The sequence below is a fragment of the Watersipora subatra genome, chromosome 2 (assembly GCF_963576615.1).
Source record: "Watersipora subatra chromosome 2, tzWatSuba1.1, whole genome shotgun sequence".
Classification (NCBI taxonomy): domain Eukaryota; kingdom Metazoa; phylum Bryozoa; class Gymnolaemata; order Cheilostomatida; family Watersiporidae; genus Watersipora; species Watersipora subatra.
Window position 1 is genome coordinate 2,065,938 of NC_088709.1, and position 144,179 is coordinate 2,210,116.

A 144,179-nucleotide genomic window follows, 5' to 3' on the forward strand; every position below is an offset into this window, starting at 1 on the left:
AAATGGCATGGCATAAATTTGTGCGGAGCTATACCTTCTCTCACCTTTCAAAAGCACTCATGATAAAAGGCTCAGAAAAGATAATCAAAGCTTCCAATATTTAAAAAAACTGTCCTTACATTATGCTGTTGCTGCGTTGCATATACAGTGAAGTCTGTTACTTACTGTAGAAAGGAAACAATTCTAGATATGACCTTGAACTTGATCTATCAATACATGGATGAGTAACACGAGGGCTGCTGCCGAGATAAACATTATTTTGGTCATCATTTTATTCCCTAGGATGTCATTGTTATTATAATACACAAAACTCTTTTTGGTACATAGAAACATTTGCAATTTGATATAGCTAATCTGTAAATCCTGCATCGTGGTTTCTTATTAGTCAAACTGCAATCGTACGTTTATAATTGGAAGTAACTTGAAAAAGTTTTTTATTTGTGATACAAGTTTAACGAGTCCAGCATTTTTAGCTGATTGTTCTGTATCTTTGTTAGACATACGCTGAGGTGTACATACGCTAGCTGGTTGTTGATAATTTTATAGAATGTTAAAACCAAACCTTTGAGAGTGAGAGGCTTTACTTCTAAAGCAATAATTTAGTTATTTTCGATAGAAATTACTCAAACAGATGGAGAGAGAGTTTGAAACTCACATGCTCACACAGACACTTTTTTTGTAATGCAACTAGACAAAAAGTCAGCCGACCAGCCAAGTGCTGCATGTTCTAACTTTACCATCTTGTAATAATCCAGAAATATCAACACAATCAGTTGTCTTTTTGACTTCTGCTTATGAACTCTACTGATCCCACTGCTGCTAAAATATGTTATTTTTAGAATTTGTGTTTTTCTTTTTCTTGGGCTAGTAGTATTTGTCTTTTACTAGTGGAGAAAGTCTTTTTTATTTTCCCTCAAGCTGGTATGCAGCTGGTTGAACAATACGCACAACGTAAATGCAATTGTTTAGATGGTGTTGCATACAAAGTGTAACCTACTCTTGTTTTAGTGTAAAACAGAAAAAGCTTAGCATTTAGGTCAAGGTTACTCTTCACCCTTCTGTGTGTTTGTATTACTTGATGAGTCATGAAACATAACACTGACTTACTAACATAAGAAACAAGTGGGTACAAAACTGATACAGGAAATACTGTTGTAGAGATGTATTAGGAGGTCTTTTTCTGCTAGGGCTCAAAAACAAGAATGTTAAACATGCACTACCTTTACTAGAGGATTATGTAAGGTCAATGATAGCTTCTGGTGGCTGATACTAGGTACACCATAAGAACATGAATCGACGGTGTGAAAGAACTTGCTGATGTAGCTATTATCATCTTACACACTATTACTAAGGAGTCACTCTACCCTTTATAGATTGAGGCCCTTTCAGGAGTTTATTCCATGAGGAAGTTTGGGGCGCGCGGTCAACATACATCAATTCGTAGATGCGAAACTGGTAGCACCTCATGGAAAGAGCGCACTGATCTGGCAACAGGAAACAGACACCAAGTTAAACAGTTATAAGCACGATGGCTTAATTCTAGATCATAAAAACACCTGCACTTGATTAGATTGTCTTATTTTTCCTCGATAGCGTACTAATGTATAGATGTATATTTTACTAATTTTACCAGCTTCTTAATTTTTGCATGCACGTACAACAACTCTTTATTATTTTTCAATTATTCTTTGGGAAGCAAATACTATAATATGCATAAATCGTCTGACCATAGCTATACTAAATCATGCCTGACCCACATGGGTAATCTATATGAGTCTTTAGCAATGTCTTACCAGATCCTCAGGTGAAACTATTACTAATGTCGAGCAAAGCCACAAAGACGACAACCATAATGAGAGCTGAGGTTGAAAACTTAAACAAGTGCCCAACGGAAAGCAGATGGTACCTTTACTATGGCAAGAACAGTAGTTTTGTTTGCCTCATCCTATACCTGCCGAAAAGCCTAAAAGTTTCTGAACTTGTTAGTATAGCTGCTACAAAAGGCAGGCAGTAATACAGAAAGCAAGACTACAACAGAGGGCAGACACTGCTACAGAGGGCATACACTGCTACAGAAGGCAGACACTGCTACAGAGGGCAGACACTGCTACAGAGGGCAGACACTGCTACAGAGGGCAGACACTACCACAGAGGGCAGTCACAATTACAAAGGGCAGACACTACAACAGAGGGCAGTCACAATTACAGAGGGCAGACACTACAACAGAGGGCAGACACTGCTACAGAGGGCAAACACTACCACAGAGGGCAAACACTATTGCAGAGGGCAGACACTGCTACAGAGGGCAAGCACTATTACAGAGGGCAGACACTACTACAGAGGGCAAGCACTACTACAGAGGGCAGACACTAATACAGAGGGCAAACAATACTACAGAGGGCAAACACTACCACAGAAGGCAGATACTATTACAGAGGGCAGACACTACTACAGAGGGCAAACACTACTACAGAGGGCAAACACTACTGCAGAGGGTAGACACTACTACAGAGGGCTGACACTACTACAGAGGGCAGACACTACTACAGAGGGCAGACACTACTACAGAGGGCAGACACTACTACAAAGGGCAGACACTACTACAGAGGGCAGACACTATTACAGAGGGCAAACACTACTACAGAGGACAGGCACTATTACAGATGGCAGACAATACTACAGAGAGCAAACACTATTACAGAGGGCAGACACTATTGCAGAGGGCAAACACTACTACAGATGGCAGACAATACTACAGAGAGCAAACACTATTACAGAGGGCAGACACTACTACAAAGGGCAGACACTGCTACAGAGGGCAGACACTACTACAGAGGGCAGACACTATTACAGAGGGCAAACACTACTACAGAGGACAGGCACTATTACAGATGGCAGACAATACTACAGAGAGCAAACACTATTACAGAGGGCAGACACTACTACAGAGGGCAAGCACTACTACAGAGGGCAGACAATAATACAGAGGGCAAACAATACTACAGAGGGCAAACACTACCACAGAAGGCAGATACTATTACAGAGGGCAGACACTACTACAGAGGGCAAACACTACTACAGAGGGCAAACACTACTGCAGAGGGTAGACACTACTACAGAGGGCTGACACTACTACAGAGGGCAGACACTACTACAGAGGGCAGACACTACTACAGAGGGCAGACACTACTACAGAGGGCAGACACTACTACAGAGGGCAGACACTATTACAGAGGGCAAACACTACTACAGAGGACAGGCACTATTACAGATGGCAGACAATACTACAGAGAGCAAACACTATTACAGAGGGCAGACACTATTGCAGAGGGCAAACACTACTACAGATGGCAGACAATACTACAGAGAGCAAACACTATTACAGAGGGCAGACACTACTACAAAGGGCAGACACTGCTACAGAGGGCAGACACTACTACAGAGGGCAGACACTATTACAGAGGGCAAACACTACCACAGAGGACAGGCACTATTACAGATGGCAGACAATACTACAGAGAGCAAACACTATTACAGAGGGCAGACACTACTACAGAGGGCAAGCACTACTACAGAGGGCAGACAATAATACAGAGGGCAAACAATACTACAGAGGGCAAACACTACCACAGAAGGCAGATACTATTACAGAGGGCAGACACTACTACAGAGGGCAAACACTACTACAGAGGGCAAACACTACTGCAGAGGGTAGACACTACTACAGAGGGCTGACACTACTACAGAGGGCAGACACTACTACAGAGGGCAGACACTACTACAGAGGGCAGACACTACTACAGAGGGCAGACACTACTACAGAGGGCAGACACTATTACAGAGGGCAAACACTACTACAGAGGACAGGCACTATTACAGATGGCAGACAATACTACAGAGAGCAAACACTATTACAGAGGGCAGACACTATTGCAGAGGGCAAACACTACTACAGATGGCAGACAATACTACAGAGAGCAAACACTATTACAGAGGGCAGACACTACTACAAAGGGCAGACACTGCTACAGAGGGCAGACACTACTACAGAGGGCAGACACTATTACAGAGGGCAAACACTACTACAGAGGACAGGCACTATTACAGATGGCAGACAATACTACAGAGAGCAAACACTATTACAGAGGGCAAACACTACTACAGAGGGCAAACACTACTACAGAGGGCAGACACTATTACAGAAGGCTGACACTACTACAAAGGGCAAGCACTACTACAGAGGGCAGACACTACTACAGAGGGCAAACACTACTACAGATGGCAGACAATACTACAGAGAGCAAACACTATTACAGAGGGCAGACACTACTACAGAGGGCAGACACTACTACAGAGTGCAAACACTACTACAGAGGGTAGACACTACTACAGAGGGCAAGCACTACTACAGAGTGCAGACACTACTACAGAGGGCAAACACTACTACAGAGGGCAGACACTATTACAGAGGGCAGACACTATTACAGAGGGCAGACACTGCTACAGAGGGCAAACACTACTACAGAGGGCAGACACTACTACTGTAACAGTTAATAAATTGGTTGCATACTTTGTCTCGCCTTATAATAAAAGAATCTTACTCCACTTTTGGAGTGTGAGAAATATTGTGCTGCTTGCTAGGAAGCCAGTCGAGTTGGCTCAATATTTAGGTAACAGATAGACAGAGAGCTTATGGTATAACACAAGCTTTAGAGAGATTTTAAAAATATTTTAAAGTAATCATCTTAATTAAGGAAAGATTTTAGGCTAATGATAAGCAAATCTCCAAAACAATGAACACTGTGATAGACATTGTTCACTTGTAGCCCACGCGTTCACTCTTTAATGCTGCTAGTAACAGACTGTGACAAAGTCTCTGTAAACAATTGATCCTGGTAAGCCTCACAAAAAGGAGTTGTCCTAAGTAGTATTAAAGCGGATGAGACGGAACATGAGTTCTAAAGTGAGTCATTATCTAGGAAGAGTACAAAGGTTGCTTAGATGATCAAGTAGAGCACAATGAAATTTGAAAAACTGTGTGATACTTCTACCCTCGTGTTTTAGGAGAATGTAGTAAGACGCCGTATAAATCCCACAAGGCACTAAAAGGGAATCGAGAAACTTAAAAGAAACACCCAGTCATATTCAGTGAGACTAGAGCAGCAAATATTGTTTTCTTTTGGGGGTAATGTCTCTTGAGTAGCTTAGACAAATTGGCAGTAGGCAAATCACATGCTGTCGATGAATGAACCACAAATTGCATAGATGTCACATCTCTCATTGCGGCACACAAAAGGAAGGCCCTCATGAATGCGTGCGAATAGAGTCGCACGCCTGATGCTATTCCTAAGAATTTTAGTGCAATGAAAACAACAATAATAATATAAATATTTATTCTTTTGGTAGTTACAACAATTGCTATAGACATAAACTTAGATACTTTAATACATATTTGAATAGTTAGACAGGTGAAGATTGAAGCTCTTTGGTTGGTTCAAGCAGATAGAACCAGGCTAAAACAATTACATTGTAAGCGGAATAACTGGTAAGAAAAATAGTAGAAATAGTTGACCAAACATTCGCATTGCATGATCAGATATCAAGGATAAAGTAGTTCCAAGGATCTCACTCTAGATGTATTTACATGTAGAGTTAAGGATCTCACTCTAGATGTATTTAAAGGTAGAGTTAAGTTTTCCACTGCAGCTTCATTGACAAATGTTTTTTCTGTTTATTTTATTTTTTAAAAAGTTGATTCCTGAGAAAGAGTTCAAATTTTTTTAGTTAACAGTTTTCACTCTGATTGGTCAGGTAATCTAGGTCATTATGCATTTAACACTCACTTATATAATATTGGTTCCCGCAACCTCATTATCGGTTTAGCAATATGCAGCCTTTTCTCCAAGCAATTGGTAAATGCTTATTGGATAAACTTATGTAACATCTTGATGAATGATTAACAAGTATGGATATATTTATAAAACATGAAGATAAAAACAGTTTTCTCATTAATTTCCATTAGCATTAGAAAAGGAACAAACAACTTGCTAATATTCAGAGTATTGTTTTGTAGATTTTTGCCAAACTTATGAGAAAGTGATGGAATTTATAATTTAGAATACCAGTTAGTTTTAGTGTTCAGGGGCAAGTAGTAAATTTCCTTGTTTCAACAAAGAGCTCTGCTTATCGCAAACCACTAAGAGACAAATGTAACGATTAACAGCCGGTATAAAACGTTATACACTTCATTGATATGACTTGTCATCTATGTTTGCTTTGGGATTTGGCCCTGACTCAACTCTTCAGTTTATTGTCCACAAGTTTTCGTCAGTTTTTGCACCTCATCTGTTTTTTCACAGCTTCTCCAGCATCATTTTCCCATAGTTGCTGTTGTGTTTGTTATTCAATAGGTGATCTGAGCACTCATAAACCTTCTTGCCAGTTCAGCATTAATAGAGCTATAATGCTGCTCTCCTGGCCTGTCTGCCTATCAGTATATAGGTATGTCTAAACAATGTGGAAAAAACATTTCAAACCGAATCTCTGAAATGTGATCAACTCTGTAAAAACAAGAAGGCATTCCAGTTATTGTCGAGACCGTTTTTTGTTTGGGCCAAAGAGGATGGTATGGTAAACTTATAAAAAGGAAAATTGGTAGACTTGAAAAGAAGGTTGGGTAAACTCGGGAGGAGATCTGATAAACTCGGGAAGAGGATCTGTTAGACTGAAGAAGGTCTGGTAGACTTGAGAAGAGGGTCTAGTAAGTTGAAGACAAAGTCCTGGTAGGTTCATGAAAAATTAATAGACTCCAGGATGTTTAGTAAACTAGGGAAAAAGAGGATCTAACTGCCTTATGAGGGTGTGAGACTGATAGCCTCATACACCAAACCTTTATGGTTTTAATGCCATATTTTATCACTTTATTCTTAGTGCTCTTTTCTTCCTCTCATTTTTCTTTTTCATCCCAAAGTAGCCAGTTTATGACTCTCTTTGCAACTGTCGAGCCCGCCCTTGTATAGCGTGAAGTCCGAAGTGATGAACTGACGTGCGCCGCAGCATCGTTCTAAATCTTATGACACTCGTAAAAAAAATGTATTCTTCAGAGTACGAAATCATATCAACTTGTAAAAGCAACAGGATTAAATTTAGCAACCATCTGCTTCAGTATATAACCATTGACTGTGTTAACTATAGGTTGGGAGAATACACCATATATTCCTAGTCTAGTTTGCTAACATCTGTCATCAGGGAAATATAGGAAAAGCTGATAGTATTGATAAAAAAAATATCTACAACATACTCTTCGTACACTACCTTGATTGTAAGCTACCATACTAAGCCATAAAACAGCCATTTCTTTTTTCAAAAGTTAAAAATGTGCCAAGGGAATAATTACATTCCAAGGAAAGGTGTCAGTTTGTGTGTCGCAAAGTTACTTTGGTCTCGTGTCTCTAAATGTTCTTTAGGTACGGAGCTGATAGGATAAATTATATTATTCTCACACTATATTATACTATATTATATTTTATTTGTCATATAAAAATTATTTATTTCAGATGATCAAGTGGTAAGTGACGGTCTGTAATATAAGCAACCCGCTCAATAGCTTCATATAGCAACTTTATCACCTGGACCAAGATCAGAGCAACTGCCCGAGGTCCAAAGCGAAAGAACTCAGACGGCACTCGCCAGACACTAGGCTGCCCAGAGACCATAAACTTTGACATCTAGACACCATGAACATTGTTGTTCAGCACATCCTGATCTTTGAGTTTTTAATTATGTTATCACATTCTGAGAAATACTTACAACGCACATGGGAGCAAATGTGTCACGTTTTGTAAACAATACATCTGGGAAAACCCTAGGAATAGTAAGTACAAGATTGACCTTGCTAGTCAGGTGCCCTAATAACAGACTTAATTTGTACACAACAAGAACTAACAAAAAGGTGATGACATTTACTCACTGTAGTTGCAGCAGCGAATATGACTTGTGCAGATACCATTTTCTAGCTCTGAGCAGCTTCTGTATGTGGCAGCGTCATTACATGGCACGAAGCTGACTGGAGAGGCATTACCACATCCTATCAAAGACTCTACACAGCTGAATTTAGTGCAGCAGTACCGTTGGCCATAGCAGTTACCGGATGAGTTGTCTCCACACGCTCTACACTGTGGCTGACAAATCGACAACTGACGTTATGTTATATTCATTGTACAGGAGATTGATCAGAGGTGAAGACACCGAGGGAGGAAACAGGCCGGATGTATCAATGCAAATAGCACAGCGTACAACAGACAATAGGCAGCATTATACACAGCTCACTAACCAATGAATCATATTACGTAAAGGTAATAAATATAGATATAAATATGCGCATACTCAGTTTAGAGAAGAGGTTTGGTATGCATGTTATACCTTGAGTACTACATATAGTGTCAGCAGAAAACTACATTTATAAGGTCATATCCATACTGCATATACCGTAAAACCTCTAATTGGATGCCACCTCTATTTGATCACCACTTTGACATTATTTGATCTTCACGAACCCATAAAAGAAAGTGATCAGCAGAAAAGTGTCTACAAAATCGTACTAACAATCGCTCGGTTACATCAATAACAATTAATTCTTTTGTTGTTTCTGTTCGTGTCGAAGTCCGTTTTCCAACTCAAAAGCTTTTCGGGTTTTTGTAAAAACATTGAAAGCAACACTATAGAAATAATTAATAACTGTATCATGCTAATAGTAGTTCATTGTTCAACAAGGTTTTCATACTTCGACACTTGTGAAAAACGGTTTACTTATATTATATTATTATTATATTATATTATATTAATGACTAGTTTTAGGCTAAAAGTTATGCTTAGCGCCTATCCGGGTAAAAGTCAGTCATTTATGCGAAATGCAACGCGTAACAGTTTTGCTCTAACATCGACTAGTTCAGCAGTTCAGAAGAAGAGTTTAGGTCAGAAGAAATTGTGGAAGGTATTAGAAAACCAGAAGATGTTCGCTCGATCGAAAGCAATAGCCCAAATACAGCTGGCCGAGCAAACGATGCGAATATTTTTGTTTCAAAAATTTTAATTTTTGTCTCTGCATGTATTATAAGTATGGTTTGGTTGTCACTTGTTCTTGAATATATATTTGTAGCATTTGGTACATTATTATATAACTTACAAATTTGCAGATTAATAGCATATTATTTGATAGCATCCTTACAGTTAACAGTTAACTCGGCTTACAATGGATTGACGCTCATAACTCCTCTTCTATTGCACATAAAAAGTCATTTTTGGCCGCCAACTGTAACAAACATATCGATGAATGCAATGAGCTTTCATGCAACATTGTTAAGTATCGTTACAATATAAAAGTATTCTTTCAAATTTAAAATGAAATAAAAAAATTGAAAGCTTCAACAAATCGCAAACCAGGGCACAGGCTATAGTAGCATTGCAGATTAATTGCAAGCAATAGATATCAATTGGTAGAGATACTTCTTGGCTCCTCAATGCATAGTTATTTAGAAATCTTTGACAAGTTGGAGATAAGCTAGCATATTTATTTCAGTTAAAATGGTTAATGTCGCTCTACCCTAAGAAGAGTGCAATATATAGACAAAATTCACTTTGCCCATAAAAGGGTTAAATTTATCTTCCCAAAATTTTGACCAGCTATTTGAGAAAGACAACGCCAGTCTCTATTTAAACGCCTCCTCAATTAGATTGCCACTGTAGGGAAAGGGTGAAAAAATAGCGCTCCATTGTGTTCAAGTAGAGGTTTTATGGTACATGTGGTATTATATATGTAATAAATGCTTTATATACCCTAACTGCAGACAACCGCTAAACAATGTAATAATATCTTTAGCAATAATATAGGATTCGCAGGAATACCCGGTAAGACTATGGAATTAAAAAGGAATGGTGTAATTGTGAAATATGTTGTTTTTTAAAATATTGATAAACAATACATGTTTGTATTTTAATTATATGTTAAACTATTTTGAAAACAAGAATAACAATGTAAGTATCTGACAATTGCCTTTCGACAGAACTTCACAACAGAAGCAAACGTTTGTGTATAATGGTAAACACGGGAAAGACTTAGCCACTTAGACTTCAACAGGCTTAGACTCAGAGACTTTTCCTGCCATAAACAAATACGGTGAGTTGATCACACCGGGTGTGGGCTTTCCTGCATTTAATTTCTGCTTCTATTGCAAATATTTACACCCATTAACAAAACGCGTTTGTAATAATTACAGGAAACACAAGGTACTCTATATGAGCTAGGAACCCACAGTGACTGCATCTAATACTGTTTATTAGTTCAATACAATGACTGGTCTCTCTAAGTGTATCTTTGCTAGAAGTATTTACTCTCATTCTGACAACTCTGGACCAGCAGTATCCTTAATGTGTACAGATACATATTTTATGTGAGGTCTGCCTTCTGTATACACAATGGCAGCTCATGGCAGCTCAACAGTTCCAGAACAGGACTTATAAGCTCTCTCTCATAATGACTATAATGACGTAATGTACCATAACAAAATATAACTAAATACCACAACAAAGCTATGAACTGTACAAAATATGAAACCTATCATATTACCGCAAAACCTTGAAATCGTTTGCCAAGGAGGGATCTGTTGCAATGCTTTAGGTAGCAGCACTTCGCCAAGCTGACTGATGCCGCAGTTATAATGGCAGCTCCAAACAAAATCCTCCTAGCCAGAATCGCCATGACGGAGTCGCGTGAAGCTCAGCCTTCAGCAGACGATTTATTTAGCGAATGCATTTGACTGATCATAAATATCAATAGCTATTATTGTTAGAGGCAGATCGGACGGATGAACACGCCTCTGAGTTGCTAACAGCTCATGGGCTAATGTTTCTTTCTTCATTAACACATTGTGATTGCTGCTAACAGGTGATGTTGATGACAATTGCTTTTAAATTTGGGGAGGCTCAACATTCAAAGATCAAAAGCTGTAACAACTTGCTACGGAAAAATAGAATTATTTAAAAATATGCATTGACTGTCTCACTGCTGTCAGCTTATAGCTCAGAAAAACAATTCTCAATTTTATCTATGAAGTAAAAAAGGAATCCTTTTCTTTTGGTACTGAAAAAGCCAGGCGTGTTTATGATCTTCAGTGAGAAGACACTTAGTATAATCAGTTACATTCTATAAAAAAGCTGAACAGAAAGTTCTAACATCATCCCAAATTTCAGCCAATCAGTGCTCTTTAAGAGGCAGCCACAACAGCTATAGAGTAGAATAGTGAGGTAATATAGCTGATGGGAAGAGAAAAGCTTTGATGACACATATTAAAATCATTGATCAAACAGATGCATTTTCATTAAAATAATAAGCTTACGCTGGAGGCCTCAGATCAAATTGTTAAACAACAACAGTATTTTGATATTGCTTGTAATATGACGTAAGTTGCTCGCACTTAAAGAAATTACAGTCTATCATTCCAATTGGTAAGTGATGAAGAGTATGGCAAAAGAAAAGCGATGTTATATTAGTTTGAAGAATACTTCATTCTAACTTACATTGTAAACTACACTACAATGTGGCACCGCCTGAAGTATAACACTCGGCCCGAGAGGGAACAACTTCTCTAAGGAATAAGTATTTTACAAAGATTAAAATACAAAAAAGGACTAGCTGTCAAGTTTAGTTTTTTAATAGAAAAGAAGACTTAGTCATCAACCGCATAAGACCTGGTAAGGCAGCGGCTAGTCTTGCCTAAGTTGATACCCAAAGATGCTGGGCTCAAAGCAGCAGAGGGGAAATATCAATTATTGATAGCTGTGAGAAGTCAACAGCCTGAGCTGCCCTTAGGGCTTACTGAGCGCCTTGCACACTAAAACAGAAAATCAGATGTTGAGAGATATACAGCAGCATGCTAGCTCAAATATTGATGCTGTACTCTTTTACAAAATAATGCTAACTAGAGGTAAAAACTGCCTACAAGACTTGCTACAATGGATATATGATAAATTCACAATATTTTTAAAACAGTTTCTCTTCATTCCTGTGTATTTTTTGTTTTTGTAATTTTAAATATTTTAGGGAAGGGGTATTTTAAATAATAGTTATAAATTTTGCGTAATTATGCGCTCTTGTTATTTGAAATGAAATTAGAAGACCACACAGAAAGCTTAAAAAGCTAAAGGCGTAGCTACTCTATGATGAAACTTTTTCTTTCGTGCTTCGCTGCTATCAAAATGGCTGCTTGCTTCAGACACGGTAAACATACACCAACTTAAATAGAAAGTTTCAACATTACTTGTAAACAATCTGCGTAAATTTTATTTTCAGTCAGACAGGTAAATATGCGAGAAGGATCAGTTAGAACAAAACAAAGATATGTAGAAGTCAGCGGAGAGTAAGAACATCTACACAGCTAAAGTTTTAAGAACTGGCAGCAGCTTAACAACCGCCTCCAAAGTAGAGATTCTAAATTCAGAATCACAAGCGCTCTGTTTTATAACGCCTTCTCCTAGTTTCTTACTCAGGGGATAGCCAGTGTGCTCAACCTATAGATCATGTAGTACTTATAGTAAATACATAGTGATAGGAGAAACACGCGGTTTTTTGTGGAATTAAAAAGAAATGGTGGGATTATGAAATATGTTGTGTTTTCATGATATTAATAGATAAGGCATGTTTACATTTCAGTTATAACACTTCAACCTACCGTGATAACAAGTGCCACTTGAGCATCTGGTAGTGGAGGTTTAGCAGAATTTTACAGTGCAAGTAAATGTTTGTATGAAAAGGTAAAAATATATTTCTCCAGTTGAGGCTTAAACCGAGTGTTTACTCGGCTAAAACCATCTGCTGTGTTCTCCAAAGCCGTCCGTGTGAATCTTGTTCTGAGTAAAGAGCTGACTCACAATCAGCTGTATTTTGTTTTAGCTAGAGCAGCCTCATGTTCTCATGTATGATGCTGCCTCTTAGTAAAAACCAATTATCCAGCAAACTATTGCTGGTTGTGGGTGCACAGTTGTAGTCAGTCTTCCAGCAACTTCCGCATGCACCAGTCTTTCAGTCTTCAACTGTCAACATTGTAGGAAATGATGTTATGTCAGAGGTTAAGTCTTGTCACTTCCTGAATATTGATAAGCCTTGAAGAGCTGATGTCTGCCTGCTTCCGCCGACACTAGCATAACTTGTGCACTGTTGGATCCTCCTTCCGCATCACTTTTATATGTCTTCACCTCTCCGTGTATCTGCTGTTAGAAGTTGCTGACAGCTCTGGTCTTCGTGTCAGTCTTTATGATCTTGTCAATCTTGGTTTGAATATTTTAAAACAACTGGACCAAAGATTCTGGTGAGCTCTGAAAAAGCTAGGTCTGTTAGTAAACGTCTAGCAACAAACAACCCCCAAACAACCCCAAGTTGAATACATTAAATTTTATATTTCAACTCAACTTCGATGTATGTGCTTAAAAGTTATAAAACATTTTTCCATTCCACTGTCATACACGTACCGAATGAACTAAACTACCTAAATAGAAATAATTGTATATTCGCAACAGCTAATATGTTTTTCAATTTAAAAAGACTTGAAGGGTCTGCGCGGTAAAGTACAGTTTTATATTGATTGCATTTCTTGTTTTATTATACCGCATTTATATTATGTTAATGTAAAAATATAATCAGAAATCAAATAATTTATGAAGATAAGGTATGGGTCAGCTGTACTCAGAACAAGGTTTACACGAATGTTTTTGAAAAACACAAAAATAGATTGTTTGATCCCAGTTCCTGCTTTGTGTGTCATTTAGAGGTCATTGACCGCAAAATGTCACAAGCATTCGATTTCACTAATGGAATTTTTTTTGGGTTTGCCAGCATTTCGTCCAAGCTTGAGTGACAATGAATCAAGAATAGCGGGTGGTCCACCAACCGAGACATTAAGCGATTACACGCTCCGCCACTTCCTGAAGGGAATCTTATGAATACACGATACATAGTCCTTTGAGAGTTGCCTTTTCTTAGAAAACCAAATATAGCGTACTTGATAGCTATGCTGTCGTTTATGAGTTAGAAAGTCAACCGGTAGTGGCAGCATCTCAAATACTGTCCTAAGTCAAACCTAACTGACAGTGCTGCCATCTAGGAATGACGACAGACTTGACTGACAGACAAACAAAACTAATGACAGAACTAAAAAGATAACATTGATACAAAGTGTGCCCATGTCAGGGTAACTTATATATTTAGAAGGTAAAACTCAATAATCTGGCAAATTTACTTGTGTAAGTGTAGCTGAGATTTTCACAGATAATTATCATTCGTAACTAGTATTGATTCCTTTATGTTAACATTGCTGTTCATTTTTTAATTATCAACAAATGACTGAGTTATTTCTAAAGATATAAAAAGTCGATAACCTACCATCATATTTCCTTGTTGCTTACAATAGCTTCTCAAACCACCCAGCATCACAACTGTTGAACTTGCTACAGCTTATAACCATCCTAACTCATTCATCAGCATCCGTATATTTATGGATTATTGGCATTAATCCGTATATTTATGGATTAATGGCAATAAACAAATAAGATCAATATTATTTATAAAGAGAACTGGTATATCATCTTTTATACATTCTTACAGTTTTTCATAGGCAGTACAGACTATCAGCTACCAGCATATTTCGTATGAGCTAGCAAGACAATCTCACCAAAGACTTGATGAGTTTAAAAGTGTCGGCATCCATGAGGTAGTGAGTAGCTGTATTCATGAGAGCGATGCGAGTAAATCCTTAAAACTAGGGAGAGGCGAAGGTCAACCCTTCATACTGGTGCTGGTTCATAACCAATGTAATATTCCAGTCACTGTCCAGTACCAGAATAGACTGGCAACTCCTAAACTCAACTTAGACTTAACTATTGTCTACTGTAACCAACTGGTAGCTCGGTTTTGTTTATTCTATGAAAAGCTGGTTTGTGGTAGTTAATTACAGACTAACCAAGGTAACTTCTATGTCTATGCAAGGCAAGTATAATTAGAAACTGTTGTTTAGCATCCCTAGCCACATTACATAATAGTATTCTATGTTTGAGAGGGAATAATTTCCTGATGGATTAGCTTGGCTCGTCTCTTTGTGTTCATACCCAGTTTTCTGTATTCAACATATTCAACGTATAATCTTATTCTTTCAAAATTGTCCTCTCTTGCACAGTTCTTTATTACAGTAAACTAACCAATATCAAATGAAAGATGAAATAGTACTTATTGCCACTTTTCAAAATTGTTCAACACAAAATGTACCAAAATAATACCAAACTATTGTAGCGTTACATATAAACAATAGTAAATGCTTGCTGCCGCTGACTAACAGCTCTTAATAATAAAGCTTCAAATCATTCCACAAAAAGATGAATGGTTTTATTTGATTGCAGCAAGTTTTAGAATAAATAGTAAAAAAATTCATCCACTTTTCAAGGCTTTTCTTGTCGCTGTCTTTTTCCCTTCTTCTCCAGTCTATGAGCGACAGTGCTGAGTATCTGGCCATGTATATCAGATATCAGAGGCTGCCTACTTTACGTGATATCCATACCAGGTTATCCTTAAGATGCTAGATAAATCATTTATAATTATGATGTCATGAATGCATTGGCAGACATTGCAATGTAAGTGGTTGTTTTCTAGACGAGCAAGCTTGCCAATGATAGCATATCTTGCTCTCTATAGCCAAGTCTTTGCAAAATGAAAACAAAAGTAGGTTCATAGACTTCGTCTGCCATAGACAACGACATGGCTATTATATAACAAGGTGTAAGCAAGCCATTGGGTATGCATGCTAAATTATGTCAAAACATTTTAAAACTAAATACATAATTACATATACAAATGCTAGTACGCTAGTAGTTTCTTGAAATTGTCTTCTCTATATTATTAATAGTTTGTAGCTACATGCAGTATTCTAGAGCTATTGCAATATGATATAAAGTTAACTTTCAACTGGGGTATGCAAGTGCTTGTCTGCATTTGGAAAGACCATAAGCTTAAGAATCTCACGGAGTTCTCAAGTTCAAAATAGAGATGCTAGCAAGGCTGCTCTTTGAGTAACGTAAGCTCAGCCCATAGTAATGTTCTAGTGTGTTCAGCAGAACTCAGGCAATCACCTACATTAGCTTGTGACTCCTAGTGTTTGATTACACGGAGTCATCCTACCTTAGAACAGAGAGTGTAACATGCCTTGTTTTTGTATACCACAACGCAAAGATTCTAGTCTAAAGGTGGAAAGATGGGAGCAAAAGGTTAATAATCTAAACCACATACTGCTGTTTTTATGTGTTTCCAATTTCCATAGTAACAAGCAACAGCAAAAAGATTTATACAGTTGTATATAGTTGAGAAAAAAGTGCTGTGTAGTTATGAAATTTTGTTGTTGTATCGCTATTGTCATACTTACGTTTACAACACAAACAGGAACCAACCATAAATGGCTACCTTTTTATTAGCATAGTATACCTCATCAGGCAATAATACAGTTGCTTTCTTACCACAAAAATTTTTCTTACAGATAACTTAAACCTAGATTTTAGATTTCCTGATTGGTTAGATACATTTACTGGCGAGTAATGACAGACTGACTCAATGTTTTATTCCCATATAATACAGAAAGAGTCTGGTTTGTCTATGTACTGAACACATACATAGTAGATGCAGAGTACCTATTTTTAACAGCTTAGAAGGAAAACCAGAGTTGTCTACTCTTGAAAGTTAAAGTTCTTTGTTTCTACACCAGAGTGACCTTGTTGGTTTATCTCCCACCCACTTGACCTAACTTCCTTCATTAATATGGCTATCCGAATTTCTAACTTGTTTTGCTCAGGTCTGTAGTTGTGTATTGTAAGATAATTCAATGACCAATAAAACTACAAATAAAAGTTGTAATTTTTGCCGGTGTTGATGAAGTCTCTTACGGAGGAAAGAAGAATTGATCAGGTGAGCTGATTATATCCGAAAAGCACTCATTGGCTTTTTTGAAAGATCTGGTGTCTAGTCACAAGCAAGCACAGATAAGTTATAATTCAAAACATTCATTGCTGACGGCTTCCATATATCATTGATGAAAGTCACGATTGTGTAACAATTGAGATTAGAAGATGGACAGCTTTGTTATGTTGCAACAGCGTCAACACGATGCCAAAGAGTGTCAGAAGAGTGTCAGTGAACAGAACATTGCAGCTGTTGTAACACTGAAGACTTATTAAAAACTGTCTTCAATTATGTGAGATCAGTTCTTAAAAAATGTGTTGTTTCCTCCTGTCAGTACTCAACAGAAGTGACGCAATATATCTTGTCCTTGACCTCATAGTCGCCGATAAGCATTACTGAACAAAATAATGTCTTTTTTAACAGTAATTACTGGCAAATGTATCACCTACTCTACGTGGGCCTACAGCTCTGTCTGTAGTTAGACCAAAGACAGCAGACAGCTGCAATACATTCAATCAATATAATTGTAAAGACAATTTGGCTTAAAAACCAGTAACTCTGGTAACTAATATTTAAATTTAGTTTTAAACTCATACCTACATGTAGGTTCTGGCAGCCTGTGATTGCTGTAGGAACCATGGACTCACACATTTGGTCAGTTTAAATAACTCTAACTGATGTACCCAAAGCCCTCCTTTAAGGACACCACAGACAGCTTTGGGAGGTAACTTAATTGCCATCGGCTTACATTCAATGTTCAAGTTGGATATTTGCTATTCTTCTTCCTCTAAATTTAAAAAAAGAAGCTAAGTTAAAGTAAGTCATGAATCATGTTTGGAACATGAACTCCTATGTAATGTACAGTTCTTGTTTCAGCCAACGTTTATGGCCCGCATTTAAAAAGAACCTCTGTTGTTCTGAATCTATATCTCGGCCGTTTTAAGGTAATAGTTAGAAACTTCCAGCTTGTCTTTCTAATCCAAAACTTTTTCTCTCTATGATTAGACTGCTTTGTGTTAGATGCTTGTACGCAATTTTATATATATTTGTATTTTTTCTGTACAGAAATTTAATGTAGTGATGACGATTTATGAGCTCATTAAGCCAAGTTGAACATCTGTAACAGGTTCTTGCACCTGCTTTAAAGTAGTTACTGTTTGGTGTATTTCAATTAGTATGATCATCTTTAGTACTTTAGTACTTTATAGTCTTTCAAAGTTTTATTTTAAAGATTCCTTAATAGTGCATCATATGGAAACAATAGAACAATAAACTAACCCACCCTTTACTAAATTCATATCTATAATTGTTTTCATCTGATTAAATGGGAAAAAAGCAAATGGTAATTGTGAAACTAAATCATCATTTTACACAAGTTAAGCCTCATTTATTTCATCACATCTGTCTTATAGCACCATGTGTTGACCGCCCGTATGAATACCACTTATGTGATGACTACCCATATGACTACCACCTATGTGTTGACCACCCGTATGACTACCACCCATGTGAAGGCCACCCGTATGACTACCACCTATGTATTGACCACCCATATGACTACCACTTATGTGATGACCCACCGTATGACTACCACTTATCTGATGACCACCCGTATGATTATCACCTATGTGATGACCGCTTGTCTAAGTGCCAATTTACACGAGGTGGCTTCCAGAACGTTGCGCAATTGTAATTTTTTAAACATCCCTTTTTTAGCTCTGAGTATTTATTTCATCATATACTCAAACGCTTTCTTTCAACAATAGACCATTTTCTCTCTGACTGCTGAAAAGTTGACTAGGTCATTGACATCTATGACATCTATGACGAGGCATGCTGACTCAAGCACAATGTTTTTAAGTGTCAATGACAAGTTGATTGAGTAAATAATTATTTTTCTATGCAGCCAACAATTTCAGTGGTTTATTATTTTATTATGAGTTTAGAGAATACACATGCGTGTTGATGCCTGCAGAGGATTTGCTAAGAAAACAAGCAAACACAGGCTCGTGGCAGCTCGTCTCAGCGGATATTACGTAAGAAACAGCCTTTAAACAGTTCTAGAGTTGTAAAATATTGAGGATAAATATTATTCTAGTCAGTTTCACCTTTGACATTTTGGGCAGCGGTGCTGACCAACTCTGGTCATACTAAATCTACAAATCTCAATCAACTTGAACATAGCCACTGTATATTGATAATGTACATGGGCTGTCTCGAGCTAAAATTAATTAAATAAAATTATAAAAAACCAAAATGCTGCACAAAAGTTAATTTCTTTGACTAAAGTAAATATAATAAAATTAATTGAGTAAAGTTTATTTTAGTCCAGCTGGCAGTGGCCTGAATCGGTGCCGGCTCTGAGTATTGTCAGAGTTGTTAATGGCTATCTTTATCAAGGCGTTCCATTGCTCTGGGCTCAACTCAAAGTCTCTCTTTGGTCTACTGTGGTCGGAGCTGACTGAAGTCCTGGACTGGTCAGAGTTCGCTGCCTCTTGTATATGTTGTAACTTGGAGCTGATGACATTCGAACTCTCCGTCGCTCTACTGACATCTATGCTGCCGACAGTTTGGCCTTTTTGCGCCAGTATGTAACCTGTTAAGCGGAAAGGTATATTGACAAATGCGAAAATAATTCACATAGTAATAAGTCAGATTACAGGCCCTCGAGTTATGAGCAGTTGTTATGAGACCGAGGAACAGCAATGACCTGTTCATGGTTGCACAAACCAGCTAACCTTTGTGTTTTGTAAGCCACACAGTTAGCAGTAAGTATAATATAATATTTTAATATGTATCTTGTTTCTATATTTTAATCATAAAATATTATGGCCTTTATGAAAGGTCATGATGAACGCAGACATTCTTGATTTTCCACTTCACCACCTCACCACCTCGCCACCTCGCCACCTTACCACCTCACCACCTCACCACCTCATGCCTTTCACAGCAGGCTGACCACAACTAGAGGAAGATAAATGAGGGAAGAGAAAATGAGAGAGCAGGTTTGTGTTGGTTCTATCATCAATAACAAGCTTTACCATTGACTTAGAATTGTCAAAATAAATTCCTATTTTTACATACGAGCTGGCTATTTTTTAGGCAGTAAAATATTCACTGCTTTGGTAAATGTTAGATTAGAAGTTAAGAACTAATTTTCACTAACAACAATGTTATAAAGTAACTTTTGAAATAGACGTAAGAATTTTTTATCTCTATTAGGTTTGCACATTTTATTATCACTTTTATTACTATTATTACTATTATTATTATTATTATTATTATTATTATTATTATTATCGTTATGTATATATTAATACGGTAGTGTGTGTTTGATTTGTGTCACTCTCTTCAGATAAGATGAGATCATTCTGATGGAATTGATTTATCTTGATTTTCAATGTATCTTGATGAAGTGTAAAAAGCATGAGGGAAAGTAAATATGCCAGAGATGCAAACATGGGAAAAAGTAAAACTAGAGAAAAGTAAACATTATGGGGAAGAGAATGGAAAACTAAAAATAAGCAAAAACTCAACACAGGTTTCTCTTGACTTTGTTGAAGGTCAACAGAAGACTAACATGAACTGAAGAGTGGAGACTACTCCAAAGAATACCCCGATATGAATTATTCACGGGTCCTGCTGGTTATTATTATCATGTGAGATGATCACACAAGGTCAGCGATTTATATACAGAAAGAAATAGCGATATAAAGTGATGAGAGTGAGGCTCACCTTTGCTCTGCTGTAGCAGCAGGGAGAGAATCAGACATACAGAAGCGCATCTGTTATATAGCATCATCTTCAGTCTATTGTATGTCTCCTCCTGATAAGAACTCCCTAGAAACTATGATAGGCATAGCCGAGATGCTGGTCTTAAATAGAAGCACTTGTGCTGTCTCCGAGTGACCAATAGGCTCAGAGCGTGGAGAGCTGACACGCCGCAGGATGTTGTTATAAAGTGCGTAAAGTTGAATAACCTCACGGTCACAAGCCCTGAGGCATCGAAGAGACACGCTCGCTCTCTCTTGCGTGAATGCTGCTTGTTAACATGGATTTATTCTGAACAATAAAAGTTTTACAATGATGAAATAGTAAGCAAGTTTTTTTATGGAGTGAGATCGGAAAGGATTGCTATATATAAGTGCTGACTGAGGAGTTATTGCCCTAGTTCTAGGAATAAAGTTGGCCCAACTCAACGAGGAGGATACGGCTATTATCCTGCATCTTTTATAATTGCTCGAGAGGCATGGTGAACTCAATAAAATAGGTTGAGGAATGCTGACTAGGAACTCATCAGAGAATGCAATGTGACGGAAATATTGCAAACTTTGTTAAGGAACCTTGCAGACGGCTTCCTAAATAATCGTGATAAACACCTATCCCTACCTGTTTTGTTTACACACAATACATTGAGAGAGATAGGCTCCCACAGTTTCTTTCATTGTACATATCAAAAACAAGCCTTTGCCTCATTCAACAAGACAAAGCGTTCTTAGAATCTAGACACCATATGACAGGTGCTCCGGTTGTAACAGAAAGAAATTAGAGATTTGTTTTACTTGAAAGGAAGCGCAATGACGCAATCCTCAGATAGCTTATAAAATCAGCTTTCACACTTACTATTTTCCAACAAGGCACTGGAGTCAATCCACATCATGCGAATGTCCATAGAAACACATAATTCAAACAGTAATACAACCTGAGTACAACTCCAAATCCTCATGATGCGCTTCATGAGTGGGCATGGATACATAGTGACTAATAGTAGTGTTGCTGACTTACTGATAAATGATGACGTGTTCAGCAATTAATTTAGCTTAAGAGGCTGTTCAGTTGCACCTTAGCACGCTATGAGCCAGTGAACGACAGGGTTTGATCACCATTAAATTTATTTCATCAGGTAGTGATTGTTCAAATATCATTAATTACTAATAATGATAAAAGAATTTGACACAGTTACACAATTCCAAATATTTCACAGTTTCAATGGTGTAATTAGAAACTGGCCAAGAGAAAAGGGAAAGAGAGAAAAAAGAGTGAGAGAAAAAGGTGCCTGGCCAACTTGACCTACACTCGGCTTGATTAGTTTTATAAAAAAGGCCAGAATGAACTCATGAAATGAGAAAATAAAACTTTATTTAGAAGCTACGGATGCTACTGCTGGCAAAACAGATTTCCATCTAAATTCCATAATATGCTACTGCTCTAGCACCTTCAAGAATTCTTTCTTGTATTCTACACAATTGTGAAATTATTTTAAGCTAACTGCAACCAAAAGAAACCATCTATTGTATTACTATTGTACCATGTTTGCTACATGTACATGTTATCTCTACACATCTATTGTATTACTATTGTACCATGTTTGCTACATGTACATGTTACCTCTACACATCTATTGTATTACTATTGTACCATGTTTGCCACATGTACATGTGACCTCTACACATCTATTGTATTACTAGTGTACCATGTTTGCCACATGCACATGTGACCTTTACATATTTATTGTATTACTATTGTACCATGTTTGCAACATGTACATGTGACCTCTACATATTTATTGTATTACTATTGTACCATGTTTGCTACATGCACATGTGACCTCTACACATCTATTTTATTACTATTGCCCCATGTTTGCTACATGTACATGTGACCCATACAAATCTATTATATCACTATTGCACCATGCTTGCTACATGTACATGTAACCTCCACAAATCTATGCTAGTCTGACCTTGCTATCTTGGTTAATCAATTAGAGGTTCATTGGCATACAGTTTTGTAATTTTTAAGGGTCATTTGTTTGAAACAAGCAAATGTGCTGAGGCTTGGACGGCAAAAAGATAACAAAAAGGATTACATCATTACATACTTGATTCTTACAAAGGAAATGAGGTGAGGCTCACCTCTTCACAGAAATTCAATAGTGGATGTTAGCACACTAGATGCCTCTCTGAAGGTGTTGAGAGAGACCCCCTCTGATTCGCAGCCTCATTCCTCTAGGACAATAGAGATGAGCCAGTTGATGACTTGTAGTGACCAAGAGCTAGCTATGAACACAAGCCAAAGTATAATTATTTCAAATAGTAATTAATTTTATCTACGTCATTCACAAGTACTGATTGTCTTAGCTGTACTATACTAAAAGAATTAAACTGGTCATAGCGAGTGGCTCCCACGTAGCAGTCTGACAGGCAGGGAATGGTTCAGGTGCTCCATGGGAGGCTCTATGAGAGGCATGTCATTGACCTGTCTGAGTGGGTCTCATGCAAACATACTAAATAACATAAATAAAAATACTATAATGATAGGCACACTATAACCATGAGCCTTGAATATAAATACAGTTAGCAATGCTGCCGACTGTATTTATATCAGGGGATGCCGGTGACTAAAACCTATATCAGAGAATGCTATCGATTAGTCCGGTAACAGGAAATGCAGCTGGTTACACCTACATCTCTTCCTCAGGTCACAGACGCTGTAAGTTTTGTTTTAACTGTCTAAGAATGGGATTATCAAACATACTTGTTGCTGTCTGATTAGCAGTATAAACAATTGCGAGATGAAATGGGCCAACCCTGAGGCATCAAGCGAACCTGAATCAATAAGATAGCACTTTAGGCCAGAGAATTTTAGATGAGACAAACAGTTTCATTGTGATCTGTTGGGGAGCTTGAGAAAGTCCCCTTCATAAATATTGTGTTTTTACTCTGAAAATCAGCTATTTTTGGTGATAACTGAGTATTTTTAAAAGATTCAAATTCAGATTTACTGACTAATAATTTGGATCTTTAAAACAAACAAATATTTGGTTCACTGGTTACGTTTTTTGGTATTAGCAGCCTTGTGAGACCTTCACATCCTTACGAAGCCTCCACAACCTTATGAGGCCTTCACATCAATATCGGCTAGACAAATAAAGTGAAAAACAACTGGACTATTAGCGTTACTTGCGTGCAGTTAATTAAATGAGAGTTGATAAGCTGTGACAACAACCTTGATCACAATGCAAGAAAGTGTAATAGCTCGCTGTCGTTATAGCAACTGCCTTGAAAACGCAGATGCTTTCAACTACCATGATGAGGTCTTCAAAAAGTTGTCGGTAAAACCGCGGACCAAAGATTATTGAGAACTGAACAGTTGTCAGGTCAGACTCACTATCAGACAGAAAGTGAATTATTATTGAAAGTATTTTATAGACAGAAAAAGAGAAAAGGGAGAAAAAAAGAACGAGATTAAAATTCAGCAAGGCTACGGCATTGATGACTAGATCAAAGTAAAAGAGAATTGTGGGTACTGTCTATGTTTGACTTCAATACGGGCAACTTATTTCACTAGTGCGTATGTTCGAAACTTAACTAAATCAAGAATGGAGGTTGTTGTCAATTAAATATCCCCAACACTATTGTACAAATATATAACTGCAAAGCCGTAATAAAAAGAAATGGAAAATATTTATTTGGTCAAGATAGAATTTTACAATGGGAATAGCAATAAACTCTCTGTATGAGTATGAAATGAGAAACTAAATATTTGTATAGTCGAATACAGTCTCTCTAAAAGGGTTCACTTAATTTTCATTATTTTTAAATAGCATTGTGTCACAGCTCAAATCTAAGTACAACTCAGTTACAGTTGCTCTTCTTTAAATTGTAATAATGTCCAATAATTATTAGCAGTTGAAAATTTGAGCAAAGTTTTAGCACAAGACAAATATTTAAAAAAATTTAAATTGTAAAACTTTGAGAAAAATTGGTGAAATTTAGAAGCTATGCTCATTATGTATGGTCCTTTTAGGGTGTTGCCTTTATTTAGGAAATGTCCTTATTTAGGTGTTGACCTTATTTGGCTGTTCTCTTTGATTAAGTGTTATCCTTATTTAGGTGTTGACCTTATTTGGCTGTTCTCTTTGTTTAAGTGTTATCCTTATTTAGCATAACACTCAAATATTTGCTATAACTACCGGTATAGTAGTAACCTATATAACCTATATAACCTGTATAAGCTGTATAACCTATATAACCTATATAACCTGTATAACCTGTATAACCTGTATAACCTGTATAACCTGTATAACCTGTATAACCTGTATAACCTGTATAACCTGTATAACCTGTATAACCTGTATAACCTGTATAACCTGTATAACCTGTATAACCTGTATAACCTGTATAACCTGTATAACCTGTATAACCTGTATAACCTGTATAACCTGTATAACCTGTATAACCTGTATAACCTGTATAACCTGTATAATATAATAATATAGTAATAAAATAAAAAGTTCTAGATAGCGCTTTCTAGGTATTCAACTGAAACTGTCGTGTCAGGTTTGAGCTATTTGCTTACAAGATGATTATTATAGAGAAGATAATGAGTGAAGGTTTTAGTTTTTAACAATGATCTATTCATATGCTTTCAGAAACTCAATTGGGATTTGCTTCCCTTGGCTTGCCATGCACTAATTGGTACATTCAAGAGATGCCGACTCCCCACTTTGCTGCTAGTACCTAGAAGCTCAAAGAAAGTAATATGCTGGTTTTGTCAGTATTATTAATACTAATATACTCAATTGGTTTTGCAATATGAATGCAACGACCTCTCCTACTCTTTTTATTTTCTTTTAACACCGAAGTTGCGTGACCTTTTCTGCTTTTCCTTTCTCTATGCAAAGGCTGTGTGACTTTCATTGGTATTGTACTGCCTTTCTAATAGACTTTTCCATGGTCTTTGTTATGAGTGCTGTAGCATGATTAGCATATTTTGTGTTCAATCTTTCATGCAAATGTTGCCTGAAAATATTGTTGTCAAGCCTTTTGGTAGGCTGAAACGTGAAGCGTGTGCGAAGGATGCCGAAGAGGCTATGTTTAGCGAGAGGTGGCTTTTCTCACAGACCATGTGCCCAACACAAATGCATGTGTATAATTTTGGCACAAAGGTGTTGACAAAAGCACAATAGAGGAAGACTATCAACTGTTGCTTACTCTTCCAGCATCGCTGGTAAAATTTGATTTGTTCTACTTCCCTCCTAGCTTGCTCCACTAACTCAGTATTCCTTCTCAATCCAGTCCAAAGTATCTTACAGTCAAGTGGCTTTAATTAAAAGGACTGCCAGCTAATGTTTCAATTTCTCTTCCTGTTGTTCTTTGACAAAGTTGATGTTTGTGCTCTTTCCTTTTGTGCAGAGCTGGTCTTTTTGTGAGCTAAAGCATTTTGATAGATGAAATCCCACTGCTTCCAGTAGACAGGGCTATAGAAAGTAACTATTTGCTGAGGTTTATACCAGCTTGCTTTTTATCTCTGTAGTAGTGATAGTAGTGGTAACAGTAGTAATAGCGGAGGCAGCACTAGTAGCAGTAGTAGTAATGTTGATGGTAGTAGTAGTGGTAGCAGTGGTGGTAGTGGTGATAGTAGTGGTGGTAGTAGTGGTGTTAGTGGTTATATTAGAGGTAGTGGTAGTAGTGGTAGTGGTAGTAGTAATGGTAATGGCAGTGGTAGTAGTGGTAGTAGTAGTGGTAGTAGTAGTGGTAGTGATAGTGATAGTGGTAGTAGTAGTAGTAGTAGTAGTAGTAGTAGTAGCAGTAGTAGTAGTGGTAGTAGTAGTGGTAGTAGTAGTGGTGGTAGTGGTAGTGGCAGCAGTAATGGTAGTGGTAGTGGTAGGGGTAGTAGTAGTGGTAGTGGTACTTGTAGTAGTAGATATGTTTATAACACATGTTAATTAAATAAATTAAACCAACATATGCAGTTCAGGATAATTCAAATTCAAAGCATTGGATTGGCTGACCAAAATAGCTAAGTTTTTATTGAAATAAAGCCAAGCTAGAGAGACCTCTAAGACTTTGCTATAGAGAGAAGGTCTGAGGGAATTAAGTTGGAGTGAAACATGAACACAGTTTTGTTATGGAGAAAACTTAGCTGTGACAGTCGAGATTATTGATCATTATTGAACGGAAATGATCAATTAGAACTTTAATGATACGTGATGAAAATTAAAACACAATCTTGATAAAATTTATATAATTTTTTTATTTTCCTTTTATATCTCCATTTCATATTTAACTATGGTATGAAACTTATGTACCGTCAACCGTCGTTAAAATGGATTCCGTTAGTTCGGATATCCGATAAGAGGGACATCGGTAAAAGGATACCCAATAGCACAAAGAAGTACAACATGAAATCAGCTATACGTTGCAGCTGCAATGCATGGAATAAAAGTCTGTACACTGGCTAATGCCTGAAAGAAACTTCTAAGCGAAGGACTTCCAACGTATCTTTACAAGAGCCACCGTAAATATGACTGAAGTCGACTATAGAACTTGATTAAAGGTCATGGAAGGTGACACTGTTAGTATTTTTTTTAGTTGTTGACAAAAGAAGTAATAGTTTAAAATGTTTTCACTAGTGGCAACAGACAAGATTTAGTGAGAAAGGTGAAGATGAGCTATTACCCCTAAAACACAGGCTTTCTCTCTCACGTGGCAATCACTCTTTGGTATTACGCTTTATGGTACTACGCTCTATGGTATTAGACTCTATGGTACTACGCTTTATGGTATTACGCTCTATAGTATTACGCTCTATGGTATTAAACTCTATGATATTACACTCTATGGTATTACGCTCTATGGCATTACGCTCTATAGTATTACACTCTGTGGTATTACGCTCTACGGTATTACGCTCTATGGTATTACGCTCTATGGCATTACGCTCTATAGTATTACGCTCTGTGGTATTACGCTCTGTGGTATTACGCTCTATGGTATTACGCTTTATGGTATTACGCTCTATGGTATTACGCTCTATGGTATTACTGCCTACATCGACTTGTCACTAGAAAGTAAGATCTAACAATATTGTTAAAATTTTAGAGCCTTCAGCAAAAATCTTAGGTATCTTTAGACAATTTCAACCAGGAAATGAATAAAAACTGATTCCTTCTTCAAGCCTGCTCATCCCAACATTGTAGAAATAAATTAAAATATCGACTACCCAAAACCTGAGTCAGCTCAACCTTCTTCAAGTGTTTACCAGCCACCAGCTTCTTCTGACTCAGAATATACCACCACATTTACCACCAACTTCTTCTGACTCAGAATATACCACCACATTTACCACCAACTTCTTCTGACTCAGAATATACCACCACATTTACCACCAGCTTCTTCTGACTCAGAATATACCACCACATTTACCACTGAATAATATCCAGCACCTCAAGCTCATATGTCATCCATAAATTTATCTTTTTTTAAATGAAACTGTAATTTGTCTCTCACAGACTAAATATTTTAAAGTATATCAATAATTCATAGTATACAGTACATAGTGCATTGTATATTATATACAATAAGGTCTATAATAGACCTTATTAGTATGGTTTTTCTTTAAAATGTATACTTATAAATAGGCACATCGGTTAAACTAGACAATCGGCTAAACTAGACCACCCACGAACCCTATTAGCTTGTTTTGACAAGGGTTTCCTGTATATATACATGTAGCTAGGTTTAGCACTGTCTACACGCAGTCAACTATATACATTATACAGGATACTACATACTGCGTACAATGAACAAAACGAAATATACAATGCACAATACACAATGTACAAGATACATTTACCTATTGGCTGAGCATTCACTTTCATTACTCATGTATACTCGTTGCACAGGCTAACCATATTTTACTGGCAGTAGGTGGCCCTATCAAGTCACTAGTTTAATTCGTTGGAGTCATTTACTCTCTCACCTTGAGTAAACCAAGAGCTGATTTTAACCTTCTAGCTTGATTCACGTTATTCTTTTTTGTGGTTGTCATTCAGAGACCTTTGTGTATGCCAAGTTATCAATTGTCTGATATAAATAACTTTTTGCCATGTTATTATTTTAAACATAAGACACAGAATTATCTTTCAGTAATGGCCGGTGAACAGAAGCTCCCATATCTGTTTAACTATACACACAGTTTAACAATGTAAGTTATCATTGTAGAGGCCTATTTAGTCCAGTTTTCATTGTTTTCCTCCCTTTGTCACTCTATCTCGCTCTATCTCGCTCTATCTCGCTCTATCTCGCTCTATCTCGCTCTATCTCGCTCTATCTCGCTCTATCTCGCTCTATCTCACTCTATCTCTCTATCTCACTCTATCTAACTCTATCTCACTCTATCTCACACTATCTCACTCTACCTCTCTATCTCTCTATCTCACTCTATCTCACTCTATCTCACTCTATCTAACTTTATCTCACTCTATCTAACTCTATCTCACTCTATCTAACTCTATCTCACTCTATCTCACACTATCTCACTCTATCTCTCTATCTCACTCTATCTAACTCTATCTCACTCTATCTCACTCTATCTCTCTATCTCACTCTATCTCACTCTATCTAACTCTATCTCACTCTATCTAACTCTATCTCACTCTATCTAACTCTATCTCACTCTATCTCACACTATCTCACTCTATCTAACTCTATCTCACTCTATCTCACTCTATCTCTCTATCTCTCTATCTCTCTATCTCTCTATCTACATGTATCTCTCTCTCTATCTCTCTCTCTATTTCTCTCTCCCCAAATATTTGGCAGGCCTCTTTGGTGAACTTCTTTCAGCTCAGTTTTATCTTGTCGAGACTTCCATATTAGACTTTTCACTTTGTCCGCTTATTTCTAAATGTAGTAAAGCACAACTTTAGCCAGAAGAGTTGGTTAAAATACTGACCTACTACTAGTACCTGCCGCTACACGTCAAAACTTCTATTATTTGCAAAGTTTGTCAATCAGAATTTGGTGATACTACAAAAGTGTTAACCAGAACCTAATGACACCTTTCAAGAGTGCTTTTACATGCTGACTGGTTTTTATTCCTCATTTTTCAAAAAGCTGCACCAGGTTTTTTACTCTAGCTCTAAAGAAGAGCTAATGATAATCATCCTCAGTGAAGGTTCTTCTGAAAGGTTTGGTTCAAGTTAACGCATTTCAGCTAATTTTTAGTTTTAATTTCTGTTTCAATATCCAGCATTTTTCAGCTAAAAGTTTTGAAGCCGTTATTATAGAGGTTGTAACAAGTCAATAAATCAATAAGTCAATATCATAATGCCATGAAGAGGTATTAAAATTATGGTAATCCAATAATTAGTCAGCGTATGAATGCTGATGGTTCTTGCCCAATGATGGGAGACATCTATCAATTGCTAGCAGTAGTCAAAGTCTTCCTATAAGCATAGCATTGTACATGTATATAACTAGTCACTGACTCACTAATATGTATTTATGGTTATGATTATGATTTATGATTATTGATACTCAACATTAACATACAGTAGTGACCAGAGTAATATATAGCAGTGACCTGAGTGACCTACAGCAGTGACCAGAATGACCTACAGCAGTGACCAGAGTGACCTACAGCAGTGACCAAAGTGACCTACAGCAGTGACCAAAGTAACATACAGCAGTGACCAGAGTGACCTACAGCAGTGATCAGAGTGACCTACAGCCGTGACCAGAGTGACCTACAGCAATGACCAGAGTGACCTACAGCAGTGACCAGAGTGACCTACAGCAGTGACCAGAGTGACCTACAGCAGTGACCAGAGTGACCTACAGCAGTGACCAGAGTGACCTACAGCAGTGACCAGAGTGACCTACAGCAGTGACCAGAGTGACCTACAGCAGTGATCAGAGTGACCTCCAGCAGTGACCAGAGTGACCTACAGCAGTGATCAGAGTGACCTACATCAGTGACCAGAGTGACCTACAGCAGTAAACAGAGTGACCTACAGCAATGACCAGAGTGTCATGTAATGAATGCTCAATAGAGACATCAAATTTATTAAATTTATAAGTTTGAGAGATTCAGAAGTGCGAATTAACCTGAATATAGGTTTTTAAAGTAGTTTTCAGTTAATCATTTATTGCTTGGCTTTTGAATCAAGCATAAAGCTTACTGTTATTTTGGTCAAATTACCAGTTAGTCAGACACAATGTAGAAGTAAGTAATCAATTTATGGTCTGCAAATGCTAGAGTTTATTAAAAGTAAACAAAGAGGATCTACCAAATTGCTCGAAATCCTAGTCTTACTATTAGACATTGATTCAGTATTTACCTGTGTTTTATATATTAGTGCTAACATTTTCTCATGTTCCTCATGAATATCTCCGATTGTCTATTTGTAAATAGAACTCTAATTTTTTTGGTGTTAAATTATACATTTTTACTAAAACACTTTGTCTTCAAATGTGTTATACATGTACTAATTTTAGGATGCTATATTATAGGCGGTGCACTCAGTGGCACCATATAGTCATCAGATGTTATAAACTACACTATTCGCCAAGAGGCAATGCCCGAGGGTCTCATCCCAAGTCATTCTGTGACATGATTAGCAGAAATATGACATGATTTGTTTTTATAAATTAATTTGGTGATGGGGAGAATTGATGATGTCACGTTGGGGCCAATGACAATGCACCCAGTCAGGCTCTGATAATGAAACCGCTTTAATCAGACCTTTGGGTCCGTCTGATCATCATACCTCTGAATAATTGCGCAGCCGAGGAATGAAGAACGAGGTACACGTAGTTGTAGCAATACTAATTATGTACAAACTAGTTTGACCAGGCAAGAGGTAAGTCTCAGGTAATAATAGAATAAGGAAGGGAATGCTTCCTGGTGCTTCTGCTACATGTATATGGGCTCCTCCTACGGAAGCCTCTGATTTCCGTTAGTAAATTGCTGTACATCCTGTTAGTTTTTATGATGTATAGTCAATTAACTACTCTATACGCATACTCAACTGTCATTGTTCCTCTTCTGCTTAGCCACGTAGATTCCTGTTCGCTGCTGCAATCTCGTCAGTCCACAGTATGACAGAAAAAGGAGCAAATGTTATTAAAAATAAAAGCTGACCGAGGGTCGAAATTGGTGTTGTCTGCACGCAAATGCTGATGACTTTTCAATTGGTCTCTCAGTCTAGTGCAGATCTCACAGATGTTTTGATTGGTTGAATTCTGGTTGGCTAACATTTCATTGGATGAAGAGGTGTTCAAATTATGTCATATAATTAAAATTGACCACAGAAAATGTAAATCATACAATTACCAAATAAAAATGTGGCTGGCTAATTTGCAAAAGTGATGGTAAATCATGATTGGTCAGCAATGATGAGACAACTCCAAAGTTATTGTTGATTCAAGAAATCAATTTACTTTGAATGTCTCTTGATAGACTTATCAGACTTACTTGATAGACTTGACTCAAATATTAGAAAGGGGTTATGTCAAGAGATAGAGGATGCTTTTTTGAACTCATTTGCATAAGTCCTGCTACTAAAACCATTTTGGTATTAATAAAATGTATTTTGGTAAAAAAAATCTTTATAAAATAATTTCTGATACTTTCAAAAATTGGTCACAAGTCAGTAGCTGCAATATTTTTGAGCAGCGGACATTAAAGACTAGATGAGTGAATCAGATGGCAACAAATAGGTTGACAATCTTGACTAGCATGTGTTCCTATAAAAACAGATAATTTTATAACTGATGACAGAATGCTACGTGCACTCTGTATTCAGAGGCATATCCTCATAGGCATTGTCTTCTTCACTATCAGGGTCATCACCAAAATTGCAAACACTATAAGTGTGTGTATTAGCTTCTCCAGAAGACATGCAAGTAGTCTCAGGGTCTTTAACCTCATCAGAGGAATATGTTGGATTGCTAATTGGATCAAGAGTAAGAGGCGCATTTGGAATGTCTCTCAATTTCATAGACTGGTTAGTTGTACTTTCTAAAATAGGATTAGATATGAAATCACTTCTTCTGGAGTTGCCTCCTCTATTTGCTACCAGAGACGAAAATTTACCTTCTCGCTTTGCGGCAGGGGTCTCGCTCTGGGTTGACTTGTCTCGAGCACATCTGCAAGTAATTCAAATGTAGTCTTGAGCCCACAGGCTCACAAACTCTCCCTAACCAATGTCCGCTATAATGACTAAACATACTATGAAAACTGTGAAAGCAGCATATACTGTACGATACACGTAGAGGAGAGGATGGGTCAGAAAGCAAACAGGTCTATAAACCAGTTTTTAGATGCTGGGTCAGCGCTGACCAGGGAGCATCACAATTTGGATTCTAATTTTTAAAGCTCCTAGCTGTTTTGTAGAAAATTATAAGCCTTAGCAATGGTCTTCTAGGCAAATAACATATGATATGTTAGCAATATGATATATGTTCTAGCAATATGATATGATATAAACAATATGACATGGACAATATGGTATGGAGAGTATCGTATAAAGAGTATGATATGAAATGTTGAAATTAAATCATGCAGAAATTTTTTGCCAAATCAACAATAAAACACAACAAGATTTGCTAAGCTGACGAGTGATAAAGGCAACTGCTGAGCAAGAGAGCACAACTTACCACTATCAGCATTGAAGGAATCTGTTACAACAACGCAAGTTCAATGCGTTAGTTGTTGGCTTTAGTGATTTACTCAACAAAATGCATTTTCTTTAATGTTTGAGGTTTGTTTAGCTTTTAGTTTTACTCTGAATGTAGGGTAAGTTGCATGGCTTGTCAGCAGCTATAAGATTTTATGGTGTAAAAACAATAAAGCACACAAAGAGGAAAGAAAGATGTCTTATAGATACCACCAATAACTTAGATTGAGTTCTAAACTTCAGTTTAAAGATTACAGTCTAAGCGTTTCAATCTTTAGACCTTGTCTGTTGTCAGTGACAGCTGGAAGTGTTTATCATATTGTACATGTCTGCAGTAGCTACGTATATATATATATAAAGGAAGGATAACTCCAACTATTGAATTGCAAACCATAGACAAACTAGCGAGTGTTTGTTAGACTAATACTCACTGTCAAGAAATATGGTATATATTTGCCCTGTGAAAAGCAACAGCCGGCAAATTGAACTACTGAACACAGCTGTAGCAATGGAAGTTATCTACTCCCTGCTTTCCTACTGGAAACTTAGATAAACCATGATACAACTCTTTTAAAAGGCGAGTCCCACCTTTGTTTGGCGCGAGGCCAACATCTCTTCCAGCGTGATTGAACTTGCTGTCGTTTGATCACAAGAACAACAACTATGGCAACCAGCACCACAATAAGGAGAGTTACCAGAACAGCTGCAAACATAAATTAGACACAATATTAGACGAGCTCTCAGTTTTCAAGGTGAGGCAATTTGTCTTGTTTCCAAACAGATAGTGAGAGACTAGAGTATGAGCATGATGATCACTAACTACTGGCTACTGATGATTAACCTCTAACTAACAGATAGTGAGAGACTAGAATATGAGCATGATGATCACTAACTACTGGCTACTGGTGATTAACCTCTAACTAACAGATAGTGAGAGACTAGAATATGAGTGTGATGATTATTGATCACTAACTACTGGCTACTGATGATTAACCTCTAAGTAACTGATAGTGAGAGACTACTGTAGAATATGAGTGTGATGATCACTAACTACTGGCTACTGATGATCAACCTCTAACTAACTGATAGTGAGAGACTAGAATATGAGTGTGATGATCACTAACTACTGGCTACTGATGATTAACCTCTAATTAACTGATAGTGAGAGACTAGAATATGAGCGTAGTGATCACTAACTACTGGCTACTGATGATTAACCTCTAACTAACTGATACAAAACCCAGCTCTCAAGTTAAAAACAAACTCGAGCTATCAGCACACCGTATACCAGACACCAGAACCTTGCAAATTTACATGATAGAACAGCATTATGCAAAAAGAGTTTTTTCTTTCAATACACATAATTTACTTCTAAATTAGACAGTATGCATAGAGCCAGGTAGATGCTCACGTGTGACCCAGTTTGAATTTTTAGTCGAAGTAGTAGCAGCGACAGGCAAGTATATGTTCTGCGGACCACTTCTTACAGAACCTCCTGGACCAGGTTCCAAGCAGTCGCTTCTTGGGTCAAACCCTTCATTGCAGTGGCACTCATAGTACTGGTTGCATGTTCCCTCCTGAAGTGAGGAAGATGATGAGAGAGCAGCAGAGAACTGTCACAGAATTAAGTAGAAACAAATGTGGTCTTTTCGCAAGCACATCGAATGCACCAGAGTATGTGTAGAGACATGGTGTATCGCTACATGACATTCACACATAGTGTTCTCATAGATATGCATACGTGATCTGTCATACATATACACACAGTACTGTCGCAGACATGCATACACTACTAGACATACATATGCTATTGTGACAGACACGCATATGCTAACTTTATAGACATACACACAGTGCTGTCATAGATATACACATACATTTAATACGGCTATAGACATACAGAGACTACTGCTATAGACAATATACACGGCTGATAAAGTTTTGTGCGGAGAGGCGCTACTCATTAAATGACATGAGGTGTCAATGCACATTGTTTTAATATTACTCATAACATAATTTTAGACATAATTGAAATAAGTTAATGAAAGACAACATTGATTTGCCTTACACCAACAGCTCTTGCTTAATAAATCCTAACTCAAATATGAATTATTATTAATATTATTATTAATATAATAATTATTATTAATGCCCTTGGCAGTCCTGTGCACCGCTCGGACTGAGATCATCATAAGTACTCAATTTGTACATAACTATCTCACAAAGTACTAAGCTGGCCAAGTAGTGTGGTGGTTAGCATGTCGGTCTGTAACACGGAAGACCCAAGTTCAACTCCTGTTTGAAAGAGTTTTTGCTAACGCTGTTACTGTGGCTTTAGACAGACGGACAGACACAGCTCTTATTATAGTAAAGATTATTAATATTAGTATCATCATTATAATTACATGGACGTATAGTTTATAACGCAGTTCCATGCTAAATATGCTCATTCACCTGGTGCAGCTACAGAATGAGCTGGAGTCGTTTACATTACTACATGTTAATCATATATAATGCTAACATGTCATGTTCACCAAAGATGTTAACATACCGTAGGCTGAGCGCAAAAATTGTTGTAACTTCATATAGAACATAAAGGAAGTTACAACAATTTTGCGCTCAGCCCACAATATTGTGTTAACAGATGATGTTAATATAAAATGTTAATACTTAATGCTAATATAAAATGTCAATATGTAATGTTAACATATTATATGGACCAACAACAACAGTAGATAATGTTAATATAAAATGGTAGCATATAATGCCAATGCATAATATTATTCATAATGACAATAACTGGACAAAGAGAATACATAGATTTTGGCATTTAGGCTCAAAAGACGTAACAGCTGTACTATCTCAATAGCAGTGCTATGATTGAGTCTAACACGGCGCTGTAGACACACACTAGTCACCAATGTACACTCTTATCCAGTCACATTTCTACATGTAAGTATCATACAAATCCTTTGAACAAAATAGAATATGGCTGGTTTATGTAGTGATATAGGTAGAGGTCGATTGGGTACTTCTCAGAAATACACGCATGTGTATTGTGGCAAGATAAATCTATCAATTACATATACCCTATCTATATATATATTTCTCAAAGTATGTTGTATGTCGTATGTCTGTCTGCATTCCGGCTATAGATATAGCCATAGATATAGTAAACCCATGATAGATATAGATATAGCCATAGATATAGGGTTTACTATATCTATGGATATAGCTATGGCGCACGCTGATTATTTTACCGAGGCAGCCACGCGTTACAATGCCCCTGTTAAGAAATATTTTTCGTAACGTTCAATTGCTATACCCGAGGTCAAGGCCAATTCTTCTCGCGTGGGCAATTACATTGTCTCGGTGGGAAGAGTCTTTGTAGAGCAGGAATGTCTCTGTATTCAAAGTTATGATGAATAGCTTTTCGTGGAACAGTAACCGTTTTTATACGCACGCATGCACACACACACTTCTATGCAAGAATTGATATTATTAATTCTATATATAGAATTTTTTGTTTTGTTTTTTCAGTTCGTATTAATTGTATCATTACCGAATTACCGAAGCACGTTTTATTGTAATTGTAGCAACACCGACTTAATTTAGCTGTTACTTGCTAGTTATTGCACATTTGCATCTAAACCTTTTTATAATCGTTTTAATTTTTTAATTTATTTGACTTGCACGAAACATTTTCTTCATGATATGAAGTTTAAAAGTTACAGTTGTTTGACAAAATTTGAAAACCTTTACAGTTGTTTTATTTGCTTTCTTAAATTATTTCAATTACACAAAACACTTTTCTCATGATATGTAGTTTGAAAATTAGAATGGGTGCATTAATACAAACAAATTATAACATATCATTTAGTATAACAAGTACTCTCTCATAAAAATAAGATAATATTATTTTATTCCATTACATGATTACTTCCAAAGATTTAAGGAGAAACATATGCAAGTAGAACAGATAGAATGAAGATACAATTAAACAGCTTTTCACCAAACTATGCTTACCGCGTGTTCAGATCGCTTCACTAACCTGCTTGCACCTGTCACATGATTCTATGAGTGGTGGTCTGATTTCAGCTAAGAGACACTTTTGGTAGGCATGTCAGCCACACATATCAGACACACTATATGGCATTGATACATTACTAATCATGTTATGGACAACCAACATAATATAGTATTTACAAGCTATCACCCACAAACTTGAAGATAAAAATATCATTACTGAAAAACTAGATGGACTAATTTACCAAATCATTCCATAGAAAGAGTTGTGTATCCCCTGCCAATGTCAATTCATTGCACGAAAGTACTTAATAAAATTATAAAGAGGCTTAATACGAGCTCACACCTCCGTAATTTAAATGAATACCAACCAAACCATGCAGCTTTAGTTGTTAGGTATTTGATGAAAATGATTCTATACCCACCCCTGAGCACAGACAATGTTCAGGAAGTTGGGGTCTTTCTACACATTGCTGTTCCATGCACCAGCTGTTATTTCCGCAGGCAGCTCCATCAGGTACCAGACTCGGCTGTCGGGTGTTCAATCCTGTGTTCCAAAAACAATAGAAAATGTGAACAACAGAATCAACGGTGAACACACAGAGGAGGTCATCAATTATAGCTGGAACTGTAGCTAAACCCTTGAGACCAACCATTTTCTTTAATCATATAGGAACAACATTTGCAACCAACAGTGCTCTGTTGAGTAGAGCTGTATTAACAAAGCTTTAGCTGCCTGGTGACAAACAATGATAAAAAAACTAGACCAAAATGAAAATTTGAAACATCAGCAAAAGCTCTGCTTATCTACATGTATATAAATCTCAAATTTGTGTGACGTCTGTCAATTGGTGTGTCCAGCTGTAGCTTTTAAAATTTAGGAATGAAATATCCGCTTCATTCTAGATTTGATCTTGAAACTTCCCATTCGCTAGGCAAATAACTTACCAATTAAGCTACTCTAGATGCAATGAGTCTGAGGTGATGTGAGCCGTTATGTCGGATAAAATAGGCATAGCATTCTGCATTAGGCAATGTGACTAAAGCTTGCTCTCACGGCTCTTATTAGTAAGTCTAGCAATACGGATAGTAGCTTACTCAAATTAGTCTTTGGCAATGTGCCAGGATAATGGCAACTGGCAGGCAACTACATTTTCTGCCACTATTTATAAGCTGTTTTCAATACCCGTGCAACGCCGAACATTCAACTAGTAAGTGATAAAACAGAAACTGAATAATAAAAGTGAACTTGTAAGTGTGTGAGTGCTCATGTGTCATGCTGCTCTCTCAACTACGAACACTTCTCCTTAACTGAGAGTAAGCTAACTCACTTCAAGCCCACAAAAGAGAACAAAACAGAAACATCATATTGTAGTAACTGAGCGTATAGCCTAATTTGTGCTGCAAGCGACATTAGTGCGTAGAAAGTTCATACTCTGAGCTGCTTATGGAGTGTATGGTTATTACTAAAACTATAGGCGATATTCGAACAGAGATAACCTTGACTATCTGCCTACCAACATCATATAAGATAGTCGAGCATGGATAAGCCTGGCCGTCTAATGAGACTCGTCCATGATAGTCGTAGTAGAAATGGAGTTTTAGTACAGCATCTTTATTTGAACTGTTACATTGCAACAGACCACACATAGAGTCGTCGGGTAGACACGGCCTGTAAATGAGTGAAGAGTTGCTTCCTCCTACTGAATAACCGCAGTTGCCGAAGTAATTGCCTGCAACCATGAAAGTTGGCTAGAGCATTTGCATGTAGTATATCTACTTGCCTTGTTGTGTAACTAACAATAATTTCTAACAAAAGCGTTGAGCACACTGAACAAACTATGAAGTAAGTAAGAGAAGCAGAGATAAGTTAGAGAGAGGAACAGTAGGGAGAATGGGACGCAAGTGAAGGGTGGAGGTGTGATAGAAACGATGAAGTGAGAACAATGTGATCAGCAATACAAACACTGAGCCAGCTAAGACTGATCCCAAGCCAGAGTTTTGAATTAAATAAAATTTAAGGCTGAATACAAACATATGGTTCTATGAGAGCAAATAGGTGAGTGGCAATTGATTGAATTTGAAACCATGGACTTATAATACTGTGAAAGTGAGACTCTCCTAGACACTCCGTGACTTTCCCAGACACTCCCAGACACTGTGGTACTGTATCTGGAAGTTATTAATACTGTAACAGTGTGATACTCTCCAGAACTGAGACCGGCCAAATACAAATAAACACTAAATGGGCTGATCATTGTAGTCTCTTGTATTCGTCTGGTACACTAAATCCTTATCCATGTATTGTCGTGTATAAACACACATTTACAAGCACTGCTTCATATTACTACAAATGTCAAGGCCGGTTCCTTTATTATCATATTTACAGTAGTGTTCGATAAGTACCCTATATGACAACCCTATTGGCCTATTAATGAGACAACTCCAGTATGAGCATTCAATAAACCTAAATAATAAATTGAGAATATCTCACAGGAAGAGTTTGCTGTATCCATAGTTCTCAGGCAAGCACACTGTTTTATAATACTATAGCGTTTATTTTGTGTTATCACCACATGTTTATATCATAGAGTTGTCACCACATCTTTATATCATAGAGTTATCACCACATGTTTATATCATAGAGTTGTACATTAGAGCTAATCAGCAGTTTGAGTTGCAGTCACATAACACAACTTATCTGATGCATATCATAGAGTTGTACATTAGAGCTAATCAGCAGTTTGAGTTGCAGTCACATAACACAACTTATCTGATGCATATCATAGAGTTGTACATTAGAGCTAATCAGCAGTTTGAGTTGCAGTCACATAACACAACTTATGTGATGCATATCATAGAGTTGTACATTAGAGCCATAGATATAGTAAACCCTAGATTGGCTAATAGCTATCATTACAATGGAGTAAAAGTGAGACCTATAATTGGCTGTTGTTTTCACGACGTTACGTCGTAGTGATGTGCATCACAGCATCAAAGCCTTCAATTGAGCAATAAGTTTAGTAGTGGAAGCAGGCTTGGTATGCTAGTTTTTAAGTCATAAACATAACAATAAGACCAAATTCTTAGTGAAATGTCATCAGAAGAGACCGCAACACCTCAGGTATTTCCTCAATTGCCCATAACAAGACAGAACTTCAACTCAAAACAAGAAGCTCCCAACAATATCATAAGCTATCTATGCCGATTAAAGACACCAAGCTGAAAGATGCTAGTGGAAAATAATAGGAAAATCATCATAATTTTGTCATTGGTTTTGAGTCAGCAGCCAAATCTGTACATGGCATTGCTCAATATCTTTTCAGCAACTACCCTTACATCAACTACTTCCTAACCTTTAAGATCAACCAGGATCACATAGAGATTCTGTTTTCCACAATACGATCTAAGGGTGGCTATAACATAACCCGGATGTGCAGTGCTTTAGATCTGCACTTCGAGCGCTGCTCATAAAAGCAGATATCATACTGTCCTAATGCTAACTGTACTGATCTTGATGTGAGCAGGGCTGAAAAAACTGGTCAACTCCTGCTACATTCTCTGGCTACAAAGAAAAAGAAAGAAGAGACAAAAGCTGAGGAAGGTGAAGATGAGGAGTTCGGTGATGAGGATTTTTTTCTAACTCAAATGTGATGACTGTATCAAGTTCTTGACCGATGTAGAAGTAGTGGGAAGTAAAAATAGTGATGACATAACCCTAATCTCAGTTAAAAACAGAGGAGGATTGGTGACCAGATTGATAGGCCTAATATGTATTGCTGCAGAAAAGTGCCTACGTTCACACATGGAGAGCTATGGTATCACACAAAGAGCTTTTAAACAAGTAACATCACAGACAATAACATATATGTCTTATTACATAACCTCAATCAAGGTTTTACATGTACAGTGCATGCCAACAGTCTACTCAAAACTATAGTAAATCGCTATACTAAAATCAGAATACACTATGCCGCTTCAAAGCAGGAATCTAGTTCAACCAACCTTAGACAAAAACTATCTCGTCTAGTTATTTTCAGTCATGTCTAATGGGTGTTTAATACAGTGGTCCAGCGTAACTGCTTCTAAATCTCGTTTGATTCATCAGTTTGTTATTAGTTTAATTTCTATTTGGTCACTCTTTGTATTATCAATGATATAGAAGCTTCTAAATCATTGGTATTATTCATTACCATGTGTGTAAGATTCTTGCCTTTCTCATCCAAAGTCATTACAGTCATACTTCGACTTACGAGCTTAATGCATTCAGAGACTGAGCTCGTATGTCAATTTACTCGCATGTTGGTGCAATTTATTTATATATAGAACAATTAAATATATATTGATTGGTTTCCATACTCTAAAAATGCAAAGAAAACACTTAAAACAATATATTGTAACAGAAAGAACATGTTTGTTATTGTCCTAACTTACCACAGGCTTTCAAAAAGCAACAAATAAAAAATAATGCAAGGAAATGTGATTAATTGAAATGTAAAATTAAATACAGTGAAACATGGATAACTCGCCCTCGGATATCGGGAACACATGGTTAACTCGAATGGATTTGCTTGGTCCGTTCCCACGCAATGATAAATGGCTCTATATAACTCGAACTCAACACTGTTAATTTAAACTGTTTTTTGCCCAACGGCTACCGAAACGGTTGCTATCGCTTTAGAAAATAACTTTATTCCGAGCCATAAAGGTAAACCTCAACTTTTCGTAATTCATAAGCGTCGTTATTACCTCCATCGGCAAAATATTTTTGTCAACGACTTTTCTAAAGGTTTGGTGAAATTTGATTTATACTGCTATACGATGAATAGCACGGGCTAGCCGGGTCACGCGCGCAAGGATTTTTGCCACGCACATACAAAAACAAAAACAGCATGTTGTTTTTGTTTTGTATTTGCGGGGCGAAAATCCTTGAGTGCGTGGCCCGGCTAGCCCGTGATGAATAGTTTTCCGACGTTGATTCCGTGTTGAATCAACATCGGAATGTTGAATGTTTAAAACGTCTTAAAAATTGTTGTAATTAAACGTATACGTTGTCTTAGCTAAAAAAACTATTCATCGTTTGACCTAAACACAGAATACGTGTGTACATTCAATAAGTATCCATTCAAAAAGCGTGAGTGATATACAATGTACCGTAAAACCTCGTAAAACTTTTAATTGAACTGCCTCGGAGTGTTGCTCTTAACGAATCCCAGGTAAAGTAAGGTAATCTTTGCATAAACTTCAAGAAAAATCGGCAAAATTGATCGTGGGTAAAACGCTCAAAAGAAAAAGATGTCTTTTTTTTAGCATTTCAACAACGATCAAGTTTTGCCAATGTCAATCTAAAAAACGTCCTGGCAATAACATCACCTCAAACAACAAAACAATCTCAAGTGATAGAAAAATCTCTATACTTTTTGATAAAAACGTTTTAAACTTTACATTAGAAACATTTAATTTGAAACAAGCCATTTGTGCTTTTGATTTATATTATAGTTTGTATATGTACATGTATCTACTAATAAATAAGTAAATACATGGACTTGTGACAGTTCTCTGATAACTTGAACGCTCTGATAATTCGAACACTTTTGCTCGGTCCCTTGAAGTTTGAGTTATCCGAGTTTCACTGTACATACAATAGCAGCTAACGCTAGCATTTGCCAGAGAGGGAGAGATAAGTTATCCTTCATTACAACAGTTGACTTTGATAAATTTGCTTTTATAGACTTGATGTTATCCAAGTCTTAAAAGGCAAACTTGAAAGCAAACTTTAATCTTTAACTTAACGTAATTAAAATTTCTTCAGCGTTCATAGTTTTAAGTTTCTCGCTGGTTAGCTAATTTTTCTTTTGTTTCGCACGCACGACCAGCCGGCCGTTTTAAGAGAAAGCTATCTAAGGACGTTTGCCTTTGTCGCCCTTTCAACATGTTGCGATCAGGACGAACACAGGTGTCATCACCAAGAGTTAATGCACGACCACTAGCCAACTTGTCCGAATGTCTATTTTTATAGTCTTGATAGATAGCACCAGCTTTTTTACGTAGCATCGTTTCAGTTACGCAGTCACCGGCCAATTGTTTGTCTTTTATCCAAAGCCTGAGCAGTCTCTCTATCAGTGGTCGTGAAGATCACTGCGTCGTTCAGAAACTATGGTTAGTCCTTTTGCAAACTAAATGCCTTGAATATAATCCTTGTGTTTAATAATTGTGGATGTGTTTCTGTCATATTGCTGAGCTAGCTCAATCACACATACATATTTTGCATATTTTTCAATAATTTTCCGTTTAATATCAATTATCATTCGCTTTTTCTTTGCATTATCTATCCTTTTACTGGCAAACTTTCGGTCTACGCACGGTACTTTTAATTCGCATAATTCTGTACTGAAAATCGCGCACAAATAACATGGTACAAAAGTATAATCTGAGCAGTTGAAAAATACAGAGTGATGCTGTTCTAATAAAACATTTCCGACATACTTGGCAACTGACTCATGTGCTTGTATCTCAAACATGGCCCGTATGTTAGTGCTAAAACTTGCTTAAAAGCTGGCTCGTATCTCAAGTTTCTCGTACGTTAGGGCACCCGTAAGTTGAAGTTTTACTGTATATAAGTTTTACATATTTTCAATAAAATATACAATCTCAGATGCACAAACTGGAAAAATTGAGCAGTTTTTAGTGCTAAGTCAATAGCAGTTAATAGATCAGCTGATTCGCGTTGCACATCACCATGACGTTGCGTCATGCTAATTATAGGCCTCACTTGTTTTGATTATTCGCATATCTAGGGTTTACTATATCTATGATTAGAGCTAATCAGCGGTTTGAGTTGCAGCCACATAACACAACTTATGTGATGCATATCATAGAGCTGTACATTAGAGCTAATCGGCAGTTTGAGTTGCAGTCACATAACACAACTTATGTGATGCATATCATAGAGTTGTACATAGAGCTAATCAGCAGTTTGAGTTGCAGTCACATAGAAAAGATACTCTCAATCAGCTAGGTATTACAGAAACAGATTAGACAGATTAGAGAGAAAGAGAGAACAAGTCCTAGTGCTAACAGAAATGTACACACGATGCGCATAAGCACAGTGTCTGTAGCGCCTGAATAAGGTCACTGGATGCTTGAAAGTGTATAAGATTAGATGAAACTGAGGAAGTAGGTGAGGACTGTTAAGTTACTATGGCCAGAAGTGTCTGTACACTCTTACCATACACATTCCACCTAGTATAGCACTTGTCTATGCTGTTTATAGAGCCGCTGCCCCACACATACTCGCACTGAGCGTCTCTTGACTTGCACTCTCCCTCATAGCAGTATACTATAGGCTGAGTAGAACACTGTATACCTGCAATATCATGCCAAGAGCTATCAAGTAATGCTCATTTGGGATTCTGAAGAAGCCAAACCTTGCTCCAAGTTAAGAAAAAATGAAAAGTTCTAAAACTGTCAATATGACCACTTAAAAAGCAAATGGCAGCCTTTTAATGAAGACGCAGACAACATAGTTGTGACTCATCACTAATCTGCATTTATCACAGAAAAACTTAATTTTTGAAATGGTACTATACAAAACTTAATTACTCTCATTCAAAAAACAAACATTCAAATACTTTAATTGATGACATCTAAGAACGATAATGATAATGTTTTAGAATAAACGATATCTACACAAAAACATGGTGAAGCTGCTGAATGTAAAACATGCTTGTTTTGATCTGCTAATCATGTGGCCAGACTCATCCATTTACATACTCCTTTTTATAATTTTTAAGGACTCCGAGCTTTATAATATGATAAAAATAATTATTACAATAATTGTAGTTTAAAAGTTTCAGTTTCTAAAGAACTTTATGAAGATTTACATTATGTTTCTGCAATGATGAGCGTGTACGCCTTGCGGAAGAGTTGTTGAGTTGTCCATCTTTGCAAACAACAGACAACTCCCAACTTCTAACTTATATTTTATGACTCATTTGAGAACAATGAGATATAGTAACTGTTGGTAAAAGTTATTACCAATATGAAAATGAAAAATGAAGAAAAGACATCGACAGTAAACTTCGTTCACCGCCATGAAAGATGTTTTACCTAGCAGTGCAGTATGGTATACAGAGGAGCAAAATCTTGTAATAATTATGGTACAGTAGACGCTGCTATAACATATACATATACCTCCTATACCTCCTATAAGGTAAATTCTAGGTAACGTAAAAAATTTATGCAAAGTTTTTGCTTTGTGCTACATAAAAAATTTCATATATCATAGTGTCAAGTAAGGACAACTTCTCAAATTTGATTTGAATGGTAACATATCTCACCACACTTGTGAGAAAAAACAATAAGTATAGCATTATAGCAATTATATACTACTTCCAAGACATTTTCGTTCATCGTAATAGATTGTCGGATGTGTCGACAAAACAGAGAATAGGTAGCTGCTCAATTGTTAACAATTACTTGAAAGCGATCGATTAGTGCAGCTGTTACAGCGCCAGTCTACCAATCTGAATGTAACAAGTTGTGAGTATCGCCGAAAGTGAGCTTTAGTCCTAACTTTGACCCCTGGATAAAGATAGACTATGAACAGGTAGACGCTGCTCACTTTTTAGTAAAATGTATTTTTGTTTTGCTTTATTATAGACGTATTAAATATTTGTTAGTAGTCTTACTTTGCAGAATAAACTTTGCTGTCTAGAAAAAGTGTACAACTTATAGTAACATTCCTGCAATCATAGTCTATAAAACCAGGGAAATTTATCGGAAAAAGAAGACAAATTGTCGATGCAAACAAGTAATATTACAGTTACGGTACAACCAATAAATAATAAAGTTATGTCTAGATTTTTCTTTTTGCATGTCCAAAGGAGTGAGTTTGAAAAGATCTTGGAATGGGTAAGGCAATTTACATGTATTTTGCTGTTTGTATAACAAAAAATCTCTACAACGTAAATGTTCCTGGAACAGATTATTTATGTTGTAGGAGTGTCTACCGTATTTGAATACATCATAATTTGTACATTCACACAGATCGATATGTACACTGATAGTGGTCAATCACACGAGTACAGATATATACTTACACATAAGTACACTGCTAGTGAACTTTTACTTTGCAACGTAAAGGTTGCCTTGCAACAAAATTCACATTACATTTACTTGGTATCAAAGGTTCACCATGTCTTACTCTGCTGTGTTGTAGGTGCAAAATATGTGGAAATGTGATTACAAGCTCTTAAAAGCTCAAAAACGAACAGTTCATCGCAGCCATCACAAAAACGCAGTAGGTTCGAATCCCTTTCCAACACGCTCAAATGGGACGTAGCTGAACACGATGGCTTCTGTTTGCACTTTCATGCAATCTCATTCGTCGAAAATTTGTCACAAATACACTTCACGCATTCAATAAAACCATGTCTATTATCCTTATGCATCTATTTCATCAGCATTTTAATGCTGCCACTTTGAGCACTGATATCTCAAAACCTAGCCTAAAAATTAATTTAATTTGTTAACCTTAGCTCGAAGGAGTGCATATCATATTCTGATAAACACAAGGAGCCTGTTGGTCGTCTGTGATAGTCGAAAAATGCTGCGGAAATTGTTCACGCCACTTGGCAAGAAGCATGGGTAGCATGATCAGATTAGACCAAGCTGAAACGAAACTGTAAAGTAGCGAGCGTATATATATTATATGGGCTTTCCGGTAGAACCCAAAGTGTTTGTCATAAAATAGTGCTACGAGACGTTTTATATTGAGCATTTTATTAGCCTTTCAATTCACATGATAACATCACATGTCAAAACAATAACCACGTCGAGTTGAGTATGTCATCAAAATAAAGGGATTCCAACCTACGGCATTTCCGTGATGACTGCGATTAACTGTTCGTTTCTGTGCTTTTAAGAGCTTGTAATCGCATTTCCACATATTTTGTTCTTACAACCCAGCGAAGTAAGACATGGTAAACCTTTTGATACTAAATCACTGTAATGTGAATTGTGTTGCAAGCCAACATTTAAAGAAGACGACACTCTACAGAATTCTAAAAAAATGCTATTGTTACCATTAGAAATGAAGGTGTTTGCTGGACACCATTCTGACACTCCATCACAGTATTCAGATAAATCACATAATTTGTTAGACACTTCTCGGCAGGTGGTAGTTGCTGGCTTTAGTTGGCATGTATCCATATCACAACAGCTACCTGAAATAACACTGCATTTGAGAGTTATGTTCTCTATCAAACTATAGAAATGATTTACAGTAGTTGTAGAGCAGTATGAGATTAATGGTGGTCATCCATACTCATGTCATCTGTACTTATGTCCTCCATACTCATGTCATCCATACTTATGTCAGCCATTCTCGTGTCATCCATACTCATGTCATCTGTACTCGTGTCATCCACACTCATGTCACCCATAATCATGTCATCCACACTCATGACATCCATACTCATGTCATCCATACTCGTGTCATCCATACTCATGTCATCCATACTCATGTCATCTACACTCATGTCATCTATGCTCATGTCATCTATACTCGTGTCATATATACTCATGTCATACACATTCATGTCATGTATACTCATGTCAGTTTGCTAAAATAAAACTTAACTCAACGCAATTCAAATTTAAGAAAAAAGATGCACAAACTAGTAACTATTATTAAGTTTTTTGCTATAAAAATTTTAAGCAAGAGTCGCTGGATTGTAAGTACCTGCAATAAACAAACTTTGTATTTTGAGAGCAGCTTGAAAAGCACTTCATTTAGCTGAATACTTGACAAACTTGTTTAAGTTTCAACGCGATAATCAATTAAAATGGTAAACTTTGATTAGACCCAATTTTTTTTGATTGTAGGAAACCCACTTGCAACAATGTATTCTAAGAAAGCTTGGAAACACAGCAGAGATGTGCTAAAGATCCCCTTTGCACGAAATCTTCACTTATACCATAACTTACTCTTTACACTAACAAGAGGTTTGAGAGGCCATCAAGGTTTTTTACAAGTTTTGAGTTAATAATATGGGCAGAAATGATATCTCTCAGGTGTAAGGAAAGGTAACGATAAGGACACTGACCAGTTGCACATTGAGATCCGCTGGTAAACTTGCATGTAAGGGGCTCACAGCATTTGCTATTGCACTCTTCTGATGGGCCGCAGTCACATTCTTCTCCTAGCCAATAGCAACCATAGACTACAGCTACTACTTAGTGCACAAATGTAATATAAAATACGATAGTTTTTATTAGAGTTAATTAAATATAGAACAAAACAAACTATATATTATCGTAAAATTTGATAAACACAACCTAGTAGTCTGGAAACTCTGATGTCATATGAATAATTTATGCAACTGGGCCCTTAGTGCACAGATATACCCGCCGTAAATTATACATGTATATACTATGCTACTATAGATGTCAGTGCTATAAGATAGAGTTGCAGCAAGATTATAGCAGAAAGGTTTGAATGTTTAACGTAAATGCCAGGCTAATGCCATACCATTATAAACGCTTAAATTAGACTTACAATCGTAAAATCATCTGAAAATCATCCACCAACTTTCAAAATCCTTTACTTACAGGATAAGCTTCAAGTAGCTAACAACTTACGGACTGCTTCAGTCAGAGAGAGGACAACTCGAGGTTAAGAATTACCAAGTGAGAGTTTGATTCACTGGTAGTTTGACATAAGCAATTGTATGAATAATAATGGTATGGCTGCGGTATGACTACAGCATGACCATGGTAGGAATACAGTATGACCATGGCATGACTACAGTATGACCAGGGTAGGACTACACTGTATGACCATGGTATGACCATGATGTGACAACAACATGAGTGTGGTATGTCTATATAAATGACTATGGTATGACAATGGTATGATTACGGTATGAACATGGTATGACAATGATATGGCCATGGTATGACCATGGTATGACCATGGTATGACCATGGTATGACCATGGTATGACCATGGTATGACCATGGTCTGAACATGGTATGACCATGGTATGACCATGGCATACTCATGGTATGATTATAGTATGACCACTACCACCTACACTACCACTTTTGTAGACTTACCTTCTTCTACAAAGTAGTTACCACAGGAAGACTGTAATTTTACAGAATCTGGAAGATTCTTGAGACAATAGTCTGCACCGTGCTTTTGAAAAGAATCCCTCACAAAGTCTATAGTGCATTGGGACCAAGCAATTGGCTGAATTGCTGCAAAAAATGTTAAGAAACTGATAAATTTAGGATCTCCCTTTCATGTTTGGCATAACTTCCTAGACTCTAAAGTACATTAAAATGTGAAGGCTGTAACATAAACGCCAACACCTTCTGAACCAACCTAATAAAGTTCTGGCGTAGGTCTAAGCGAGTTATTATGAGTGAACTAGAGTGATTCAATTAGAGGGAGCGAAGCAGATGAGTTAGTGAGCCATTTACTTCTACTGAAGTTGACAGTGAAGTTTAGAAAACAAAGTAGGCATGCTCTTGCACACTTTGACATTTATAGATACAAAAATGTTTTTAACCACAAAACGGTCTGATTTAATCCCACTGACTAAAGTAATTGCTAGTAAGTATTATTGGGTTGCCAGCAACAACCACTAGTAGTAGTCAACTATGCATATATTAGCTACCAGCATATATTTCTTCAGTACTGAAATAAATTTTGAAATTCTAAGTCAGAGCAGTTTTGAGACTCCAACTTGATGACTTTCCTAAGATATTAGATACTAAATGAAACTACTTTATAAATGTTTCCAAACAGTGTCGGCTACGCATAAAAATATAAGGTCTCATTCTGAACTCTATCTCTCACTTTATTTAAGTTCTGAACTCTATCTCTCACTTTATTTAAGTTCTGAACTCTATCTTTCACTTTATTTAAGTTCTGAACTCTATCTCTCACTTTATTTAAGTTCTGAACTCTATCTCTCACTTTATTTAAGTTCTGAACTCTATCTCTCACTTTATTTAAGTTCTGAACTCTATCTCTCACTTTATTTAAGTTCTGAACTCTAGGCTTAATCTCAATGTTGTTGATCTCTGCACATAATCTAGTACCTGTTACAACTGATAAGAACTTATACAGAGCTTAAAAGGGGCAATAGATATATCAGCTGGTTCATAAGCAGACAACTCCTTCCACAATCTCCAGTACAACTCACTACAACTACACTAGCTATTCATAGTGAGCCTTCACCAATGTTAAGTCTATGGCATTACCAATAACTTGAAACACAGTGTATTTATAACTGAGTAAAATGACCAATTCAAAAAAGGAGATGCCCTGCTGTACATTACTCACAAAAAAGCTGCCTTATCGATTACAGAGCGACGGCAAACCATTCTTCTTTTTTCACATTGAACGACCCAGTCATGAAACGCATGTTTATGGTGAACCACTGGCAGCTCTTTAGTGGACCGCTCAAGACAAAATATTTCTTGGAGCCCACCAATTCTGATCACCTCTGGCAGTTTATATAACAATGGTAAAAAGTAAATCTAGTTTCTTGTTTTGATTATAGCACAAGATCATCACAATAACAGAGTGAGCAATGTATTTGCTACAATGTTTCTGACAGAAGGCAATTGATAAGTCCAACATGGATATCCTCCTCCGGCATCACTTGCTAACATTCAGCTAGTTTCTTGACAGTTTCTTGAACACATTCATCTGATCATTAACCTAGAACCAACCATGGAAGTTATCAACAGTCTAACCCTTGACAACTCTGAATGTAGACACCAACTATGGAAGTTGTCAACAGTCTAATCCTTGACAACTCTATGGATGTAGACACCAACTATGGAAGTTATCAACAGTCTAACCCTTGACAACTCTGAATGTAGACACCAACTATGGAAGTTATCAACAGTCTAACCCTTGACAACTCTGAATGTAGACACCAACCATGGAAGTTGTCAACAGTCTAACCCTTGACAACTCTGAATGTAGACACCAACTATGGAAGTTGTCAACAGTCTAATCCTTGACAACTCTATGAATGTATACACCAACTATGGCAGTTGTCAACAGTCTAATCCTCGACAACTCTATGAATGTAGACACCAACCATGGAAGTTATCAACAGTCTAACCCTTGACAACTCTATGAATGTATACACCACACCAACTATGGCAGTTATCAACAGTCTAATCCTTGACAACTCTATGAATGTAGACACCAACTATGGAAGTTATCAACTGTCTAATCCTTGACAACTCTATGAGTGTAGACACCAACTATGGAAGTCATCAGCAGTCTAATCCTTGACAACTCTATGAATGTAGACACCAACTATGGAAGTTGTCAACAGTCTAATCCTTGACAACTCTATGAATGTAGAGATGTTTTATATCTATGCTTCTTTCGAGATACTCAAGTAATAGCATGTTGAAAAAATAAAATAAAAAGGGAGTAGCTGCCAAATTCAGGTACTTTCTACATGATACTGTTCTTTGATATCACATGAAATTTAAATTCAACGGAATGCTAATCATCTTAGCTTAAAAAGTTTCTAGTTTGTTTAGCTTTAGTTACCATTGTTTGCATTTATGCATACTATGCTGAGCATATGCACGCCGAGACACGACATGGAGTCACTCTAGTAACATTAGATTTGTAAACATCTATAAAGCTGGCTCGCATCTCAATAAATGATTTTTGTGACAGTAAGTTGCTCTATAGAACTCGTAGAAGCAATCAAGCTATCAAGCCTTGTAATGAGGTAGCCTCAGGCCCTGCTGGCTAACACTATAGTGACTTAAATGGGTCACAATAGACAAACTTAAGGTCAACCTTACCACATCATTAGATATAAGGTTACAAAGACCGAACTAGAGGAGCTGTAATGCTATTCCAATGCCTTTCTTATGTTACATTTGAAAGCTTCTTTGTGTCTAGGTATATGCTGGTTGCTCTCAAAGCACATACCATGAGCTGAATACATTTTTGCTTGTAGAGGTCAAGGATACTAATTTAGTAACTAACTTTGGATAGTAGATCCCAGGGAAGGTTTCAAGGTGTACTATCACCCCTGATTTGTCTATAAATTTAGTCTTCTGCTCTCATACCGAATACATTTACTTGGGCACTTTACAGCCTATTTGGAGTTGTCCTCTTTACAACCTTATAATAATTATGTGGTCTTGTTTTACATTAAAATATATTTTGATATGTTGGAGGACATTTTTGCTTCGGTAAATCAGCAACGAGAATTAACTATATTCACACCGTTGCTGCCTTTATTTGATGACAGAAACTTGAAAAACTCTTCAGTAAGACATTGCAACAGATTCAGAAAGACAGAAAAAAGACATTGTGATGAAAACACGCTTTTGCTGCAGCAATACTCGGCTGAAATAACTTTTTTTAAATAGATTGCTACAGAGAGTAGTGATTGTGAATCTGATTTGCTACTTGAAAACTGAAGCCATGGCTCAAGTTCAGGAGGCTAGTCAGTAGTCATGTTGAGAAAACACTTAGAATTGACCAAGAAAATAGAACTATTCTATCTGCGTTTATAATACAATTATGTAGTTATTATTATAAATGTGATATGCGGTGAGTAGAATAACACAGAATTAATGTTTGCTGCCAAGTATGCTGTCAACTGTAACACTAGTTATTGTTATCATTGTTCTAGCTTACTTTATAGATGTCACAGGTACATAGGGTGTTGAAGGTAACGCTCCATGGACTGAAACTGTGTGCTTCCAATTGTGCACACGCTACATATACATAACCACACAGAGCATGTCTTTCTCTTATCTATTTTCTGAGATATTGTTAAGTAAGTATTGCTTCTTACAAACCACTCACTTATATGAATGCTTTATATTCCTGCCTCTAGAGTTGACAGTAAATGTCATCTACTAGGAGAAAGTGAACAAGAGACAGGATCAGGAATAACTCAATAAGATATGAGAGAAGAGTGACACTCTGGTAAACTGATGTAGCTAGCATAGATGGTTCAACATATGTGACCTCTCATGTGAAAATCAACCAAAATGAGGGATTTTCAGATTTTGAGTTAGTAACACAGCCAGATGCAGAATTTTGTGGAGCATTTAAAGCATTTTGAATTTTTGAGTTAGCTCAAGTAGTTCATGAGATATTGCGAATTTTTGGAAGGCACGTCAGCCAAAACTCCCAAAATCCGAAATGGAGAAAATCGCGAATAAAGACGCGACACAAATAAATAGGTTGTCTACGTTAGGTTCTCCTTGGATACGGCCATTTGTATTTCACTGACTGAGGTGAAACTTGGTCTATAGGGTAAGTAAGCATGCTGAAACAGCTGGTGCACATCATTTTAAGGCCAGGACAACAGAAGACTGGTAAACCCTGCTCTCAAATTGAAAAAGATTTGTCATTTTTGCGCATCCATACTTTACACTAACCGCACAATAGGAATAAGATGAGAAGCTCCTAGGTATTTCACCACTAACTGATAGGCTTCAGGATTTAACATCACATCTGAAATCCATACTGAGGTTTATTTTGCCAAAACACTGAGTGTAAAAAACACAAGGGGTATCAGACCCTAAACCACGATTACATTCCTACTCACATCTGAATCAGAAAAAGGCTAAAATTCATGCTATGGTCACGTTCTATGTCTTTTACCATAAGGCTTCAGGCAAACTAAACCCTCAGTGCCAAGACGGCAAAATTCTCGAATGTTAGTATGCAAGTATTTTTGGCGGTCATAGTCTAAACCTTCAGGTTTTATCACATTCGGCAGTCCATTGACAACTTCGAGTCTTACTTCATGGCAGGGAAGTCTAGATACGTCTGAACTTTTACTTTTCCTAAACAAAACAAAAACATGGCTGTGCATTAAAGTGACCCTGGTAGCATGGTTAGCAAACAGTACACACAACAATCTATGAGAATAACCTGTCATTGTATCGGGGTAAGTTTGGCTGATAGAAAACTTGTGAAAGCTCTTAATTCTTTTAATTTAGAATTAAATCCTTAAATTCCTTTAAATTAAAATTAAACTCCTTTAATTTAGATTTTTTTTTAATTCATAGTTAATTTAGAAAAAAATCTAAAGAATGAGCTAATGAGGTGATTGACAACGGATGACACTGACTCTGAGACACTTTTACGAGTAATCGACTTAGTGGCCTAGTGATCGTGTGACGAAGGGATTGGTTGCTCATGGCATAGGATTAATGTCAGCAGGCAAAAAAATAAACACACAAGCATTGACCCATTGAATGAGTCATGTGGCAACTGGCAATCAATTATGAATGAAAACACACCTCAGGCCAGTGAGTACGACTGATCACTGAGTCATGTATTGTATGATGTAATTTTATGTGACTCAGGGAGGCATACACTGGGCCAGCAACTAGTAGGCTACTACACCTATACTATTACTACCAAAAATGAACAGGGTTGATCAGAAAAAATTCAATAAGACTCACCATGATATTTAAAGTTGCATCTAGGCTTTTTTCTGATCTTCTCCTTATGCTCGAAAGTTTTTGTGGTGTTTCCATCATCCACACAAGTAGAAAATCGGCCCATGATAATCAAATCTAACTCTGTTTTTGAAATTCCTTTATTGTAAGTCAGCTGACTGAAAATCAGAGTTCTATCAAATTTGTTGATGCAGTCACACTTGCAACTGAAGCTAATAGGTTCATCAGGCACCATAGGATGAGTTGGTAAGCTGGCAGCAGGTGATTCTGAGTCATTAACCGGAGTACTATACGAGTGAATAACAGTTAATCCTTCGGTAGGTTCAACATCGTCTTCTTCATCGTTAATAAATTCGGGCATCCGAGCTTACAGGTCATCAGTAACATGAAAATCTGTATCTCTAGACATTGCTTCTCCATTTTCAGCATCAATATCATCGAGCAATGTGCCAATTTCTTCAGATTCATCAGATTAAAAAAAAATTCGAAGTTTTAGAATCTTCACGAGTCGCCATTTTGATGACGTCACGATCGCATAGCAACGACTTCGATCGCAAAATTTCGGCATAAGGAGCCAATGAAATCACTTTTTGACTTCAGAAATGAATTCCTCACACTCTGATTGGTCTAGGGTAAAATAATAAACAAAGTAGCCATGTGCTCCCCAATAAGCCTAATGCAAACTTCGAAGCTACATTACTAATGATAGTGAATGCCGACTTTTGGTCGATTTTCACGCGAGAGGTCACATATGGTCAACAATCTGGCATGCTATGGCATATCAGTACTTAATGTTAGCTAAGCAAGACATAATATCACTCTGTAGCTGTAGTATTATGTATAGGAATATAGGAGTATATGAACCTGTAGTGGCTCCTATACTCTGTATAGGAACCACCACAGGTTTTTATACAGAGCATAGGAACCTGTAGTGGCTTCTATACAGAGTATAGGAGCCATTGAGGTTTATGGAGAGATTTCTCACTTTAAACCTTCTGAAACCTAATGTGCAACGTTTCCTTTTTGATCTGTTTATCAGCTCATTCTGTTGCTTGCGCTGCCATTCTCGCTGACTAAAGTTGCACTTATATGCTTAGATTCTAACTGTATGAATATTGCAAGCGTAGGATAATATAAAGGGGATAAGGCCTTCAACTATCAGAGTTCTAGCAGAACCCTACTAAGCTTCCTAGATATGTATTTAAAGGAAATCGTGTCAATCGTAAACACGGCGACACACCACAGTTTGAATAATTTTCCATCGCATTAACATTGGATTTTCATTTTGTCTTCTGGCCGGAAATCAAGGCTTTTGACTTTAGCTAAGAATAGAGAAATGGAATGCAGTCATAGACAAAACTGTTTCATATCTTAACCTGGTGAGTTAGTTGAGGAGGCGTCAGGGGTTCAGTGAGACTAGAAGAGGTGAGAGGTGTGATAAGATAAATATGACATGTTTATCTCGGTAGTTGTGATGAACATCTACAGAGATCGGCCTGTTTTAGCAACACTTTCAGAGTAACAAGTAGATAAGAACAAAAACTACTGTCCTTCAACACTGTTGTTCCTCAGGGAACCTCAATAGCAGTGCAGGCAAATGAGATTATTCTTTGATCTATTTGCAGCCTGATTATATTGCCATGCACACAGCTATTTATCCACTAATGAGTACACAAGTGTCTGTAATACCAAGTATATAGATAGGCCTTCGGTATCAGCCGTCTAGTATAAGTTTGGATTTTACAAAGCCGGCTCTCTAAGCTGATGTTGTACTTAATTCCACTTGAACTGTGCTCAGCATTTTAAATGAAGTGACTTTATTGGGTATTTTGCAGCTGTGAACTTCCAGATACAATAACTTTCCATATAAAAATAACTTTGAAGTCGCTGAAGCAATTTGCAGGAATTAATTAGACAATCGCCGGACAGAGGCAGCTTATTTCTCAAATATTGTAATTATTATTATAGTTGTTGAGGATATAGCTTATTGAGGCCTTGTTCTTGGAGTGCCACCAAAATTTCAACATCTTCATATTTCCTTGGTGGGCTGTGATGAAGTTTGACAGCGCCTCCCTCGCTGTACTCTCCTCTTCGCTAATACGGTTGTCAGCATTTCTCTCGGTTGTCAGCATTTCTCTCGGTTGTCAGCATTTCTCTCGTGTCATGTGTGCTAGTTTCTCATCAGCACTCCGTACTCTTTATCTGTTTCTTCAGCTTGCACGCATCCTACTACCACTGGTATGATTTGCACTTTGAAGCCTGGCCTTGACTCACTGATTTCATAAGCCAGTTGCTGGTATTTCTGCTGCTTTTCCTTGATCTTCTCTTCTATGTTTTCATCACTAGAGCACACCGTGTCTACAGCTTCTGGTTCTTGTTCTCGATTGTCGAGTCTGGTCGGCTGGCCATTATTATTATTGTTATTATTGCCTGTCACAGTTTTCATACGCTGGTGTTTTGGAAAGGTAATAACTTAGTTTACCAAGAAAACTAATACTCCTAGCATTAATCCGCTGCTGCCATTGGCAGCAGCGGATTAATGCTAGGAGTATTTAATTGTTCCTCGATTAATGCTATAATTAATGATAATTCTCACAAGATAATCGACATTATTTAGAGAACTTTCAGTTGCTCCTCAAAAAGACGTGACCCGACGTCTCCTGCTGCCATTCATAGCATGTTCACAAATCTCATAATTTGAACTTTACTATTATGGAAGTCTAACATTATATCACATATCTGATTGAAAATGTCTCTCAAACTTGGTACATTTTTATGATAATACCATTAAGAGAGAATTTCTCATGTTTAACAGTGACCAAAATCGTAATTCAAATTTAGTATGAGTAATTTATCAATTGTTTAAACATAACCACACCCTGATTGCAAAACCAAACAATCAATATAACTTTCTCTTTCCTGGTTACTAGAGACTGGTAAAGAGAGCCTTTGGACCTATAATCTTAGCTCATGAGAAAGATGTGATACGTCTCTAACTTTGTGACACTCCTCTGATAAGTTCCAAAGCTTGTTTGAACAAAAAACTAAATCCTAAGTTTAACACTGACCATGTCTAATAAAGTTTTTATCAGAAAAAGTCACTAGTTTTTATTTGAATAAATACCATCAGAATATTATAGTCTGCTAACAAGGTATGTGTTCTAAAAAAACTTGTTTGAGACGTTTATAGTTATTTATTGCAAGTTTGTTTATAGTTATTTATTGCAAGTTTATTTATAGTTATTTATTGCGAGTTTATTTATAGTTATTTATTGCGAGTTTATTTATAGTTATTTATTGCAAGTTTATTTATAGTTACTTATTGCAAGTTTATTTATAGTTATTTATTGCAAGTTTATTTATAGTTATTTATTGCAAGTTTATTTATAGTTACTTATTGCAAGTTTATTTATAGTTATTTATTGCAAGTTTATTTATAGTTATTTATTGCAAGTTTATTTATAGTTATTTATTGCAAGTTTATTTATAGTTATTTATTGCAAGTTTATTTATAGTTATTTATTGCAAGTTTATTTATAGTTATTTATTGCAAGTTTATTTATAGTTATTTATTGCATGAAAAGGTTATTACATGAATACGTTACTTCAAGTTAAAATAAAATTAATTTGTTTGTCCCGTTAGTGTTTAGCAAATCACATTAATTTGGCTTCTATCACTCTTTCACCACAGCTAGAAACATAATGAGAAAGATTGCTTAATCTCAGAGGGTCGATTCTATGCCCTCAACTGTGTGATGCCAGATGAGATATTCGGGAGTCTATGGGTGTCTTGACCTGCTCCAGTCTGATTCAGGAGGAAACAAGAGATAGGAAGGAAGACATCCGTAGCTGATCAGGTAGGCACAGCGTAAGAGGATATCAGATGCTTATGAAAGACCCTTGAGAAACTTTGCAATAGATTATCCAATAGCAACAAATATTCTCTCAAGACAGCCAGTTGCCTTCATGCGTGAATATTAAAAGTCATAAAACAATATATATTTAATAGTTTTAAATAGTAAACTCGTTCTGGTATCTATAGACCAACTGTTTATGTTCAACTAGATAGAAAAACAACAGGAGCGTGTGAGAGACAAAGTCGAATTTTCTAGAACATTCCAGTAGAAAGGTCGACTGATGAAAGTATGATCAATTGTATTTTATCGACCTTGAAGAAAGAAGCAACCTGCCTACCGAACCTGCCTACTGAGCCTGGTAGCAAAACCTGTGTAGTTAATTTCCTACATGTACATGTCATCACATCGTCATGTGGCTAACCAAGCATTCCAATAAACCAAAATACCTCATAGGACAGCGTTTATGGTAAAGCAATAATAGGAACACCATGAGATGATAGCCATCATCCTTGAAACAACATCCTCTGTTGATAGACTAGCTTGGAACACACCGTGTCACAAGTTTGGCTGCTTCAAGACAGCGATGAAGCTCATAGCTGGCGCTCAGCAAGAGAACATGAACGATATGATTTCATCTATCAGTAGCTGCAAAGAACACTACTTTGAACAGATGCAAATTTTCAGTCACAGAATGTTTGTAAGTGTCGTGTTTAAAAAATACAAAGCGATGAAAATAAAGCTTCTACTGTAAACCATAAGACTGTCAGGCTATTGAGTGACTCTGGAGAATAAGGGCAAGTAATGGACTACACAGCCTTTGGGCCCTCTGCATGCCTGTGGGCTATGTAAACATTTTAAGAGTTAGATGAACTAAAAACCATTGCTGTAATCTGTCGAGAGCTCCTTTGTGTTAGGAATCGGCAGTTACACATATACCTAATCTTTATTAACGCACCATACAGCGAGTAGTGACTCAGTACTAGTAGTAAAATACATAAAGCACCATTTAATCTTAATGCAGGGCAGTTTTCTTGATTAATGAGTGGTGTTGCCTAGCATTCTCAGATATCTCTGTTTCAAAAACAAGTTGATGGCCCAGACTGAGGTAAGGTAATCACTCTCACTACAACTTACCCAATGACTTGGAGTACATGATACACTTGTTATCATCTACATCTTCTCTCGGACAAATACACTCTTCAGCGTTCTTTAGGGCGTCATCATGAACTATTCCAAGGTTATGTCCGATCTCATGCGCCATCGTTGTAGCTGCTGGAATCCAGTCCGACTCCTGCTGGTCAGCAGTGACGGCCACTCCACCTAAATCCACGCATATTGATACGCTGCTCTGACCGACCGTGGAGCCCGAGAACTTCTCAGCGGCAAAAAGATTCGCGATATCATTCGGGGTGTTAGGGTTGATTTGATTTTGCCGGTAAGCCTTAAAAGATTCCAGGACATTTTTAGCTTCACCGGTCACAGATATTTTGTTGCCTTCCGTCCAGACTTCTACTTCTACCAGCGCTAGGTAAATGTTGAGCTGTCGATAAAGACTACTGGCGTAGTTCACAATACTTACAACTCTCTGCGATACGCTCACTAAATTTCTACTACTGCGTAGGTATAGCTCGTGGTCCACAACCACATAGAGCTCTAAATAGCGTGTTGTATCATTATGGTTAGCGGGCGAATGAGACAAAACTGCATTACGAACTTTTCGATGTAAAGGTCGAGCTATTCGTTTAAAATGATCTTTATTTCCACATTGGCCGTGTCCGACAGACATATTCCTTTCGACCATAACAAAACTTAACACTTTTTCTTTGCTTTCAAGCATGGAAATATGGAATGTACGATTGAACCGCGCAGTGATGTCTCCCCGCAGTTGGCCATTGCACAGCTCTATGTGTGACGCTGTCTTGCCGGCAACAGCTTCACTAGTATACAAGCAGGAGAAATTCCTCGAGTCTATGTAGCGGTGTTGAGCTGTGCCGCTGTATTCGCTACCAGAAAAGTACGTTACTTTGAGGTTCTCTGGCATGAACAGTGGACTAGCTACAAGATGAAGGCTGAAAACCTCACCATGAGTTGGTGTAGAAACAACCATGCTTATCCGTTTGGCTGCGCCATGGTCGAGTATTCTTTCCAATGTGTCTAACTGATCCCTGTGCTTGAGTAAAATATGGTGTTCTGTGTGTGGAATACCTATTGCAATGTCCACCAGTTCAGAGCCATCGATGGCGGTGTCGGCGGGTACTCCGTATGTCGCTAGTGCCCACAACACCATTACAGCAAAATCAATAGCTGCAGGTGCCATCTGATTCTCTACATTAAAAAACCTCTGAGACTCACTCTCATAGCTACAGTTAGTAGCTAACCGCCTACGATAGCGGGTGCGGCTAAAGTGGATAACCCACTCGATGCTCTAATATGCCAGAGTAATCATAACTGCAACATAATCTCGACTTGGTCTGTCGTCTCTCATTGGTTAAGGCATAATGAGAACTAACAGGCATTTGTTTGTCAATGCCTATATGTAACTAATCACCAACATAACACAAGATCAACCTTATCGTAAAGCTGTGTGACATAATAACAGATATGGTTTGAAGTGTATATCAGTAGTGAAAGCATTGCGCTTATGAGGGAGGTCGAGATGTAATGTTAACATCCACTACTGTTCCCTGGCACTTCATGGACAGCTGTATGAAATACCCTGTTTACTGTCATCATTTTTCATTTGTGTATAAAAAAAATTTTTGTTTTATGTTAGGGCTACAGCGCGTATTCTCTCTGCTTATAGTACCAATCATTTGCTTTCAGGCAGCATCTCACAACTCTGCCAAAAAAATTTGATTAAAAAATGTCTGAGAAATAATTGCCACTGCAATGTAGAAGCAGAACGATTGACAACTTGCGCTTTCCTCCACCTAGATCTACATAACAATCAAGCGATGGCAAAGCAAAAGGTTTTGGGGCCAAAACTTTACTATATAATGTTATATTCAGGTGTTAGCAGGTTTGTTAGAGCTTTTGGCAGCTTGAATATAAGTTAGTGACATGGATTGGAGTCACCCCCCATGAACAAAGTGCCTTACTGTTTATTGTTGCATAAATTCTACAAGTTGATAGAGAGACCATCAAAACTTGTTTTGAAAACTCAAGTTTTCAAACCAAGTAGACCAGGGTTCTACCTGTCTCCTTTCACTGACACTATGACAGACCTCTTCACTGGATATGAACCCACAGTATGAACTGAGGGTATGAACTGAGGGTATGTACTAAGGGTATGAACTGAGGGTACGAACTGATGGTACGAACTGAGGGTACGAACTGAGGGTACGAACTGAGGGTATGAACTGAGGGTACGAACTGAGGGTATGAACTTGGGGTACGAACTGAGGATATGAACTGAGGGTATGAGGTGAGGGTATGAGCTGAGGGTATGAACTTTGGGTATGAACTGAAGGTACGAACTGAGGGTATGAACTGAGGATATGAACTGAGGGTATGAACTGAGGGTACAAACTGAGAGTATGAACTGAGGGTACGAACTGAGGGTATGAGCTGAGGGTATGAACTGAGAGTATGAACTGAGGGTATGAACTGAGGGCATGAACTGCGGGTATGAACTGAGGGTACGAACTGAGGGTATGAGCTGAGGGTATGAGCTGAGGGTATGAGCTGAGGGTATGAGCTGAGGGTATGAGCTGAGGGTATGAACTTTGGGTACGAACTGAAGGTACGAACTGAGGGTATGAACTGAGGGTATGAACTGAGGGTATGAACTGAGGATATGAACTGAGGGTACGAACTGAGGGTATGAGCTGAGGGTATGAGTTGCAAGTTTCTTTCAGTACAACTATAATAATACCAGGGTATACTAGTATATACCATATTTTAAGTAGCTGAGAAGAAATCAAAACTTCAATCAAAAAGGATCAACTGGAGATTAATGGGAAGTGTGATACGTAGAGATAGCCTGGGATTCATGTGATGAAATGATTAGACTGTGTAGTCTCCAAGATAGTTTGTGGTGGCAGTAGATACCTCAGGTTTAATGATATTGGATGGTTCATTGTATTTAAGTTAATATAATATCCTGTCTCTGTACAAGATGAAAGAGAAAGTTTACTACCAACTCATGCCTAGATATGCATGACAACTATAATTTTGTAATACTGGGAGAAATTCGAATGTTTAATATATTTAGAGTCATAGGTAATGATTAATCATGGATGGCTGGGTGACAAGGAAAGACAAGTGGCCCGACAATATAATATGACTTACAAATGAATTTATAATTTTTAGTTAGTGTAATGAAATGCTCATTTAGATCTTGTTTTTACTTTCTGCATGCAATTGATGAGTATATATTTTAATACTAGCACTAGTACATCCCCTTCTATAGTCAGAACTATCTTCTGATTACATATTTTTCTTGATTTCCTAGTTATATAATCTTTGACCCGCTTCTTTCTCACTTCACCTTATCATTGTTGTCACTGTTTTTATGTCTACAACTCCTCGACTTGATCAGTGTTGTGTTACACACTTTATTCTGCCTGCATTCTCATCCAGAGATATTAGGATGCCTTCTATTTGTAGAGAGCCCCAGTTAGATATCACGCGGCACCTTACAGCACCCACAACTTGATTGCTCTCTTTTCTGTGACATAAAAGTTGTGTGAGAATGAAGCTGCCCTATCAGACGATGTACAAAGCAGATGTGGAAAGTAGGTTTTTTGAGTGAGCATGGCAACAAAGGTGTTTGCTGGGCTTTGTAACTGTGATGACCTTGACCAAGGACTATTATAAACGATTGTATTGAACAGAAGCATAAAATATTATCATTTTATTAGAAGTGACTATGATCTCATGATAGTGCACACTAAATCATGCATGAGATGCCTACAATTTATATCTGTCCTTTCAGGGTGACTTAGCCAAACACTATCACAATCATGAATAAAGTCTATAGAAAAGATCACTCCCAGCAAGGCATGAGATAGAAGACAACTTCCATTACAAAATAAATGTCTATAACATGCATTGCAAAACACTATAATTATGCATATGTATGACTGCCAACCCTCTAGTGCATACAGCAGGTAAAGGCAGAGTATACAGCAGGTGAAGGCAGCACATACAGCAGGTAATGGTAGCATATACAGCTGGTAAAAGGCAGCAGCTAGACAAGATCCTTGACTAGTTCAGCGCTATGAGATGGCAGATACTCAGTATCGCTGAAGATAAGTGTACAATAAGCCATGTGAAACTCCAGGGATATTCCTTTGACACTGATGGCCAACATTGACAAGCTAGAGAATACATGACCATGATTATTAATGACTAGAGGAATGGTGAGTCACTGGTTCTGCAGACAAATCACAGGGACAGTTATTACAAATGCTAGTATTGTGAAATACCTAATTTGCAAAACAAAATTGGGAAACAATTACAGGTGTTGACTGACAGGGTGTTGAGTATCATCAATAAGACAGATTGCTACTGCTCTGGCTTGGTCCACATGCGCAACCTTTCTGCCTGTAGATGGCTTTGGTTTATAGACATGCTCTAACCTCAGCTCAAATGCGCTGTATTGATTACTAATTCCACTAATCATACCTCGACCCTTGTGCATCGAAAAATTAGATTAGTGTTGAACTAGTGACAAACTGGATGAGAAAACTTGACCATATAACTAACTGTATTGGGTAAAAGGGATAGGTATTGGGTACAAGGAATAGGTATTGGGTAGAAGGGATAGGTATTGGGTAGAAGGGATAGGTATTGGGTAGAAGGGATAGGTATTGGGTACAAGGAATAGGTATTGGGTAGAAGGGATAGGTATTGGGTAGAAGGGGTAGGTATTGGGTAGAAGGGATAGGTATTGGGTAGAAGGGATAGGTATTGGGTACAAGGAATAGGTATTGGGTAGAAGGGATAGGTATTGGGTAGAAGGGATAGGTATTGGGTAGAAGGGATAGGTATTGGGTAGAAGGGATAGGTATTGGGTAGAAGGGATAGGTATTGGGTAGAAGGGATAGGTATTGGGTACAAGGGATATGTATTGGGTAGAAGGGGTAGGTATTGGGTAGAAGGGGTAGGTATTGGGTAGAAGGGATAGGTATTGGGTAGAAGGGATAGGTATTGGGTAGAAGGGGTAGGTATTGGGTAGAAGGGATAGGTATTGGGTAGAAGGGATAGGTATTGGGTAGAAGGGATAGGTATTGGGTAGAAGGGATAGGTATTGGGTAGAAGGGGTAGGTATTGGGTAGAAGGGATAGGTATTGGGTAGAAGGGATAGGTATTGGGTAGAAGGGATAGGTATTGGGTAGAAGGGATAGGTATTGGGTAGAAGGGATAGGTATTGGGTAAAAGGGATAGGTATTGGGTACAAGGAATAGGTATTGGGTAGAAGGGATAGGTATTGGGTAGAAGGGATAGGTATTGGGTAGAAGGGATAGGTATTGGGTAGAAGGGGTAGGTATTGGGTAGAAGGGATAGGTATTGGGTAGAAGGGATAGGTATTGGGTACAAGGGATAGGTATTGGGTAGAAGGGGTAGGTATTGGGTAGAAGGGATAGGTATTGGGTAGAAGGGATAGGTATTGGGTAAAAGGGATAGGTATTGGGTACAAGGAATAGGTATTGGGTAGAAGGGGTAGGTATTGGGTAGAAGGGATAGGTATTGGGTAGAAGGGATAGGTATTGGGTACAAGGGATAGGTATTGGGTAGAAGGGATAGGTATTGGGTAGAAGGGATAGGTATTGGGTAAAAGGGATAGGTATTGGGTACAAGGAATAGGTATTGGGTAGAAGGGATAGGTATTGGGTAGAAGGGATAGGTATTGGGTAGAAGGGATAGGTATTGGGCAGAAGGGGTAGGTATTGGGTAGAAGGGATAGGTATTGGGTAGAAGGGATAGGTATTGGGTAGAAGGGATAGGTATTGGGTACAAGGGATAGGTATTGGGTAGAAGGGGTAGGTATTGGGTAGAAGGGATAGGTATTGGGTAGAAGGGATAGGTATTGGGTAGAAGGGATAGGTACGCATTGGGTATATGGGATCCTTTACGTATTACTGTGAGTAGTGTTCAACATCCACCATGGAAAGTGAAAAACCAATAAGTGATGCCTCCCTCAAATATTCACTAGTTAAGCAACAATTAATAAGTGTTGAGCCAGTTTGTCTACAAAGGTATGGCCGATGTGCCTTCCCTGGAGCCTTTACTAAATAGCATGGTAGTCTAGCAGTCATTATTTAGCAAATCCAGTTTTAATCTAAAAGGCTGGTGGACTAAACGATCATTTTTTAATTGTTCAATTTGCTGTCATGCTTAGGTTGACACTCATTCTCTCGATCACTATCTAAAGAGGAGACAACTAAGGTAATACCTTTAACTAAAGAGGAGACAGTTAAGGTTATACCTTTAACTAAAGAGGAGACAATTAAGGTTATACCTTTAACTAAAGAGGAGACAATTAAGGTTATACCTTTAACTAAAGAGGAGACAATTAAGGTTATACCTTTAACTAAAGAGGAGACAAATAAGGTTACACCTTTAACTAAAGAGGAGACAATTAAGGTTATACCTTTAACTAAAGAGGAGACAAATAAGGTAATACCCTTAACTAAAGAGGAGACAATTAAGGTATTAACTTCAACTAAAGAGGAGACAATTAAGGTTATACCTTTAACTAAAGAGGAGACAATTAAGGTTATACCTTTAACTAAAGAGGAGACAAATAAGGTTAACCCTTTAACTAAAGAGGAGACAATTAAGGTTATACCCTTAACTAAAGAGGAGACAATTAAGGTTATACCTTTAACTAAAGAGGAGACAATTAAGATTATACCTTCAACTAAAGAGGAGACAATTAAGGTTATACCTTTAACTAAAGAGGAGACAATTAAGGTTATACCTTTAACTAAAGAGGAGACAATTAAGGTTATACCTTTAACTAAAGAGCAGACAATTAAGGTTATACCTTTAACTAAAGAGGAGACAAATAAGGTTATACCCCTAACTAAAGAGGAGACAATTAAGGTTATACCCTTAACTAAAGAGGAGACAATTAAGGTTATACCTTTAACTAAAGAGGAGACAATTAAGGTTATACCTTTAACTAAAGAGCAGACAATTAAGGTTATACCTTTAACTAAAGAGGAGACAAATAAGGTTATACCCCTAACTAAAGAGGAGACAATTAAGGTTATACCCTTAACTAAAGAGGAGACAATTAAGGTTATACCTTTAACTAAAGAGGAGACAATTAAGGTTAGACCTTAGCTAAAATGAGACAACTGAGGGGATATATCAAGTTGAGCTGGATAAATGGTCTGAGAACTAGGTAATAGCAGGTGTATAAGTACTCCAACAATGGAAACTGAATATAAAGAGATTGAACCGTAGACCTAAGGCTTAGTGAGAGTTCAGCATCATATTATTATTACATGTATAATATTACTAACAATTGTAAATACTTATTGAAAAATTTATAAAAGAAACTGCATTACGGCTTCACTTAGAAACTAAAATGAAATAGAACTTTATAAAAAAAACAAGTAAAGAACTACCAATAAAGTCATTCATTCTTGTGAGAATCCATATTCAATCTCTTACTTTGTGTAGTTACAGCGGTTAAATTAGGAGCTAATTTATTTCTAAAGGTACAAGAACAATCCCTTCATCTAATAACATTCCGTTCCTTTGATTTGCTGTCGCAACATTAAAACAGCTAGCTATATCAACACTTGCAAATAAAAAGAAAAATAGGAAACATCTACTACCAGTGAAAAACATATTATGACACTTGTTAGCGGAGTGACTTTAATTAATTGCTGTCTACGGGATGCGTGTTGGAAGCCCGGTACACAGCCATTTGAGTTCCGTCTCTAAAACCGGGCACTGTCTGCCCTTCTATTAAGACGCCTGTTTTGAGGTAGTTAAGGTATGCTTCATATATGTACCTCGTTGTACCAAAGAGGTCCTGCCTTCCCAGCTCATCCACCTGAAGTTATCATGTAACAATGCTGTGCCAAGTAAGGAATGATAGTCGGAAGATAGTTACATATAATGAGGTGCCCTTCGTTACACCTCCATCTCTCTCAGGAATTTGGCTAGGTTTATATTCACACTTATTATCCTTTTGTATCAAGGGATCCTCAATATCTTATATAGTTCCATGGCAACTGACTAGCCGCTTCATCACACACATCAATTAATGCTGCTAGCTACGCGAGTAGACAACTCTAAGGGGTACAATTCCAAAGAGCAAGTTACTGAGAGTGAGTGCAGATATGGTGTAGCAATAAGGTTGTGATGCACTATAACTGCACTGCGCCATTGTAGCTCATTACGCCGTAACTTCGCAATGCATCACAGCTTTTAATGCGCAGTAGACATTCACTACCACTGCAACTGCCTTCATACTACAGATTGCCCACTGATCTGCTGCACATTTACTTCCATGACGCATTACCTGAAACCCAGCAGTTCATAAATACCGCAACTGCCCATTAGTATGAAGTTGATAATGCGGATCAACTGACGCTGCTGGCTTCCCAAGCGCCTGTATTACATCGTAGAAATTTGTCAGATGCTATGTTTAGCAAGCTCATGAACTTGCACCCTAACTCCCCTTTTCATTTTGGAATAGCCAGGGAATAAGGAGTCAGGTATGATCACTATTCCGAACAATGGAATTAGAGCCCTTGTAATGTATTCTCATTAACAATATACATTAAAATCATAATAAATTTTCATTTCAAATATATTGCATTTGCTGTTGCTATCAATTTGTTTGCCCACTCAGACTCAAGTTTGGGCAAAATTCCCATCATGCAATTGTGTCATGCTTATAAAGTGCATCAAAGACACTTTGATGAAAGTGTGCTGTGCATTATTTACAGCGTAATGCAAAATTTTCTACTGCATTCAGCATTGCAAAATGTGCACTAGTAATACTCTCATTGCATACAGCACTGCGCAGTAGGTAATACTGCTACTGCACCTATACTATGTATTAAAAAATAGTCATACTGCATGCATACTACGCAGTAGTCAAAGTACGCAATGCAATTATACTGCCTACCGCATGGCTCTGGCATGTTTATTACTGCTACTGTACTGCTAGTGCAACTACATAGATATATCCAGCCAAAAATTTACTGCAACTGCAATGCATTGTACATCTAGACATCTGTAAGTTTAGATGAGCAATGATTTTTTTCATAATGGTCACAATCCTGGTAGCAATGCTACCTCTGACAGCCATCAGCAATGCTACCTATGACAGCCATAGAGTAATGCTATCAATGACAGCCATAGAGTAATGCTATCTATGACAGTCATAGAGCAATGCTATCTTTGACAGCCATAGAGAAATGCTACCTATGACAGCCATAGAGCAATGCTATCTATGACAGCCATAGAACAATGCTACCTACGACAGCCATAGAGAAATGCTACCTATGACAGCCATAGAGCAAGGCTACCTATGACTGCCATAGAGAAATGCTACCTATGACAGCCATAGAGAAATGCTACCTATGACAGCCATAGAGCAATGCTACATATGACAGCCATAGAGCAATGCTACCTATGACAGCCATAGAGCAATGCTACCTATGACAGCCATAGAACAATTCTACCTATGACAGCCATAGAGCAATGCTACATATGACAGCCATAGAGCAAGGCTACCTATGACAGCCATAGACATGTGTAAAGTCATATAAAAAAAGAAACTATTACAAGATCAGTTAATATCTCTCTTATCCTTATAAAAAACAGAATTACTAAAAGTTGAACAAAAACTAAACTTACATTATAATGTGATTGCATAATTGACACTGTTTTACCCTCGATCATATATTAATTATATGATCGATTATTAAATAATTCCTTAATTTTATCTGCAACTGATATAATAACAGCATAGACTAAAGAGAAGCCCTCTAGCCAGCCATCTTCACGCTTAGCTACATGTGATGTATCATTAAGTAATAATACTAGGTTACCCCAGAGATACATACCAGCACCAGAGAGACCTGCTAGCACCAGAGATACCTGCTAGCAGCAGAGACACCTGCTAGCACCAGAGGCACCTGCTAGCACCAGAGACACCTGCTAGCACCAGAGATACCTGCTAGCACCAGAGACACCTGCTAGCACCAGAGGCACCTGCTAGCACCAGAGGCACCTGCTAGCACCAAAGACACCTGCTAGCACCAGCGGCATCTGCTAGCACCAGAGACGCCTGCTAGCACCAGAGGCACCTGCTACCACCAGAGGCACCTGCTAGCACCAGAGGCACCTGCTAGCGCTAGAGGCATCTGTTAGCACCAGAGATGTGGCAATGAGTTCTCACCTTCATCCAGCGAGCCTCTAGAATTTCCTGATCACATTTTCGTATCTCAGAACTGGTAGCACGCAAAAGGCATGCCTGGTAAGTGTCCGAGCAGCCATACCTGAAGGCGTGAAAGTGCCTATAGCAAAGGACGCCTACAAACTCGCTTTCCACACCTGTCTCTTCTAACACTTCTCTCCTAGCTGTTACAGCTATGTCTTCCCCTGAAGTACACAATTTCCTATTTTTCTTATTACGGTAGTTATTAGGAAATATTCCTATTTTCCTATTCGTTGTAAAGTAAAGGTACAGTAAGCTTATTGGCTGTCACAAAAATCACACAACTCTTACTCTTCAAGCATTGAAACTGGTGTGATCTAAGGCTAATAGAGATTGGCTAGTTCACGTGTCACTCATTACTGGTGAGATCTAAGGCTAATAGAGATTGGCTGGTTCACGTGTCACTCATTACTGGTGAGATCTAAGGCTAATAGAGATTGGCTGGTTCACGTTTCACTCATTACTGGTGTGATCTAAGGCTAATAGAGATTGGCTGGTTCACGTGTCACTCATTACTGATGAGATCTAAGGCTAATAAAGATTGGCTAGTTCACGTGTCACTCATTACTGGTGTGATCTAAGGCTAATAGAGATTGGCTAGTTCACGTGTCACTCATTACTGGTGAGATCTAAGGCTAATAGAGATTGGCTGGTTCACGTTTCACTCATTACTGGTGTGATCTAAGGCTAATAGAGATTGGCTGGTTCACGTTTCACTCATTACTGGTGTGATCTAAGGCTAATAGAGATTGGCTGGTTCACATTTCACTCATTACTGGTGTGATCTAAGGCTAATAGAGATTGGCTAGTTCACATGTCACTCATTACTGGTGTGATCTAAGGCTAATAGAGATTGGCTAGTTCACGTGTCACTCATTACTGGTATGATCTAAGGCTAATAGAGATTGGCTGGTTCACGTTTCACTCATTACTCAGCACTGAGAGGTCATGGAGGTTCTAACTAGGTGCCATGTACATATACCATGAATATTAAAGATTGACTTGCAACAAAATTCACATTACAGTTATTTGGTATCAAAAGATTCGCCATGTCTCACTCTGTTGTGTGAAAAGTGCCAAATATGTGGAAATGTGATTAAAAGCTCTTAAAAGCTCAAAAACAAAAAGCCGCCGTAGATTGGAATCTCTTGATTTGGTTATTGTCTTGTCACGTGATGTTCTCGCGTGAATTGAAGGGCCAATAAAAAGCTCAATATCAAACTTATCGTAGCAATATTTTATGACAAACACTTCGGGTTTTACCTAAGACCCCGTATCAAATATAGATGCTCGCTACTTTACAGTTTCGGCTGGGCCATTCCGTTCGACAATTCATGTCTGAGTTGCGATCATAAAAAATGTCAAATTCTGAAGAGTTAAGACCCTGGCGTTTCGAGTCTGACGCTCTATCTGAAGAAGATCCTCAACAGAATCAAACCTCCCAGCAAGTAAGCACCGCCACTAGCCAGCTCTTATGTGCCTAGCTAGCTAGTAGTAATAGTTTTAGCTTGAGAGTGATAGAACGAATATTATTATTATTTACATGCATATGATTTTAATGATGATAATTATCGCTTCATATTGCGAAAAAATAATTACAGATTTTTCTCGAATGACATCATTAACAATTTTAATATTTAAATCTAGTGCTGCACCGATATACTGTTGGATAACATCGACCTGATGTATTATGGCATGGTAGCTATGGTTGCATAGACATAGCTGTTCATTTCTTTAGGAGCTAATACCACCGGCTACAGAGTGGTGTGTCTGCAAGCGCTGTCAAGACATGCCATCTCTTTCTGAATGTTTGTGCTGCCATGATGCTGAGTTTGCACATTGTCTCCATGACCGCGGGGAGCATGAATGCCTGTGTATGCATCCTGGTGTGGACGAACTTGTGGCGCCTGCACCCCTTGAGTTGGAGTGGAATAATTACCTGCGATATCATAGTGAGTTGGATTTTCATTTAATTCCAATAACACCAAAGCTATGCTAATGTGTCATGCATTATCTACAATTCTTGTGTTACACATTTAATGCATCGGTTGAACACACATATTCTGAACTCGTGGAACACAAGGAGAATTGTTATATTTGGCTTGTACACTTACTACAGTAGAGAGTGTATTAGTTTTATGATTTTATTATATAAAGATCGAGATTATTTTGATGATCAGCAATTATTGTTTTTCAATAATTGTTTTGGTAGATAATCTATTCCCATTTGGAGAGCCATCGCCAAATGCTCGGAAAAGGTTGTGTGCATACCGCAATCTTGTGTTTTGGTTTATGCCGCAAATCTTGTTTGCAAGTCTGCAAACTCTTCTTCATCATCCGTTGGTGGGAAAAGAGCCTGAATCTTAGACACCAAGCAGGCAGGTAGAGGCCGTCGCTCACCGCGACGAATTTGCGGCATAAGCCAAAACACAAGCTTGCGGTATGCACATAACCTTTGTAACAACATCCGTTGTAATGGACCTCACTCTCAGGCCGTGGGAAATTAGATCGGACTGGCATCGCTTGAAGCCTTCCAGCTCCATGGCGTTAGAGCTGGTGGTCTCCGTTGACTGCAAAGTAAAAAAGTTACGACCAATAATCACTTTCACATTATTTGAATGAATTATTTAGCTAGATCAGCAACTTCATGTTTATGTATTGATAACTACTAAAAAATTTCGGTTTTTGTCAGGCTGTGAAGTAAAAACTGTCAAAGTTTTACCTTGACAAGATGGCTGCTAACTATTAAACCGCAGCTCTGATCCATCATAGTGTAGGCCCGTATAGTGTGCAATGCACCGGACTATCACATCTACTGTCACCTGCCAAATCAAGCTCCCAATCGATTGCTGCCATCAATCCCTCGTTATGCAGGCTGTACTGCTCAGCAATACACTGTAAAATATTGTAAAACTTCATTATACAAGATTTATTTGTATGATTATCATTAGTCTAAGAATGTAGAATCCTCTTCCCCCTTTTTGTGTTATATTATGATGAAGAATCAGAATTTCAAATTATAATATATTTCGCTTGAAGGATGACATATTTTCATTTCAAGAAAAAAATTGTTTCTAAATGTCGTTATTCATTTAGTGTGCCTAGCTTTTACTCACATTTTCCAAGTTTATGGGTAAATATTAACACTCACACCATGTAAGTATTCTCTTTGTTGGTAGAGGCAAACGCTGTGGCTTGGTATCGCGATGTTCAGGAGCTACAGAAAACGGAGGTTCTGCGTAAGGCATCCGCCAGAAAAGAGTGATGCAGCTGCCAGCAGGGGGTTGATGACGTGAGCTCTGTTCACCCTGGCAGTTGTTTCCCAAGTGTACGATTGGTGACAGGAGGCACATGTAACCTTGAAATCTACCCTTCCACCTTCTCGCACCATCGTGAATGAGCAGGGGAGGGCGCAGGCGTGACAGTGAAATAGTCGCTGGAGTGCTGTCACACTTACTATTATTTTCTCCTCTTTGAAGGAGAATTCGGATCTGAAATCACAACACAATAGTTGACTTGCAATGAGATTTGTACAACATCATTTCCTGTTATTATATCATATTTGCTTGATCAGAAAAAGAATAAATATATAGCCTAGCCATGCAATCATGACACAGATTTTACAAAACCTTATCAGAATCCATGATATTGTAAACATAAAAATGTGAGTAATAACACTGGATATTCTTTATATTTTGTCAAGTTTGGTTAGGTTCAGCTCTATCTTACATGTAATTGGAGAGCGTTTGACGCTGGCCAACATAGCGCTCAAACTCTTCCCAGTCTTCAGTGGTTGGCACAAACTCTTCATCATCTAATACTAATAATAATCATCTAATAATACTAATATGCTATTAACGATGATGCTAGAAAATGACAATAACTATTTTATATAACATATCTATAAGTGAGTGGGGTTAAGAAATTTGGCGAAATTAATCGTGAAACTTATAACACTATTTTATCAATTATAGATTAATATATTACGTTTTACAGATAGATATGCAGTATGAATTAGTTTTGTTATTATAATAAGAATAATACACGTAATTAAAAAGATAAAATACTAATAATATCATATAACAATTAAATGACATTAATATTGTAATATTAAATATAGATTAATACAGTAGTACTAGAATAATACTAGAAAATAACCCGAGTTACTACTACTAATACAAGTGGTTCATAAAATAAATTACTCACGTGCTTTGGTGGTATGTGGAGTATGCAAACAGGTTAGAAAACATGTCGTCTTTGAAATGGCGAAAACAAAGGTAAGAGTAAGCAGGCGATTAAATAAAGTTTGTCACATCCAGCCTCACCCAGTTGCTGCACGCCCGGTGAAGGCCTGGTCTTTTCTCTGCTCTTGGCTATGAAAAAAGGTGCTTCTCAGCTTGCCATCTACACAAACACGATGTGGCGCGTTAGAGATTATGACGAATTGAAATTAACAAGTTTAATACGAGAAAGCGTATCTGTTATTTGCGATAGATCAAACTTGAACTGAAACTAACGTTATCTGATCATGTGACTTACATATCCCGCCATATTGCGCGAACAACTTCTACAGCATTTTTCGAGCATCATAGCGGACCAAAAGGCTCATCATTTTTATCAGAGGATGATATGCAATCATTCAAGCTAAGTTTAAAAAATTAAACATATTTTTATGCTATGTTTTGAGATATCAGCGCTCAAAGTTGCAGCATTTCGATGCCAATAAAATAGACGCGTAAGAACAATAGACATGGTTTTTATCGCGAGCGCGAAGTATATTTGTGAAAATATTTCGACGAATAAGGATGCATAAAAGTGTTAACATAAACCATCTGGCACACATACGTCACATTTTAGCCGTTTTGGAAAACGAATCCAAACTAGGGCGGTCTCGTGTCGCTGCGATTTTCTGTTCGTTTTTGAGCTTTTAAGAGCTTTTAATCACATTCCCACATATTTGGCACTTACCACACAACAAAGTAAGACATGGCGAATCTTTTGATACCAAATAACTGTAATGTGAATTTTATTGCAAGTCAACCTTTAATTTTGTCATTCTGATTAATGGCTGACTAACAGGACAGAATACTCAAAGCCAAGTTTGACTTGAGCACATTTGTAATTTATTAAGTCAGCGAGTTGATCAAGTGTTGATAAGGAAGTTGTAATGAAACGAGTTGATGTTCAAGAAACCGGCTGCAGCAGTTAGCTGAGATTCATAATTGTCGTACATGTGCAAAGATGCCCTGATGAACTTAAACTAGTAAATACTACAAATACAAACTTCCAACTAAGATATCATTGCCTTACTTACTTTCACACAGTCAATTCAAATCCTACCCACCATATCAATGTTTATACTGACATCAGAGCTTCACAAGAGATTAGCCACAACAATAATGGTGTAGATAGATACAACTTACCGGGGTCTGTACCACCACCAGGAAACTTCCATCTGGGATTCGGACCAGTAAATCTCTCTTTTATCACCAGCACTTCTTCATTGTCATTCACTACAAATCCGCCCACACCTGCAAAATTTAATCTCCAAGTAGTAGTAGCAAAGCAAGTAGGCAGAGTAGACGGGAGAGTGGGAAAACGGAAAGTTGAAGAGAGAGGAGAAACAGAAAAAGGCAAGGAAGAAAGAATAGAGATGAGGAAAAAAGGGGAAGAATGTGAAAGGAATATGAAAAGACAAGATAGAGATAAGAGAATGTGAAAGAAATGTGAAAGGACAAGATAGAGATGGGAGAGAAGAGGGAGAAGTGAGAGAAGAATAAGTGAGAGGAGAAAGTTGGCGAGTTGAAGAAACAAGATGAAATAAATAGCGATAAAAAAAGCAGAGATAACAAAGATGATGCTAGGGTAGAGTTATGGCAGTAAAATAGAAATAGGAGAAGAAGAGTGGAGGTAAAATAGAAATAGGAGAAGAAGAGTGGAGGTAAAATAGAAATAGGAGAAGAAGAGTGGAGGTAAAATAGAAAAAGGAGAAGAAGTGTGGAGGTAAAATAGAAATAGGAGAAGAAGAGTGGAGGTAAAATAGAAATAGGAGAAGAGTGGAGGTAAAATAGAAACAGGAGAAGAAGAGTGGAGGTAAAATAGAAATAGGAGAACAAGAGTGGAGGTAAAATAGAAATAGGAGAAGAAGAGTGGAGGTAAAATAGAAATAGGAGAACAAGAGTGGAGGTAAAATAGAAATAGGAGAACAAGAGTGGAGGTAAAATAGAAATAGGAGAACAAGAGTGGAGGTAAAAAAGCAATGAAGGAAAAAAATGAGGAAGAGAAACGAGGGAAAAAGGAAAGAAACTGATCCAAGTATACAGATTGCTGCATGAATGAATATGCTGATATCCAAGTATACAGATTGCTGCATGAATGAATATGCTGATATCCAAGTACACAGATATGCTACATAAATGAATATGCTGATACCCAAGTATACAGATTGCTGCATGAATGAATATGCTGATATCCAAGTATACAGATATGCTACATAAATGAATATGCTGATATCCAAGTACACAGATATGCTACATAAATGAATATGCTGATATCCAAGTATACAGATTGCTGCATGAATGAATATGCTGATATCCAAGTATACAGATATGCTACATAAATGAATATGCTGATATCCAAGTATACAGATTGCTGCATGAATGAATATGCTGATATCCAAGTATACAGATATGCTACATAAATGAATATGCTGATATCCAAGTATACAGATTGCTGCATGAATGAATATGCTGATATCCAAGTACAGTGGCCACTCAGGGTACGATTACCCTGATATACGATTGTTCACCTTACGAAGCAGAACATGATTTTTTCACTTCACCGTACAAATCTTATTTCACCATAGAATTCAACAAAATCTTCGCCCGAGTTCAAATTTGGCAGTCGGTGTGCTCATTACGTGCGTCAAAATAACAGAGACACCAAAATTCTATTCGCCGAAAATATTTTCACAGCGCCTGAAAGAGACAACGATGACCGATTTCTCTCAGTTCAGCGATTCTCGTTAGCAATTGTAAGCAAAGTTGGAGTTGCAATCCCTTCATACAGAAGATCCAGTGGTCAGACAAATTTCCTTAACTTGCTAACAAAAATCCACTTCATTACGAAAACAGTATCGGTCGGATTTATTTGCTGAATTCGGTTGGAAAATGCTTTAAGCTGGTCCGCTAAAATTTATAGTGAAAGCGAAGACAGAAACTGATAAGTGATAAAATTTTAGTGAAAAAAAGTTGAACTTCAGTAAAAGAGTTGAAAATACATACTAAAGCTTAGCTTTAAACCATAACTGTCACGAACAACTTTTATCGTACTAATTAGGTAAATAAGACACGCTGATTCCGATTTTGTACTCAAAATAAAGATTAGTCCACTAACCTTCAAAGTCATTTAGGCTTTTTTAAAGCGTTTCAATGTCCGTTTCGAAAACAACACAATCGGCATTACAAGCTCCGCCTATAAATATGTGACGAAACCTAGCTTTTTCAGAAACGGAAGTTCGGAATGTTTAGTCCGATTTAGAATAATAGAGATGGGTGTCTTAAAACCCATTATTATCTAAATCCAGCCTGTAAAATAATTTCAGTTTTTTATGAAAGGGATATAAACTATTTAAAATTGCTCGCAGCTTGTTACATGACGTTTAAATGGGCAGGACGCCGAGAAAAAATGAGCTCAAAAAGCGCGGTTTTATCACGAACTAGCGTTGTTATCGCGCTTTTTAAAAATGCAATGCTAAATAGCTTATCTACCTTTCAGAAAAGACTGATATTATTTCTAAGGCTGAATTTAGATATTAATGGATTTTAAAACACCTATCTCTATTATTCTAAATCGGTCTAAACATACCTACGTAACTTCTGTTCCTAAAAAGCTAGGTTACGTCACGTATTTATGGGCGGAGCTTGTTATGCCGATCGTGTTGTTTTCGAGACCGAGATTAAAACGCTATAAAAAACCCTTCATTACTATGAAAGTTAGTGGCCTAATCTATATTTTGATTACAAAATCGGAATCAGCGTGTCTGATTTACGTAGTAAATACCATAAAAGTTGTTCGTGGCAGTTATGGTTTAAGTGTGTGTGTTTAGTAAGCTAAACCTACTTGACGTGAATTAAAAGTTCTCGTTATATGTATGTAGTGCTGCTCATAGCACATTGTAATGTTACATGTTAATGCAGATCATAACCAAGAAATTTACTGAACATAATAGAGTTACTTTAGGTAACTATAGTTACAGAGGTTAACATACTATTTTGCTACTAATTTTAATATGTACAGCACTTGTAAAAAATTTTGACAATTTTTGCACTATATAATTATTATGGTTTCTACAGCCCTACAGGCGATTTTTTCCCCATACAATGCCAACCCTGGAATGGATCAAAATCGTGTCCTTAGGGAGCACTATATACATATATGGTGAATACATGAATATGCTGATATCCAAGTATACAGATAAGATGTATACATGAATATGCTAATATTCAAGTATACAGATATGCTGTATACATGAATATGCTAATATCCAAGTATACAGATATGCTGTATACATGAATATGCTAATATCCAAGTATACAGATAAGCTGTATACATGAATATGCTAATATCCAAGTATACAGATAAGATGTATACATGAATATGCTAATATCCAAGTATACAGATAAACAGTATACATGAATATGCTAATATCCAAGTATACAGATATGCTGTATACAAGAATATGTTAATACCCAAGTATACAGAGAAGCTGTATACATGATTATGCTAATATCCAAGTATACAGATATGCTGTATACAAGAATATGCTGATATCCAAGTATACAGATAAGCTGTATATATGAATATGCTAATATTCAAGTATACAGATAAACAGTATACATGAATATGCTAATATCCAAGTATACAGATATGCTGTATACAAGAATATGCTGATATCCAAGTATACAGATAAGCTGTATACATGAATATGCTAATATTCAAGTATACAGATAAACAGTATACATGAATATGCTAATATTCAAGTATACAGATAAGCTGTATACATGAATATGCTAATATCCAAGTATACAGATATGCTGTATACAAGAATATGCTGATATCCAAGTATACAGATAAGCTGTATACATGAATATGCTAATATCCAAGCATACAGATAAACAGTATACATGAATATGTTAATATCCAAGTATACAGATAAGCTGTATACATGAATATGCTAATATCCAAGTATACAGATAAACAGTATACATGAATATGTTAATATCCAAGTATACAGATATGCTGTATACGTGGATAGCTTATACTTGGTGCTGCGACAGCCCAATAAACCTTGTATGAAGTTAGGATGACTACTTAATCCAGCCACAGAAACAGAGATAGCGACGGAGTGTCAGAGTGATCTTGACTCACCGAGGAACTGGTTAGCGTAAGCCGGGAAATTGTTCACTTCGGTCTCACTCAACCACTTAAGCAGAAGTACATAGCCAGGATTGGCGTGGTGGAAGTCAAATCCGAGCTTTGAGAAAAATAAAACACAAACAGCTCAGGGAGGTGGATACAATGAACTTAACATTTCCATGTTAATAATTTTGGCAATGCCGCTCCTCAGCTACATGTATAATCAGCTTCCGTGATTTTAGGTCAAATTACCTTTTGGAAACTTGGCTATGTGCATGGTCATGATAACAAAAAAGTGGTATTTTTAAATGATGTCATGGTATTTATAATCTGCAATATTTTTACATATGGTCGTGGCAGAGTTATAAATCCATTAATACAAAAGCAACAGCAATAACCTTATATGTAAAGCCTTACAAAGTTATAGTTGTAACAAGCTTGAGTAATAACTTGGTTGGAATCTAGAGCAACAACTATAAATAGGACGGAGCTTTAGCAGTCTCTCACCTGTAAAACACTAGGGATACGTGCCGCCAAATTGGATGGAATATAAACTGTAACGCCTCTGATGCCGTCTGCTTTCCATTTATTTAGAGACCCTGCAAAAATACACAGAAACCTGATATAGTGAACTAGGATGAAGCAGTGATGACATTCAGATGGACTATAGTAAATATTTGAGCTGTGTTTACTTCTATAACCTGTATGACTTACAATACTGTATAACACAATTCTAAAGTATCACACAATGGAAAGTAGAAATCTTTTTTAACTAGCACGGCGCACTGTGATTGGCTTTTACAATTCATCATTACAAAACAGCACCGAATGCCATTTTTATGATTAAAGGTGAATAACTAGCTCTAGTACAGGTGATTCACTAGCTCTAGTACAAGTGATTCACTAGCTCTAGTACAGGTGATTCACTAGCTCTAGTACAGGTGATTCACTGCTCTAGTACAGGTGATTCACGAGCTCTAGTACAAGTGATTCACTAGCTCTAGTACAGGTGATTCACTAGCTCTAGTACAGGTGATTCACTAGCTCTAGTACAAGTGATTTACTAGCTCTAGTACAAGTGATTCACTAGCTCTAGTACAGGTGATTCACTAGCTCTAGTACAGGTGATTCACTAGCCCTAGTACAGGTGATTCACTAGCTCTAGTACAGGTGATTCACTAGCTCTAGTACAGGTGATTCACTAGCTCTAGTACAGGTGATTCGCTAGCTCTAGTACAGGTGATTCACTAGCTCTAGTACAAGTGATTCACTAGCTCTAGTACAGGTGATTCACTAGCTCTAGTACAGGTGATTCACTAGCTCTAGTACAGGTAATTCACTAGCTCTAATACAGGTGATTCACTAGCTCTAGTACACATGATTCACTAGCTCTAGTACAAGTGATTCACTAGCTCTAGTACAGATGATTCACTAGCTATAGTACAGGTGATTCACTAGTTCTAGTACAGATGATTCACTAGCCCTAGTACAAGTGTTTCACTAGCTCTAGTACAGGTGATTCACTAGCTTTAGTACAGGTGATTCACTAGTTCTAGTACAGGTGATTCACTAGCTCTAGTACAGATGATTCACTAGTTCTAGTACAAGTGATTCACTGGCTCTAGTACAGATGATTCACTAGCTCTAGTAGAGGTGACTCACTAGCTCTAGTACAGGTAATAATAATGGAGCTATACCCACCATTAAGCTTTTTCTGAAACTCATCATCATTACAAGAGTGCTTCTCCTGCCTTAGATCTAGTACAATGCATTCATAACTGCAACATCAACATGCTAACATAAACATACGCGAAATGAACAGGCTATAGGTGACTCAATTACAATGCCATGTAGCACTCGTAGATGTACATGTAGCGCTATTAGGTGTGCATCTAGCACTATTAGATGTACATGTAACTATTACATGTACATGCAGCATTACTAAATAAAAAAAATTTTGATCCTATTTCTAATTACAATCTATAGTTTGTGGCATATTTAACTTAATATTTTTAGATCGCCTCTTCACTTATGAGTCTCACTATCACAAGTGAATCTTGCTTATGAGCATTCTAAATATCTCATATTTATTCGTAGTGTGGATAACAAACTACTAAAGTTGGTGTTCTTACATATCTGGCTTAACTGAGAAGGGAGTGGGATCTGTCTCCATTGCATCAGAGCTGTAAACACGGGCTCCCACTCTACCAGGAATAGCAGCTGTTTGACTAGCTTTAGGTAAATAAGTCAGTTTCCCTTGCATTAAAACAAGGCGGTTCCAAGCAGCGATACTTCTATGGATGGTTAAACTAAGTATTATAACTCGACCAGCATTGCCTGGCAGACGGTAGACCATAACACTCTGCCTACAAAAGCGCAGGTCACTTTACGACAGTGTACTCTATGGATAAATGGCACAGCCAGCCTGTCAGAGAAAAAAATGATAACCACCCTGCGGTACATGTTCCAGTTGAGCATAAAAATGCAAAATATTATGAACAGAATGGTCCATTTTGTGACAACAGTTAGTTTTTGTAACTGCAACTTTACCCTTGTAACAATTAGTGAAAAATATTTGATATTTTAGTTTTCGGACTGCCTCCACATTAACTCTTTAAAATCGAAATAAATAGCAAACTGAAACTCAGAAGTGTGGCTACTAGAATCGGTGGTGAAATTGGTGATCTCAAACGACTCGGCAACAGGTGGTCAATTTTCTTTTGAGTAGATTTTTTAGGTGAATTAGTTTTTTTGGGTGTGATTTAGTTTATTGCTAGTGAATTAGCTTTTTGCGGTTGTGTAGAAATTTTTCTAGGTTGTTTGGCCCTTGTACTAACAGTAGGAACAGCAGCAGGCCTTTTACCTTTGCCTCCACCTTTGCCTTTTCTACTACTAAAAAAAAAGGCGATCTTACCTTGATAAAAAGAGGGAAAAATATATAGTGAGATACAAAACTTGTTATTGCAGTTGAAACTAAGTTTATGTTCTAGAACAATCTTTTCTGTGCATTACAAAAAATTTGGTTTCTAGACCTAATACCTTCTGTAAAACTTCCGAAACCGAAAGCGCCTGTGAAAACCAGTAGTTGGATAAGGGTAACTAGCCAGTCCGATCAGTTGATCAAAAACTTTGCTAAAACACTTTTAATTGGTAGAAGCAGAATCAGAAACTCCTGGAGGTTTTGCACAACAAAATTCACATTGATTGTATAACGCATTTCATAGCAGCAAAAAAATTAAACCGGATACTTGGTTTCGGCAATTTAGCCTTCGCTTTTTATTACCGATTTTAAAAAATATAGAACCACTCAATTTGATGATATAGGATTTCAAATAGGTTGTATTTTGTAGAATATTTTGTGGAGAACACAGCTAACAAAATTATTTAGCTACTGTTAGTGGTTGCATTGCAATAAGCAAATGAACTGCGCAGTCTCAGAAAGTCGTAGGGTGTGGCTTGCTGACTTTAAAGAATTAAGAGCATCAACCAACTCGCCTCACTAACGAGTTTTCTTCAAACTAACGAATCGCAGTAGATGGCTAAAAGCAACAGCTCTGTTTTAATTATATAGCACTATATTCTAATCATATATAGCTCTATATTCTAACCATACAGCTCTATATTCTAATCATACAGCTCTATATTCTAATCATATAGCTCTATATTCTAATCATATAGCTCTATATTCTAATTATACAGCTCTATATTCTAACCGTACAGTTCTATATTCTAATTATATAGCTCTATATTCTAATCATATAGCGCTATATTCTAATCATACAGCTCTATAGTCTAATTATACAGCTCTATATACTATCATACAGCTCTATAATATAAACAAATACAGTAGTTCTATATTCTAATCATATAACAACTAGTAGATGAGAAATTAAGCAGCCTCTTCTGAAATCATCCCTCTACTAGTTGGTGTAAGTCAGGCATAATGCGACAGTCAGATAAATCATCAGGAGTGTACAGCTGGAAGATTTGAAGTTCTAAAAATCACTATCGATATACTATTTTATGAAAAGCGTGTTTTAGTTGTGATATGACTATATCCTAAAATATGATGCATGTGTATGCAAAACAAGCATTTGAAAATTTCATTTCATTGTCTTTGTAAATGAGATCAAATTTGTGATAGTCGGTTTAATTCTATTTTTTATTTGTTCTTCAATGTAAAAGGTTATATAAAGGTTATATAAAGGTTATATAAAGGTTATATAAAGGTTATATAAAGGTTATATAAAGGTTATATAAAGGTTATAATGTAGGTTATAATGGTGTCTACAACATTTCCTACATAGAACTTAATATTAAAAAGACAACAAGTCAATTAGGACTTTTTGATGTTTTACTGAACCTCAGATTTCTAGTACTGGCTATGTTCTGCTTACCTAAACCGACATCACATTTTGAATCCAAGAGTTTCAGAATGTTATATTATATATTTTATATTATATAGTATATGTATATATTATATAATATTATTACTAATAAATATTATATTCAGAATGTTATAAGATACAAAAGGGCTCATAAAGCTGTCTAGTCATTGTGAAATATTAATTTACCTTTTCCAAACTGACAATTTTGGATCATAAAGAGAAGGCTCTGGAGTACTACTGTTGTTAGACTGTATTATGAGATGGTCAAAGGCAACATTTTTACAGTGTATTAACATTCATAACCTTAATAGTGCAGTTGTTGATAGTTGCTGTTAGTAAATTGGATGCTTAGTTTTTTTTGGCATTTTAAATCCAATTTTAAACTGTAATGTACTGTCTGAAATACAAGCATTGCAATGGTGAAAAGGTGTAGAAAGTTAATAGGCTACAATTTCAGCATACAAAAAAATTTTTTTGATTAGAGAATATACTATTGACGACTGGTAACCCGCATCACAAGTATTGATTAGCAGATGATTAGAAAGTCTATGAGTCATAATGAGCAGATCAGGTAGGATAAGTACGAGTAAGCTGAGTATCAATGCTTGAAATGGATGGGAGCAGCTAAAAACTGTAAAACTAGGAAAATGTGCAAAAAATGCACAAGTAGGTAGGCCTACCACAGCTGAATAAAAGTTGGTAGCTGCTACTAGCAATGACAGATAACCCAAACAGCCAGTTTCACAAGTAGAATATTCAGTGACTGAAAATTACACAAAAATCCTACAAGATTGGCCACTGAAAATCAGTATTAAAAGCCAGGCGTACACCTATTCAAGGAAAAAACTTTTCTTTGTCAAAAACATTAGCCATAACTGTAACTTCATCTCTTCATATTCTGAGAATCTGACCTTTCAATTCACAAAAAGAGAAGCAAATGCATTGCATGTACTCCTTTACTAATTCTCTTGTTTTTTAACAATAATAAAAAGATTTTACAGCGAAACGGGCTAAAATTGAGCGTTATAATCTATTTTTTCTGGCATGGAATGAATCAGTATATGTATAAGCTTGTAATAACATTAGCTATGGCTCCAAACTCGTAGCACCTCCAAATACATTCTAATAAAACTGTGTGTAATATTAATCAGGCGTATAGCATCTACATACTGTTGGTGGAAGCCTACCTCACAAGACCCGCATTATTGCTCAATGAAGGTCACGATTAAAGGTATAGAAACATTGGGTTTTATATTTATACAGTAACATATTTATCTGTTTTTGTGAATATTTATCAAGCTCAGAAGCATCGATTGTTAAAAGCATTGATGACACTAACAGTAGTACAGAGCGTTACATATGCATGATCTAACACAAAATACAAGACTGACTAGTATAAAGGCGCAAGCGTAGAGGTTTGTATTACCCTAAGGTAGCCGGAATGCCAACTACCGTACCATGTTAATGTCGATTTTCGGTACGTATTCCTAAATCGCCCATTTCCGTTTATCGTAAACACAAAACGCCCAGCTACATCGAAGTTACCAAACACTTTTACAGACACCCCCACAAGCCGTAACTTTAATCGCTAAGTGAGACTATTTCATCATAAACTTGCTTAGGGCGTCTATAATTATTTATATATATTTTTATGATTTCAAGCTATAAGACCACAACGTCATTATTTGCCTTTCTGTTCTTTGTTTTCCTTATTAGCAAGACTTAGTTTCATACTACTATAATACATAGTAGTCATATAGGAGGCCATATGGGTTCAGTGTGGATACAGCCCTTATATTAAATTACTTGTTGATCAGTTTATCTAAAAATTGCTCGTCATTTTGTATTGTGTATCGGATCGGATCGGGTTTTTCCCACTGAAAGCCTCACGCAGGAGGCAAAATACGTGGGAACTCTTTATTTTAAACAGTATACCAGCAAAAATTTTCCCTTCCTCCTTTCTTTCCTCTCTCTTCTCCTTCTTCCCTTTTTTCAGTGTTTTTAATTTTGCTTTCGGCTTGTATTTGTATCTAAAGAGTATTGCAACAATATTCCTTCGATATTTCATATTTACATCATATAATATCTATTTCTAATACTGCTATGTGAATCAAAAAACAAAAAAAAAAGAAAATGAATTAATGAATCAAATGCCATATACAAAATATTTACAATGATATAAATACAACATTGATTACAATGTCCCCGGGCCAAAAGTTGCCAAAAAGGGTGTGCCGAAATTATCAAATTCTATCTCTGATTTCTCGAGTGGTTCTAGGCCAGAAAGAATTAAAATAAGCTTTGCTTTTTATTGATGGTACATACAACCCTCCCTCTTGACGAGTATTATAGATTTGTTCGGGCTCTTGCTTATATGTATCTTTAATCACCCCACTGGCTGTAGCTTTGCAAAATCGCCGTTTGATTTTGAAATCCCGGGCTGTTTAGATTACATTGCATATGTGACAACGCTGCAACTGGCTGGTTTGCAACAACTGACTACAGCAGGTTGATTATGCTGCTGTAGGACTGGTACAATGTTGGATGTTCCTCTTCTGAGTTTACAGTCATCTTACTAAGTTTTTTCATTTACATCTTCGCTGCCACCTGTATGGTCATTTGAACATTATTATTATGTACTAAAAGCATTATTAAACAATTTTTATTAGATAGGTAGACTAATCAATTATGCAAAAAGTTAAAGAAGGAGATAAGTGCAGCATTGTGTATTTGAACTGCCAACATTATTTTCAGCAGATACTATGTTGTTTAAAAAAAACAATAGACATTGATCGAAATTAACAGTTTGGTTGCATAATAATACATCTACTTCTACTGTTTGGTAAGCTCATTAGCTACTAATAACTTTACATAATGCTCGAGTGCCATATAATAATTAAGGTGAATTAGTTTATAAAAAATAATTCTATTGTAAGTAGAGACTTACAATTTTTTTAATTTTTCAACACAATCCTTATGCAATGAATAACAATTTTGCCAGTGGGGTATCAGCTTTCGAATGTTTACGGCAAAAGAATCTTTATATTGACTTTTAAAAATGTTGCTTGCTGCAATCTTAACCTTAACCTCACTATCGAAGCGAGGTCCTCTCAAAAACTCCTTAACAGGCCTAATCAAGTAGAAGTCAGATGATGTAAAATCAGGAACGTAGGGAGGATGTGGCAGCAATTCCCATTGAAATTTGTTGATTTTTCTTATTGTTTTGGCTGCTTTATGGAGCCTGAGATTGTCTTCATAAAACCCGATCCCCAGCTGATTTGTTCGTTACATTTTTTTAATCTGCTTTAAAAGTTCACAGTAGGTGGTACTATTACAGTGGTAATTTTTTCAAGATGCGATTCTTTCTGGCCTCTGCTGCTGACTTGAGGCCAGGAATAATCGGATGCGCTGCTCCCCTAATTGATGAGGGCGTACAGAGGTACACCTCATTTGGCAACAGTAGAAACGACCAATCTATTAATGCTCGGCCAAGAATTATGCCTGTAGGATCCGTTTTGAAGTTCTATCCACCACCCACAGAAGCTCAGCCAACACATGAGTATGTGGTGAAGACACTCAAGCGACTGGAAGAAGTGCACATCACCTTCAAAGAGGAGAAATTGACCATTCAGCAAAAGGACAAGAAGGAGCCCTCACTCTATGCTTCAGGAAACTGGGTTTGGCTAGTAAGGAAGAAAGGAGACAATTCTAAGCTTTAGGCCAAGTTTGTGGAGCCATACCAGGTCATAAAAGTTTGGCCCAACCACACGTGTCTACTAGAACTTATCTTATAGAAATGTATTTTGCCTGTCTGGAGGAGCTTGGATGAGCACTAACCACCATTAAGCCTTGCAAGGGCCCTAATATGAAGAGGGCCAGAGCCAGAAGAAGGGAAGCAGAAGCCGAGCTGAAAACCGAACTAGAGATGGCCAATCTGAGGCTACGAGCAACCTGGAGTTTGGTAAAGAACTAGAAGCATAGCAGAAAGAGCTCTGGAAGAAATCAGGTGAGGAATGACCCGGCCAGCTCGGACCATTCAGCAGCCAGACAGATATGGATAGTGGGCGTGGCTATCTGCCATAATGGCCGATCCCAATCCCCCATTTCCAACAGGAGAAGAATGCTTGGGAGGCCTCCTAGACTTGAACGAGGAGCCTGTGTGTCTGAGCATGGGCACGACAGACTCGCTCGAGGCAGTGGGTCCTCCAACAGCAAGGAAGGAGAGCGTCTTGGCCAGGCTGCCTCCATGAGCAACTCTGTATCTAATAACAGCGAAACCCATGTCAAATCACACCTGGTTGGCACTCTGATTTCAGTTTATCGACTGTGGGCAGACTAAGACATGAAAAGACTAGCGCAAGAAGCCGGCAACATTGACCATGTGTTCAGCTGGGCATTCTCCTGCGGACGAATCATTAGACTGATAAGATGTATGGGTATTGTATGGTGGAAGACAGCAGGACACTGTCACCGAGTGTTCCTGCTAAAAGGTCAACAACTAGCTACATACGCGATCAGCTGAGCGATCACAAACTAGCCAGTCAGCTGAGTACAATTGACACAGCTGTAGCCAGTTCGGCGGACAGAACCAAGGTCAGCACGCCTGAGACCATCTCGGCTAGTAAGGACAACGACGGCTGGGTTATTCAAAGCTATGCTCAGCGAAATTCAGACACATGGCTTATATCAATGAAGCCGAGTCACGTACGCATCACCAGGCAAGTTTGAAGAGACGCAGCTTAAAGCATATATAACGAGCCCAGATGAGCAAAGGAAGGCAGAGCGCCTAAAAGCCTCTCAATGTGCGATTTACTGTTTGTTCAGTTTACTGTACAGTACTCATATATATGTTCATTGCATCTTGAACTGTACTCATATATATTTACTGTGTGTTCATTGCATCTTGAACTGTACTCATATATATTTACTGTATGTTCATTGCATCTTGAACTGTACTCATATATATTTACTGTGTGTTCGTGGCATCTTGAACTGTACTCATATATATTTACTGTATGTTCATTGCATCTTGAACTGTACTCATATATATTTACTGTGTGTTCGTGGCATCTTGAACTGTACTCATATATATTTACTATGAAATATATATTCATTGTCTTGCACTGGAGTGGTTTGTTTCCTTGTGGAGCAAGTAGAGAAACCCAGTTGGTTCCTTTACACAGGTTCAGTTGAGAATTGGAGCAGTCACATTGTAAGCATGACAGTTCAGTTGATTCAACTTCAAGAAACTTGTATTTTTCTTGTAACCTTTTATCACCTGCTATTCCATGTCATGGTTATCAGTCCACCTGATCAATCAATAGCTCGCTGGATTTTGAAGTATTCTTATGAACAATAGTTAGAGACAGTCATGTTTATGGTGGCTTTCTTTCACTTGTACACTTTTACTGATCGCTGTTCTGTATCTGGTGACTTGTTCGTTTGGTGGTTACTAGGTCTTATCAGAAGGACAAGTTGCTCTAGTCAGAATCAGCTTCATGCACAATATTTATTTGCTTACCTTGTCTTGATTGAATAATTGGGTAGGCTTGCTACACTTGCATTTCACCTGCTAGGCCATGTCATTGGTAACCTTGGAAAAGGGACTAATGTTATGAATGAATGGGGATGTCTAAAACCTACAGTGTCTAAGCTACAGCTATTTTAAAGTGACTCAGCAGCAGCCCTCAGCTCAGTTATCCATAGAGTGTCACAAGATAGATATTTTGTATGTATGACCACCATGATGCCTTGACCCACGGACCAATGTTTGGTCTCAAGGGAAGGGTAGCGGCAAGATCAGATGCTCCCATCTGTAGATTTTCTTATTATTTTGTTAGCCATCAGAACGTTCTTGAGACAGGCTATCCTCTTTTACTAGAAAAACTTTGCTGGTCAGTTGCAATGTATTTTTTTATTCTAGAATATTCAAACAGATTCTCAGGTGAGCCACAAGTCGAGTAGATGCACTGATGCCTATCTTTTTACTTTACCCGTTCACTTTTTTCCTTTCTGTTCACATGTAACGAAATACGTCATTTTGCTGATGATTATCAATGCCATTCAGAAGTTATTCATACATATATGATATTTTAATCAACTTGTTATGATATGTTTGTGCAATGCAATGTGAGCACTTTTTGGCAAGTGCGATTTATATACCAATGTTTTAAAATTATATTACATTGTAGTTGTATTTAAATCAAACATGATGGGTCGAATAAACAGTTGTAAAAACTGATTGAACGCATAAAATACATGTAACAATACACATTGGGTGCAGGTAAAAATCTCTCTGATATGGTTGAATATATTGCACATCTTGTTAGTGCAAAGTTTGCCAGTGAAATTTCCTGGTTGTACTGTGGCTGACACGGTCTTCTTTGTGCAAAGAAGTACTTTTTACATCATTGTTTTTGGTTTTCAAGTTAGGACCTTTGTTTCAAGGGAATCAAGGAAATACTGTTTCCTTGATAGCAGTGGCAGTACATTGTCAGATTATGACACTCACCAACAACTCTATTGTAAGAATGTTATAATGATTTACCATCTTCCTAGGAAACGGTATGCTTCCCTTGAAACTTGCTTGTCTTTCTTGCATCATTAAATGTTTAACTAGTCTGGGATATGTTTGTGGGCTATCCAATATGCATCTAGCTTTTCAAGGCTTATTTTATCTTTCCTGATACATGTACATGTATGTTGTTGAGAAAAAAATTACTGTGTTAATAATGCATTTCATTACATGCAGGCTCCCACTATAATTGGTATAACCAAAGCTTTATTGTTCAGTTACTTCATGTAAATCAATGTGTTATAGTGTTCATTTAGATAGGAAATAGCGGATTGCTATTGGCAAGATAAACGTGTTTAGAGTTGAGATATCTGTTTACAGCATCCATCAGGCTCTTACATCACTGCAGCTGCACATTAGTTTGATATTTCATGTCACATCATGTTGTGTTATACTCCCAGTCGATTTAACAAAATATTCAATTTCCTTTAGAAAATACATTCTATGCAGTAATTCTTTAGACATTAAGACTTAAAGTTTGCATGTGAAACATTCTCACACAACTGCTACATCTTTGATTAGTCTCGTCATATAACACTAGGGAGTGAACAGGTTTTATGTGAAGTGAGCCATGGCTTTGAAGAACCAAGAGTTGTCATCTTTAAAGACAACTGAGTAGACAACTTCAGTAACAACAGCAATGCTTTTGTGCTATAGACCTGGTGCATGCTGCATTTATAATTCGCTGCAAGAGACAATTTCTTCAAACATCTTGCTTTTTTATAATATTTATCAGTTTCAGAGTAACATGGTATCATAGCTACTGAGTAAGCCATATCACTGTCACTAAGTTTCGGTTAAAAGAGCACATTGTAATTGACAGTTCTTAAAATATAGACTGCTGTGTATTGATTATGAAATGTTACAACTTTCTGTCGTCTACTATGCTTTTTACAGTTGTTTTTTGTATTCATTTTATTCAGTTTTAAAACTTATGCTCTTAAATTTAATTTTATTTATATAACAAACAAAGTACAAAAGTGGTGACTTTTATAAAGACACGCGTTTAAAAATTAATATTAAAAACAATGAAAATCATAATGTCGAAAAACAACATATGTAACAATGAGCAGAAGCTGCAGAGAGCAGACAACTAGACTATTTCAGAGCCTTTCATACTATTGCTGTTTTGTATAAGTGCTACTAGATCGAGCCTGTTTATACTAGCAAGGCCGTGTAGCATTATTCCTACTGAGCTGTACGGCCTCCTCATCCATTCAGCCATCAATATTGCTCCAACCGAAGATCTCTTGTCATTTTCTTCAGCTTTCTGTTGAATCTGTGAGATCTGACTTGGAGTGAAACCTAAAATGTTAAACTTAGGTGAAATCAGATAGCAAAGTGTTTTACCCTGTATGAAGCTTTTACACTTGGGCTGGTTTTTTCAGCACTTCACAGTACCAAAAATTAATATTCCCTCTGGGAGTTGTATGCCCATCTTTTCTCTGCGAGCTTAATACTTGTAGAATCTGAGAAACTCACAACTGCGATCTCAGAAACCATGATTAAGTCGCAAATCGCGAAGTTGAGTTATCCGACTTTGAATTTGCACTAACTGAATTTATAATATTGGTAACGATTTTTGCAACACGTGCATCAAGACCAATCAAAAAGTGATCGTTCTGAATCTGAAGTCCATTTGGCCAATAGAAGTTTCCAACCTTCAGAAAAACCCCCTAAAACTGTTGCTATGCTAAACAGGAAGTACTTAAAAATGATAAAAGTAATCGATTCTTTTTTGCCGATTTTAAAGATAACTCAAACACTTTGGAGAATTTTAATGAGTACTTTGGTATTCCAATCTAATGCCAAAAGCAGTAAAAGTAAAGGGACTGACGATGATATTGTCCTAACAATTCTTATAAGATTATTGTAATATTTAAATATAAGAATAATTATTCAATTTTATATGATTATTATGAGATTTAATTATAACAACAACTATTCGAATTTACAAGATTAGAGTATTTATAAGATCGAAGTATATAGTGTTCGATGGTGTTCAATATGTTACTGTTATTATTTGTTTAAAGGTTTTGTTGGTGATACTACGGCTGTGTCCAATATCGCGGTACTGCCAAGTCGTTTTTAATATCTGCAAGATTAACAATAAGTAATACATTTTCTGATAGATATACAGCTATTTCTATGACAGCCAGCCAAAATCTGTTTAGGTTTTTAAATTCAGCATAATTTTTTGTATATCAATACAAAAATCTAGATAAATATTACATCTTCTTGATATTGGTTGCTATGACGTTTTGAAATGTAAACAAAATTGTGCATTGGTTTTCGTTTCTCAAACTTTAACACCAGTTTTCTCAGAAATATGTTTTCGCACTAATGGTGAACGTGCATTCAGTTTCTTGACCATAAAATCTGCTGTAATTAAGCTAGAATCAAAATTGTTTTTGCAAAATAACTGAGAATTTTCTCCTTCTGTTAGTGTAGATAACTTCAAATCCCACACACCCGACTTAACCATGGTTTCGAGATCATGACCCATTTACCTACATGTATATGCAATAACTTGATATTTTGACTCATGTTCTTTTATGATGGTTAGTGATCTAAATCTTTTTAATTAATCTGAATTATTCATTGAACTATATATATAAATATATATATAAATATATATATTTATATATAAATATATATATAAATATATATATATTTATATATATATTCATAGTTTGTAACATGAGTAAATATATATATATTCCTGTTTAGCAAAAGCAACTCTTAGTATACACATAATCAAAGCTATGCGTACACTAGCAAATGATCTGCTGCTAAATTTTAGCAGACATCTATATCACTTGAAGTGCTGTATAAATTATCACTTCAGTTCATAGTGTAAGTGACACACATCGTTTTTATTTAATTTTTATTATCAGTTACAGTTTCTGTTCAATCCAAGAAACAAATTTATTTGAATGTTGTCTAATAACGCGGTGTTGCGATAAAATAGCGCAAGAGCGCAATAAAATATTTCTAACAAACATTTATCTTTTTTAAATAAGACAAATAGTAATACTTGTAGCTGTGAATTTACCAAGTTTCAACATTTGTTTAAGTTTTTAAGCTTTGTCCATTACAACCGATTCGTAGACTTTTGAAGTCATTAAGGTCGGTAGCTTCAAGTACATCAAGTACATGGCGAGTTAACCTATCAACAACAAACCATAAGCAATTTCCTGTAGCATTTAGCGTGTTTACATAACTCTGCTCATCAAGAAACCGTTATTATTCAAGATTATTTGTAATTAGAATATTTAATGACGATCTAAAGACATCTCGTGAAATTTCTGCCACTTTGTATAACATTCCTTAGATCATTAATTATGCTGCCAAATGTGTTTAAAAGTGAAACTGCTTATTTCTCGTAAGTGAATGAAACCACGCTAGCTGGGTATTGGAGAACTTTCCGATTGGTTGATGTAAAGGAATGGCACGAGTAAACCGAGTTTTGAATGTTTATTGAATTTTGAACGTTTATCGGCTCAATCAAAAATTGATTCAAATAATCGACTGTTCCAGTTTGGAGTAAAATTCAATCGACTACCAGCTTATATGCGCGCAGACTACTGCAATGACCATTGTAAAGGAAAGTGAACATGCCGTAGTAAACTACTGAGGAGGCTGCCGTAGTTACAAGTTGCAGGCGATGTAACAGATATCATAGGCTTTGGCTATGACCTTAGTGCAGAGAGAGTCCCTATCATGTGATTTATGAAGGTGTTGCGAAGGCTCACCACAAAGATCAAAAAGGCTAATTCACATACACTATTAGCCATGTTGACACATTTTATAAAACATGTGGTTGCGATGAAAGCAATGCATTTTTTGTCAAATGTCAAAGCCTCCCATCAGAAGTCCAAATGCTATAACTGGTCAAAGATGAAAAGTTCGCTATGCTAAGTTGATTAATGCTTTCCTTCTTTGATGTTCCCTTGAGAAATGGTGAATCTCTCTGAAGAATTGCTCGAGCAAGACAGACAGAGACTGGCGTCAGAGCACTTGTGAAAAACCCCTCAGCAATCTGATTCAATGATGATAATTGCTTTTTATGTGAATCTCTGCTTTTATTGATGGAAAAAGATCATAAAACCGGGAAGCTTTCGCCGAGATAGATAAAGAGCAATTTCCTTGGAGCAAATTTAAGAGCCTGGTGCATTCAGCTTCTTAATAATGAACATAAAAGTACGATACAAACATCGCTCGACCCTACCCAGGCGTATAGCAGGGATCCACCCCTTGGCCAAGTGAAAAGCACATGACTCAAGGCTTTCAATACCGCAGAGCCTCTCGTCAGATGTATTTATATCAAAGCGAGCTGCACTCAAGACACAAACAACTGTTTCCTAATGTACAAAAAACTTAGCTATTCTAGTAACACGCTCCCATGATCAAAGCATTGATCTCTCCTCAAGCCAAGCGGCAAGGGGAAAGCTAAGGATCTAATACACTGGTGTGTTAGCCATTGTTCCTCGAGATAACTAAACGCACAACTCAACATGGTTCTCTCGGTTACGGAGATATTACGTCTCCGGATTTGACTCTGTTTCATGCTGTTTGTTATGAGCACGTCTTCACAGGAGATTTCTCTTTCTCTACCTAGCTTTCACATTTGGCTGTTGCATATGCCTAGCTTGTGTTTCGCACATGTAATAATATATAGTTTTATAGTATTTGTAATGTACAATTCTATGCATACGAATTAAAGAACCCTCTTACCTAATTGATGAGCGAGGTCTAGCCAACTGCCACCTATCGATAAACTTCGAGCAACATTTTTCCGAACCTGTGATGGCAACTGAGCATAGCTGGTTGCCATGGTTACTGTAACTAAAACACAACGTTGCCAATGCAATAAGATTCTAAAATGTGTAATTTTATGTATACGATACGCTATCACGCGTATTTGCACAGATGTATGTAACGAGTCATGGTAAGTACAAACGTTACACAAAGAATGAATTGCTAAGACATCTGGCACTTATCCAGAAGCCTTTTACATTAGGTAACAAGTGTGTCAGGTGCTACAGGACAGATGAGAGTGCGATCACACACATTTGCAAGCAACTGACAGGTGATATTCGATATCAAACGACTTGTCCGCAGAAACAGATATTTCACAATTTGGGAAGTAGCTTATGGCAGATGTGAACTCTCTGTAACGTGGTTATCAAATTAAAGCACTCCTTAGCCCTTCTCATCACATGAGCTCGCAGATCTGTTTCAAAAAGTTGTCATGCGCTCGACTTACTAGTTTTTCCTCCATCTTGTAAGTAGATGACAGGTTGAACAGGTGGCTGAAAGGACATATCCCTATAGGCTGGCAACTGTTGCTCAATTTTATAACTTGAAGGCTGTGTGAAGCCGTTAGATGTCATCTGTGAAGGTTTCTTGTTGTGTCTGCATCTGAACACCACGTATGCGATGAGCCCGAGAATCACTGCCCCTGCAGAATATGAGAGGGTTACCTTATGACTCGTTAAGGCAAGAAAATATACGGCATTCTCAGGCTTAGTTACTTTTTATTTTAATTTTTAGCTTTTAGCCTCTCCCATTTGTCAAGAGAATATCTATGGTTGCTTTCTATTTTTGCACCATTTCATTTTCAAGGTGGTTGAAACCAGAACTTTGGAAATAACAAGTTTACACAGCAACTATACGTGTAGACGTGTCTCGCAGTTGTGAACAGATTCGGCACTTTAACATAATTATCGTTTTTATTGTAATGCTTGTTAGCTGCATGAGAACGCAGCAGAAACAAAATATAACAAAAACCCCATAATGCACTGCTATCATCACCCCTGACTTGTTTAAGTTTTAGACTAAGAAAACTAGAGGCTAACTAAAGACAGGCTTTTAGCATTTAGTCAGCAGGGTTGGCCAGCCAGAGGCAGCACTAGCCAGAGGCAGCACCAGCCTGAGGCAGCATCTTTGTAGACGTCTTCAGACTTCTTTCCTTTTCAGACTTCAGTCTTCTTTCCTATGGCCATTTTTCAATGCTTTGATGGAATCAACAACAAGCTACCCCAAACTTACTCATTTGTTCGTGTCTTCAGACATGAACAAATGAGTAAGTTTGGGGTAGCTTGTTGTTGATTCCATCAAAGCATTGAAAAATGGCCATAGGAAAGACCCACGGTAGTCATTAATCACTGAGCGCGCTACTAAAACACATCTCAAGTCACACTTAGATGAAAGGCAATTGAACCTAAAAAGATATTTATCAGAGATGAATGAAACTATCGAGCTTTACAAGTGCCGGGACTACTCTGATCCTCCCAGATGTTGGCATCAGAGGAACCATTAGCCAAGTGCATGGGACTCTATAGCCGCTCACATCTGCCTACCTCCTTCCCCTCCCCCCTGCCCCCCCTTCTTGTTTTGGATGTATGGATTGCCCCTGTTGCTGGTGCAAGAATGATTATTTCTATAAACAATTATTTTGTGTTTGTGAGAATACCCAAATATTTTTATGTAAACGAAAAACATTATTTTTGTTTGATTTGGCCATTATACAGGTTTGTTTTATTTTAGAGCGTTTATTGTTTAATGAAAACTGTATTTTATCTTTAATTCTCGTGTTGGGGGATTCGGGCTCAAAAGGGTTCAAAAGCCTCTCCGTAAAAATGATGCACAAACATTTTGTGGTAACACAATACAGATTCTAGGAAATCACTTCATGGTGAGTTTATTAGTTCTCTTCAGCTTCCACTATGATACAGTTGTATTGTATTTATTCTCTGTATCTCTCGACAGTGCTCATCTGCTATAATGTTTATTTCATTAAACTCCCTCTCTGCTGTCAACTTTGAGGTAGTGATCTGTCAGCAATACGATGAGTTCTATAACATCACTTGTATTTTAATACGTTTGACACTTTTTATGGAATTCATGACTCCAATATTTTATTTGGTAGCAGGCAAAATCACCTGTTGTGACACCCTCTTGACTCTAATGTTGAAAGGCTAAATGGTTACAAGATTGTTGCATCACTTACTGTAGTAAGAGCTCTACCAATGCTAACATCGGAGCAATTTTCCACATAAAAACAGACCCTGTGCTATACTAGGTGACACTCACTGCTGTTCTTCTCAGTGATGGTGGGCCTGTGCAGCGATCTTATGAAAGAATGTCGGCGAAGGAGCTTGTGTTTTGAAAAAGCAATGGTTTGATGGTGTGCTGATTATGTAAAAACATCCTTGCTCAGGTAGAGCCAGCTCACAGTTGAAGCATATAAAGACTATCAACTAAATCATTAGAGATGGACAGCTTAGCCTTAGCTCAGTCCCAAGAAACAAAAACATTATTAAACACATAAATGCTTTTAATATTTCTAATGTTCTGTCATTTTTGTATTTCTGATTGGTAATAATTCATCAAATTATTAGTGCAAGTTGATTTCATATAGAAAGTATAGTGACATCACATTAATTAGGGTAGCTTTTAGCTCTGACTCGTCCTACACTTCATATGCATTAGAGAACTACTGTTCACCGCGATACGATGAACTTGTGAATGAACGACATCTTCAATATACGATCTGCCTGATGAAATGTGCCCAAACTCGAGAGACACTATGATGTACATACAATATGCATTATAGTGTACATGCGGCATACATACAGAGGCTAGTCAGACTCACCTAGTCCAGCGCAATACAGAGGAGCTGTATAGAGATAGTCGTATGCTTTGGAGCCACTACATTCCTCTCCAATGCATACTGTGGTTGTCAGGGCATCTTGGACGGTTGATATCTTTCTTGTAACCTCTACAACAGAGACATAGCTGCATAGAAAGATAGATAGACAGATAACTGGTCAAAGCTGTTCAAAATATATTAGATCATGAGACACAAAATAAGAAAGAGTAAACTAAAATTATGCATATTGGAAGAAACTGTTCTTTTTGCATAACGCTGTGCTATAATGTAGATTGACAAGGTGTTTGTGTCTGGTATATGATGTAGTGGTTTATTTGGGGAATTAGGAATGTAATACATGTAGATGGTCAGACGGGATTGGAGATACGAGCTGAGTATCTGAAGGTAGAAAGGTTATAGTTCATCTATACAAGCCTACATTGATATGCTCTCCAAAGACTGCTGTAACCTTCTTGCTGGTAGAAGCACGATTCAGAACAACTCAAACTTCAAAAAGAATCAACTATTTCAGCTCTCAGCAGAGAGCTATCTGAGCAGTGCTGAGCCTGCTGGTACTTAGTAGTATCATCTAGTACCAAGACTGCTGTAACCTTAGTAGTATCATCTAGTACCAAGACTGCTGGTACTTAGTAGTATCATCTAGTACCAAGACTGCTGTAACCTTAGTAGTATCATCTAGTACCAAGACTGCTGTAACCTTAGTAGTATCATCTAGTACCAAGACTGCTGGTACTTAGTAGTATCATCTAGTACCAAGACTGCTGTAACCTTAGTAGTATCATCTAGTACCAAGACTGCTGGTACTTAGTAGTATCATCTAGTACCAAGACTGCTGGTACTTAGTAGTATCATCTAGTACCAAGACTGCTGGTACTTAGTAGTATCATCTAGTACCAAGATTCATCATTATTTTATGACTTTTTAGAATATTATTATTCTAATGATTATATTTGTTTCTTCAAATTGTCCGCAAAGTTTAAAAGTCATGCTTAAAGCATCGTCAGCATTTCTGGACAGAAAGTAAAGACTCAATAAGCAAATATGCCTTATTATATTATACATGTTTAAAAGTAGAAAAGCTCAAGATATTCAAAGGCGCGTTTTATAATGGTTTAGTTTAGAGTTCGCACATCATGCCAAGTACCAGACCTACTTTACCTTATCTTCATGTGATATACAGTGTGCAGCCAGGTTAAAATGTAATATACAGGGTGCCACTAGGTTACATGTAATATACAGTGTGCCCCCAGGTTACAATGTAATATACAGGGTGCCACCAGGTTACAATGTAATATACAGTGTGCAGCCAGGTTACAATGTAATATACAGTGTGCAACCAGATTACAATGTAATATACAGGGTGCCACCAGGTTACAATGTAATATACAGTGTGCAGCCAGGTTACAATGTAATATACAGTGTGCAACCAGATTACAATGTAATATACAGGGTGCCGCCAGGTTACAATGTAATATACAGTGTGCAACCAGATTACAATGTAATATACAGTGTGCAACCAGATTACAATGTAATATACAGGGTGCCACTAGGTTACAATGTAATATACAGTGTGCAACCAGATTACAATGTAATATACAGGGTGCCGCCAGGTTACAATGTAATATACAGTGTGCAACCAGATTACAATGTAATATACAGTGTGCCCCCAGGTTACAATGTAATATACAGGGTGCCACCAGGTTACAATGTAATATACAGTGTGCAGCCAGGTTACAATGTAATATACAGTGTGCAACCAGATTACAATGTAATATACAGGGTGCCACCAGGTTACAATGTAATATACAGTGTGCAGCCAGGTTACAATGTAATATACAGTGTGCAACCAGATTACAATGTAATATACAGGGTGCCGCCAGGTTACAATGTAATATACAGTGTGCAACCAGATTACAATGTAATATACAGTGTGCAACCAGATTACAATGTAATATACAGGGTGCCACTAGGTTACAATGTAATATACAGTGTGCAACCAGATTACAATGTAATATACAGGGTGCCACTAGGTTACAATGTAATATACAGTGTGCAGCCAGGTTACAATGTAATATACAGGGTGCTGCCAGGTTACAATGTAATATACAGGGTGCTGCCAGGTTACGATGTCCCTGTTATTTGATTTTTTTTGCCTTACAATGTGGAACACTATATTCTTTTGTCTCCGCAATGCAACATTTTTTTCGCCATACGACATCAACAAAAATTTCTCTTGAACTTCAAATTTGGCAGTCGGTATGCTGGATATGTTAAAGTAACAAAGATGCCGATACGCTATTCGCTAAAATCCCTTCCATAAGGCTTTAAAGGTTGACTTGCAACAAAATTCACATTACAGTTATTTGGTATCAAAAGATTCACCATGTCTTGCCCCGTTGTGTTGTAGGTGCAAAATATATGGAATTGTGATTACAAGCTCTTAAAAGCTCAAAAACGAAAAGCCGCCGTAGATTGGAATCTCTTTATTTCTCTGACGTAGTCATGAAATTTGGTTATTGTCTTGTCACGTGATGTTCTCACGTGAATTGAAAGGCCAATAAAAAGCTCAATATAAACTTATCGTAGCACTAGTTTATGACAAACACTTAGGGTTTTACTGAAGACCTGTATCAAATATAGATGCTCGCTACTTTACAGTTTTGTTTCGGCCTGGTCTAATCGGCAAGTCGTAATCTGATCATGTGACCCAATACTTCGATATCCTACCTACTCGGCAGATGCTTCACAAATATAGTAATAAGATGGTCTAATAGTATATCTATCTACTTTTGTACCTTCATACATTAAATAGTATTCGCCTCTTGCTCTATAGTAAAACTTCTATATCTAGCATTAGCTCTATCCCAGTACGGAGTCTGACGCATGACAGCTCAAACAGGTGCTCTCAACCAAGTTCACGACTCAACTTGGGTCAATATGACATGTGATTAGAATTTGTATTAACTTCATTTTTTAAATTCCCATTATTACTTAGGAAGTTCAAAATACATATACTTGCTGATTCGCTCTAGCAGTAGCCCAAGTTCCCTTAAAACACTTCCTAAAAGTAAGGACACGCGGATAACTTGTCCAACCTTTAACTTTTTGTGATTGTGTACTAACTAACTGCCTTTTGATGCTATATAGAATTTTCTTTCTACAGCACTAAAACACTTGGGTTTCATTTCATCTGTGAACATCCGACAGGCAAAGGCTCTGGACCGAGTACCGTATTGGTTGATACATTAATGTTATTATTAATGTTATTCCTTCATTCATAGATTGTTTATCAATCGTGTAAGACGAAACTCATAGTAAATCTAAACAATGCGTTCATTTAATCACCACTCAGCATTGTCAACACCAACGAGTGTGAATGTAATTGTATTTTATTGTTGAGAAGGCGGAGGCAGACATAAATCAAACTGCTTTTAAGCGATGAAAAACCTTCGTGCCTAATGTAGCATGGCTTTTCTGATCACACTTTGGCAATCGCTCGTAGAAATTTACCTTATAAACAAAGCATTACAAAAGGTTGAAACAAATGAATTGAGTTACTGAGCATACCATATGCAAGGTCCTCGGTGGCTAAACAGCTATCCGCGAAACATCTGAGCTTGCACAATGCCAGCATTGACTAGAATGTCCCCCGCAGAGTCTCATAAAATACTCACTCTATTGTGAGCGACATTAGCAACCGGTCTCATAGAGCATCAGGACTCACCGCTAGTTTTAGCTTAGGCCCGTCCGGTTCAGTCAGACCAAAGCACTACATTCTTAGGTAAACTGAGATAAGGAACCAATGTTAGACTATTTTTATATACATTGGACCCTCGCCATATAATTTCTATTCGTTCCTGTGTTGGAATCGTAAGGCGAAAATGTTGTATAGAGGGGTATAGAGACCCATAGTAAATATCTAATGCAAACACCCCTCCTGATAAAATCATCAAAATTTTATATATGTACGTATATATTAAAATTAGTAATAAAACTATATACTAACCTTAGCAACTATATTTACCTACAGTAACTCTAGTGTATTCAGTGGTTATGATCTGCAAGAAAATGTAACATTACAATATACTATGTGCAGTATGTACCATAGGGTGTTCTTACCTTTGAGGCAGACGTATAACATAAATGTTGAATCTGACTTAAATGCATTTAGCTCACTAAACACACACACTTAAAGCTAAGTTTTAGTATGTATTTTTAACTATTTTACAAAACTTCAACTTTTTTATCGACTAAAATTTTATCACTTATCTGTTTCTGGTTGCATTTTCACAATAGCTAATAACACCGAACTGAGAGAGATCAAGCATAGTATCTCTTTCACGCGTTGTGAGAAAGATTTCGGCTAAGAGCATATCGGCATATTTGTGATTCTGATGTATTCCGTATACCAACTGCCAGATTTTAATTTTGAGAAAAATTTTTGTTGATATTGTATGACCAAAAATATTTAATATGGAGAGGGTGAAAAATCATCGTGTCTACATCGTAGACCGAAAGAATCGTACAACAGGATCATAGTAGCTCAAGGGTGCTCTGTAGTTACTACTGTTGAGCTTTAGAACGCTGGTTAACTTTATATAAAATATGCGAAAGAGCTGTACTTGTCTATCTAGAAGCTACAATATCTCCTAATTGTGGATGGATGTAATCATATTAATTACTTAGCCATATTTTTATTTACACCTGTCATGAATCTATTTTCAAACTATGTGCTCATATACCCTTGGTACTTACTACAGTACTTACCCTTATACAGGGTAAGTACTGTAGAGTTACTGAACTACTAAGAGGCTAGTAGTGCTAGCACGGTTTAGTAGACCACAAGACTTTGTCTAGCCACAAGAAATTGATTGTGGTAAGATGAGTGCGCTGTCAGATGCTGCCTGAGCGGAAGAGTACGGCAGCTGACCTTATAGCGGCAGCTGACCTTATAGCGCATATTTATCACCGTATAAGCAGTTTCTACAGAGAGCTAGAGTGTTAGCTGTAAGTTTTAGAAACCTCCATCTATTTTGGCACTGACAAACACTGAGAGCAATAAGAATAACCTTACGACAGATGACAACTTACTGAAACAGGTCGTGTCTTGTTTAGATGTGCATTTCTGTAGCACAACCTGCTCCTTTCTGTCACAATGCGTGCAGCTTTGACAGATCTCTGTGCTCGATTCTACGCTACTGTAGCTCCCTCTTGGGCAAGCTACACAAACTGTGTTCCGAGTTCTCGTGCAGGTTGGAGAAGCTCCCCATCCGACTGCACATTTCGTGCACATCGTACACTGATTAGTCAAGCTGTCCTTGTAGTAACCAGGAAGACACTCGCAAACAGCATTGTGGGTGCCGTTGCATTCCCTCGCGATAAATTCATTCTCCTCACACGGTGTACATTGCTTGCATTTAGTGCCATTCAAGTAGGTCCCCTCTGAGCAGGTCTGTATGGCTGGTACGGCTGTCTTAGTCTCTGTCTCCACACTTATCTCTGCTCTTACAAGGTACACACGCTAAAATAGAACCGACATTGAAGAGAAATATGCCTTGCAATAAGTAAGTAATATTAGGAAATATATTTAGCGTTCTGAAGTATATTGAGAAGTCTGCAGTGTCAGACGACATTGACACAGGCCCGAGTTTTACGGCAGCAATGTTCAGCAAGAGATAGATCAAGTACATCAGTGTTTCAGCATCATGTTTTAGACATTCTCCATGTTTTAATTGTCTTCCACATATCTGACCTTATTAAGCAACTAACCTCCAAAATCTAAAAACAATTAAAACTATTTGGATGCTGTAATTGTCTATCCCTGTAGGCCATTTATTTTGCGCTATATTATTGCTAATATAGAAAGGAAAGAAGCACGCAAGTGTCCTTGCAAGCAAGAGCTTTTGAAACAGCTCAGTGATACAGGTCTGGCAAGCACGTCGTCGTTGGACACTGTAAGTGCTTTATGACTTCAAAGTGCTCGATGAGGGCTATCAGCTATAGTGGCCAACGCTATCTCCGTCTGCTCAAGAGCTAGCTTAGCCACGGCTAAATGGGGCAATAAAACACCATAACCATAAAGTTGAGGTTAAATCATAAACAGTATAGACTATCAAAGGACTCTGTTTCTGAAAGGTGATACAGTCCAGCGATCCGACACTACTCATCAAAGGGCAGCTACTAGAGGAGATTCAGCTCGATTGATGTTGCGTCCACTCCTAGTGGGTCACTTGCCAGATGCACCTTTGTTAACATCCATTTATATTTCATTACCATCCATTGCATGATAATGTTCTAGCTTATTTTATTTTTAGTTATCGGATAAATTAAGGACGATGGAGTCAAGATTAGAAGGCAGCCGTAGCAGTTTGTTAGAGGCTGCTGCCAATAATACAGTAAGCAATTACCAGTTTGCCAGAGTATAATACAAGTTTTTTTCTGTTACTCGGAGGTGTTTTGAAAAAACAACACACTAGATTTAAAACAGTGGATAGGTTCCTTGACTATCATATATACCAGTTCTAGTTATTCTTAGTATCCATCCAGGGTGCCCCCTCCACCATACAGACTTCTTGCAGTAGGAGGCCTATTACTATTCAATGTGGATAAAGACATAGATCAAAGGCTAACTTGAAGGGCCATATCATGAATCATGAATCGAGACCTTCAGCGTGAGAAATAATTCTCCTAGTTTACAGCCTTCAATTCTGCAGTTTTGGTTTGTGAAAAAGGGGCTAAGAGAAAGCCTCAATATTAGGTAATGCATTTAGTCTGTTAATTATCCAAGAATATTCAGAGAAAGGCCTTTCAGTTTTGCTAGATAATCAGGTGTCATTCCTGTGTTCGTTTTCTTTCAGTAGTGCATTTGAAGGCCGGTAATGCCTGCGCACTGACAGCTGTTGAGAGACCGCCCAACAAATAACATACAAGCAAATCTGTTGCCAAAAACTAATCTGTGATATTTTCACGATCAGATAATCAGACTTGCCTCACGGTTCTGAATCAACTCAGCGGAAGAAATGAGATTCCCATTATAGATAGAAGGCATTGAAAGGGGTATAGAAGAGAATAGCTGTGAGGAGAGGAGTTGAACACGCTCAGCTAAAGGCTTTGTTGCAAGGCTCGTGACTAGACCGCAGTTAGATGGATTAAGCCTGCGCTATGTAATAGGGAGCAAACAAATGAGCGAAACCCATCATGTGTGCGCAAGCAGACTTCGCCAACATAAGACTCAAAGCTTAGCAGACGAAGGTCTTCACTCAAAGGCCCGTCACAACAATAAAACGGGAATAAGAGGCATTTCTAGGTGCCCATTATATCATAGCCGGTCCATGTAGGACTGCCGAGGCCAGGTGCAGTCCTGCAGAAGTAGACTTATTTCTTTAAATGCTCTTCCATCTGTTGAAACCAGACTATATGAAACCCAGACTATATGAAACCTAATACAACACTATCACATCTCTGTAGTCTGGACATTTTATTACCTTTTTGTGGGTTTTGCTGCAGATTACATATAAAATACATTAAAATACAGGCAGTCTGCGTCTTAAAAAATGCTATTCTCTTGTTCCTCAGCAGCAATCAAACTATCTGCTTCATGGCTAGTTATATGCGCGGATTGACTCCAGCATACATATAGGTATGATGTCTGTTTGGACAGTCATTAACTTTCCGTAGGCAAATTTTTCAATATTGTAAGTTTTTCACCAAAGTTTTTCTCAATACACATAGGTTACCAAAGATAACTTTCAAATAGACCACAAAGAGTTCTATAATGAATGACTTCACACAGCATCTTATTTAGACCTTAGAGGTTAATGCACTTCTGACTGAATGTGCTCCAGCCTGTGCTACAGTCTGTATTCCAGCCTGTACTTTAGCAGAACCACCCCACAGCCTGTAGGCCTACTATGCATTCGGTCATTACAGACAGAACATCAAACAATAGAGGTAATTACAACACCCCTTAGACTGTGCATATTTCTATGCTGCTATGGGAATACACTCTGCAATGCTTGCATAAGATCAAAATAGCATTTTCTTGGTACAATTCACCATATCAACGAATAGCATTGTTACTGGGTTGAGGAAGATTGATGCTAGCAACGGAGGGAGTACCGGGAGTACCCCATCTCACTACCAGCGAGCAAAGGAAGGAGTACCTACTACAGCTCACTAGGTTATGGGCCAGTTTCACCAAGCACCTGTTGCCTTTGTCACTTGTAATCGTGATTAACAGACCGACTTGCAGTTGAACCCAAAAAATGGTAGCAACGATAAGTTAGTACAATATTAAATGAATAGCGGCTCACAATGTCTAACAACGTCTAACAATGTCCTTCTGGCGGCTTGCTAAAAATAAATTGGTAGCTCTCTGGCTCTTTATAAGATTTGCCTAATTAGTGGTTCCATGGTCAGAGGTCAGAGGTCTGCTATATGGCTCAACTCTGGGTGGCCCATGACAATGGTGGTAGGTTACAGCTTCTCTCATGCACAGCTTATACCTGGAGCCTATACCATGATGTCATACCTCATGTCTTTCTGACAGCGTGCTGTGAGGCTTGCTACCAGAGACCGGCTAAATCTCAATCAGGTATAACAATATTATATACCTTAACGCTTCACTATTCAATAACTTTGGTAGGAATATTCATATCAATGTTGAAAAAACATGAAAACTGTAATTTTTTCTATAAAAAAAACAGCTGCTTTTGCCAAAGCAAGCTTGGAGGCTAAACAATTACATTCCGTATACCTACATGTGAGGAGGAAAGAGTGTTTAGTGTCTCTTAAAAGTCTGCAGATGCGTATGGCTCTAGTACAAACATAGCCTCCACATATTTAGGAGTATTTGTCAGATAATACACGAGTTGTTCTATTTGTTTCTGTTTCTCCATTATACATTTTTTAGCTATTTTTTAATAAACCCAAATAGTAACCTGAGATTCCTATCCCATTACTCCTTTTTCTTGCGGGGACGGGTAAGTTACGCCTCAGTATAATACGACAATTGAGAGTGCTAATGGTTTTACTCTTCCTGATCAGCACAACCCTTCAACTGTCATTGTAAATGGTAAGTTTGTCAATATAAAAAGTAAGTATGACTTACAATAGGCAGCAAGACCAGCCATAGGTATTGTCTCAGGTTCCCCATGTTTCTGCGCTTATCTTCGTCTCATACCAGGCTATTGTTAGGTGTTTATACAAGTCCGAAATGGCTTCATTCTCCTTTTAGAGTGTAGACTAGAGGATGCCGACTGGTGTTTATGAACAGGCTCAGCGTGTTCGTAAGGCTTCACGAGCGCTGGCTTCCCCTTTCATCTCACGCCTGAATAGATTTGGAGATAAGGATTGTTGTTTCCTATTGGCTAATGCGATCAATGCTGAAGACTATATCGCTGAGAGCTGCATGATCAAAGGCAATTATAGAATACTTGAGCTCCCTGCCTGACCAATCACACCACAAAATTAAAAGCCAGTCCAATTATTCTAGTCTAGCGCTTTACGCTTGGGATGGCTTGAAAGCTTTGAATTTTTGCTTCTCTTTTGAAATGTCATCTTTAAAGGTTATTCCGCGGAGAGGCTGGTCATCATCCGCACCATACATGATTATTGGAAATGAACAGTCTTTCTGGCTATTAATTTTATATAGTAACCTTCTATTACCTCGATGGAATGGCTGATTACAAACGCTACTGTAACCTACTGATAACAACTGGAATATTTCTACATATTTCATGAAGTCTTCCTAGATTCCTAGTATTTAGCTTTATGGAGCTACTAAACACAATATTGAAACGCTACATAGCAAGAATAATCTCAGACCTTCTAGATAAGCCTGTAGACACACGCGGGCATCATTTTTTGTGCATAACTTTCTAAAGTGAAATGAACTTGTGGGCCTCCAAACCCCCCCCCCCTCCAGACGCCCAGTTGACTAGTTTGTTTCTTGCAAGCCAACTAGTTCCGCTTTTTTATTTATTCTGTATTCCAACTAGTCTCTGTAGTTCTAGCATTCACCTCTAATTTGAGCATTTACTTGCTTTTTAATACATTACTATGTATGGAGTCCTTTTTTAAAGTCCACTCTAATATCTAATAGATGACACTTTCTACATCTGAGTGACACGGAAACCTGAAAGATTTTAGAGTAATATTTGTTGCAGCTTAGCAACTGCAGCATCTTACGCTCAACTATTTAAAATAAACTGTCTCTTGGTAAGAAATATATTAGAGAAGCGATTGTCTCCAGAAATATATTAGAGAAGCGATTGTCTCCAGAAATATATTAGAGAAGCAATTGTCTCCAGAAATATATTAGAGAAGCGATTGTCTCCAGAAATATATTAGAGAAGCGATTGTCTCCAGAAATATATTAGAGAAGCAATTGTCTCCAGAAATATATTAGAGAAGCAATTGTCTCCAGAAATATATTAGAGAAGCGATTGTCTCCAGAAATATATTAGAGAAGCGATTGTCTCCAGAAATATATTAGAGAAGCAATTGTCTCCAGAAATATATTAGAGAAGCGATTGTCTCCAGAAATATATTAGAGAAGCGATTGTCTCCAGAAATATATTAGAGAAGCAATTGTCTCCAGAAATATATTAGAGAAGCGATTGTCTCCAGAAATATATTAGAGAAGCGATTGTCTCCAGAAATATATTAGAGAAGCGATTGTCTCCAGAAATATATTAGAGAAGCGATTGTCTCCAGAAATATATTAGAGAAGCAATTCTCTCCAGAAATATATTAGAGAAGCGATTGTCTCCAGAAATATATTAGAGAAGCGATTGTCTCCAGAAATATATTAGAGAAGCAATTGTCTCCAGAAATATATTAGAGAAGCAATTGTCTCCAGAAATATATTAGAGAAGCGATTGTCTCCAGAAATATATTAGAGAAGCAATTCTCTCCAGAAATATATTAGAGAAGCGATTGTCTCCAGAAATATATTAGAGAAGCGATTGTCTCCAGAAATATATTAGAGAAGCGATTGTCTCCAGAAATATATTAGAGAAGCGATTGTCTCCAGAAATATATTAGAGAAGCGATTGTCTCCAGAAATATATTAGAGAAGCGATTGTCTCCAGAAATATATTAGAGAAGCGATTGTCTCCAGAAATATATTAGAGAAGCGATTGTCTCCAGAAATATATTAGAGAAGCGATTGTCTCCAGAAATATATTAGAGAAGCGATTGTCTCCAGAAATATATTAGAGAAGCGATTGTCTCCAGAAATATATTAGAGAAGCGATTGTCTCCAGAAATATATTAGAGAAGCGATTGTCTCCAGAAATATATTAGAGAAGCAATTGTCTCCAGAAATATATTAGAGAAGCGATTGTCTCCAGAAATATATTAGAGAAGCGATTGTCTCCAGAAATATATTAGAGAAGCGATTGTCTCCAGAAATATATTAGAGAAGCGATTGTCTCCAGAAATATATTAGAGAAGCAATTCTCTCCAGAAATATATTAGAGAAGCGATTGTCTCCAGAAATATATTAGAGAAGCGATTGTCTCCAGAAATATATTAGAGAAGCGATTGTCTCCAGAAATATATTAGAGAAGCGATTGTCTCCAGAAATATATTAGAGAAGCAATTCTCTCCAGAAATATATTAGAGAAGCGATTGTCTCCAGAAATATATTAGAGAAGCGATTGTCTCCAGAAATATATTAGAGAAGCGATTGTCTCCAGAAATATATTAGAGAATCAATTGTCTCCAGAAATATATTAGAGAAGCAATTGTCTCCAGAAATATATTAGAGAAGCGATTGTCTCCAGAAATATATTAGAGAAGCGATTGTCTCCAGAAATATATTAGAGAAGCGATTGTCTCCAGAAATATATTAGAGAAGCGATTGTCTCCAGAAATATATTAGAGAAGCAATTCTCTCCAGAAATATATTAGAGAAGCGATTGTCTCCAGAAATATATTAGAGAAGCGATTGTCTCCAGAAATATATTAGAGAAGCGATTGTCTCCAGAAATATATTAGAGAAGCGATTGTCTCCAGAAATATATTAGAGAAGCGATTGTCTCCAGAAATATATTAGAGAAGCGATTGTCTCCAGAAATATATTAGAGAAGCGATTGTCTCCAGAAATATATTAGAGAAGCGATTCTCTCCAGAAATATATTAGAGAAGCGATTGTCTCCAGAAATATATTAGAGAAGCGATTGTCTCCAGAAATATATTAGAAAAGCGATTGTCTCCAGAAATATATTAGAGAAGCGATTGTCTCCAGAAATATATTAGAGAAGCGATTGTCTCCAGAAATATATTAGAGAAGCAATTGTCTCCAGAAATATATTAGAGAAGCGATTGTCTCCAGAAATATATTAGAGAAGCGATTGTCTCCAGAAATATATTAGAGAAGCAATTGTCTCCAGAAATATATTAGAGAAGCGATTGTCTCCAGAAATATATTAGAGAAGCGATTGTCTCCAGAAATATATTAGAGAAGCAATTCTCTCCAGAAATATATTAGAGAAGCGATTGTCTCCAGAAATATATTAGAGAAGCGATTGTCTCCAGAAATATATTAGAGAAGCGATTGTCTCCAGAAATATATTAGAGAATCAATTGTCTCCAGAAATATATTAGAGAAGCAATTGTCTCCAGAAATATATTAGAGAAGCGATTGTCTCCAGAAATATATTAGAGAAGCGATTGTCTCCAGAAATATATTAGAGAAGCGATTGTCTCCAGAAATATATTAGAGAAGCGATTGTCTCCAGAAATATATTAGAGAAGCAATTCTCTCCAGAAATATATTAGAGAAGCGATTGTCTCCAGAAATATATTAGAGAAGCGATTGTCTCCAGAAATATATTAGAGAAGCGATTGTCTCCAGAAATATATTAGAGAAGCGATTGTCTCCAGAAATATATTAGAGAAGCGATTGTCTCCAGAAATATATTAGAGAAGCGATTGTCTCCAGAAATATATTAGAGAAGCGATTGTCTCCAGAAATATATTAGAGAAGCGATTCTCTCCAGAAATATATTAGAGAAGCGATTGTCTCCAGAAATATATTAGAGAAGCGATTGTCTCCAGAAATATATTAGAAAAGCGATTGTCTCCAGAAATATATTAGAGAAGCGATTGTCTCCAGAAATATATTAGAGAAGCGATTGTCTCCAGAAATATATTAGAGAAGCAATTGTCTCCAGAAATATATTAGAGAAGCGATTGTCTCCAGAAATATATTAGAGAAGCGATTGTCTCCAGAAATATATTAGAGAAGCAATTGTCTCCAGAAATTATGAAAACACTGCGCAGTTTTACTAGTTTCTGTTGAAACTGAACAGAGACTTAGTGAGTACGATCTGAGTATTTAGAGAAGCCACGAAAGTTAAGACAGCACGACAGCAGTTGAGAATCAGAAGAGAAACTGAGTAAAACATAATCGAGAAACAAAATGGTAAGTTTGTAAAAAGGTAATTTAATACTGGAAGCGTAACTCCAAAAACACAAGTACTGTATATCATCAAAACAACTCGGATATATCATAAGCCTAGACTTGGGCAGTTAGATGTTTATTGTCTTTTTCTATGTACTATTATAGGAATAGTAAATTAAGACTCATATGCTATCGTAGGAACGAACTCAACTCAGTCTATGTGTCAGTCAACTGATATAACAACTTCCTGTCAAGTCTTGCGTTACTGGTTTGGACAGTGTTCAGAACTCTACATCTCCTCCAACATCCTCCAACCTCACAAAACTGAAATACTGCTTTTGAGGTAGAAACAAATTTAGGAAATCAATTTACTGATCAGCTGAGAATCCTGCATTAGTTGTGTCCAATGTTTTTATTTTACACATAGAATTATCTCTCTTACCTTGCTATTGTGTCATAGAATTATCTCTCTTACCTTGTTATTGCGTCATAGAATTATCTCTCTTACCTTGTTATTGGGGTTTTTAAACCAAAGTAAAAAGCTTCATGCGTCCTTAGAATAACAGGTCCTTTTGACAAGTAGATGTTGAGTTTCTATCTTTACATATAATTACACCCTAAGAAAGTTTGTGTAAACAAACTGGCTCTAATTCCAAACTTCTACTCAATAGATGATATGAATCTTTAGTGTCTATTTCTACCAGACAACACCCTAAGTTAGTTGTACAACTTTTGTCTTTTTCTTGAGTTCCTTTATTCTAATTAAGTCTCGATGATTTTCATAAGTGGATCGGTATTCTGCAGTAACTGATTATTTGTATATAATTTTGAGTTGTCTCCTCTCAGCAATTGTACATTCGTACACTTGCTAAGAAGCAAAATCAGAATTTCCTTTGAAATAGTAGAGTAATAGGCACACAACTAGTCTTTGTGTGAAGTAAGACCCAAATGAAGAGGGATGTGATTAGAGAGTTAATGGAAGTACTGTAATTGTGCGCCTACTAAAGAGCAAGTAACTCCTTAAATCATTATTGTAAAATCATAAAAGAATATTTAAGCAAACTTTGGCAAACTAAAATGGAATAAGCAAAAATAAAATAAGCTATAAGTTTTAATTTTTGTGCACGTCTATAATTGGTTTGCAAGTTGACCTATTTATTTCGGAGTAAGTTTTAAAGGTCTGTAAGAGTTCTAAATAAAAGCTCTGTTTTATTAGTTAAATTATATTGCACTTACTTTTTTACTTACTTTATGACTGCAAATATCCCATTAGCTTATGGTACTCACACATCGGGACACTTTAAATATCACATTAGCTTATGGTACTCACACATCGGGACACTTTAAATATCACATTAGCTTATGGTACTCACACATCGCGACACTTTAAATATCACATTAGCTTATGGTACTCACACATCGGGACACTTTAAATATCACATTAGGTTATGGTACTCACACATCGCGACACTTTAAATATCCCATTAGCTTATGGTACTCACACATCGCGACACTTTAAATATCACATTACCTTATGGTACTCACACATCGGGACACTTTAAATATCACATTAGCTTATGGTACTCACACATCGCGACACTTTAAATATCACATTAGCTTATGGCACTCACACATCGCGACACTTTAAATATCACATTAGCTTATGGCACTCACACATCGCGACACTTTAAATATCACATTAGGTTATGGTACTCACACATCGCGACACTTTAAATATCCCATTAGCTTATGGCACTCACACATCGCGACACTTTGAATATCACATTAAGTTATGGTACTCACACATCGCGACACTTTAAATATCCCATTAGCTTATGGTACTCACACATCGCGACACTTTAAATATCACATTAGCTTATGGCACTCACACATCGCGACACTTTACATATCCCATTAGCTTATGGTACTCACACATCGCGACACTTTAAATATTACATTAGCTTATGGTACTCACACATCGCGACACTTTAAATATCACATTAGCTTATGGCACTCACACATCGCGACACTTTACATATCCCATTAGCTTATGGTACTCACACATCGCGACACTTTAAATATCCCATTAGCTTATGGTACTCACACATCGCGACACTTTAAATATCACATTAGCTTATGGCACTCACACATCGCGACACTTTACATATCCCATTAGCTTATGGTACTCACACATCGCGACACTTTACATATCCCATTAGCTTATGGTACTCACACATCGCGACACTTTAAATATTACATTAGCTTATGGTACTCACACATCGCGACACTTTAAATATCACATTAGGTTATGGTACTCACACATCGCGACACTTTAAATATCCCATTAGCTTATGGCACTCACACATCGCGACACTTTGAATATCACATTAAGTTATGGTACTCACACATCGCGACACTTTAAATATCCCATTAGCTTATGGTACTCACACATCGCGACACTTTAAATATCACATTAGCTTATGGCACTCACACATCGCGACACTTTACATATCCCATTAGCTTATGGTACTCACACATCGCGACACTTTAAATATTACATTAGCTTATGGTACTCACACATCGCGACACTTTAAATATCACATTAGCTTATGGCACTCACACATCGCGACACTTTACATATCCCATTAGCTTATGGTACTCACACATCGCGACACTTTAAATATCCCATTAGCTTATGGTACTCACACATCGCGACACTTTAAATATCACATTAGCTTATGGCACTCACACATCGCGACACTTTACATATCCCATTAGCTTATGGTACTCACACATCGCGACACTTTACATATCCCATTAGCTTATGGTACTCACACATCGCGACACTTTAAATATCACATTAGCTTATGGCACTCACACATCGCGACACTTTACATATCCCATTAGCTTATGGTACTCACACATCGCGACACTTTGAATATCACATTAAGTTATGGTACTCACACATCGCGACACTTTAAATATCCCATTAGCTTATGGTACTCACACATCGCGACACTTTAAATATCACATTAGCTTATGGCACTCACACATCGCGACACTTTACATATCCCATTAGCTTATGGTACTCACACATCGCGACACTTTAAATATTACATTAGCTTATGGTACTCACACATCGCGACACTTTAAATATCACATTAGCTTATGGCACTCACACATCGCGACACTTTACATATCCCATTAGCTTATGGTACTCACACATCGCGACACTTTAAATATCCCATTAGCTTATGGTACTCACACATCGCGACACTTTAAATATCACATTAGCTTATGGCACTCACACATCGCGACACTTTACATATCCCATTAGCTTATGGTACTCACACATCGCGACACTTTACATATCCCATTAGCTTATGGTACTCACACATCGCGACACTTTAAATATTACATTAGCTTATGGTACTCACACATCGCGACACTTTAAATATCACATTAGCTTATGGTACTCACACATCGCGACACTTTAAATATCACATTAGCTTATGGTACTCACACATCGCGACACTTTAAAGAAATTGTAACTATAGGCCTACAGGGTTTAAAAAACATTTTCATTAAGGGATATGCTGGGTTTTGGCTTTGTTTATTTCTTTGCTTCTTTGTTTTATTTTACATTCATCATAACATAACAAGAGGATAAAAAAGTAAGGTGCAATGAGGGCCCATATGCGCAGTAGCATGGCTATTTGAGGCGCAGAGCCCGAGTTAACAGATGAGATTGTTAATGAAAAAAACCTGACTGTCTAAGCAAAAGAAATCAAAACAAATCTATTCCAGAAAGTCCGGCAAGTACTGCTTCAATGCAGCCCTAAAACTATCTTGACTCTCAAACTTCCTTAGCCAAATTGGCAAGATATTTTATGCTGATGACACATGATAGGCAACCCAAACCCATCTATGGCGACCAGTAGAGGAAGAGGTTGGAAGGGGTAATGAAGGTAAAGAATGACAAATGTTGCAATGTGTTGACAGATTAGTTTGAAATTTAAATTGTGTGAAGCCTAAAAGACATACATGTATTATTAGTTGGTATAGTTGTTGTAAAGGCAGGGCACGAGATTTTTAAATGAAGGAGTTGATGAAAAATAAAAATTTTTATGATATATTAATCTAAGCAATTGCTTCTGGATGACTAAAATTTTGTTTAAGTAGCTCATTGGAGCCTTTCCCCATGCTTCCAAGCAATGAACTATTTTACTGTTAATTAGAGTACTATATAAAAGCAAAAGAAGCATTTCTGGGAAGATCAATGAATTGATGTTTGACTTTTTAGCATTTGAAATGTAAAATAAATAAATTTACAGCCTTAACATGTGTATATATATATATTGACATGTAATTTAACAAATTTTTCTAAATAAGATTTTTCACAGGATATGGTATCATGCCTTCATCTTGTTCATGGTTTTATTGAAGTTTTTTGCAAGTCTTGCATTTGCATTTGATTGTGATTTTTTGTCAGTTGTAACCAAACTCTATAGTCTTACTTAAGCATTGTAGCATCATAGGAAGACATTATAGCGAGGCATTATAGCAAGGCATGATAGCAAGGCATGATATCAAGGCATGATATTAAGGCTTTATAGCAAGGCTTTATAGCAAGGCACTATAGCAAGGTATTATAGCAAGGCATTATAGCAAGGCATGATAGCAAGGCATGATATCAAGGCATGATATCAAGGCTTTATAGCAAGGCTTTATAGCAAGGCACTATAGCAAGGTATTATAGCAAGGCATTATAGCAAGGCATGATAGCAAGGCATGATATCAAGGCATGATATCAAGGCTTTATAGCAAGGCACTATAGCAAGGTATTATAGCAAGGCATTATAGCAAAGTATTATAGCAAAGCATTATAGCAAGGCATTACAGCAAGGCTTTATAGCAAGGTATTTTAGCAAAGCATTACAGTAAGGCTTTATAGCAAGGCTTTATAGCAAGGCTTCATAGCAAGGCTTTATAGTAAGGTTTTGTAGTAAGGCTTCACTAGCTGTGTTAATTATGAAAAAGTTGGACTCTCAGTGTTTTTCATGTTTGTTTTAACAGCATTTAGGGCAACTACAAGAGCAACCTCTTGTAGTTGTCTTTTCTTACTAGCTCTAATTACATGAGCACTAAACTCTGCTATATGTAACTTTACCTGATACCTAATGCTAGACAATAAATATGTATTCTTATCTTCATGAAAAGTTCTGTAAACCAAAGCCAGAGATGTAACAACAAACATGACATGCATCAAACAAGAGCAGCCAGAAATAATTGTACATGAATGTTTTAATTACACCTCTTTGCTGATTGTGCTCAACTTCCAGATAAAGATTATTAGTGATGGGATGAGAGATCAATGCTCTGTAAGTGTTTTACTATTAACCAGCAGGTGCTAAATGATGCAAAATTGAGAAAGGCGTGCTACATTAATCAGGAGATTGTTGCTGTCTTTATATAGAACAATTACATTAGTATAAGCCTTCCTTGAAGTAGAAGGCTTATACTAATTTAATAAACTAATCATCATATGGCTTTTTGATAAAATCATATACATTCATGACATAGCTGGGGACTGAAAACACTAGACTCTGGATGATCATACACATTCATGACATAGCTGGGGACTGAAAACACTAGACTCTGGATGATCATATACATTCATGACATAGCTGGGGACTGACAACACTAGACTCTGGATGATCATATACATTCATGACATAGCTGGGGACTGAAAACACTAGACTCTGGATGATCATATACATTCATGACATAGCTGGGGACTGAAAACACTAGACTCTGGATGATCATATACATTCATGACATAACTGGGGACTGAAAACACTAGACTCTGGATGATCATATACATTCATGACATAGCTGGGGACTGAAAACACTAGAGTCTGGATGATCATATACATTCATGACATAGCTGGGGACTGAAGACACTAGACTCTAGATGATCATATACATTCATGACATAGCTGGGGACTGAAGACACTAGACTCTAGATGATCATATACATTCATGACATAGCTGGGGACTGAAGACACTAGACCCTGGATGATCATATACATTCATGACATAGCTGGGGACTGAAGACACTAGACTCTGGATGATCATATACATTCATGGCATAGCTGGGGTCTGGAGACACTAGAGTCTGAATGGCTGTGACACTATTTCTCTCATAAAATGTAGCAGTCAAAACAAGCTTGTTCATCAACCTTCTCTCCTCGAGTTTTACTTTGTCAAAGGCAGCTTGTGTATTCACTACCTTTGACTGTTCACATTCTAGAAACTTGTACATCTCAATCATAAAGCGGTGGCTAGCACTCTCATTGCTTTTTGTAATACCAGTGAGGCGCCCCTTCGTCATCTGGTCTCTGAAGCAAATAAATTTTGCGCATTTCTTCACACGGTAACCTGCTCCAGTATTCAAACTGACCTTGACACTGGTCTCATTCACAGCCCGCAGTTTCTCAGGACTTTCTGATAGACTGACAGATCTATGAAAAGACTGTGAGCCTTCATCAGATCGCTTTTACTGGAGGAAAGTCTATTCATGTAACCGGCCGAGCTGTTAAGAGAAGCAGCTAGTCAAGAGAATGAGAGGACTGAAGACTGACAGAACCAAAACTAGAACAGTAAACAGTGGCTGGATGAGAGGCAAAGGAGTCAAGCTAGAAATCATAAAGAAGGAGAGGGGAAGATAAGATTCCCCTCAGGACCAAAAGGAATCTTCTTGGAACAGTCTGGAACAGTCTTGGATAGAAAAGGCACAAAAGAAAATAATGGCAAAGATTCACTACCACAGGTAGTTGTGTGATATGTAGTTGTGTGATATGTAGTTGTAGGATATGTAGTTGTGTGATATGTAGTTGTAGGATATGTAGTTGTAGGATATGTAGTTGTTTGATATGTAGTTGTAGGATATGTAGTTGTGTGATATGTAGTTGTAGGATATGTAGTTGTGTAATATGTAGTTGTGTGATATGTAGTTGTAGAATATGTAGTTGTGTGATATGTAGTTGTAGAATATGTAGTTGTGTGATATGTAGTTGGAGGATATGTAGTTGTAGGATATGTAGTTGTAGGATATGTAGTTGTAGGATATGTAGTTGTAGGATATGTAGTTATGTGATATGTAGTTGTAGGATATGTAGTTGTAGGATATGTAGTTGTAGGATATGTAGTTGTTTGATATGTAGTTGTGTGATATGTAGTTGTAGGATATGTAGTTATGTGATATGTAGTTGTAGGATATGTAGTTGTAGGATATGTAGTTGTAGGATATGTAGTTGTTTGATATGTAGTTGTAGGATATGTAGTTGTGTAATATGTAGTTGTGTGATATGTAGTTGTAGGATATGTAGTTGTTTGATATGTAGTTGTAGGATATGTAGTTGTGTGATATGTAGTTGTGTGATATGTAGTTGTAGGATATGTAGTTGTAGGATATGTAGTTGTAGGATATGTAGTTGTAGGATATGTAGTTGTAGGATATGTAGTTGTAGGATATGTAGTTGTAGGATATGTAGTTGTTTGATATGTAGTTGTAGGATATGTAGTTGTGTAATATGTAGTTGTGTGATATGTAGTTGTAGGATATGTAGTTGTTTGATATGTAGTTGTAGGATATGTAGTTGTGTGATATGTAGTTGTGTGATATGTAGTTGTAGGATATGTAGTTATGTGATATGTAGTTGTAGGATATGTAGTTGTAGGATATGTAGTTGTAGGATATGTAGTTGTTTGATATGTAGTTGTAGGATATGTAGTTGTGTAATATGTAGTTGTGTGATATGTAGTTGTAGGATATGTAGTTGTTTGATATGTAGTTGTAGGATATGTAGTTGTGTGATATGTAGTTGTGTGATATGTAGTTGTAGGATATGTAGTTGTAGGATATGTAGTTGTAGGATATGTAGTTGTAGGATATGTAGTTGTAGGATATGTAGTTGTAGGATATGTAGTTGTAGGATATGTAGTTGTAGGATATGTAGTTGTAGGATATGTAGTTGTAGGATATGTAGTTGTGTGATATGTAGTTGTAGAATATGTAGTTGTGTGATATGTAGTTGGAGGATATGTAGTTGTAGGATATGTAGTTGTAGGATATGTAGTTGTAGGATATGTAGTTGTAGGATATGTAGTTGTAGGATATGTAGTTGTAGGATATGTAGTTGTAGGATATGTAGTTGTAGGATATGTAGTTGTAGGATATGTAGTTGTGTGATATGTAGTTGTAGAATATGTAGTTGTGTGATATGTAGTTGGAGAATATGTAGTTGTAGGATATGTAGTTGTAGGATATGTAGTTGTAGGATATGTAGTTGTAGGATATGTAGTTGTAGGATATGTAGTTGTGTGATATGTAGTTGTAGGATATGTAGTTGTGTGATATGTAGTTGTAGGATATGTAGTTGTAGGATATGTAGTTGTAGGATATGTAGTTGTAGGATATGTAGTTGTAGGATATGTAGTTGTAGGACATGTAGTTGTAGGATATGTAGTTGTAGGATATGTAGTTGTAGGATATGTAGTTGTAGGATATGTAGTTGTGTGATATGTAGTTGTAGGATATGTAGTTATGTGATATGTAGTTGTAGGATATGTAGTTGTAGGATATGTAGTTGTAGGATATGTAGTTGTGTGATATGTAGTTGTAGGATATGTAGTTGTGTAATATGTAGTTGTGTGATATGTAGTTGTAGGATATGTAGTTGTTTGATATGTAGTTGTGTGATATGTAGTTGTGTGATATGTAGTTGTGTGATATGTAGTTGTAGGATATGTAGTTGTGTGATATGTAGTTGTAGGATATGTAGTTGTAGGATATTTAGTTGTGTGATATGTAGTTGTAGGATATGTAGTTGTGTGATATGTAGTTGTAGGATATGTAGTTGTAGGATATGTAGTTGTAGGATATGTAGCTGTAGGATATGTTGCTCATCTAAAATGTTTTCATTATTTGAATAAGTAATATATATGGGTTTATATTTGAATCCTATCATGCCAAGATATTTTCAAAAAATAAAATATTTTTGTTCAGACAGAAGGTTGGTAGGCAACATGTTTTGTTTTTTCTTATTTGGCCAAAATAAATAGATTTTAGTCAACTGTCTACTCCATAACAATTATAGAAATATTCATAGAAGTATTCATGTGAAAGAAAAAATTCCCGTATGGAGACTTTTACTACTTTTAATGCTTGTCTTCAAGGGTTGTTTATATACATGTACATTGCAAAACCTTGAGTGAAATGGGAGTTACACTCTCTTGAATTATTTGAATCTTGTATAAACAAGATAGATGTCTCTAGAAATCCTTGGTATAAAGGCATATTTTTCTGTCAGATATTCAGCAGGTGTAGTTACCTTCAGTATGTTATCAGTATTCTAGTCCTACTGTCAAGTTTTGATACATTCATGTGATGAAGCAACAGCTTAGGAGCTCCTATTTTTAGTGCTGACTTGTGAAGAAGAATGATCGATCTAGAGAGTTTAGAGACTACAGGGTAGTGATAATTGTTTTGATCATGACTTGTTCAAACTGATAAATTGATGCAATTCCAGACAATATCTAAAGTTGTTTTATTTGTATGTACAGATATTGTCTTTAATCTATATAAATCTCAAAGTTTGTCTGTCTGTCGCCTGTCGTTCGTCTGTCCATCTATAGCGATAAAGTTTTACCAATGAAAAATTCCCTTCATACTGGATTGGGACTTACGATATTAAAATCACAAGTCTTAATAAGCGCTTATAACCACAAGGCTAAGCCATCTTATCACGCTCATCGCTCTTAATACATAAATCTCAAAGTTTGCCTGTCTTTCGTTTGTCTGTCTAGCTATAGCGATAAAGGTTTACCAACAAACAATCACTTTTGCTGGATTAGAACTCACTACATTCAAATCGCAAGTCTACTAAGTATACTTACCACACCCTGCGCCCTCACCATATACTGTATATCATTTTCGTGATCGCACACGCTAAATGTGTACTTTTGATTATTAATTAATACAGTGTTCCTTCGGGTTGCGATGACCCTGTTATAAAAGTTTTTGCTTTACTACATGAAACACAATGTTTTGTCGCCCTTGCTATATGAAACACAATGTTTTTTCGCCCTTGCTATATGAAACACAATGTTTTGTCGCCCTTGCTATATGAAACACAATGTTTTTTCGCCCTCGCTATATGAAACACAATGTTTTGTCGCCCTTGCTATATGAAACACAATGTTTTTTCGCCCTTGCTATATGAAACACAATGTTTTGTCGCCCTTGCTATATGAAACACAATGTTTTGTCGCCCTTGCTATATGAAACACAATGTTTTTTCGCCCTTGCTATATGAAACACAGTGTTTTGTCGCCCTTGCTATATGAAACACAATGTTTTTTCGCCCTTGCTATATGAAACACAATGTTTTTTCGCCCTTGCTATATGAAACACAATGTTTTGTCGCCCTTGCTATATGAAACACAATGTTTTGTCGCCCTTGCTATATGAAACACAATGTTTTGTCGCCCCTGCTATATGAAACACAATGTTTTGTCGCCCTTGCTATATGAAACACAATGTTTTGTCGCCCTTGCTATATGAAACACAATGTTTTGTCGCCCTTGCTATATGAAACACAATGTTTTGTCGCCCTTGCTATATGAAACACAATGTTTTGTCGCCCTTGCTATATGAAACACAATGTTTTGTCGCCCTTGCTATATGAAACACAATGTTTTGTCGCCCTTGCTATATGAAACACAATGTTTTGTCGCCCTTGCTATATGAAACATAATGTTTTGTCGCCCTTGCTATATGAAACACAATGTTTTTTCGCCCTTGCTATATGAAACACAATGTTTTGTCGCCCTTGCTATATGAAACATAATGTTTTGTCGCTCTTGCTATATGAAACACAATGTTTTGTCGCCCTTGCTATATGAAACACAATGTTTTGTCGCCCTTGCTATATGAAGGCAAATTTTTTCCGACTCTTTTTTACCATACGATATCAACAAAAATATCTCTTGAAATCAAAATTTGGCAGTCAGTGTACTGATTACGATGAAATAGCGAAAACGCCAATATGCTATTTGTCTAAATCTCTCCCCCGACGCCTGAAAAAGATATACGATGCTCGCTATTTCAATTCAGTGTTATTCATAATTAGCTGTAAGTATATGTTTAGTAAGCTAAATTCATTTAAGTCAAATTCACCATTTATGTTATACGTCTGTCTCCGAGGTAAGAACTCCCTACAGTACATACTGCCCATACTACTGTACATTGTAATGTTACATTTTCTTCCAGATCATAACCACTGAATACATTAAAGTTACCGTGAGATATGATGCTCGCTCTCTCTCAGTTCAACGTTATTCATTATAAATTATCGTGAAAATGGAACCGGAAACAGATGTGATAAAATTTTAGACGATGACAAAGTTGAAATTTAGTTTAGTAAAATACATACTAAGACTTAGCCTTGCGTTTAGTAAGCTAAATTTATTGTCTCGAAGGTAAGAACTCCCTACAGTACGTACTGCACATAGTACATACATGGTAATGTTACATTTTATTGCAGATCATAACCACTGAATACACTAAAGTTACTGTAGGTAACTATAGTTACTAAGGTTAGCGTATTGTTTTGTTAATAATTTTTAATATGTACAGTATGTATATAAAATTTTGATGATTTTTACCAGGGGGTGTTTGCATTAGGTAATTACTATGGGTTTCTATACCAATCTATACGATATTTTGGCCTTACGATGCCAACACTGAACCGAATTAAAATCCTATAATTGTATACCAAATAATTTTCATTGTAAATTGTAGCAAAACAGACTTTATTTAGCCATTTCTTGCCAATTATTTCACATTTACATTTAAACACCTTTTCAGTTGTTTTACTTTTTCTCTTAATATATTTCAATGAAACACTTTTTTCATGATGTGAAATTTAAAAGTTACAACTGTTTGAAAAAGTTTGAAAACCTTTACAGTTTTTTTTACTCAATTTATTTAAATAGCACAAAACACTTTTTTCATGATATGAAGTTTGAAAATTAGAATAGTAACTGTTGTTATATGTTAAATAAAAAAAGTTTTCTGTGCAAAGGCTTTTTTTATTACCCGAGCAATGCCGGACATTCAGCTATAATATGTACTAGCTGTGCTATCCGGCGTTGCCTGGGTATTAAAAATCAACTTATAAACAATGAGAGGTAATGAGAGTTGTCTGCCACTTGCTATTAGCCTGGCAATTTGCCGATGGATAATTTGAATAAGCTTACTAACAAGAGCTACGCTGCTCATGACGTTGTGTTGCGACGAAGAGCTGTAGCATATTTACTCCCGTATAGTGACATATATTACCTAATGAATCCATCAAGCTCGTTTGGCTGAATTGGTAAGGGAACGGACTGGTGAACTGGAGGGTCTGAGATCAAATCTTCTGCGATACGGACTCATTATTCCAAAAATTTAATAGCTGTAGCTGAAACTACACACATACCCACAAACCCGCACACAAACTATTGAGAAGTATATTTATATATATATATATAGATTAGCAATCTGTTGTTGTGCTGTGATCATCAGGTGTGCCAATAAAGTACTGAGAATAAGTATGTGTACAATAAATCTGAAGCCCATGAAAATGAATGCTTAATTCAGATTATTTGTGTGCCAGATGGTGAAACTGAATGCCGTAGGTTCGAATTCCGTATGATGCAATCTTTTTTCCCAATCTCTATCCGTGGTTTCGAACAAACATACACAAGAACACGGATTTCACTAAAATAAAGATTAGATTTAGATGATGATTTTTGTACGACTGAAAGATTTGAAATAAACTACTAATAAGTAAAAGGCTAGCCACTGGCAAAATTCAAACAAGAGAAGTCTTTGTACAGTTGGCTAAACTTTTAAACTACCAAGGCAGTGACAAACACTCGAACCTGCTGAAGAAAGAAGACATCTGGAAAATGCTGACAAACATGTTATTATACATATACGTAGATGCCCTCGACTAGGCTAAGTTCCCATCCCTTTAAAACTTCTACTGATAAGTCAGCAGTCTACATACATGCCCACATAAAGTAATTCTGCCCTGTGCAAGTTTCGCCTTGAATTTATTCTTTCTATCTTTTTTTGTGATTATCTATTTATTAATCTATCTGCAATGTTCCCATGTCATATGTACTCAGCTCAACGCAGTGTTTGTATTACAGAGTTAATTTTGGTCTTGGTAGATGCATAAATGTAACCAGTTGAATCAGAGATAATGGAAAACAGTGAATTCAGAGAGAAAAAACTATCTTTGTAACAAGGGTAAGTGAATGTATGTTTAAGGCATTTCATAGAGAAAACTGAGAGAATAGTGTAGAAATAAATAGTAAAGGAAACAAACTGGAAACATGTTAGCAAAAAACTTAAAAAAATAATTCTAACACAAATACACAAAGTTAGCATTCATTGAGAGTTAAGTAAAAAATTGGTACAAAGGAATACATACATTAGTTATAACTTGTCTGTGTTGATGAGTTCTGTAAAAAGAAGCAGCGCTAGGAAAGAGCTACCATAATTTATTAATTCTAAATACATGAGTACGTCTGTCATACATAAAGAATACAATAAATCAGAAGACAAATTTTATTTTTTGTTAAAAATGCTCGAATTGCTGCGAAGCACATACTAACAGTTAAGATGAGACAACTCCACTAATAATTGATCATATTTCAAAACTGATCCAATGCCCTAAATAGTCAAAATTTGTTATTCATAGCTATTGCTCTGCCGATTTATAAGAATACAAGACGGTGGCTAAGGAGGACTGTTGTTTCTCGTCTGGTATATTTTGGGTTTACTCAATGCAAAGGTATAAATAACTTTACGATCTTACAAAATATATTGCATCACGAAGAATTTTTTTTTTAGAAAACCAAAAATTGTGAAAAACTTTATTTTAGAAGCCATCTTTGAGAGGTCAGTAGATTATAAGCAAACTTAAAAGAATTTTCTTCTAATCATTCACAAGTTCACGCTCATTCACCACCTGATGCACGACGTGCACATCACACGCTCACTCACCACACGATGCCCTTAAGAGAGAGATAGTACGATGCCCTTAAGAGAGAGAGATAGTACGATGCCCTTAAGAGAGAGATAGTACGATGCCCTTAAGAGAGAGATAGTACGATGCCCTTAAGAAAGAGATAGTACGATGCCCTTAAGAGAGAGATAGTACGATGCCCTTAAGAAAGAGATAGTACGATGTATTGTCCCTTAAGAGAGAGATAGTACGATGCCAAGCCAAATTGAAAGAGGCCACTCATAGCTGCATTTTGCACTTCAGGTTGTTTAGAGAATCAATATGATTTGTAGTGGCAGCTACTAGGTGAAGTTATGGCAGCTTCCTGTTCGAAATGAACAGTTATTGATTAAGTTCATTCGCTGAGAGAAACCCATTAGAAAAACTTATATGTCAAACCTTTTGATCTTTGCAGAAAACAGCCATTGTTAGCTGAGACCTGATATTGAGGCTCTGCAAAAGTCAGTCATCCTCAAAGTTGATAAGATATTAGCTGTCGGGCACAATGAAGTCCTCTGTGCACTTGTTAATATGTCTTCTGATACAAATTCAGCTAGTTACAAAGGTGAGTGCAAAATCTTTTGGTCATTTTTTATACCAACTTAAAAGAAACTTGTCAACTACTAGAAATTTTACCTTGAAAGGCTCGTGTTTAAAGAAACCATGAGTTTTTTACTGTACAATATGCTTCTACGAGAATCTTCCAAGTTTTAAATGAGAATTGCCTTCACAAATGTCACATTTCCTAAATAAATGTCAATTACCCTATTTTATTTATTGAAAACTTAGCTGTCAGCAATGAGTCGAGTTGTCTCTCAGAGCTTTCACAACAAGTGATGACACAGCTGCTGACAGAAATTGATCACTAAACTGACTTGTATTTGTTCTTAATCTAGGAAAGACACACATATTTCTACATCAAAACACTTTTCAAACTTCCTCCTTAATTGATGCTCGATATGAAGTTCAAAGTTCAGCTTAGTGGCATCCTGATGCATTGCTACAAGCTATATATATACATATATATATATATATATATATATATATATATATATATATATATAAAAAATTGTTTCCTCACCCCGGATACCCCGTATGGGTGGTAAATTCTGCTCTAACTCGGGTCTCCTACCAGAGACCTGGGAGTTTGAGCACTCGTCTCAAGATCTTAGCTGTTCCCAATAGCGCACTTTTCTGCAACTCACCTGAGTTGATTGTTGTTGGTATTTGGGCAAGCCACATTTTATGCGCCGGTGTTATTGCGCCCAGTGCCCCAATCACTACTGGGATTACGGTTGTTCTTACATTCCAGCATTTTTCAATTTCTTCTCCAAGAGGGAGATATTTTTCTACCTTTTCTTTTTCTTTGCTGGCTATATTGTAGTCATTGGGTACTGCTATATCTATTATAGTAGCCCTCTTGTTCTCCTTGTCTACCACCACTATATCTGGTTGGTTTGCTAGGACATGCTTGTCAGTTTGGATGTAGAAGTCCCAGAGGATCTTAGCGCGGTCATTTTCATTGACCTTACCAGGAGCTTCCCACCAGTGTTGTGGTTTATTAAGGCCATACTCATCACATAGACTTCTATACACAATACCTGCGACATGATTATGCCGCTCAGTGTATGCGTTCCCTGCTAGCTGTCTGCATCCACTGATGATGTGTTGGATGGTCTCAGGTGCATCTTTGCACAGTCTGCATCTAGGATCGTCTCTAGTGTGATAGATTAGCATTGTATTTGCATTGTATGCATTGCATATATATGTATATATATATATATATATATATATATATATATATATATATATATATATATATAGATATATATATATGTATATATATATACATACATATATATATATATATATATGTATATATATATATAAAGTGCGCTATTGGGAACAGCTAAGATCTTGAGGCGAGTGCTCAAACTCCCAGGTCCCTGGTAGGAGACCGAGTTAGAGCAGAATTTACCACCCATACGGGGTATCCGGGGTGAGGAAACAATTTTTTTTTATATACATTATATATATATACTGTATATATACATATATAAACATATATATATATATAGATATACATAATATTATATAATACAGTTGTCCTTACATCCCAGCATTTTTCAATCTCTTCAAAAGATTGAAAAATGCTGGGATGTATAAATATATAATAAAATAAAATGAAAAAATTTATACTAGTTGAATGCCCGGGTAATAAAATAGTTTTTGTGCAGAAAATTGATTTTTATTTAACATATACAACATTTACCATTCTAATTTTCAAACTTCATATCATGAAAAAGGTGTTTTTGGTGCAGTTCAAACAAACTAAAAAAAAATCAACAATGATTACATAGAAGTGGGTGTATAGAAAGGTTACTGTTGCAGTAGAAGCTCGCTGTATTCAAAGTTTTGAAGAACGATACTGGTACAAACGTAAAAATGTATGGGCGCCTTGCAGATACAGTGCCTCACGTTGCGTGTTCACAACTCGAGTTGTACGCCTCGCGTTGCGAACGCGCAACGCGAGGCATTGTAAGGCGCCATAAAAATGAGATATCAGACTTTTTGTCTGATAATTTGTCTGACTGAATGGAGAAAGACACTTTCTCTTTTAGAATTGTCTACGAGAAAAGCATTTGGCTTTTAAAGAATTTACCAAAACTGGAAGTATGAAGCAACAGCCCATTTGAAAATTACAAGTTAAAAAAAATAGATAATTGTAAAAAAAATTGGCTATTAAAAACATTTTGAAAAAATTCAAATGCAAAAAGTAATATTATTAATTAATAGAAAGTGCACATTTGGCATATGCAATCAAAAAAAGGATATAAAGTGAATGGTGAGAGCGATTGAAATGATGAGAACGGCTTAGCCTTGTGGTTATGGGCTACTTGTTAGTAGATTTGAGATTTGCATGTCGCAAGTTCAATTCCGGAACGATGGAGATTTTTGGTTGCTATAATTTTATCGCTATAACCGGACAGATGAACAACAGATGACAGACAAACTCTGAAATTTATGTATATAGATATATTTTTGTTAATTCTGTATTTGCAAGTTGTGGTTGACTAATCAATCCAGTGCTGAGCTCAAGCGCATTGTCTGACAGCTGCAAGTTTTTAGACCCGTTGCAATACACTGAAGGAAGTGTTTGCTAAGCGAGAAAATTACCTGCCTACTGGTGAGTTTACTGCTCAGCATAAGACAGATTCTCTGCAACAGTGCTCTTTAATATGCCTCACCAACACAAGAGAAGTATGCACCGCATTTGAACTAACTGAAGGCATATGTTGGCTGTTCAATTCATTTCTGCTGACGTATGACGTACATGTATCATTACTTTCCTCGAGAGTGCTATACGAAGGTAAGGAGGAATACAGTGACTGTCTTTACCCCAAAACTTGATACATTACCATTTCTGTTCGCGGATTGTGTAGGTATGTTTTCTTTTGTCAGTTTTTTTCGAGTGTCCAAAGCAGTATTTCTACAATCCGCACTCACACACCTGCATTAGGTTGTCAGATTCTTCTGATACCTGGGAGAACGCCAAGTCTGAATGCGCTAAGTATGGCGAGTACTTGCTGGCATTCGACAACTTCAATTCAGCTCAGTGGATGAGCCAACACATTCAGAATTCTCCAGGTAACTTCTGCTTTAACCGCTTGTCCTGGTTTATGTATTGAGCGAGCAGTAAAATGATGGTTTCTGTTAAAAGCTAAAATAGCATAACAGCTCAGCTCATTAACAATGAAATATCAGAAAATAAATTATAATGTTAATAAGCTGTAAATCTTTCAGTACTTTGTGGGCTGATAAGCCAACATTGTGCAAATTTAGTTAGCTAAAGTGATGAAATTGCTGACTCAGACTCAGTTTCTGAAGTCAGCTAGGTTAGTCAGCTAGGTCAGTCAAGACTAGGGCTGGTTTCCACAACCTACAAGCAAATACAATGCTAATACCAAAGATAACTTGAACAGTAATTTAGTAAGAGTAATTTGTTGCTCTTGCTTTTAAAACTTGATTTTGTTGTTGTCATAACAATATATAAACACTGACAGGTAGAGTTTAGCTCTGTACCATAGCGATATATAAACATTGACAGGTAGAGTCTAGCTCTGTACCATAGCGATACATAAACATTGACAGGTAGAGTCTAGCTCTGTACCATAGCGATATATAAACATTGACAGGTAGAGTCTAGCTCTGTGTCATAGCGATACATAAACATTGACAGGTAGAGTCTAGCTCTGTGTCATAGCGATACATAAACATTGACAGGTAGAGTCTAGCTCTGTGCCATAGCGATACATAAACACTGACAGGTAGAGTCTAGCTCTGTGCCATAGCGATACATAAACATTGACAGGTAGAGTCTAGCTCTGTGCCATAGCGATACATAAACATTGACAGGTAGAGTCTAGCTCTGTGTCATAGCGATACATAAACATTGACAGGTAGAGTCTAGCTCTGTGCCATAGCGATACATAAACACTGACAGGTAGAGTCTAGCTCTGTGCCATAGCGATACATAAACATTGACACGTAGTCTAGCTCTGTGCAGTTAAAACGTACCTGTAACAAATGCAAGCAGAAAAATCAGGTAATGTCATTAAAAAGTGTGAAGAGGCACATGTCTTCAGCCTAACAGCCTGTTTAAATGAAAGCTATTTTATTATTACTTATTATTCTATAGCTCTTATGAATTCATTCAGTCGGCATCTCTTTTACTAAACATAATTATAAACTCTAGGACTTTCTACATGCAAGATCCAACCATTCAAGTTAAATGCTAGGTTCTATTGGCTGCCATCATGGCTGCCATTATTATAACTGCCACAATGTTTTCTCGTATTTTTGATATGCAGAAATCATCGTTAAAAGATTACTACGCGGTGTTTTTCTTCAAGTCTTTTATTTATAAATTCATCGGTAAACCACTGATCGCCTGCTGGAATTATATAAGTTACTTACTTCAGTGTATGCGCTCTTGTTTTATTAAGAAATAGAGAAAAACTCTGCAAATTGTCAATGATGAAGAATCAAGTTTTGTGCACAACTAGAGCCTCTTCATCACTCGGCCATCAGAAGGCCTAAAGAAAATCTAATAGCTGAATTTATCATGAAAGCATAAGTATATATATACAGTTGATAAAATAACTAGCAATACTTTGTTTTACTCCTGTTGGTTTTTAAAGTAGAACTTATAAATATTTCATTAGAAGTAAAAGTAGTTGAAAACATTTCTGTTCATTGTTACTAGCTTGATCCAACGGTTGCCATCTTGGGAAAATGGCAAAACCCATGAAAACGGTTTTAGTTAATGACCAAATTCTTAGACTGTGACCACTAGCCTTAATATTATTATCATGATTTTATCACGGGTTTGTTGACATTTGGTTACCACACAGTCCTCACCTCACTCTGAGTCCCCACCTCACTCTGAGTCCTAACCTCACTCTAAGTCCTCACCTCACTCTAAGTTCTCACCTCACCCTGAGTCCTCACCTCACTCAAAGTCCTCACCTCACTCTAAGCCCTCATCAAGGGTTTTAGAGTTGTATTACTATCATTATCAAAAGTATTATTATTAATAATATTGTCATGGTTAGTAGTATTAGTTATTACGGTTAGTATGATAACTTTACTGTTGCTGCACCACAATATGTACAAGCAAATACAAGCGCAATGAAGGGTCAGATGAACAAAATGTAAGGCTTGGCTAATTCCTTAGCAGACATTTGCCAAGATATCAAATAACTTTGAAAAATTTGCTACAAATTAGTTTCGATGTCTTGTAAGTTTTGCTCAATATTAGCATCGTCCGTATATGACATCATCATGAGACTTCCGATATGATAGTTGTGGTGTGTGTAAGCATTATCAGCGTAGATGACAAGTTTTGGCAGGTCAAAACGAGTAGAAATGCTCTGACTATGATTGACTAAGATAGTTAATGTTTGCTACAAGCTTTATTCATTATTCTATCTAAGAGATAGATATAATACAGCATTTACCCAGAGAGAGAATGGTATTTTGGAAACTTGTCATTCAATATGCAGTATTCCCAAGTTACACCAGCATTTCTTGGGATTTATGTAGTATATCTTCTATTTTTACACCAACCAAACTTTCTAAAGTAGGGATCGCCAAATAACAATTGGACTATTATTTATAAAAACATAAGATTTAGAAATCCCTGTCTGCTGCATCGCAAACCTTTTACTTTCATATCTTCTTATAATCTGCGTACAGTATTTTGAAAACAAATGACCAACTTTCAACCTAAATAACATGTAAAGTTTCACATGAAAATAGTACTAAACATCTAAAATGTATAAAAATGCTGCAAATTGTAGCAGCGAGAAGCTAAAATCAGGCTTAAAACTAAGTAGAAAGAATGCTAGGAAATTTAAAAAATAAGACTCAAAAATTAAATTACAAAGGTTCACCAAAAATGGAAAAAACCTACAATTAGGTCAAGACTGCGCGAAACTGTTCCACCCGTGTTCATAGTTGACAAGGAAGACAGGTCAAAGGAGGTCAAAGGAGGTTAAAGTCATCTCAAATGTAGTTTTTCTCATAACATTTATAATTACTACCTCTTATTAATCTTGACTCTTTGAGCAAGCCACAGCCTAATGATTTTGAAACAGTCTTTTACAAATACAGTTTCAACTGGTGGAATCATGACTTGTTCTGTGTATTTGTGTGGTGTAGACAACTCCTAGACATTTGATAACTTGTAGACTTGTATAATACGGCATTCTGGACAAGTGGAAGAAAAGAAGATGGTATATTTAAGTGGCAGGGAAAAGAAACCAGACCAATAGTGACACCCTTTTGGGGGGATATTGAGCCAAGTGGTGATGGAAACTGTGTCACCTTGTTCTCTGCTGAAGCCAAGTTTAATGACGTTTACTGCCTCGAAGAAATAAAGTTTTTCTGCGAAATGATCCTGTAAGATATAAGATACTTATCTGGTGTTAGTAGAGTTTGTAACATGTGAACGCTGATGACAAGCAAGTACCTACTTTGTTAGGTAAGTTCATGATTGCTCGAGTACAATCGCCACCATACATAACAAGCGATAATAATCTAGCTCCTATCATGAACTAATAGGCTGCCCCAAACTGGCACAGGGTATTATATATCCACGTACAATGCAGCTATTTTATATAACTGCGTGTGCATGAAAGACATATTATTTATTTTATCATACGTCCAAAACACTACTAAGTTTTGAGTTGTTTCATGTTTCATTATATATGTAGATTAATATTTAGTTCCACGATATTGGTGGTGTTTTCTTATATGATATTGAAGTGATTGAAGAACGACAAAGAATATAAAGTGAGATTAAACTTTCAAGACTAGCATTGACTATCTTTCATTGGTGTCACGCACTTCGGTCAAGGTCAAACTGCACAAAGGGTTACATTAGCAGAGTTGCTCATCAAATGACTCTATAATAGTATTAACAATCCAAAACAATTAAAAACATTTTCGGTTTTGGTTCAGACCTAACTATATAAAGTAACTGTCCTACTTATCAGTATATACAGTAAGGTTGCTACTGTCTGGCAACAAATCTTATTCATCCAACACAACATGAATATTAAAAACAACTGCTGTAACATTTTGCCAGGACCTTATCAAAACTTCAACTCCATTAGCCTATTAAAATATAAGAAACACTTTGCCTCGATTGAGAAGCTTCAAGCTGTCGTCATGATCAGCATCAGCAAAAATCAAACCATCCATTGTGGAGAACTTTTAAGAACTATATATTCCGCGAAAAGCCTGCGTGGGGTGACTTACTACGTGTAATAACATCTAATAATCAATCGAGATAGGGTGAGATGAGAGTTGAGGGAGGATGTAAAACAACATATCGAGTGAGGACTACACTCACCTTCCTGTTCACAAAACTACAAAAATTTTTTTAACCGGATGAAAGGTCATCACACACACTGAAGTACTAGCAATTGGCAATATCACCTTCGCGGTTGATATTGATAGACGAATGTAACCAGCCTTCTAAACAGGAGATGAAAACTGTTAGTAGCTAGCAGATAGATCAAACTGTAGTTTTGATGCAGCTTTGTGGCTGATAGTCGAACTTATATTGCCCCCAACCTTCTCCGAGCCAGCTGACGTGGAACTCAGTCTTATAATATCAAGTACTCCTTTCTCCCAATAGAAGCTGTTCATTTGACAGACTCCTTAATGCTTAATAGGATATTATTTACAAGCAAAATATCTGACAAATGTTTTTGCAATAGCAACAGGAAATTAGAACCAAACTAGACCGAAAGCAGAGGAAGAGGTGATCAATCATCAAACAATAGCAGTCCATGTATGCATATTCAGAGTGTCACGGTAACCATCTACATCAAGGGTTATAAAGGAAAGCATGGCACTTGGCTGCTTGTACTGTTAACCCTCTAGTTCTATCGAGTACATTGATAGAAGTAGGGAGGATGAAGCTATTCCAATTGATGAGCAAATGCTTACACAAGCTGATCCGTCTCCGAGAAGCATTGCTAGCAATTCTATGAAGTTGATATCAACTGTGACAACTATTAGATACATGTGAGCATAAGATACTATTTATATTTTAAATAAATAACACCAATCAGCGATGAAAATGAATACAATTGTATAGAGATAAATACAAATTTAATCCTAGTAGCATAGCTTTACAAAAATGTGATTTGACCATTATTAAAAATTATTACCTGTAGTCACTAGGTGACTGATAAAAGTTTTATTTACAGAAAGCACGAGCGAGCTTGGCTGGCTATCACACAAATTGTGCTTTTAAAAAAATAACTAGCGGTGAACTGATGAGATGGAAAAAAGTAAAGTTTGCTTCTGTGGAGGAGTTATAAGTCGAATCCAGAGTAACGACGTACTGAGTCCTGCAAAACAGAACATTTAAGGATATCAAAAGGAAAATTCTACAAAAATTCAATTGCAAATCAAATATAAAGCAACGAGTGAGATGGCTGATGCAATCTTGTAAGTTCTGTCTAATCATTGACATGACTGATACAGATAAAAGGGATCAAGGCTTGTAATAGGGTATCCAGTGATTAATCTATATCGGTAGCAGGTAGCAAACCTACACAGATACCACTGTAAGTCTCTCATGCCAGGCATATCATGTGATACCAGATATCTGGTATCAGGTATATCATCTGATAGCAGGTATATCATCTGATACCAGGTATATCATCTGATAGCAGGTATATCATCTGATAGCAGGTATATCATCTGATACCAGGTATATCATCTGATACCAGGTATATCATCTGATACCAGGTATATCATCTGATACCAGGTATATCATCTGATACCAGGTATATCATCTGGTAGCAGGTATAACATCTGGTAGCAGTATCAGCATTCAGTAACCGATATATAATATATTTACAATCTGATTACAAATACAGTAAGAAGATTATCAATTCACCAGCTAACTTAACATAAAAAGTTGCAATGTTGATATTGACGAGTCAAATGTGAATTATACAGTTGAGTAACTTACTTTTAGAGACATTATACCTAGCTCATGGTCAGTAACCATTGCGTCTGCATCATCCCAACACAGCTCAAACCTGCAAGAGACAAAACCATTCGGATTAAAGAGTTGTGCCCACATTGTCACAAGCTGCTTATTGCTACGGCTGCTGTTGCATTGTAAATAAGACCAAGTCTGATTTACACGGTGAATCAATTTCAAAAACTACAAAATGATCATTAGAGCTGACCTTCCCATCATTGCTGGACTCAAACCGTACACAAGTACACAGGATAATGTATATCACCAACTAGCCCACAAAGTGTGTCTTTAATTTAATGCAAGTCTAACTATAAACATGTTAACACTCTAGTCTAACTATAAACATGTTAACACTCTAGTCTAACTATCATCATGTTAACACTCTAGTGTAACTATTACCATGTTAACACTCTAGTGTAACTATCAACATGGTAACACTCAAGTCTAACTATCAACATGGTAACACTCAAGTCTAAATATCAACATGGTAACACTCTAGTCTAACTATCAACATGGTAACACTCTAATCTAGCTAAAGCCGATACGCATGTCCAGAAGAGTGGCTCATTTTACATAGTAGGAAGGAAGTCTGAGAAGCACGACAGGCAAGAACATATACATATACAGTCAAACATGGATAACTCGCCCACGGATAGCTCGAACACATGGTTAATTCGAACGGTTTCTTTGGTCCGTTCCCACGTAATGATAAATTGCTATAGATAACTCGAACTCAACACTGTTAACTCGAACTGTTTTTTGCCCAATGGCTACCGAATCGGTTGTTATCGCTTTAGAAAATCACTTTATTCCAAGCCATAGAGGTAAACCTCAACTTTTCGTAATTCGTAAGCGTCATTATTACCACTATCGGCAAAATATTTTTGTCAACGACTTTTCTAAAGGTTTGGTGAAATTTGATTTATACCAAACATCCGCTTAGCAATCGCCCTTCGGAAGCAAGGTAAAGTGAGGTAATCTTTGCATAAACTTCAAGAAAAATCGGCAAAATTGATCGTGGGTAAAACGCTCAAAAGAAAAATACGTCTTTTCTTTTGAGCATTTCAACAACGATCAAGTTTTGCCAATGTCAATATAAAAAACGTCTTGGCAATAACATCACCTCAAACAACGAACCAATCTCAAGTGATAGAAAAATCTCTATACTTTTTGATAAAAACGTTTTAAACTTTACATTAGAAGCATTTAATTTGAAACAAGCCATTTGTGCTTTTGATTTATATTATAGTTTGTATATGTACATGTATCTACTAATAAATAAGTAAATACATGGACCTGTGACAGTGTTCTGATAACTTGAACGCTCTGATAATTCGAACACTTTCGCTCGGTCCCGTGAAGTTCGAGTTATCCATGTTTGACTGTATATATATACAAAGCTACTCTCCACCTTTTATGACAGGGCATTAAATTAACTTACGTATGCAAGAGCTGTTCAAGGGCTTGCTCCTGATTTTCTGATACGACGGAGGGACCAAGACCGGTATCATCTTGTGTTTCGGGGGGATACGAGTGAAATGGGTGGGATGCAGGCACCGCTTGAGACGGTTGTTTAGATATAATTTGTACCAGGTCGTAATCACACTACAAAATAATACACACGAGATAATGCTCTAGTCACAGTTTAGTGTATAGAATATATACACATATACACACATGTACACTTTTTATACACACATGTACACCTTTTATACACACATGTATACCTTTTATACACACATGTACACCTTTTATACACACATGTACACCTTTTATACACACATGTACACCTTTTATACACACACGTACACCTTTTATACACACATATACATGTTTATACAACATATATGTGTTTATACAACATATACGTGTTTATACACACATATACATGTTTATACGCACATATACATGTTTATACACACATATACATGTTTATACACACATATACATGTTTATACACACATATACATGTTTATACACACATATACATGTTTATACACACATGTACATGTTTATACACACATATACATGTTTATACAACATATACGTGTTTATACACACACACTGTGTTGCTATATAAAGAGAACATTATACTGAAAAAAATATTTTATACACACGCGCACAGGTATATATAATAGTTAATACACACGCATGCACACAGGTATATATAATAATTAATACACACGCACGCACACAGGTATATATAATGTTTAATATACATGCTAGCACTCAATCTAACAAAGCCCTATGAAGTTGAAAAGGCTTATAGGAGATGAAACTATGAAATAAGTGGCTGAACTCGGATTATCACAGCGCAAAAGAAGGTTTAGTAGTTTCTTTGAGGCCCTCACCTGACTGAGGTCCTTCGAGACCTCACTAGAGAGGGTCTGTAGTCGTCCCATCTTTCCTCGTAATTTGTGAATCTTATTTTGGATTCTATAAGCCATTCTGGAGGACAAATGCATTTCGATGTTGGCAACATTGTGGGTTGTTATAAGCAAGTGTGGTCTGAGTGTCAGCCGCTAGATGATTTACTGCTAGAGCCGTAGCTAATATATACCGTAGCTAATGCCTCACCAATAGTCTCTATACATGCACATACTGGTCTTCATCAGGTTGTAAAGAGTAAAACATCCTGCACGTTCCTCAATTATTTGTAACGAGTCTAAATGATAATAAAAACAATTTCTTGAACAAGTTTAGTCTTGTATTTGAGCTCAGGTTTGACAATTTCTATAGTGAGTAAACTACAGCAAAAGAGCAGGCTTGCCATTGATGATAAGGAAAAAAACGAACATGAATAGAGAGAAGACAACTCACTGGAACCACTGAATGAAAAGACGATACATCTTTTTGGTCTTATCCCAACAGTGGTCCTCGTGCAATGACACGGCCGATGTGCAGCACTCACTCATCTTGTTCCTGCAAGACAATCAGCAGTACAAGTGAGGGCACATGAGGTCAATCAGCAGTACGAGTGAGGCCTCATGAGGTGACTAGGAAGACATGTTCAATGATATATTGATGCAAAAACATTGTATTTGTAACACCAGGCGGGTGAGATTAGCAACAGTATCCAACTAAGCCTGGGAAGGCTTACTTCTCAAACTTGTGTATCTGCTCCTCATTATATGGCAATGTCTTCAACCTGCGGTCGCTGTGGAAGGCCGTCATACATTCCTCCACATGATTAGTCAGTGAGGCTACTCTTGCAGCGCTGTAGTAGAAGTCAAGAGAAATGGGCTTATGATGTAGTATACAAGGTTCAAGCGCAAACAGTGAATAACTCAAGTATGATCAGAAATAATGATCCTATGTTTGAGCTGAAACTCTCCACGGAGTTATGTTCTCTTGCTATAATTGTTGACACTGTCTGCGGAGTCATGTACTCTTGCTACAATATCTTAAACTGTCTTTAAATGATTCATGAATTTGTCAGAAACTAAAACAAAAGCCATAACTGCACTTGATAAAATAAGCAAGAGACAGGATATCTGATGTGAGGTTGAGAAAAGGTAACAAATAAACAAACCACTACCGAGGAGACTTGCAAACTTCATGCCCAGACAACTATCCAAGAGAGCATTAGATTTTGGGAAGAGGAAGCAACTACCAATTAAACTTTCAACAAAAATAAATTACAGACACTCCCCAATTTTTGAACGAGATATGTTCGTTAAGCGAATTTTTTCCTAAGTGGTCTCAGTTGGTTATTTTGTGCGGCGGAAGGATGAATGTTTTGTATCTGTATTTGTATGTTTAAGGAGTTGGTTATTTTGTACGGCGGAAGGATGAATGTTTTGTATCTGTATTTGTATGTTTAAGGAGTTGGTTATTTTGTACGGCGGAAGGATGAATGTTTTGTATCTGTATTTGTATGTTTAAGGCTTGTTTAAGTATCCTACATGTATATTGGTTTGTACAGCATTTAAAGAACACGTGATAATAATAAAACAATATACTCTATAAAGATGTGTAAGACTGGAGAGAAACACTACTACTGTAAAAGAAATGTTACTAAATTTTTCACGTGTTGCTGCACATAACGAATAAGTAAGCTGTGTAATTACTTGAAAAGATTGATATCAAAGGCGAAAAGCCGCACTACTCGAAAAAAAGTGTGCAATACAAAATGCAACGCACGGCATCTCTGTACAAACATTTTTGACATACGCACTACACCGTTCGTATTTACAGTTGTTCATAGCATGAATGTTCGAAGGTAGGGTAGCGTCTGTATACCTCTAATTATGCGCGACGTGACATATAACAATCCACTAAATTTACTCTGGAATTCAATGTGCAGACAACTACTAAGTACACTTTTGCATTTTACGTGATGCGCACGTGGGTAAGAAAAATAAATGCAACCAACCACATGTCCTTCTCAGGGTCACATCCACTTGACCGTCTCCATTTGTGTGATAACTCCTTTTTGTCAGCTAATTTTTCTTTATAATCTTCTCCGTATTTTTGTAGATCTTGAATAAATGAGCCCATCTATAGAAGACATGCCAAAAGTGAGCGTGTAAGAGTATAGAAGACATGCCAAAAGTGAGCACCACCTATAGAAGACATACCAAAAGTGAACATGTAAGAGACAATGTCTTGCTCAGAGCATCTGGGTAACCAGGAATTAGCACGTGGAAGACACTTGGGTATGAGCACCAGTGAAGACATCCGATTCAACTCTGACAGACTTTCAGCGGTTCTTTTTTAAATGGATACAGAGCGTTGCTCAGCGCTCTACCGTCTCTCTTATTTTATGGGTAAAACTTTTACAACTTTGAATGCATTGCAAAATGATAGGCTGTATCCTCCTTGTTCACTGAGGATGGAAAACTAATCGATATCTATATTGAGACTTGAGTGGCCATTTCTCACCTCCTCAATTTTCAGATTCAATGCTTCAAACCTCTCCAAGACTTGATTATCTGAGCTACTGCTCGCTCTCATTTGATGTTCCCGTTTGCGGTAGTTCTGAACGAGACTCCTCATGAAGCCGTGCCGAGCACGAACCTCTTCAGCCGTGCTTATAACCATAAGTATATTGTCACGCAGTTGCACAACCATATATATTACATAGTTTCTACAAAGAGATCAATCCAAGTTGCGTTGTTACGATTAAGCGATAGAAATACCAAAATACAGCTTCAACAAAATAGCTTATCGAGTGGTAAGCTGAAGAGTAAATAGAGATAAGGATTGAAAAGGAAATTCTGACACTGAGAACAGATCAATTGGAAAATTTGTATTTCATGAATGTGTAAAAATTACTCCTTTAAAAAAACAAGATTAAATATATGTTGCATTAGCAGTAATGACGTGTGTAGGTTCCTTACCAATACGACAGCAACATATTTAATTCTGTCGCTAAAAGTTCCACATTTTGCTGTTGAAATTGTTGTAATTCAAGTTTTATTAAACAAATCGACTATCACATGTTTTAATCTAATGGCTATAATAAATAATAGACACGGATATATGAATAGTAATATATATATACATATATATAAGAGCTATATATATATTGCTAGTGATATATATATATATATATATCTAAGAGCTGTCAAAACTACTCTGAATAAATTCATGTGTAATTCTAAGTAGAATTTGTCTGAAACTTCTCCAAAGAACAACTTCATTTGGGAATTTTAAAGTAAAACACATTTACAGCGTCGCTTTAAAACTCTTGCGGAGAAGGTGGTCATGTGACCAGGTCATGTGGAGTCACTGAGAAAGATAAATTAGTAGAGAAAGGATGAGCAAAGAGAATCTCCACACCAAAATAAAAATAATAAAATGAATAATGAAAACTTCAAACAAGCCAAATCTTTCAGTAGAATGTCTAGTTGGAAAGAAGAGCCTAGTTCAAAAGAAGCTCGCAGGTTTTTTATTAATATGACTTCCTTAGTAAATATAGCTTTGAAGAATCTTAGGCGGTAAACCAATTGAAAATCCTAGAAAATTCGTTTAGTTATGGAGTATGGGAAATCCAACCACACATATATTGTAATGCTCCAGCTGCGCTCTTATGAAAGGGGATTCCCCTTTAGTCAAATCAATAGCGTAGGGCTCTGAATCGGCAAAGGCCTATTGTTTACCGACCACACCATACTCATGAATCACCTGTCTCAGCCTGCCTCAGCTGATATATGCGCGTCACCTGTCTCATTCTGCCTCAGCTGATATATGCGTACTATTAATTGAAATGCAGTCTTTACGGAGGTGACATGAGGCGTGACATATTTCCCTGAATTTAGAGTTACCCATTATTAAATTACACAAGCAATGGCCTATGCAGTGTGGCAAGAGTCCGTATCGTAAACAATATTTTCCCATGTAAGAGTGTGCTCTATGGTTCTGTGGCGTAGCTTACAATACCACTTATATTCTTTAGTTACGGGAAATAATAACACTGAGGCTATCTTGAGCTGTAGGCACAGAGACGCACTCACACGCTACCATGTAATAGGTTTCACATACTCTGTTATACAACCATGATGTGACCTAGACAACAATAGCGAGAACAGCGATTATAGATAATAGTGTTAAAATTACATTATTATTATTACTCATCCTTGTTAACGTTGAGAGCCCCTAATGTGGTGATTGCAGAACGCTTTATAAGTCTTTTTGATGGATAAAATAAGTTTCTAACTAAAGCTGAATTTTATGATGAGAGAATGAGATTACAACCGCCACACAAGTGAAGGCGCACTGATCTCTTACAAACACATAAATGACTTCGTAAAAACTGGAAGCTTGGCAGAAGCGAATAAAGAAGGACTCGAAGAGAAACATTGTTTAGCTGCTTAGGAGTTGGGAAGTTTTCTTTGCAAATCAACCACGATGTCAGATGGTTCATTTCGTAGCAGCATTGCATAATGCACACTCTAACAGTGGTTCCCATTGCGTAAATATAATGGGTCAACAAATGATTTACAGGGAACTTATATTGCCCCTCATGAGATGTCGCAATCCGTCATATTAATAATCTACAAACTATTGTGTTAAAATATTCCAAGCATGGTACTGGTAATGCTTGAACACACCTGGAGATGCTTTTGAGAATGTGTGGATTTCAGCAACACGGAGGGAAGCATGACTATACCCATGAAGGGATGAAGAAGGATTGTGTACTTACTCAAATACTTTCACCGCTCTGTCAAGGCATCCTTGCAGGGCTAGCGTCAATTTCAACTTGTTACATATGTACTTCATTATGCTAGTGCAGTTCTTAGCAAGCTGATAGTCTTTCTCCAAATCATATGCTGATGCGAAGCGATTGAACTTTGCTGTGATAAATAGAAGACAAGTTTGTCCAAAAGCAATAATTGTGCAGACATCAAAAGGCAAATCAATGATCACCAAAAGTAAAACCAGCTTTTTCCGATATTGTTAATCTTTCTTCTAAATGATAAAAAATAAAGCTCTTTTAGTTAAAAAGACGAATTTAAGAATTATGATGAGTGGATTGGGATCCCCTACCAGAGGGGCTAGATATCATCCCAAACACGCTAGAAAATATCATGCATATGTATAGATTACTCTCTCCGCCGCAGATAGCTTCTGCGATGCATGTTACGGGGAACTACAATTCTCCCCGGTGAGATTATATACGCAGCAACAAATGCCTAAATGGTCTTTCTACAAACACCTACCCTAATAAGTTGAACTCTGATGGAGCCACTGCTGCTTCATAGACTAGTAAACATCTTACTTTATTAGACCTTTTTGTCAGCGAGAATAAATCAGCTCATAGGAACTTTGAAAGCTACATACACTTTGATGAGCTATATTTTACACTCTGTAATTGGCCACATATATATTCTAGTACCTTTTGTGTAATTTGATCAGGAATGTAGTATTCTAGCCAATAATGATGGTAAGGAACATGAAATAGTTATATGCATGTATATACATGTATATATATATACATGTATATACATGTATATATATATGCATGTATATACATGTATTATATATATATATATATAATACATGTATATACATGTATTATATATATATACATGCATATATATAATACATGTATATATATATATATATATATATATATATATATATATATAATACATGTATATACATGTATTATATATATATATACACATGTATATACATGTATTATATATATAATACATGTATATACATATATATATATATATAATGACAGAGAAGATGAAATACATACGTATATGAGGTTTTGTCGGTAAATCATCAGATCTGGTCATAGGCTCACGGCAATGATAAAGCATAACTGGGTCGGCCTCAGTTGTCACAGGAAACTTGGCAACATCTGTATCTTGCACCAAGTCGTCTAGCCTGCTGTTCTCATAGAGTAGTAACTGTTCGACGGGGAGGTACTGACATTGTCTCTCTATCAGATCTTTCATGCGATGAAGACTACAAGGGCAGAGTGAGCTATGCAGAGTAGAAGTAATATAACAGAATTGTGAACATTCAACCATTAGCTAGGAAATTTACTGACAGCGTTGCCACAGCTTGGACAATTTGACATACCAAGTGCTGCTGCGATACAAGCTACAATACATGTGTGTCATTCGATGAAGGGGTAAGTATAACACACAGTTACTATAGAGTCATACTTTGCAATTTAATAACCAAGAAAGCTGTATAAATCTACTAGTGTCAGAGCAGTAAGTATACTCACTCATCCTTGGGATCGCAGTATACCTTCAGCAGTTTGCACTGACAAGCGTCAAAGATGTTCACGATTGTTTTGTCTACGATATT

At 37.0% G+C, this 144,179-nt stretch overlaps 5 protein-coding genes across 7 annotated transcripts in view; 1 reads left to right on the top strand and 4 right to left on the bottom strand.

Moving 5' to 3' along the window:
* Positions 1–32,272: 32,272 nt before the first annotated feature.
* LOC137386773 (snake venom metalloproteinase-disintegrin-like mocarhagin) lies at positions 32,273–61,255 on the bottom strand. Of its 2 annotated transcripts, none has more exons than XM_068072912.1 (10): positions 59,961–61,255; positions 49,603–49,746; positions 48,591–48,686; positions 47,568–47,708; positions 44,711–44,848; positions 39,000–39,215; positions 37,908–38,029; positions 34,868–35,069; positions 34,045–34,159; positions 32,273–32,926 (listed from the first exon to the last, which is right to left on the bottom strand). In XM_068072912.1, the coding sequence occupies exons 1-10, from the start codon at positions 61,141–61,143 to the stop codon at positions 32,563–32,565; spliced, it is 2,721 nt and encodes a 906-aa protein (XP_067929013.1). In that variant the 5' UTR covers positions 61,144–61,255; the 3' UTR covers positions 32,273–32,562. The 2 variants fall into 2 exon arrangements, with proteins under 2 accessions (XP_067929013.1, XP_067929014.1); XM_068072913.1 differs by having other exon boundaries at positions 32,278–32,926; positions 34,868–35,033; positions 59,961–61,253.
* Positions 61,256–65,936: 4,681 nt separating this feature from the next.
* LOC137387221 (protein PBMUCL2-like) lies at positions 65,937–67,121 on the top strand. The gene is made up of 2 exons (XM_068073558.1): positions 65,937–65,943; positions 66,205–67,121. Exons 1-2 carry the CDS (start codon positions 65,937–65,939, stop codon positions 67,119–67,121), a joined length of 924 nt encoding a protein of 307 aa, XP_067929659.1.
* Positions 67,122–67,257: 136 nt separating this feature from the next.
* On the bottom strand, positions 67,258–85,538 carry LOC137387476 (uncharacterized). Of its 2 annotated transcripts, none has more exons than XM_068073910.1 (8): positions 85,505–85,538; positions 81,792–82,025; positions 81,361–81,437; positions 80,167–80,258; positions 79,672–79,777; positions 75,666–75,773; positions 70,204–70,406; positions 67,258–67,842 (listed from the first exon to the last, which is right to left on the bottom strand). In XM_068073910.1, exons 2-8 carry the CDS (start codon positions 82,013–82,015, stop codon positions 67,666–67,668), a joined length of 987 nt encoding a protein of 328 aa, XP_067930011.1. In that variant the 5' UTR covers positions 82,016–82,025; positions 85,505–85,538; the 3' UTR covers positions 67,258–67,665. The 2 variants fall into 2 exon arrangements, with proteins under 2 accessions (XP_067930011.1, XP_067930010.1); XM_068073909.1 differs by lacking the exon at positions 85,505–85,538 and adding an exon at positions 85,235–85,419.
* A 6,016-nt stretch (positions 85,539–91,554) lies between these two features.
* Positions 91,555–107,580, bottom strand: LOC137387639 (tumor necrosis factor receptor superfamily member 16-like). The gene is made up of 6 exons (XM_068074120.1): positions 107,409–107,580; positions 103,391–103,820; positions 98,282–98,407; positions 95,891–96,085; positions 95,359–95,469; positions 91,555–91,926 (listed from the first exon to the last, which is right to left on the bottom strand). Exons 1-6 carry the CDS (start codon positions 107,451–107,453, stop codon positions 91,715–91,717), a joined length of 1,119 nt encoding a protein of 372 aa, XP_067930221.1. The 5' UTR covers positions 107,454–107,580; the 3' UTR covers positions 91,555–91,714.
* A 26,858-nt stretch (positions 107,581–134,438) lies between these two features.
* The window catches only part of LOC137387412 (serine/threonine-protein kinase TBK1-like), a 17,694-nt gene continuing 7,953 nt past the window's right edge, over positions 134,439–144,179 (bottom strand). Inside the window, exons 9-19 of the mRNA XM_068073828.1 lie at positions 144,097–144,179; positions 143,617–143,828; positions 142,552–142,702; positions 140,289–140,493; positions 139,780–139,904; positions 138,505–138,621; positions 138,225–138,326; positions 137,756–137,852; positions 136,846–137,009; positions 135,390–135,459; positions 134,439–134,760 (exon numbers count right to left, since the gene is read on the bottom strand). The exon at positions 144,097–144,179 is cut by the window's right edge and continues 97 nt beyond it. Of these exons, the coding sequence (XP_067929929.1) occupies positions 134,725–134,760; positions 135,390–135,459; positions 136,846–137,009; positions 137,756–137,852; positions 138,225–138,326; positions 138,505–138,621; positions 139,780–139,904; positions 140,289–140,493; positions 142,552–142,702; positions 143,617–143,828; positions 144,097–144,179 (1,362 nt within the window). The 3' untranslated portion in view covers positions 134,439–134,724. The remainder of the gene's footprint in view (positions 134,761–135,389; positions 135,460–136,845; positions 137,010–137,755; positions 137,853–138,224; positions 138,327–138,504; positions 138,622–139,779; positions 139,905–140,288; positions 140,494–142,551; positions 142,703–143,616; positions 143,829–144,096) is intronic.

Excerpts from the sequence above, each read along its gene's own strand:
- LOC137387476 (XM_068073910.1), bottom strand. The coding sequence starts at position 82,015 with ATGGTCTACCGTCTGCCAGGCAATGCTGGTCGAGTTATAATACTTAGT. Across the intron at positions 79,778-80,166 it reads GTATCCCTAGTGTTTTACAG|CTCGGATTTGACTTCCACCA; the intron begins GTGAGAGACTGC and ends TTTTTCTCAAAG. Across the intron at positions 70,407-75,665 it reads TGGTGGTGGTACAGACCCCG|GGGAAGACATAGCTGTAACA; the intron begins GTAAGTTGTATC and ends TGTGTACTTCAG.
- LOC137387639 (XM_068074120.1), bottom strand. The coding sequence starts at position 107,453 with ATGGGGAACCTGAGACAATACCTATGGCTGGTCTTGCTGCCTATT. Across the intron at positions 103,821-107,408 it reads GGCTGGTCTTGCTGCCTATT|CGTGTGTACCTTGTAAGAGC; the intron begins GTAAGTCATACT and ends GTTCTATTTTAG. Across the intron at positions 95,470-95,890 it reads ACAAGATGGAGGAAAAACTA|TTACAGTAACCATGGCAACC; the intron begins GTAAGTCGAGCG and ends GTTGTGTTTTAG.
- LOC137386773 (XM_068072912.1), bottom strand. The coding sequence starts at position 61,143 with ATGGCACCTGCAGCTATTGATTTTGCTGTAATGGTGTTGTGGGCACTA. Across the intron at positions 38,030-38,999 it reads GACTATCTTATATGATGTTG|GATTGAACACCCGACAGCCG; the intron begins GTAGGCAGATAG and ends TTTGGAACACAG. Across the intron at positions 32,927-34,044 it reads TGGCCTCGCGCCAAACAAAG|ATGTGCTCGAGACAAGTCAA; the intron begins GTGGGACTCGCC and ends AATTACTTGCAG.